This window comes from Henckelia pumila, chromosome 4, assembly GCF_033568475.1.
Source record: "Henckelia pumila isolate YLH828 chromosome 4, ASM3356847v2, whole genome shotgun sequence".
NCBI lineage: Eukaryota > Viridiplantae > Streptophyta > Magnoliopsida > Lamiales > Gesneriaceae > Henckelia > Henckelia pumila.
This window is the reverse complement of record NC_133123.1, coordinates 10,842,062-10,986,240: the sequence shown is the minus strand read 5'-3', so window position 1 is coordinate 10,986,240 and position 144,179 is coordinate 10,842,062. Positions and strand designations below refer to the sequence as shown.

The 144,179-nt window shown below is 35.4% G+C and overlaps 6 protein-coding genes, 1 long non-coding RNA gene, 2 other non-coding genes and 1 pseudogene across 15 annotated transcripts; 7 read left to right on the top strand and 3 right to left on the bottom strand.

Annotated features, from left to right (window-relative positions):
- Positions 1-1,008: 1,008 nt before the first annotated feature.
- LOC140867226 (uncharacterized) lies at positions 1,009-2,249 on the top strand (annotated as a pseudogene).
- Positions 2,250-9,901: 7,652 nt separating this feature from the next.
- On the bottom strand, positions 9,902-9,973 carry TRNAW-CCA (transfer RNA tryptophan (anticodon CCA)). The gene has a single exon. It is a non-coding gene; the product is annotated as a tRNA-Trp (tRNA).
- Positions 9,974-10,110: 137 nt separating this feature from the next.
- Positions 10,111-13,001, top strand: LOC140866097 (cytochrome c oxidase-assembly factor COX23, mitochondrial). 4 transcript variants are annotated; one of them, XM_073270991.1, is made up of 4 exons: positions 10,111-10,222; positions 11,976-12,052; positions 12,189-12,248; positions 12,554-13,001. In XM_073270991.1, exons 1-3 carry the CDS (start codon positions 10,138-10,140, stop codon positions 12,234-12,236), a joined length of 210 nt encoding a protein of 69 aa, XP_073127092.1. In that variant the 5' UTR covers positions 10,111-10,137; the 3' UTR covers positions 12,237-12,248; positions 12,554-13,001. The 4 variants fall into 4 exon arrangements, with proteins under 4 accessions (XP_073127092.1, XP_073127091.1, XP_073127090.1 ...); XM_073270990.1 differs by having other exon boundaries at positions 12,622-12,998; XM_073270989.1 differs by lacking the exon at positions 12,554-13,001 and adding an exon at positions 12,333-12,538.
- Positions 13,002-15,638: 2,637 nt separating this feature from the next.
- On the top strand, positions 15,639-20,606 carry LOC140859875 (casein kinase II subunit beta-1-like). The gene is made up of 5 exons (XM_073262483.1): positions 15,639-16,061; positions 17,870-18,088; positions 19,198-19,307; positions 19,400-19,565; positions 20,154-20,606. Exons 1-5 carry the CDS (start codon positions 15,809-15,811, stop codon positions 20,282-20,284), a joined length of 879 nt encoding a protein of 292 aa, XP_073118584.1. The 5' UTR covers positions 15,639-15,808; the 3' UTR covers positions 20,285-20,606.
- Positions 20,607-30,510: 9,904 nt separating this feature from the next.
- LOC140894458 (uncharacterized) lies at positions 30,511-33,224 on the bottom strand. Of its 2 annotated transcripts, none has more exons than XR_012153832.1 (3): positions 33,178-33,224; positions 32,459-32,522; positions 30,511-30,675 (listed from the first exon to the last, which is right to left on the bottom strand). It is a non-coding gene; the product is annotated as an uncharacterized lncRNA (long non-coding RNA). The 2 variants fall into 2 exon arrangements; XR_012153833.1 differs by lacking the exon at positions 33,178-33,224 and adding an exon at positions 32,771-32,809.
- Positions 33,225-34,330: 1,106 nt separating this feature from the next.
- On the top strand, positions 34,331-37,619 carry LOC140864139 (uncharacterized). The gene is made up of 3 exons (XM_073268084.1): positions 34,331-35,707; positions 36,597-36,858; positions 37,050-37,619. Exons 1-3 carry the CDS (start codon positions 34,617-34,619, stop codon positions 37,260-37,262), a joined length of 1,566 nt encoding a protein of 521 aa, XP_073124185.1. The 5' UTR covers positions 34,331-34,616; the 3' UTR covers positions 37,263-37,619.
- Positions 37,620-39,978: 2,359 nt separating this feature from the next.
- LOC140865377 (large ribosomal subunit protein eL43) lies at positions 39,979-42,263 on the bottom strand. The gene is made up of 5 exons (XM_073269998.1): positions 42,175-42,263; positions 41,102-41,141; positions 40,446-40,534; positions 40,272-40,354; positions 39,979-40,182 (listed from the first exon to the last, which is right to left on the bottom strand). Exons 1-5 carry the CDS (start codon positions 42,175-42,177, stop codon positions 40,119-40,121), a joined length of 279 nt encoding a protein of 92 aa, XP_073126099.1. The 5' UTR covers positions 42,178-42,263; the 3' UTR covers positions 39,979-40,118.
- A 9,364-nt stretch (positions 42,264-51,627) lies between these two features.
- Positions 51,628-55,416, top strand: LOC140862663 (metacaspase-1). The gene is made up of 5 exons (XM_073265693.1): positions 51,628-52,097; positions 52,854-53,184; positions 54,215-54,335; positions 54,427-54,648; positions 55,153-55,416. The coding sequence occupies exons 1-5, from the start codon at positions 51,737-51,739 to the stop codon at positions 55,210-55,212; spliced, it is 1,095 nt and encodes a 364-aa protein (XP_073121794.1). The 5' UTR covers positions 51,628-51,736; the 3' UTR covers positions 55,213-55,416.
- Positions 55,417-73,038: 17,622 nt separating this feature from the next.
- On the top strand, positions 73,039-87,147 carry LOC140866311 (eukaryotic translation initiation factor 4G-like). 3 transcript variants are annotated; one of them, XM_073271284.1, is made up of 11 exons: positions 73,039-73,267; positions 73,413-73,641; positions 73,791-73,924; positions 79,860-80,021; positions 80,162-80,235; positions 80,344-80,400; positions 80,961-81,758; positions 81,900-82,292; positions 82,389-85,483; positions 86,417-86,611; positions 86,695-87,147. In XM_073271284.1, the coding sequence occupies exons 2-11, from the start codon at positions 73,478-73,480 to the stop codon at positions 87,023-87,025; spliced, it is 5,403 nt and encodes a 1,800-aa protein (XP_073127385.1). In that variant the 5' UTR covers positions 73,039-73,267; positions 73,413-73,477; the 3' UTR covers positions 87,026-87,147. The 3 variants fall into 3 exon arrangements, with proteins under 3 accessions (XP_073127385.1, XP_073127386.1, XP_073127384.1); XM_073271285.1 differs by having other exon boundaries at positions 79,842-80,021; positions 80,961-81,719; XM_073271283.1 differs by having other exon boundaries at positions 73,040-73,267; positions 79,842-80,021.
- A 27,934-nt stretch (positions 87,148-115,081) lies between these two features.
- On the top strand, positions 115,082-115,192 carry LOC140870016 (small nucleolar RNA R71). Its single transcript, XR_012147001.1, has one exon. It is a non-coding gene; the product is annotated as a small nucleolar RNA R71 (small nucleolar RNA).
- Positions 115,193-144,179: the final 28,987 nt, after the last annotated feature.

Sequence of the window (144,179 nt, the reverse complement as noted above, 5' to 3'; positions counted from 1 at the left end):
TTCTCGAAGGATTCGATGCTCAAAATATTATTTTTGCCAACTTGAAGAATAAAAAAAGATATTTGGTCTTGAAGTACCATATCTATGGCAAAAAAATCAGCATCTGAATCAATTTTTGGCAAATAAGTGCACAAGATTGGAATAAGACGAGTTAATAATTTCAAGTGATGCTTGCAAGAGGGGGAGCAATCAAAGTTGCACTCTTTTTCACTTGTCTATGATTTTTCCCACGTGGTTTTTCATAACAAGGTTTTTAATGAGGCAATTAACAAGTATCGCGAGAGATGTCGTATTCTTTTTCCTTCATTAGGATTTTGTCCCACTGAGTTTTTCCTAATAAGGTTTTAACGAGGCGCATCTATCTTCGGAAAGACATCCAAAGAAAGTATATGATGTTGTACTCTTTTTCTTTCGTTTAGATTTTTCCCACGGGGTTTTACTGTCAATGTTTTAACGAGACAGCACTTTAGTCCCGATGAAGTTTCCGAACATCAATCTTGCCAAATGGAGATTTTAAAGAATTGATTGCTTGTACAAATAATCATCTAAGGGGGAGTGTTATAAATATATTATTATTATAGATAATTATCTTATTTAGTTAGATTTGGAAGATTCGTGATCTTTATAAATATGTCAAGATAATATCTGTAAAGATTTGTATCTTGTAATCTTTCTCAATAAATAAGGTGATTGAGTTCAATAATAATTGCACCTGAGTATTGACTCATATGAATTCTTTCTTCTCTCATGAATTCTCTCTACTCATCTCTCTATTTCTATTATGATTTATAACAATATATAATTTATTTGCTTTTTTTCGAAACAATTTATTTACTTATTTTATTGAAGCAAAGCGTCACAAAAAAAAAAAGAATATTGACAAAGGCGCACGTTAACGGCCCCTGCACCTCCCATGGTGCACGTTAGCCTCCACAGCCCAATCGGTGGCCACTCATCTTTCTAGATCCCCAAGACCGACCGACCGACCGCCCGCCGCCCCTGCTCCTCCCTTGCAACAAAACTTACCACACCCACCAATCTCTCATTCATTATGCTCTCACAACCACCCTCATCTCCTCCGCCACATCTCCACCTACCCAGCCCATGGCCACCATCGTATCCCCTTCTTCTTCCTCCCCCCACGAAGATGACAATATCCCCACCGCCACTATCGCCCTCCCCTCCATTGCCATTGTCGCCTCCTCCGCCTCCCGCCTCCGTGTTGGTCCCTGGAGGAGACTCTCGTACTCATCGATGCCTACAAATAGAAATGGTACTCTCTGAACCGGGGGAACCTCCGGGCCAACCACTGGCAGGAGGTGGCCGACGACGTCGCGTCCCACTTCCATGCAAGCCCCCCGAAGACCTCCGTGCAGTGTCGGCACAAGATGGAGAAGCTTCGGAAGCGGTACCGCGCCGAGATCCAGAGAGCCGCCGCTCACGGAGGCGTCCGTCGCTTCTCCTTGTCGTGGGCTCACTTCCAGAACATGCACGCTATGGAAAAAGGTCACAATAACCCCACCCCGCCTTCCTCGGACGATGAAGAAGATGATTTTGGCCATCAAAACAGCGTCAGGCGCATCAACGATATTTATAACAAGAATCATAAGGGTATCGATGTTTTCGATAATCAGGACCCTCCGAGTAATGGGTCTTCATCTGGATTCCGGATCAAGATCCCAGGTATGGCATCAGCAGGGCCCCCTTTGTCGAAAGTGTATAGTAGATTCAACGACATTGATGATCAATATCATAATAACCCTAACCCTAGATTTATTAATCCTGTTGCTACTGGCTACAAGGATTGGGTTTTTAGGAGTAGTGAATCTGGGAAAAGTGCTGCTCGGATTTCTAACAAAAAAATTGATGATGCTGCTGGTGTGGGTGAGATTGTGGAGGCTATACAAGCCCTAGGAGAGGGGATTATGAGAATGGAGAAGACAAAAATGGATATGGCCCGGCAGATGGAAGAAATGAGAATGCAGATGGAGTTGAAGAGGACCGAAATGATACTCGAATCGCAACAGAGGATCGTGGGGGCGTTTGCTAGAACAATTTCCGAGAGATGAGCTAAAAAGGCGAGGACATTGTCCTCTCCGGAGCACCAAAGTTGAGTAGGAGCTAGATCATGAGTAGTTTTGAAGATATCGATCTGTTTTGTGCTCAACATCCGAGTGCTAAAGATGAACTTGGAGAAGTTAAGACTTTGAGTTGCCTATTTGGTAGGGATTGCTATTGTTTTGTGGAAATTGGTCGACCGAATGTATTGAACTATGTCTTATGATGTTGGTAACTTGGAAGTTCAATTTTCTTTGTTTGATTTTGCTTAGGCATGATTATGTCTTGTTCTCAAGTTGATTTTGCTTGATCTTGCACTGCATCCAAAAGCTTTGTTCTGTTTGAATATGTACATTAGAACTTGTCATTCTTGAACATGCGAACTAACCGATCTAGAAGTTATGAACGTTTAAACCCGCAATTTTTGTGGATATTGGAAGAGATGGATAACTGAATAAGTGGGGAGATGTTTGTTTGTAAAAGAAAGGAGATGTTGAAGCTGGAGAAGGAATTTAGAGACTGAAATTTTAAAGGTTGCAGCTCTAAAGATGCATACTTGTGAACTGGCAGTTGGGGTGAATTTGCATGTTTTTAGACTTGACAAGAGCCCTGTTTGCCAAGTGATTTGCATGTAGCTACTTGGTCTCACAGCTTGATAATCTATACATTTTCATATGAAATTGGAGTTTCCACTTGATGGACTCAAATGTGATTTTGGTTTTTGTACTTGAAGCTTGAAAAAACAAAGCCTTCTATTAACTAACTACTGTTGTGAATTTTGGTTTTAAATCAAGCTTTGTTTTAAATTCCCAATATATTTTGACCTCTTTTAGTTTTTTCCTTATTTAATGAAATAATATTTTTTTTAATGCAGATAGGAATGGGATGTTATAGGAGCAATGGGCTAATTAACTGGATTTTTCCGAATTATAATTTTACTGTTGAAAAATATATTATTATTATTATGTTGAATATTGAATATTGAATGTTGAATGTTGAATATTGAGTTGTAAAATGTGGAAAATTAGTATGTGATAATGTAGATGATGATGTATTAATTTTTGGACTAATCTCAAATGTGGATCTATAAATAGGTCTTTATTTGTGATAAAAAATACAATTGAGTTGAGAGAAAAATATTTTAAAGTGTAGAGTTTGATATATTTTGAGTTTTGGAGTATTTACTTTTTACCATAAATTTTTACTTTTTCACAACACGTTATCAACACGATTGCTCGAAAGTTCTCTATAATTTTCGACGCTCCAAAATACAAGAAGAAGTCAAAAATATTCAACAAGTAAGAATATTTATTTTATTATTTATTTATTTGTTGTGTATATATTTAATATATAATATCATGTTATTATCAGAAATGATCAAAAAAAATTAGTTTTTAAAAAACTTGTTATAAATCCTGAGAGGATGTTAAGACGACATCCCACACTCTCAGTAAGGGATACGACAAGTATAAAAGCCTCTAAGGTTTTTAAACAATAACGTGATATGATATATATTTATTATGTATATATGCTAACTGTATTAATATATAATTTCATGTTATTATATAAAAAGTTGTCTATGACACTGATCTTATAATAATGTGATATGATATATATTTATTATGTATATATACTAATTATATCAATATATAATTTCATATTATTATATAAGAGGCTGTCTAGGACACTGACCTTATAATAACTTGGTATGATATATATTATTGTGTATTTATATACTAATCATATTCGTATAAACTCATAATATTATATAAAAGGTTGTCTAAGACACCGACCTTATAATAATGTGGTATGATATACATAATTATTTAATTATGATTATCATTATATGCATCGCATGATTATCACGAATTTTTATTCAACACATACTCGATTTTTTTTCCTTTCCCCCAACGGTCACAAACAGTAAAAAAACGGCTAGTTTTTGCCCTATAAATATGTTCACTCAAACTCATTTTCAATCACACCAAATTCACTCTTTCTCTCAAAATAATTTCTCCTCGATTTTTTGAAGATGAAGATGATGGCATTTCTAAGGCTATTTTTCATAATGATTATGATCATCATGCTCACGAGTCTTGTACTCATCAGCAATTTTTCACCACATACTTTTTCTCTATTTGTACATGCACTTGTAATCTTCGTTCTTCCATCATTTTGTAGTGTCATATTAATGAAAATTAACTTATAAAATGCATTGTTATTTTTCTAGTACCACCATATCAAATTTGGCAAAGCTTAAATTTGTTGCTCTCGATATCACTAGAAAAGAACAAAGAATTGTTAATGAGAAATCATAAATCCCGACCCAATGTATCTACGGCATTTCCAGAAGCAAATGTCGTAAGTAAAAAATGAAAACCAAAATCAAAGGCATAAACTAGATTTTGGTCGAGGTCGAGGATGTGGTCATGAACGTGGACGTAAAAATGATCGCGGTCGTGGTTATGGCCGTGAATATGAAAATAATCGAGATAGTTACTTCAATAACTAATCTCAAAATAACGTCACGAACCACCCAAAAAGGCAGCATGAAAATATGAGTGAAAATAAAAATCACTCAAAAAGATATGAGAGTGTTTGTTATAAATGTGATACTCCAAGACATTGGTCACATACTCCTGAGCACTTATGTAAGCTCTTTAAAGTATCGATAAAGGGGAAAGAAAAAAAGACCAATTTTGTTGAAAAACAGTAACCATTTAAGTGGTTCAACTTATTTCAATGCTGCCGATTTTTTCAAATGATTTCGAAAACATTGATTAATATATTGGTGGGAATGAAATGTAACATGCTATATTTTTCATGCATTCTTATGAAACATGCTATATTTTGCATATATATATTATCCTTGATTTTTTTTATTGCATTTTTTTGAAGTATGAAAAATGCTATGAACAAAGATAAACCCATGGAAGTTTGCATACCCGATAGTGGTACAACACACACCATTCTCCGAGATAAAAGATATTTCTTGGAATTAAAACCAACAAAAACAATGGTGAATACAATATCAGGTCCTGTAGACTTGATTGAAGGTTGTGGAAAAGCACATTTTTTGTTACCTAATGGTACAAAAATTTTTATAAATGATGCTTTATATTCACCAGGATCAAAAAGAAATTTGTTGAGTTTCAATGACATATATTCTCATGGGTTTGATACTGAGACGATAACTGATGGAAATCAGAAATATATGTGTCTTACCACATGTAAATCAGGAAAGAAATATGTGGTTGAAAAATTATCAATGCTCCCTACTGGATTGCATTATACATATATAAGGCCAATCGAATCAAATATGGTGGTTAATAGTTCTTCAATATTAACCAATTGACATGATCGATTGGGACATCCTGGTTCAATAATGATGCGAAGAATTATTGAAAATACGCATGGTCATCCATTGAAAGACCAGAAGATCTTTCAGAATAATAAGTTTCAATGTAAAACATGTTTTTTTGGAAAACTTATTATAAGACCATCGTCAACTAAAATTCAAGCAGAATCACCCATATTTCTTGAATGCATTCAGGGTGATATTTGTGGGCCAATTCATCCACCATGTGGACCGTTTCGATATTTTATGGTATTGATCGATGCCTCTAGCATATGGTCACATGTATGCTTATTGTCAACTCGAAATGTGACATTTGCAAGATTAATGACTCAAATAATAAAATTGCGGAATCAATTTCCCGATTATACAATCAAGAAAATAAGACTTGATAAAGCTGGAGAATTTACTTCCCAAACTTTCAATGACTATTGTATGTCAATGGAAATTACTGTTGAACATCCTGTTGCTCATGTTCATACACAAAATGGATTAGCTGAATCATTGATTAAACGTCTACAACTGATTGCTAGACCAATGATTATGAGAACAAAACTCCCTATTTCTATATGGGGACATGCAATTTTACATGTTGCGGCATTAATTCGAATCAGACCAAGTGCATATCATAAATTCTCCCCATTGCAGCTTGCAATTGGTAAAGAACCAAATATTTCTCATCTGAGAATTTTTGGATGTATGGTGTATGTGCCTATTGCACCACCTCAACAATCAAAAATGGGTCCTCAAAGAAAAATCGGTATTTATATCGGTTATGATAGCGCATCAATCATTCGATATTTTGAGCTTCAAACAGGCGATGTGTTTACAGCATATTTTGCTGATTGTCATTTTAATGAAGAAATCTTCCCAATGTTAGGGAGAGAAAAGAAACACATCGAAAAAAAAATCACATGGTACGTACCATCATTGTTACATTTGGATCCAAGGACCAAAAAATGTGAGAAAGATGTACAGCAAATTGTGCACTTGCAATGAATTGCAAATCAAATGCCAAATGCATTTGCAGACACAAAAGGGGTAACAAAATCATATATACATGCTGTAAATGCCCCTGCTCGAATTGAAATTCCAAATAAACAAATTGAAGACACTCATGATATCATAAAACGCTTGAAGCGTGGAAGGCCAGCCGGTTCCAAGGATAAAAATCCTCGAAAAAGAAAAGGCATAAAGAAGCACGATGATCATAAAATAGAAAATGGTGTTCCAAAAAAAACACCTGATGATGAAAATGTTCTATCAGAACCACAAACTGACGAGTATCGTGAAATCTCTATCAATTATATTAATTTAATACTGAAAAAATATGGAACCGAAAATACATAGAAGATATTGATGAGATATTTTCTTATAATGTGGCTTGTGACATCATAAATGAAAATGAGGATCATGAACCAAAATCTTTTGGTGAATGTAAAACTCGTTATGATTGGGGCAAATTGAAAGATGTCATCCAGGTTGAATTGGATTCGTTGAATAAACGTAATGTTTTTGGACCTATAGTCCTCACACCTGAAGGTGTAAAACCTGTTGGATACAAATGAGTTTTTATTCGAAAGCGAAATAAGAAAAATGAAATAGTCAGATATAAAGCTAGACTTGTTGCACAAGCTTTTTCTCAAAGTCCTGGAATTGATTATAAAGAAACGTATTCTCCTATTATGGATGTAATTACGTTTCGATATTTGATTAGTTTGGTAGTGTCTGAAAATTTGAAAATGTGTCTTATTGATGTTGTTACAGTTTACTTATATGGATCACTTGATAGTGATATATACATGAAAATCCCTGAAGGATTTAAGATGCCTGAAGCACAAAGTTCAAAACCCAGAGAATTTTATTCTGTAAAATTGCAAAGATCATTATATGGGTTAAAGCAATCCGGCCGAATGTGATATAATCGGCTAAGTGAGCACTTGATGAAAAAAGGATATGTAAATGATCCAATATGCCCTTGTGTTTTCATCAAGAAAACAACATCCGGATGTGTAATTATTGTTGTATATGTTGATGATTTAAATATAATTGGAACGAATAAAGAAATTCAAGAAGTTATGATGTAATTGAAGGAAGAATTCGAAATGAAGGATCTTGAAAAACCCAAGTACTGTCTGAGTTTGCAAATCGAACAAAAAGAATGTGGAATTTTTGTTCACCAGGCAAATTATACAGAAAAGATCCTTAAACGCTTTAATATGGATAAATCAAATCCGTTAAGTACTCCAATGGTTGTAAGATCATTAAACATAAAAAAGGATCCATTCCGTTCATGTGAAGATGATGAAGTTATTCTTAGTCCAGAAGTACCATATCTAAGTGTCATTGGTGCCTTTATGTATCTTGCAAATTGCACTAGACCTGATATATCTTTTGCTGTAAATTTATTGGCAAGATTCATTTCATATCCAACAAATAGGCACTGGAACAGAATTAAACATATATTCCGTTATCTACGAGGAACGACAGATTTGGGACTTTTGTACTCAAAAGACACCAATCAAAGTATCATTGGTTATGCTGATGCTGAATATTTATCTGATCCACATAAGGCACGTTCCCAAATCGGATATGTATTTACTCGTGAAGGCACCGCAATTTCTTGGCGTTCACAGAAACAAACACTCGTAACAACTTCATCAAATCACGCCGAGATTATTGCATTACATGAAACAAGTTGTGAATGTGTATGGTTAAAGTCAATGACCAAACATATTCAAATATCGTGTGGATTGACAGTAGACAAGAAGTCTGTGACACTATATGAAGATAATGCTGCATGTATTGCTCAAATGAAAGAAGGATACATCAAAAGTGACAAAACCAAACATACCCCCCCAAAATTCTTTGCCTACACTCAAGAGCTTGAGAAGAATAAAGATATTGATATCTGTTACATTCAATCAAGTGAGAACTCATCAGATCTCTTCACAAAGGCACTTCCCACGATGATATTCAGAAAACATATATACAACATTGGGATGCGCAATCTACGGAATATGTGAAAAATCACTCAAGTTAACATGAGGGGGAGTTTATGTGGCTGCACTCTTTTTTCCTTACTATGGTTTTTTATCCCACTGGGTTTTTCCTAGTAAGATTTTTAACGAGGCAGTATAAAACACATAATGAAGATAATCATCATATCACGATCATCATCACAAGGGGGAGTGTTGAAAAATATATTATTATTATTATGTTGAATATTGAATGTTGAATGTTGAATATTGAGTTGTAAAATGTGAAAAATTAGTGTGTGATGATGTAGATGATGATGCATTAATTTTTGGACTAATCTCAAATGTGGATCTATAAATAGGTCTTCATTTGTGATAAAAAATACAATTGAGTTGAGAGAAAAATATTATAAAGTGTAAAATTTGATATTTTTTGAGTTTTGGAGTATTTACTTTTTACAATAAATTTTTATTTTTTCACAACATTTACAAATTTCTCGTTAAAATTGATAGTCAACCGTGGAAAGATAAAGCTGGAAGCCTTCGTATCTCAAGTGGAAAAATATATGGAATATAAATTAAATTGTAGTAATGAATTGAAATGGATAATAAAAAGATAAATAAATGTCATGTAAGGATTCTTTTGGGTAAATAATATGGAATATAAAATTAAATTGTAGTAATGAATTAAAATGGTTAATAAAAAGATAAATAAATGTCATGTAAGGATTATTCTTTTTGGGTAAATTTGTATTAAATCCTTAAACTCAAACATAATTTGCATTAAGTTCTTGTCAGGAAAAAAAACGGCAGTATATTTGAACTCCTTAATTAATAACAAAATGTTTATGCATTCAATGGCCTCACATGTTTTTTTTCGGATCAAATTTGATACAATACATTGAAAATATAGTAATAATACATGATATTTGAGCATAAATTATTTCAAATTTGATACTAATATATAATTTTCGAGTACTCAAACATGTATGCAAGTACTAGTATTAATTACATATATTGTTCTTTTTTAAAATGAACAACGGTACAAAACATTGAAAATATGATATTAATATATGATATTGGAGTAACAATTGTTTTAAATCTAGTACTTATATATATGATTATTAAGCATTCAAACATGTGTTGCAACTGTTGATATAAAAAATTTTGCTCAAATTTTGTACCCAAAATTTTATATTTTGTATCAAATTTAAATCAGTTAGTGGTCAAATATTATATAAAATGTCATATTTTCGATGTTTTTGTAAAGATTTTTAACCGTAAAAAATATGTGAGTCCAAAGAGTACATAAATTTTTTTGTGTAAATTAAAGAGTTCAAACATATTTTTTTCCTGAAGGAAAAGTTAAAACAAAATTTCTTCTTTTAAAAAAAATTATTACTATAAAAGGGCTGGGCTTAAATTTCATATTCAAAATTTTAGCTTGCAATCTTGTAAATGGAAATAAAAATATTTAAAAACAAAAAAGACGGATCTCATCGCAGGGGTTTGAACCCGACGTGAATCGAACACGCAACCTTCTGATCTGGAGTCAGACGCGCTACCATTGCGCCACGGATCCTCTTATAAACTGAGAATCATCAGTTTTTATACGTAATGTATGTACTTCCATTGATTGGGCCATAGTTGAGCCCAATTCAGTTGGGCCATAATTATTGGACTCTGAACTATATTTATCCTCAAATCGAACGGCTTGATTATTCTTCTGGAAGAACCAGAGTCCTGATGGCAACGACGAAAGCCGCATATCCGAGCGCAGCTCGAATTTCCGATTCCGAATGCTATCCTGCGTACACTGCATCTCTTAAGTGTAAGCTAGTTGCTCAAATCTTCATGTTTGATTCGCATCGTTTTTTTTTCTCACTTTGATTTTTGGGCCTTTTCTTTTCTTGGAGTTGGTCGTTTGAGTAGAAATTGCGATTTCGTGCTCTTAAAAATCCACGATTTGTTTATTTTTTTCTCGATTTTGAATGTTATGTTAGCATTGAATTCGGTTGCTAGGATTACGGAGATCAAGGATTCGATCCATGGCCAAAGGCGCAAACTTTATTTTTTTTTGTATTGTTATGTGGGTGTTTGAACATGGTGGAGGATGGTTGGTGACACAATGAGTTTAAAGATCCACTGCCCATAGTTTCGTGTCAAGCTGTACATTGTGATTTTCCTTTGATAGCTGAATTAATATACTATATTTGAGGCTAAAAAAATCTTAATTATTGAATTTTCTTCCTGGTATCGTGTTTTGTACTGATCCTTGGTGGTTCGAATTCATTGAGTAGTTGGATACTGGAGTTCTTGCAACGAGCCCTCCAAACTAGTAATATTTGTGATCAAATGTGTTCTGTGAGCGCTGGTTTTCGAAACCATGTCGAGGAGTGTAAGCAATCTATGTCCATTGTATCTCCTCCTTTTTTCTGAACTGTTTATGGTCATTGAGTGTCATTGCAATTTGCAAACAAGGAGTTGGTTCTTGTAACTCATTAATCAAAAGATGGAGGATTTAGTAATTTGGTGGTTAGATATGGTTCAAGACTCAACTGTTGGAAACCTGGCTAATTTTTTGAATGTGAGAAGAATATGGACGAATTCGGAGACATTAAGGAGTCCAAGATCATCGACATATTTGGCATCCTATTTAATGAATATATTGTTTCCAAATGTCTAGAAATATCGAAGGCAGATTACATTCTACTTTGGTGGCATTGGTTTTTGTCCACACATAGGCGAAGGTAATAATTCACGAGCAATGGAATAACAGAAAAAGGCATATAGACTGTTGTTCTACTTTACTTTTGGTTTTGATAAAGTCAAGGTTCACATATGCGCCACTTGAAAAGTCTTAGGCCATGCGATATCCAGTTGTGGATTATCCATGCCTAACAGACGAGGGATTTCACCGATTAATTGATAGTTCTTCTCTTGACACCTAGCAAGGATTGCATGACAACTACATGAAATGTAATATTTCCATTGTTCTTCATGATTACTTTCCTAACGCGCAGTACTGCATTCTCGTGTATGCGAACAATCTAGTAAACCCAAAGCGATAAAGAAAAAGATTATTTGTTCCATTCATTATTTATGCATGATAAGAAAAAGCTTGGTTTACATCACAAGTTTCCAAAATGGCGAACCCCTCTATGTTTTCCAATATGGCAAACCACGGCATATTTAATACGTGGACAGGTTTAAACACAAATTCAAAAAAAATATAATTCTTAGCAGGTCCAACCCAGATTGGACCTGCCGCGTTTCGGGACGAGGTGGGTTTAAATGTGAGATAGGGCGGGTTTCGGGTTTGGCCAAACCTCCCTCGTTGCCATCCCTATACCTACTATTAAATTTATCTTTCAACATTCTAGATTTTTTCCCGGAAGTAAACTATGCAGATGGACCAATTATTGCCAAATCTTCATCACATATCATGAATTTTATACACAGACTGACTTGTACTTGCTCGGTGATAAGGTTAATGTTCTGTTGCTTATTGAGGGTCGAAGAAAGCCTCCATTGAGAAGTCTGCTTCAATTTCAAAATTATCTTCTCTTTCATCTCTAATGCAGGCTTAGAAGTGTATACAACTGACAAGAGTAAATGTCAAGACCATTTTGACATTTACAAAGAATGCAAGAAAAAGGAGGTACATGGCTTCACCCAAGTTTCCAGCACTTTACCTTCTCGTTTTCATTTTCGCTAATTTCATTTCAAATTAGTTTTTTTTTTAATAAAAAAAAAATCACCCAATATACTTTGTGTATTCTCTTTGGTAATTGCAGAGGGAAGCGCGGCTGGAACGCAATAAAAATCGGTCTTTATTCTCATGAAGGTCTGATTTGGTGAGTAGACAGTAACATGTATTTTTCTTAGGAGACTATCCAGTTTTTGTTTTACAGCTTATTACTTCCCCCCTTAATTTCCAGGTGTACGACGAAAATTCCATCTTATAATATTTAAAATACAATATAATCCTTCAATTTGCATGACCAGCATAGCATAAAGCATTGTTCAAATGTCATTCTTCTTATATTTAACTTGGCTGTGGGTCATAGCATACTGCATATTGGGCATCAGATTCTCTGTGCATGCATTTCTTATCTGCATTTTTTTTAGAATGTAATATTACAAAAATAATCTTTTGCAGTTGCTCAAAAGTACAAATCTTACTCTGTTACTCATAGCTATCTTTGTTTGATATTACCACGACAATAGTTGAGTCATGCACGGTTGAGTTCAAGCTATCATCGTAACAATTGATCCAGTGAGACATATGTGCTGTCACATTACACCAACATTAATATTTTTTTATAACGTGGGAATCCGCAACCGTTATTTTTCGGTGCGCATTGGGTAAACCCCCAGATTAACGGAATAGCTTGCAAATTACGTTAGTCAGGTAAACCACATTAGGCAAGCCCTGTGTGACAGGAGTTGATATTAAATGCTATGTGATGAGTTTTATATTCGATATACTGAATGATATATGTACAAAGGTATATCTGCCATCGTTGTAAAAGATAGAGATGTAAGGAAATACGAATTTTAGATTGTTGGTGTGTATGATGAATGGCTAGTTAAAAATGCCCTTTTGCATTTGTCTTTATTCCACCCATTTTTTTCAGCCCCTTCTATATTATTTTTCCATGAAAATTCAATATTTGGAAAAAAAAACTTTTAAAAAAACTTATTAAAAATCAGAAAATTTTAATTCAATTTTTTTAACCAAAACACTTATATATATATATTTGTGTGTGTTTGTGTGTAAATCGATTGGACATGCATGGATACAGCAGTGCGTGCAAGAAGAGACTACGGTAAAACATCTATAAATTAATAATGTTCGGACCATGAAATTTTATTGATTTATGGATGATTTAATTAATTGTTAAATTAATAATTTATTGTTTTAAAAGTGTATTTGCAATCTAATTAATATATAGTAGTTAAATTGATATAGTATTAGAAGTTTTCTTATTATTTACTAAAAAAATGTTTCTATATTATCCATGTGAAAATAAATGTGTTTACTTTTCAATTAGATTTGGATTTTTAAAAATAAAAATATAATCGTATTTTATTAACTTGTCTTAGTTATATTTTGTAATTTTAGAGGATTATTAATCTATGATATTGTCGGGATCATATATTTTATATAAGGGTTTTTCGAAAATTTATTATCTTATTAATTTATCGAGATTATTATATTAATAAAATGGTCCAAGTTGCGACTGAAAAAAAAATTTATTTTGGAGATGTTATTAATTTAGAGTTTTAGTTTAGAGGTTTTACTGTATTATTATAAAATAGTTGCATCAAAATTGAGACAAAATACTTGGTGTCATCTTGTGACATTGTGATTTTACTTTCCCACACCACCATCTCACATATATTTAAATTGTTATGAATTTTAAGTTTGTTAACGTTCAGCTTTTAAAATTTTCACCCTTCATATAATTTTTATTATTTCTATTTTTCCAAATTAAATTTGTATGTGATTACAACTTTATTTAAAATTTTATAAATTTAATAGAAGTTTTAATTTGTAATAAAGCGAGTATTAAACAAATTGACGGTATACATACAAAAGAAGTGATGCATAATATGATAAGATTAGATCTTTTGTGATATGACTTCACGGATTTATATATGTGAGAATTAATACTTATTAAAATAAAAAATTATATTATTTTGTGAGTCCGATTAGGTTGTAGATCCGTATACATAAGTCGGATTCATTGAAATTTTGTTAATGAGTATGTTTTTTATGAAACAAATTTATATATGTGACAATGGGTCGACCTAGACCACACGTGCAATGAAAACATTGAAAAGTAAGACTTTTCAAATGTTGTGTTGGGCCAGGTCGGATAGTCGGCTTACAAAATTAACGTGCAAAATGATCTCACGATTATTTTTTGTGTATGTGAATATGATATGAACAAACTTATCCGGAAGATGCATTCCAATTTTCACACCCATGAGACTTCAGACACAAAAAATATCTTGACAAACCAACAACAATACAATTAAATAGGGGGATGGAGAGTGACAACATGTGATTGTGTGTGTGCCTATATATATACATGGTTAAATGAACACCCACAAAACAAAAGCATTGTAAGGAGCAAAAATAAAGCTCATATAATCAGTTTCCTTTCCTAGACACACGATTGAATTCATGAAATGTAATTGCATTCGAACCCTTTACAATTTAAAATTTTCATACCAGCCACTAGAAATGGCGAGAACTAAAATATTCTTAATTTATTTGTCAAATAATTGGGGAGTACATGGAGGATAAAAACACCTTGGACTGATTCCGAAACTACCTTAAGTTTGATAATTTTTCCATTTGAATCCGCTCTGAAATATGTCCATCTGGTCACCATAAATAATCAAAGATTCCTGTTTCATCTGTCTATCTGATAGTATTTATTCAGGAATCAACAAATACTTTCGTTTTCATGATTTATTAACTTATTATTTTCTAGTTAACAAGCCTGACAAAGTGACTGCAGTTAGATCGGTATCTATCACAAGCGTTCATGCTTATATAGTTGAAATATTTATATAAACATGATAGTTGTTAAAATTAATGATTTTTCTATAATTTTTATTAGGGGTGATAAATTATCTAAAATTTTGAAAGATTGATATCAATAACATTAAAAATTTAAGACGGAAGTCTATTTTAAATAACCAATAAATGTATATCGCATGCATATATAATATACACATACAGTAGTTTTATTACCTTGCTCATGTTTTTTTTTAAAATTTCTTAAGTCGTTAACATCTTAAAAGTATTTAATATTGACGTGATATAGAGTGTTTGATCAAACTTATTAAAAAGAGCTTATAAGCTGTCAAACAGCTTATTTTGACAGCTTATAAGTTGTTTTTAAAAAAATTTACCAAACAGATCCGGAGAGCTTTTAAGCTCTAAAATAGCTTAAAAGATGTTTTTAAGAGCTTAAAAGCTCTCCCAAACACCCTCTTAATGAAACGTTGACACGAACATTTCAAAATATAGTTTTTTAAAAAATATATGTATGTACCATAACAAAATTAGATGTGTGTGTATATATGTAAACATGGATGGATTGATCGAGAATGAAGATTTTTCAGGGTCGATGTGGAAATTAGGCTTTTTTTTTTTTTTTTGGGGAAATAAAAAATAAATTGATTATATAATTTTGGAGGAAAAAAAATCTGAAAAAGAAAAACAAACAAACTCCACTCAGGCTCCAGCTGAGCCATTGTCTCTCTCTCTCTCACCTTTGTGTAACGAGAAAGGAAACCCTAGTTTTCTCCGTCTCGTTCTTGCGCTGCAAACGGACTGCCCGAATCTATGCAGTTGATTTGATAGGGGGTTCGATTCTTTCTTCTTTGGATATAGATGAATATGTACAGAGATCGAGGGGGAGGTGGCTCGTCCAAGGGCGGAGGAGATTTGCTGGATCGCAAGCGAATCAACGATGCGTTGGACAAACATCTCGAGAGGTCTTCTCCTTCTACGTCTAGGAACAAGGGTGCTTCCGTCACCGCCACGTCCACCACCGCCATCACCGCAGCTGCCGGAAAGGGTATTGACCACCGGGACAATAGATCTTCATCCACCATCAATACTAGCAAGAACAAATGCTCCGATGGTAATTTGGTTATTTTGTTGGGGTTGATCTTTTTTCTCAACTGTTTTGGAGCCTGGGTGATTTGCTTTTCCTGATCTTTTTCTGGTATTTTTTTAATTCAGTTCGATTTTTTACTGCTGTTTTTTTATTATTTTCTTGTTTTTCTGTAGTATGTGAAATTCAAGTGATTCTATTTCCAAAAACAAAAAAAATTCAAGTGATTCTACATTAGTAACTGCTCTTTGTGTGAAATTGGTAGATCTGGATCGGATGATAGGTAAGATATTCGAAGTTGTCAGTAAGGTGAATCCGTGGATATCATTGTGGGCAAATTAATTTCCTGATTAAAACTAAGTTATTTGTGATTATCTAAACATGATTATCTACTCCTTTCATGGTAATTAAGTTTACGCGCAAATTTAAGTTTATAAGCAAAGTTAAGTTTATACTTTATGGAAATAAAGTGCAGTAAATTAAATATTATAAACATATAACAATGAAATCGGATTTTTTTTTTCACTCTTTATGGAAATAAAGTTTACACAGAGGCTGCGTGATGATGTGAGAGTTTCCTCTGCTCTTTTTCCGTAAATGGAAGAGAAATCGCACTTTTAAAGGGCGATTTTTCATCTCTCAGATAAAAAGGCTATTTTTCACCTAAGCGTGCTTTGATGTCAAGCGCTTTATGCTACTCGTAAACCGTGTACTTTGGAGTGTGTTCAGCGCAGGCTGTGCGCATCGCTGCATCTTGAGCTTAAGAGTGCCTGTTGTATGCTTTTGAAAAAAACGGGGATGTTTGTACTTTATGTGGCTTTTGGACAAGGAATGACCTAGAAATTTGGTCGACGAATAAGATGAGTTGTATTTTGGGTTTTCATTTTAGTTAAAACAAACAAACCAACAAATAAACAAAGTACCCTTGAATTTAAGCTGTCATTTGGGTGTAAAATACAGATTTAAGGAAACTTTTTAATGTGATTGTAAGATTGAATAGTAGGTCACGGGATAATTTGATGACATAGTATAACTGCATGAGATGCCTTTGCCATCTGATATGTAATTGTGAGCTCTCATTTTTATGAGCTTAAAACTGAGAATCTTTTGTAATTTCGAGGTAAGGATTATGTTGTGGTCAAAGCATCATGTAGTGGTGCCTCAAATATGTTAAAGATTGTTTGGGCTTGTACGAGTATATATGAAAGTTTGTGATAGCTGTGTTCATTGTAGGACTTGTACATTAATGCATTAGTGGGTCTAAATTGATAATGAATGGGGGTGCTTAAAGACTGCGGGTTGGTCAAGTTTTTTTTTGCCCTTGCCTTGAATGGAGTGGTATCCCTCTCATTAATATCTCAACTTAAGAGATCAGAGATCTATTTGATTCTTAAATGGTATGTAAATCAAACTCTAGCATATGGTAGGTGATTGTTCGGTTAAAGTTGGTAAGATGATGTTTTGTTAATAAGATACATTTTCCATTAGTTTGTAATTGCTGCTATTTAAAGAATAAGATCCTCGAGCAAATAGAATGATTACAACGAGTCAGATTGACAAAAGAGAATGCCATTTAGAATCTTTTATGACCTTGCATTTGACACTAGATGTTCTTTTTTATGTGCACCTCGCCACACGCCTTGCACTTGAGTGCAGAGTGAATGACATTCAATGATGTGATCTGCAGTGAATTCTTTTCTATGCTTGTGTATAAGAATCTGATTTGTACACTTATGGGCATATATGCTTTTTTTTTTTTTATGTGCTGTGTATGCAGTTACATAGCGATTAACTAAAAACGAAATAATGTGATTTTGAATGCCTGTTTTTTTCAGAGGAGTCTGAGACAGACAGTGAAGAGTCTGACGTCAGTGGCTCTGATGGGGACGATACATCTTGGATTTCATGGTTTTGCAACTTGCGAGGAAACGAGTTTTTCTGTGAAGTTGATGATGAATACATTCAAGATGATTTTAACCTATGTGGATTGAGCAGTCAGGTTCCCTATTATGATTATGCGCTTGACCTAATTCTGGATGTTGAATCTTCTCATGGTAAGCAATAAGCATATAGGTGTCGTTGACCTTTTTAAAATGTTGTTTGATTGTTTTTTTCTTTTAAGTTTTGTGTGGAAAGAAACCTAATAATGTTGGTTATGTTGTAACTTGTAAGCTCTCTGTTGTATGAATTACTTTTAAATGAGAAGGAGCTTTGTTCCTTTAATGGCTTGGACCTGTTAGTTGAGGTTATAACATGCGGAATCATGATTCCATGCGGCTGTCAAGATGGACCTAATATGCCAGTGTCTAACACCCTCTTGCGTAGTTCAGTGCTTTATGGAGTTGTCAGTTGAGCTCAACCTTTAAAACCTTAGGATTGTCTATTTGTCAAATTCTTGAGTAAGGTTCTAAAATTCTTTAGGCTCTCGTCAGGCGCTAGACCAGCGCCTAGGCACCCTAGGTGGGGATTAGACACCGCTAGGCTGATTCCACGGTATCGACATAATAAATATCAATTTCTCCCCCTTGGTTCGATCTACAGACAGCAGATGAAGATGAAGTTGATGTTAGGGCAAGCCAACAAATCTCTTTACTTGTTGGACAATGATTTAGGGCATATAAGAAAAAGCTTTTATTTTTTATTGGACTTTTAAGGCCTTATAAAAAAATTACCCATGCTTTTTTTTTTTTATTGGGAAATTAAAAGCCCAATATTTTATTGGCCTTTTAATTTAAAAGCCCAAAAAACCCTTAAACCCTAATCGCCCGGAACGCCTAGGACGCACAGGCTGATTACTTGGCACCTAGGGCCGACATTTAGGCTGGCCGACTAGCACTTTTCCAATGCGGTCGGCTGGCATAGGCCGAATTTTAGAACACTGTTATTGAGCGCTGCAGTAGAATTGTTATTTAATTATTATTTATAACATCAATTAAGCATGAAATGCATCATCTAAAATATATAGGAGGATATCAATGACGTAAGCCTATCCATATGGCCAACCCCACTTGGTGGGATGAAGACTTGCGTGAGTTTGTATTATTTATATCCTTATGTTACTTCTAATTTTACCATAACTTACATGTTTCTACAATTAATTACGAGTTATATAAAAATTAAAAGGTATTTTCATCAGTATCATCGTCATGATGGCTTGATGTAGGTGATATGTTTACCGAGGAACAGAATGAATTGGTTGAATCAGCTGCTGAAATGCTCTACGGCCTGATTCATGTCAGATACATTTTGACAACCAAGGGAATGGCTGCAATGGTAACATGAATAAGTCTTTTCATTTAGAGGCTAGCTAATGTTCTCTATGTGTTGGTTAAGTCTTCTATAACTTGAGCCTGAACTTAAAACAGTTGGAGAAGTACAAAAGCTACGACTTTGGAAGATGTCCAAGAGTTTACTGCTCTGGACAGCCTTGCCTTCCAGTCGGACAATCAGACATCCCCCGCTCAAGTACCGTGAAGATATACTGTCCCAAATGTGAAGATATTTACTACCCCCGATCGAAATACCAAGGCAGTATCCTTACACTGTACTCTTTGACTCTTTAATTTTATTGTTCATTTGCATTCTAATATTGAACGCATCTATCCAATCTGACTTTATTCTTCACTCTTTATCTGGCATATGTGCACAAATACTTGGTATTCCTGGAAATGCTTGTATGATGCGATAACAAGGGAGTATAAGTGCAACGTTCATGGTCAAATTCACAATCCCTCGAGCTAATTTCGATCTATATAAGCTATATCCAATATTTTTGTCCGCAAAACGCCTAGAAACATTCTGCTGTCTCCATTCCAATAATCTGATGACAATTCTACTCTCCCCACAAGCATGATAGGAAATTTAAAATAGTTGGAAATTTAAAATAACAACTCTTATATCATATGCGTTTTATATCCTTGTACTGACCCGTGTTATAAAATCTCTGTAGTAGTCGACAAATCTCTGTAGTAGTCGACGGAGAGGCACACAATGAGGGAATTGTTTAAATATGGTTCCTTGATTGATGGTGTTTCAAAGAACTTCCTTTATGTTGATGGTTTGAAACCATGTTGCATCATACTTTCACGCAGTTTGATACAATTTCCTTGACTGTCAAAGATATTGATGGATCATATTTCGGAACAACATTCCCCCATCTGTTCCTGATGACTTATGGACATCTCAAGCCACAAAAGCCGACGCAGAGTTATGTTCCCCGAGTCTTTGGCTTCAAGCTCCACAAGCCTTAACGAGCTAGCCCTCACTCCTCTGCTATCGAGCTCTTGATTCTTATTTTATTACTTACGACACACAATGGATTTGAAGACCAACCAGCCGAATCGCACCCGCAGGTATCAATGTGTCAAGTTGCTAAAATGATGCAGAAGCAATAGTTTATGTCTGAGTAAATTCACAATTACTTTATAGGGCTCGTGTAAGTTTTTCTCCGTCAACTTTCGTTTTCAAGTCGCGAACTGTTTATCCTGAATCCTTGTACTCTACATTTCATTCTAGGATGTCCGAGTGCATACTTAAATTTATGTCAGCCTTAATTTGAGTAGATTTTACGCATATGCTTATCTTTTTTAAATTTATTCACACCAAGAAAAATAAAAAACCAATCTCCTTAACTTGAAAATCATTAATCAGTTTCGTCACATTTGGTGGAATATATTTTGTGTTTCTTTTTTGAGAGATTAAGATGCTTTCCAATAATGAATTTTATGCTTTATTTAAAAAAAAGAAATTGGAAAGGCGTTCTGACTCTATTTCGAATTGGGTTTTCTATTTTTAATTCTTTTTTAACTAATTCTTCGATTTGATTTGTTGATTGATAATTCAATTCGAACTTTTAAAAAAATAAATAAAGAAACAAAAGATTCCATTTTCGATCTAGATTAATTAAATTATGTGTGTTAAATTAGATCTAGATCTAATTCTACTAGCTATCATGGATTAAGTTGCTAAATGTAAAAGTAGTTGGAATGAAGACTTTAATTCGAGACAAAACTGACTAATGACTATAGTTATTTAATTAATAATGCACAATCTTAACTATTAGCGGTGCTTCGAGGATACATACTTGAATTCAGATGGTGTTCGAAAGAGTATATAAGCTCATGAAAACAGCTTATAAGCTGTTTCAGAGCTTATAAGTTATTCAGTCGATCCTCACTTATTTATTATGTTTATTTTAATACTTAAATTTTAGTTGGTTATTTTATATTATTTATTATTTAGTTTTTTCATTAACTAAACTGAGTTATATGTAACACGAGAGCAACTCAACAAATTCACCCTCACCCCAAATAAATTTATAACACTGTAGTGTACAGTAAGTTACCCCTACTATTAGTTTAAACAAATATAATAATAGATCATCTATATTGTAGTCCGAAACTTTTCGTATAATGAACAACTTTTTTTGAAAAAAAAAAGGAAAAAGGAAAAGAAATCATAGAACTGAACTTAACAACTTCGTTAGGAAATAACACATAATTTCACAAGTATTCATGCGAATGAGATTATCGTAAAAAAAACAAAGCTCCTTTATATTAATAGTTTTGCCTCTTTTTTTTTAAAAGGAATAGTTTTGCCTTTTTGTTTTTGTGAAAATTACATTTTTCGTCTGTTATTTTTCTTTTCTTCGATTTAAGTCCGCTCGAATTTTAGTTCTATATCTTTATATTTTAACAATTTTGGTCCGATAGTGTTTGCTACCATAAAACAAAATAATAAATAAATTAACATAAAATTAAATAAAAAACGGTAATAATAAAATTAAAAATGAAAAACAAGAAATCTATTAACTGTTGATGGACTAAAATTATCAGAAATATAAAATATAGAACTAATTAAATTGAAATTTGATTTGAAGATGAACTAAAATCATAGAAAACATGACGAATAAATGATGAAAATTTTCCTTTTTAAATTTTTTTTAGTATATATATTTTAAGTGTAAAAAACTTTATTTACACAATTTAAATTTATGGGATGGACTATTTCAAAAATAAAATAATAAATGTATATGTGGGGTGGACCGGGCCAAGTATATCGGTCCAAAAAGTGAGATCATTTTCCGTGAATTATTATTATTAATAAAAAAATGTCAGCCATTTGAGAAAGGGGTGGACCGTGGATATTCATATATTTCGATCACTTTAGATACAAAGCTGTAACTTAGGACAATACGTTTAAATAATTTTAATTATTTATTTATTTTTATTAAAAACCAAATTGTTTGGATAAATATTGAAAGTATTTTTATTTTTAAATAAAATTAGAAACAGAAATTCAAAAAAAAATATTAGCTTCTAAAAAATGTTTTTTTTTTAAATAACTTTTGTAAACAAGTAACACACATTTTAAAAAAAATAAATGTTTTTAGCGTATTGAATATTCCAACCAAACGAACTTTCATAGATAGTAGTAATCTAAAATTTATCTTGATAAACGAATCAACCTAATTTATTTATATAATTAAAAGTAATATTAAGTAAAAAAAATATTTATGCATCCAATTGAATATGAGATTTGTTTCAGAAGATTGACTCGTAAAACGTTGTCAAATGAGTTTTTATATTATATAATACCTTTTCACACCCATTTTCTTGATAATATTTCAGTCAATTAATTAAGTGGAAATGAGCTGCCTCTTCTAATTGGCTTTAAATCTTCCTATGAAACTTAAAAGGTTTATGAATTATTCCATACTATAGATATATGTATATACACACATGTATATAAGCATAATCCTGGATTAAATGTGATTTATTTGAACTTAATGATGTCCAAAAACCAAGTTTAATTAATGTTTGTAATTAATTTGATCTGGTGAGTTAAAAATTTATTCAAGCCATTGCTAGATGATTGGTCTAAACTTATAAATGAAACATTTGAAAGAGCAAACAAATAAAATAAAATAAATTATTTCGTCAAAAAAAAATCATCAACTTGTTCTTTAAAACTCTTAATTTTGAATAATTCTATATGATATATAATTGCCAAAAATAATAATAATTCTATGATAGGTTACACCTAAAAATTCAACTGGGCCTGAGCCCAATCATGAAGGTCCACTCCGAATATTTTTAAGGCCCAAGCTTATTTCAAATATTATATATATTTAATTCAAGCAGGCCCTGAATTCTACAAAGGCCCATAAGAGGCTTAAGCCCGTGAAACTCTCCGAATATCTATAAATAGCTCAAGTCACTTCATTATTAAGGTACACACTTTCTTAAGCAATAGATCGCTCTACTCTCGATTAGTATTCCTTGAGTAATAACTGACTTGAGCGTCGGAGTGCCTTCGCCGGGAACCCTCCCGGCTCCTCTGACTTTTTTTTGTGACGTAGGAACAACCCACTGAAGATCTCCATCGGGAACATACAAGGACTTACTGATACTCCGGACTTTGCGGAAGCAACGTGTCACATACAAGTGATTTTTGGCTACATCAGCTTGGTGCCGTCTGTGGGAAACTGTTCATTACGTCATTGAGAACACATATTACTTCAAAAATGTCTCAAGGAAATATTAACAATGGAAACGCACCGCAGAGTATTACTCTCACCCGTGAAGACTTGACCGCGCTAATGGAAAACACAGCCGCACTCGCAGCAAAAGATGCAGTTGCTCAGTACCTAGAAACTCGCAAGCGCAAAAGCAGCAAGAAAAAGGCTCAGACTGAAGGCTCGTCATCTCTTGACCCTAATAACGGAGACCCAAATAAAGATAAATCTAAAGTGAATGATAAAGATCAAGGGGGGACCAAGAAAAATACTACTCAGAAAGACGGTGAAGCAAGTGTTCACACAGTTCATGACATTTCTGGCGAAAACAAGATCACTAATCCAGCTCGGAAGGATGGATCTCGCACACATGTAACTGGAGAGAATATTTCCGCAATTTTGCCGTCACGCCGAAGCCCCTTCACTGATGACATATTATCTGAAGCATTACCAAAGGGAGTCAAAATCCCCAGCTTACCTGAGTTCGATGGAACGAGTGACCCTCAAGACCATATTGACAAATTCTACGCGAAAGCGAATTTGTATGATGTCACAGATGCTGCATACTGCAAAATTTTCCGAACAACATTATCAGGAAGAGCGCTCACATGGTTCAACAAGTTACCCTCCGGATCTATTGCCAATTTGGAGCAACTTACTGACTGCTTCATCCAGCAATTCTCAATTAACAAAAAATACCCAAAAACAGCAGCATATTTGTTCACAGTCATTCAAAAAGAAGGAGAATGTCTGAGGGACTATGTTCGGCGATTTACTCATGCGGTGCACGAAGTCTTACATGTGAACCATGATTTGTTAGCCGGAATAATGCAGCAAAACTTGCGTCATCGGAAGTTCAAGGAATCAATAGCGGGAAGGCCGCCCAAAAACCTAGAGGAATTACTGGAAAGAGCTGAGAAATACATTCGGGTTGAGGAATCTATTGAACCACACTACCTGAATAAAAGAAAGAGAGAAGAAGATAAACCAGATATTAGAAAGCGAGACGAGAAGCGAACAGCACAGAGCCCCCGTCTCCAGAATACACCCCTCAATGCACGTCTGACCGATATACTGGTAGTGGCTGAAAAACAAGGATTGTTACGTCCCCCTCGCCCAATGCAGAATAACCCAAAGCGCCTACGTTCGGAAAAGTATTGTCATTTTCATAAAGATAAAGGCCATACTACAGAAGATTGCTTCAGTTTGCGAGCAGAAATTGAAAAACTCATAAAGCGCGGACATTTGGGGAATTTCGTGGACAAGTCCCGCGGTGAAAAACGAGACGACAGGCGTCGGGACGAACAACCAAAACATGACTATCAAAAGCGCCATGACGAAACTGGGAAACAGCATGAACGAGCGGATGAAAATTTGCCCTCGGGAGGGGTAATCGCCGTAATCACTGGGGGGCCTGCTTGTGGCGACTCGAACAATGCAAGAAAAGCTCTTCTGCGAGCAGCAAAAGGAACCAACAATTTATCCAGCCCCACATCCTTGTCAATATGTGAAGTTGGAACCATTCAAGATGGATTATCATTCAGTGACAAAGATCTGGAGAACCCTCGGGGTGCCCATAATGATGCTTTAATCATCTCAGCCACAATCTCCAATTTTTGGGTAAAGAAAATTCTAGTGGATTCAGGAAGTTCGGCCGACATAATTTTTCATAATGCATTCGTAAAGTTGAGTATTAGTAATGCACAGTTAACTCCAGTCAACACTCCACTAGTCGGATTTTCCGGAGAAATAGTTGAAGCTTTGGGAGAGGTAACGCTTCCTCTATCCTTGGGTTCTTACCCCAAGCGGTCTACTAAAATGGTGAAATTCCTTGTGGTAAAAGCTTCATCTGCGTACAATGTGATATTGGGACGACCAAGTCTCAATATATTCCAAGCCATCGGATCGACATATCATATGAAGCTGAAGTTTCCGACTCCAGGAGGAGTAGGAGAAGCCCTTGGTGATCATCGTCTAGCTAGAGAGTGTCATGTAGTGACTCTGCGGGGTTCGTCAGAAAATCGGAAAAGACAAGTCTCTAGCGAGGAAAAACCACCAAAACCCGGAAAGCTTTTGCGTGAAAACGGAATTCATTTGGTGGATGAAGAAGCTGAGAGCAAAGAGAGAATAACAGCAACTGAAACTCTGAAACATGTGGCAATCATTCCAACTGATCCCAAGAAAACCCTAAAGATTGGGACCGAATTACCTCCTGAGCTGGAAGAGAAGTTGAAAAATTTTCTTGGTCGCAATCTGGACGTGTTTGCTTGGGGTGATGAGCATCTGCCAGGAATACCTCATGAATATGCGCTTCATCACCTCCGTGTTGATCCGAAAATGAGACCGGTGAAGCAAAAGAAAATAGCATTTGGTCCAGAGAAAAATCGGCATATAGCCGCGGAAGTGGAGAAACTCTTAGTGGCAAAGTACATCAGGCCAGTTTCATACCCAGATTGGCTTGCAAATGTGGTTTTAGTACCAAAACCTGGAGAAAAGTGGCGTTTGTGTATAGATTTCACTGATCTCAACAAAGCATGCCCCAAAGATCCGTTTCCACTCCCTCGAATTGACTTGTTAGTCGATTCGACAGCAGCATGCGAGCTGCTCACTTTTCTTGATGCATATCAAGGATACAATCAGATCGGCCTAGCGCCAGAAGACCGAGAAAAAGCAAGTTTCATCACTGATCGAGGAATTTATTGTTATGATGTAATGCCGTTTGGTCTGAAAAATGCTGGAGCTACCTATCAGCGTTTGGTAAATAGCATGTTCGAACAATTGATCGGGCGTAACATGGAAGTTTATATAGATGACATGCTCGTCAAAAGTATTCAAGCATCTAATCATTTGGAAGATCTTGAGGAATGTTTCAGTATACTCAGAAAATACAGGATGAAACTTAATCCGGATAAATGCACTTTTGGTGTACGAGGAGGCAAATTTCTCGGTTATATGGTGTCAGAACGAGGAATAGAGGCCAACCCTGAAAAAATCAAAGCTATTTTAAACATGAATCCTCCGAAGAGTGTAAAAGGCATCCAAGAATTGACAGGACGTTTGGCCGCCCTCAACCGATTTATCTCAAGATCTGCAGACAAGGGTTTACCATTTTTCAAAATGTTGAGGAGTGGGAAAGGTTTTCAATGGACAGAAGAGTGTCAGCAAGCATTTGACGAGTTGAAAGTGCATCTGACCTCTCCGCCGTTGTTGGTGAAACCAAACGAAGGTGACACCCTGTTAATTTATCTGGCAATATCTGCGGAGGCGGTAAGTGCAGTATTGGTCTCTGAAGTAGGACGTGAGCACAAGCCAGTTTATTATATCAGTCGAACTTTACACGGAGCAGAATTAAGATATACAAAGATCGAGAAACTGGCACTGGCTTTGGTAATTGCAGCGAGAAAATTACGTCCTTACTTTCACTCTCATCCAATAATTGTACTCACCAATCATCCTCTCAAACAAATTATCTCGAGTCCTGAAGCATCAGGAAGAATGGTTAAGTGGGCTGTTGAACTGAGCCAATATGGAATTGAATATCGCCCGCGTCCAGCGATTAAAGCACAAATTCTGGCTGATTTTCTAGTAGAAATGACAGTAACTCAAGAAGAGAGTTCCACCCAAACATGGATGGTTTATGTCGACGGGTCATCAACCTCTACGGGAAGCGGTGCAGGTATAGTTGTGGAGAGCCCACAGGGAGATAAATTTCAATATGCCGTCAAATTTCGATTCCCTGCAACGAATAATGAGGCAGAATATGAAGCTTTCATCATGGGAATTAAATTGGCCCTGTCAGTCGGAGCAAAGAGACTGACGATACACAGTGACTCCCAACTTATCGTCAGTCAGGTTAAGGGAAATTATGAAGCGAAGGAAGATAAAATGTTTGAATACCTCACTCAAGTAAACGAGCTTCTTTCGCGTTTAGACAGCTATGATATAAAGCAGATACCTAGAGGGGAAAATGAGTCAGCAGACCGCCTTGCCAAGTTAGCAAGCTCCTTGGCCAACATTGATAATAGGAAAATTACATTCCTAACTTATGGCAAGGAAGAAACTGATGGAAGTGATGTTACAATCTTCTGTGCTGATAGCAAAGAGCCTAGTTGGAAAGATGAAATAATCGACTATTTAAAGCAAGAGAAATTACCTGCTAACCAAGTCGAAGCCCGAAAACTTAGAGTGAGAGCTGCTCGGTTCACGATCATTGACGGAGAACTGTACAAAAGAGGTTTCTCTTCACCTTACCTAAAGTGTCTAACGCCAGCTAACGGAAACTATGTGCTCCGTGAAATTCATGAAGGAATATGTGGAAATCATTTAGCTGGCAGAGCTCTCGCGGGGAAAGCATTGCGCCAAGGGTACTTTTGGCCAACGATGAAGCAAGACGCTATGGAGTTAGCAAAACATTGTCATGCATGTCAAGAGCATGCTAACTTCCATCACCAGCCGGCTACAATCTTACAGCCCCTGGAAAGTCCTCTACCTTTTGCTCAATGGGGAATGGATTTGGTAGGTCTTTTTCCTCCTGCTACCGGACAAAGAAAATTTCTGATAGTAGCTGTGGATTATTTCACCAAATGGGTCGAAGCTGAACCATTGGCCAAAATATCCGAGAAAGATGTAATCAATTTCTTATGGAAGAATATAATATGCAGATTTGGCATTCCTCAAACCTTGGTTTCAGATAATGGAACTCAATTTTCTGGAGCAAAGATAAAAGACTGGTGCAGAGGACTCTCTATCAGGCAGTTCTTCACTTCTGTAGGGAATCCTCAAGCAAATGGGCAAACCGAGGTCACCAACCGAACCATTCTGCAGCACCTCAAAACACGTCTAGGCAATGCCAAAGGAAAATGGGTGGATGAGTTGCCAAGTGTTCTATGGGCATATCGAACCACTTCACGCTCTTCAACTGGAGAATCTCCTTTCAACCTGGCCTACGGAACGGAGGCTGTGGCTCCTGCCGAAATCGGAGAGCAATCATGGCGAGTGAAACAGTACACTTCATCTGGAAATGACCAAGCCCTCCGAATTTCATTGGACTTAGTGGATGAACTGAGAGATGAAGCTTCAACACGAGCCGAGAGATATCGAGCTTGTATGACTAAAGCATATAATGACAGAGTCAAACCAAGATCTTTCCAAGTAGGAGATCTGGTATTGAGAAAATCTGACATCTTGAAGTCTGTGGGCAAGCTGGATCCGAAATGGGAAGGCCCCTATAAAGTAATTGAGATCGTGAAGATGGGAACATATCGCCTCCAACATTCAGATGGAAGAATACTTCCCAGGCCTTGGAACGTGGCCAATCTGAAGAAGTTTTATGCATAAACTGCAGCTCTCGTCAATAATAGGCTAAATTTATTAGCATATTTTCCTTATGTTTTCATATTACAATTTTGTGATACATTGTTCAACTAATTTGATTATTGTTTTTATATAAACAGATTACTTTGTCGAAAGCATATCATATCTCCTCTCCTATACTAACGCTTACTTACGACATAAACGTCATAGACCCTAGCAATCATAAAAAATTCCCAACAGTAAGAGGCTTGGCCAGCCCCTTGGGACATTTGAACTTATGACGCTGTAAGAGGTCAGGACGACATAATAACATTATAAGTCCCGGGATACCTCACCACGCACCAAGTGGGTTTAGGAATTCCCCATGAGACAAAATCTTGGGAGATTGATCCCCTCCCAAGTACTCCATTGTTAAAGCGATAGTATTTTATTCATCAAACAAGTATGCAATAGCAACTTCAAAATGCAAAAGAGATATGATAATCGACAAATCCTTACTTACTCAAAAAGAAAAAAAAAAGAGTCTATGACTTTGACTCTCTCAAAAAAAATTTTTGCCCAAAAGTGGCAAGAAATAATAAAGCTAAACTGGTCCACGGCTCCAAAGAGTAGTCTCCATATAGCTCTGATACACACCGTCATTATTGGTTGTATAAGCTAAAAATTCGAACGCAAAGCTTCGATCATCTCCTCATCACCCAGACCTCCCAGTAAATCTCCTAAGGGAGGATCCGAGTCATCGTCAACTCGGGCAATACTAGGCTCCGGAATTTGGGGGTGAATCATCATAATAATTTCCTCTGGAACTAGTTGAGTTTTCCGTAGTTCTTTGCGGCAATCCACTACAACTTCATCATGAATAACGATCGCCCGCTGAATCACTTCATCTCTAAAATCTGTGGACTCTCGGTAGCATTCAATTGCTTTTTCTCCGGTACTTCGCAAGAGATTCTTGCCTATTGATGAATTGAGAAAAGTCTCACCGGTCTCCGATTCATGGGAATATTTTCCCCTAAGTAGCTCCATATCCTTGCACATGGCATCATACTTTTTGGATTTCTCTTCAAGCTCCTTTTGTGACTTGAGAAAATCATCTCGGGCCTTAGCACCTTCCTCGCCGAGTCTTTTGCACTCACCCCTTAATGACGTCAGCTCGTCATCAAATTTTCTCCCGGAATTTCGAGACCTCTCTTCTCGAAATTGAAAAGTTTGGGCAAGCGATAAAATCTGCAAAGACCCATAGATAAGGAGTATTGTTTACTACATTAAAATCATAACAAATATCAAACGTATAATAATATACCTGGAAGGCAGACGAGGCAAGAGACCGAGTTAATACTTCGGTAGGCTGAGGCAGTAGATGCAACCTGTCATGATCTCCAATGAGATTAGCTCCGTTTCTCCAGCCAATGTCTGGATCTTTCAGATCCCAAAAAGATCCAGCATTACTTTTATGGTTCACACCCTCCAAGAACAAGTGACAACCCTCACGAGTGTCGGGAGGAACTGTTCGTTCATCTTCACGTCTTCTTTTTGGATTTATTCTACCATTAGCATTCTCCCTAGTACGGGTATCACGGTCAGCATCATTTCTTCTACCACCATTCCTTCGGTTACGAGTGTCAGTATTTTTAGATGGAGGACCAGAACAATTGACACGGTCGGATGGCCCGGGCGAATTCCTCCTCCTTGGAATCCCATGGGAATTGTGATTACCTCGATCCATTGGTGACTCTTTTTTCGATGTCTTTGACGGAGTTTTCTCGTTTTTCTCTATGCAAGCGCGAACCTCCGCCAAACTTAATTTGTCACCTACAAACAAACACAAAGAGAAGAGTGACAATGATCAGTAAATAAATTTAATAAATTTTAAATTACCACGAGTAGAAGAATCCAAAGAAGACGCAAAATACAGTCATCAAAATTCAATTTGAACAAAGCATTACCGGCAGGAATCAAACTTTTTGGGTCAACCAACTCCTGGAAGAGGCCTAAGGAACGACATTCAAGTTGCAATTCACGGTGGATTTTGCTAAAAATAATTTTCCTATGGCCTGGATTCCAAACTATGGGAACCTCCCAACCATAATCCCATACATAAACAAAAATTTTTCTCCAATCATTTTTTGGAGATGGACAACGAGATAAAAACTTACAATCTCCCCGAGGTAGAAAATAAGTATAGGAACCCGGCATGGAGCGACGCACCGAGAAAAGCGCATAGAATAAGTCTATAGTCGGGGACATTTTGATTTCACTCACTCTACGTAGGAAACACGTAAAGAGGAGAATCGCACTTGGTGTTAATTGACTTAAACTCACCCCGAGACTATCTACAATTTCTATCAAAAGGGCATGAGGAGGGAGCGAGAAACCAAAATTAAAGTACTCCAGATATACAGTAAAATATCCCGGAGGCGGTTCATGGCAAAGATCTCCATTTTTGGGAATCTTAAGGATATTTTTAGAGGATAAGTCAAATTTTTTACTTGGACTTAAAATCTCCGACTCGTCCAAAAGACGCTCGCTCACTCCTCCCGAAGACTCTTCAGAACCACTATTATCGCAAGAATTCGGGTTTCTATCAATTTTTAAACAAGGTGGTCTCGTCATATCACGAGATACCACTGTTTTCAAATCACTCAAAGAATATAAACATTCGTCAATTTCATTGTCATCGCCAGATTCAGCTGGCGAGGAGGGATAAATTTCTCGGTTAGCAACCAACACCGAAAATACTTTACCCCGTGGAGGATGCCCTGCAATGATTTTTTAGAAAAAATATATATATAAAATAAAAATATATATTTTACCAAAAAATAATATTAATTAAATAATAATAAATCAAATAATAGCATTAGATACATGGTAATTGGTTCTTAAATAATATGCATCGTGTATATATATGTATATGTATATCTATCACAGATGGGTTCATCTTCTCCAACACCGTCCGCCGCCTCACCACCGGCCGCAGCTCCCTTCGGCGAGCCGTTGGTCGCTCAACACCATCATCTCCGACCGGCTGCTTACCTCGCGTCGTCGCGCCACCCCGGTCTCCGGCAGCCACCAGCAACTGAGCTGCCGTCGTCCTAGTCCCGTCGAGTCCAGATTTGGATAGCTCGAAGGCTAATCCATGGCTGGGACATCGACGATAGTCATTCACCGAGTCCAGATCTGGGCGTCTCCACGAGCAGTCGAGGAGGTCCCATAGCTGGCCCTTGGCTCCTCGGCATCACCATCGCATCACCATCGCACCACCATCGCCTCTCCTATATGTTGCCGCCCACTCGTCGTCTCGACGAAGAAGATGATAACCCATAGCCAGCGATGGAATATTGATACACATATACACATATATTCGATATATACATACAAATAAAATCTCCAATCTAAGGGATGAAGCGGACGAAGCAAAGGAAAGGGATGAAGCGGACGAAACAAAGGTAGGAGGAGATTTGAGAATAATATTGTGTAATTAATAAAGGTAAGTGAGTGGGAAAGAATCTGAGCACGTATACACAAGACCAAACTTGTTCCAAACTAAAAAAAAAAGGGACAGAAGGTGGAATATAGTAATTAAAATATTTAATACCTGCCATAGGCGTCCAATGAATTGTATTTCCTCTAACAATTTGGAGAATGCGACCTAGCAAATACTGCAAAAAAGATTCAGAAATAAAATCGAGTTAGTAAGTTGTGATGAGTGCTATACCGCAGTGCTGAATTTATAATGACAGTAGTTGATAGAATCCTACTTGGTTTCTACAATTAATATTCTAGCAGAATTTTAATTCTATCCAATTACATGGGGATTGTTATTATTCTACCAGAATTTTAATTCTACTACATCACAGTCCTAATCAGATTTCTCCATCATGGTTTCTCCATCATGGTTTCTCCATACCTGACCGGGCAGGTCGATCCCCGTAATTTTCGTAGTGGCTCAAATTATTCGTTGCAACTAAATTTTTGACAATACTCCGATACAAATTCTACTCTCGGGCCTCTCCACACACGCGACATGCCCGAGAGTGGGGGGCCTATGATAGGTTACACCTAAAAATTCAACTGGGCCTGAGCCCAATCATGAAGGTCCACTCCGAATATTTTTAAGGCCCAAGCTTATTTCAAATATTATATATATTTAATTCAAGCAGGCCCTGAATTCTACAAAGGCCCATAAGAGGCTTAAGCCCGTGAAACTCTCCGAATATCTATAAATAGCTCAAGTCACTTCATTATTAAGGTACACACTTTCTTAAGCAATAGATCGCTCTACTCTCGATTATTATTCCTTGAGTAATAACTGACTTGAGCGTCGGAGTGCCTTCGCCGGGAACCCTCCCGGCTCCTCTGACTTTTTTTTGTGACGTAGGAACAACCCACTGAAGATCTCCATCGGGAACATACAAGGACTTACTGATACTCTGAACTTTGCGAAAGCAACGTGTCACATACAAGTGATTTTTGGCTACATCAATGATGTATAACCGTATAGAACATGGTCCATTTAGTTAACGTACCATTTCTTTTTGAAAATTTAAAACCAATTTCGTGTGGTCAACCGTACTTGCGGCTCAAGGATTAGCTTATGTCAAATCCAATATTCCACCAACTCTTTTTTTAAAATAAAAATAAAAAATATAAAAAATTTGTGAAGATATTTAGCGCTAGAAAATCAGTATATATCTTAATTAATTAAATTTATAAAAAAAAATAGACAACAGTTGAATATGTCGATTTCAAATATGTGGCAAACGATTATGAAAATTTGTAATAAATCTAGCTAGATATCGAGTTGATATAATTATCAATAAATTGCCTCTGTTTTTTATTATTATTATTATCAAATGCATCTCTAATTACAACGGTAACCGATTTAATGATTGATTTGGTAAATTGGGATTACATTACACTTTGATGTCTGACTCATCACACGAGACTTTCTTGTTATTCAAGTTTTTGAAAATGATATTAATATAGAGAGAAAAAAATAAAATACATCTAATATAATTTTTTTACAAAATACAAATAGATCTAAATGTTATCGACCATCAACGATTTCAGTTCCGTTCGTTATTCGCTCTAACTTGATTTTCAGAATAGTAGCTTATGATTCGACCAAAAAAAAAAAAGACCACGTATAAATATGTGACACTTAAAAATAAATATCTATTATTTTACTTTATTTTCTTCATTCATTAAAGCTCGATTTTTGGACTCGTAACTTACGATTCGACGATCGACTCAAAAATTCACCAATAAACACACGACGCTAGATCAATTTACACCATTGATCTGTCTTTAGGGTTGCTATCCCAAGGGTAGCATAAACGCGTTCGACGTAAAAGAATAAATGTGTGTATAATAAATATTTATATTATATAGAAAAGAGGCAATTGTGTAATATAAGAAAATATAAGTGGCGGATTTTGAATATAGAAAGAAATGTGTTTTACGGCCGGCCGCCTCTGGTTTCAAAATCATCCTTCCCCACACACCATTCCTTCCTCGGACTCTTCGCTCGCTCTTCTCCTTCTTCTTCTTCTTCTTCTATCCTCTCTCACACACTCTTCCACTCGCCCGCAAATTCGTTCTTCCCACCATTACTTTCCATTTCAAGAAACGCAAAGAGGCACAATTTCAGAGAATAATTGCGGATCGGATTGCAGAGAATTATTGTTTTTTTTTTTTGTTGAAGTTTTTTTTTTTCTTTTCAAGGGAAAGAAGGATTTGGCTTCGTATATTTAATGCATCAGAAGAAATCTGAAGTACAGATCGGAACAGAAAGCAGCGGCGTCTCTTCCGATTTCAACCCCACTCCACCCCTTACCCCTTCTTACCTTACCCAGAAACACCCCCACTTTTTCCACAATATCCGATCAACTTCTCACCAGCCTTCTTCTGTCAATAATCCTACCTTACAGATTCTTATCGATGATGAGAATCAGCAGCTGCAGGATTCGAATGATGCGTTTGCCCTCAGGCCCACCACCCCTTTCAAGAGACCGCATATTCAGCAGCAATTCGCCGCTTCCCTCGCCAAAACTCCGACTCTGTCGAATGCCCTCCATAGATATGGGGTTTCCACGCAGAACCCACCAACAAGATTCAATATTTTGTGCACCAGGTCTCAGAAATTCTTGACTCATTTCCACCATCACCTGCGCCTACTGCGCCGCCGCCTCCGCCTTCACCTCCGCTTAATCCTTCTCCTCAGCCTTCCCTTCTTTTATTTTCTGGTTTCCCATCCTTCAAGTTCGTTCATTCTTGATTTCCTCTCCGCCTTTGCCTTCTCAGCGGCGCTTTTGTTTTCTCTGAATTTGGCCATTCCACGACTCCCCACCATAAGATTGTTCCTTTCCAGGTCGTTGCCGATCAAGATTAGCTCGAAGGATCATGTTAGTCGACCACACTTACCGGTTTTTTGGTCAATTGGGTCGCGGATGAAGACGGATAAGAAGTCAATATCGGGGTGTTATGTACAGGCGTATAGCAACGGTGATGTGTACGAGGGTGAGTTTCATAAGGGGAAATGTAATGGTAATGGAGTTTATTACTATTACATGAGTGGAAGATATGAAGGGGATTGGATAGATGGCAAGTATGATGGTTATGGTGTGGAGACGTGGGCTCGTGGGAGCCGGTATAGAGGACAGTATAGGCAGGGGCTTAGGCATGGTTATGGAGTGTATAGGTTTTATACAGGAGATGTTTATGCTGGGGAGTGGTGTAATGGGCAGAGCCATGGGTGTGGTATTCATACTTGTGAGGACGGGAGTCGGTATGTGGGTGAATTTAAATGGGGTGTTAAACATGGCCTTGGACACTACCATTTTAGGTAAATGTAATAATCTTTTTCTTCTTAATGACCACTCTTATATGCTTAATTTATGTTTGGTTAGTCCATTTCGGTGTTTGAGCTTGAAGTTTGAACATATTCGATTGTTGTTATAGCTGTGTTGTTGTTCACTTGCTGTGTTTTAAAACATATGTAGAGAAGTAAACTCTTATTTTCGATTTCGTTGTTCTTGTTTACTTCTGAACATTATTTATTGTATGTATATGATTCAAATGTCCAGCATCTTTTCATTGTTGTCTTTGTTGTTGGCTTCCATCTAAAATAACCTTGTGTTCAATTACTGTTGTTTTTTTTTCCTTAATGTTTCGACTTTCGAGGTTGTTAGATGGGCATTCTTTGGCTGACATTTCTTGATACCCGGTGAACCTTAAAAGATTAATGAGTAGTTTAGACTTTGGTAGAATCCTCAGTGACTGTTGGTAATATCCAAGAATCATCCCATATACATGCTTCAAAATGAGTAATGCAAGAGTTGCAGACAATGGTTGTGTATTTCTAATGACTTACATAATGTTATGAGCTTTAAACTATTGGGCTTAGACCAAAACAAGCCAACAGACACTAGCCCTTGGAAGAATTTAGATATATTGGCGGGAAATAAAATGTGAAGGGGGGAGACAACTGTGGTAATCATTCTGTCGTTTTTTTTAAGTGTGGTTACTAGCTTGTGCCAGGACAAATTGGGTGAGCCTCTTTATAGGTAGGATTTCCTCTGGGAACTATATTTTCAGTGTATGATATTAAGTTTGAGCATGTATGTTTCCTCCTTTGTTTTGTTGATTATGGTTGATAATTGAAAGAAACTTGTCGCTCTAACAATCAATTCTAAATATTAATTAAATTTCTGATCCACCATTATTCTGTGCAGGAATGGGGATAGATATGCTGGAGAATACTTTGCTGATAAAATGCATGGGTTCGGGGTCTATTTCTTTGCGAATGGCCACAGATATGAAGGTGCTTGGCATGAGGGTAGGAGACAGGGCCTTGGATTGTACACTTTCAGGAATGGAGAAACCCAATCAGGCCATTGGCAAAATGGAATTCTTGATGCGCCTAGCACTCAGAGCACCATCTCTCCCGTTTCTCCTGTTGCTGTTAACCACTCGAGAGTGCTCAACGTTGTTCAGGTAAAAATTTTATGCTCCAGCCTCACTGCCATTCTCCAATGTTGTTTATAAGCTTAGTCCAATTTTCGTGCGTGATAGATAAGGTGGTGTTGGGCAGGCTTGATCTTATCATGTATTGTTAAATGGAAATTCAAGAGTTTTTTTTCCCCATCTTGTAGTAGGTTTTTACCAAGTTTTCCGTAACCTTTCAGGAGGCTCGACGAGCAGCAGAGAAAGCTTATGAGGTGGCCAAAGTAGACGAGAGAGTTAATCGAGCAGTATCAGCAGCTAATCGGGCAGCCAATGCAGCCAGAGTTGCAGCAGTAAAAGCCGTGCAAAAACGAATGCATCATAGAAGCAACAGTGATGAATTACCAGTTCCTGTCGCCTATAACTTTGTAACTGAAGACCAACCCAATCGTTAGCACCAGTGATGTATTTTAGCCGGAAAGATCGTTGCAGGATACGACTCTAACGGTATTTGTGACACCTTCAAGTTTACTACTTTTCTTGATCAAACATGACGTAGTTTCTTGACGAAAAGCAGAGTTTTCGAGAAACTAGCGGGGAGAGGAGAGAGATTTCTCTCCCAAGGCGTTTTAAGATCCCTTTTTTTTCCTTACTTTTTTGTAAAGTTTAAATAGGTATGAAATTAAGTGATGGTATACAGGGGAATTCCTATTCCATCCAGTCGGGTCTTGTATTTGCAGTAATGTGTTAACGTACTCAGAAAATCAAGAAATATATGTATATTATTAAATCTAGTTGTTCTGTTTTATGTTTGTGTGTGTCTGAGTATTACTTTTTCTTTGAATGGAATCTGTTTTTGATACATTTTTCTTCGATATCGAATTCAAAAGTTACAAAATCGATAAAAAAAAAAAAAAAAAAAAAAAAGTCATATTCAGCTGATTCATTCAGAAAACATTGGATAAACACTAAAAAATGTTTCCAATCAAGGCACTGGTTGGCTCGTCCTGAGACGAATAGTGAATAATGAGAAGATAAATTCAAGGAGGAGGTAATATAGGGTGAATAATGGGAAGATGAATGGAAGAATAAGGTAATAAAGGGTGAATTATCGAAGATTGTAAGATCTTTGTTTTGTATATTAAGTCTTGTTCTTTTGTTCTGTTTGTAGATCAGCGAATCATGTTGTCCATTTGTTAGGTCGGGGAGCCGGTTTTTGTCTGATCTAGAAGGTCGAGTAGTTCTTTCGTCTTCTGATTTTTTCGATGTAATCCGTCAAAACTTGATTTGATATATAATATTATGTTTTCTCCCCAAAAAAAACAAAAATGGGGAAGATAAATTAAACAATAAGGTTATACAACTATATGTATATACTTAAAACTTGATGGAACGCAACATAAAACAATGTTGTTGAATCGGCTCATTCGTTGATGAAACGCAAAAGTGTGTTGAATCGGCTCATTCGTTGATATTGAACCAACATCAATTCGTATGGAAAATAAAAAAAATGTGTTGAATCTCATCGTTCGTTGATATTGAACCAACATCAACCTCATTGTTCGCATAGAAAGGTGAAGAAGTGTACTGTTGCTAATCTCATGAACTCTTTAGCACCACTAATCCAATCATTTATTGATTAATGAAGCCAAAACGATTTTTTTTTCCCCCAATCTTATCTTCCAACTCAACAATGAAACCATGATCCGACAAATGAATGTCGTGAGGTTGCTATCAAATTGTTACTAATTCGAAGCATGTGCAATGTCCTTTTTTCGAGACATTGGGATATTCACCTCTTTCTCCAAGTGATGCCAATAATGATATAATAAAACTTCATTAATTTAAATTCGAGAAATTTATTTTTATATCAGAAAACTCTTAGTCTCTTGTCGACTATTTTTCATCAAAACACCAAATTTAAAAAAATTTCCTTATGAAATATAAAATTCAATTTTACACAAGTAATGAGTATATATATAGTATTGTTCATATACATGCTAACCTTGAACGCTTAGAAATATTAAATTCAATCAACTTGCGGATAGAACCATTAATAATAATTTATAAGAATTAAAAATTATAGCCATTAATCCCATTTATCTAACAAGTCGTCTGCTTGACGACAAAATTATCGAATTTTATATATTTTTGAATGAAGACAAACCATACAAGCTTTATGTAAAAATAATTCGGAAGACCTTGTTTGCATCTGAGCATCCTTTCTCGAGTTTCTATTAAAAGTTCTACATTTCATTGAATATATATTACATTTGAGAAGAAAATTTTGGTCGTATAAAGTTTGAGAGTGAGCATGAATTGGAGGAATCGATATTTATTGAATTTTTTTTATCAAACCCGAAAATTTGTCAAACGTGAGCACATATTTAGCTTATCTTAGCAGCGAATTTTAATAGAAAAATATGTCAACGCTTAAATGGAAATTGGGATTCTGTAAAGTTAAAATTCTGTAAAGTTTGTGACAGAATAATGAATTGAAAGATAAAAAGAATTAGCTTTTTTACACTTAAATTAAATTATCACAAAACTTGAATCAAAGAAAACTTATAAAATGTCGTTCGCACCAATCAATGGCTCAAAGTAACTTTATCACCTTTCGGGTCTGGATAAATCAACAATTTCAGGTAGAGAAAGTCAATCAGACTCGCACGTCCAATAGAAATCTCAATATATGAATACTGTTTTTTGACAACAGACAACTTTACCATTAACCCGAGAGCAAAAAATTTGGAGTCTAAAGTAGGCATTGTTTTCCCATGTGACACAACAATCAAAACCATAACGATTAGAATCATTTTTCAACTTTGACACACCAAAACCTACAATGTGTTTTGGCTTCTGAATCCATACCAAAAGACAGATCAACAGATTTTGGAAGGTGAAAAGCATGCACACAAACAATTCATATAACAAAAAGGAAATGAATAACCTCAGGGAAATGTTGGTAGAATAGGTGAACTCTTGGCCAGAAGTCAAAAGTTCAATTCCTCCTACCCAGCAACTTTTTGGACTAACCTGTCACTCAGGGCTTGCTTAATGTGGTTTACCTGACTAGCATAGTTTGCAGACTATAGAGTTAGTCCGATGGTTTACTCAGTGAGCACATAAAGTAACGGCTGCGGGTTCCCACGTTATTAAAAAAAAAGGAAATGAACAATGGATCTCGGAAATTAGAAATATTTTGGAAGAGTGCATATAGTTGCTACAAATCTCACAAGTATGGAGTCAAAACACTTAGGAATGAGAACATGAAAAAGGAAAGCAATGCCAGGACAATCTATCTCACTAATTTAACTCTCAGTCTGCTCCCTCAGCCTTCGGATGGTACTCCGAACTGTCACGGCACTGGCAGTGCTGCAAGACAGATGATATACATAGAAGTAAGAAAAATGTACGTGTAAATTGTACAATTTACACATGATGGAGAGAGGAAAGATTATTACTTCAATGTGTAGGCACCGCCTGCTTTCACTTTGCCGCAGTCCTTGCATCCCCAAATGCCAACAGCCTTCCTTTTCACTGCATACTGTAACAGAACTGTCGCACTCAGTACACCCATAATCGACCAATATCATCTTACAAACGAGTTATGGTTGGAAACTGAATTCGGGCCATACCTTCCCGCAGAATTCACAAAAATACTTGCTGTGCTGACTTACTTCCATCTTCTTAATCTGTTTTCTCAAACTAGCACCATAACGGGTGCCTGAAAAGTTTTAAATTTTGACATCAAAATGTGGTAGGACTATCAGAATAAATGAAATTCTTAATTCACCACTAAGAATTAAAAAATAATAATAGCACCCAACAAACGGTTAAACTTGAAAATAACAATGCATTGGAGAACTAACAAGATTTCACTGCCATTAGACTCGTCATTCAGATCTAAAAATTCAAGAAAAAAACACAATTTGCAACATTAACGTCACAATGTATCCACAACAATGGTTATAACAATTACTATCCTGAGATGAAATTAAAATCGTTTCACATATTAGGAGAATATTCTTCCAGTTATGAAATGGAACAATATTTGGCCACGCAAAAGAATAGACCACATAAAATTCAACTTTCATATCTACCTGTTTAATTAAAAAACACCTAACACTATTTTCATGGTGATTATATATTCATGACAGAAGTTAACTCATCATCTCCAAATCTCAAATAACAAGCTAAGGGCAAAGAATCAGGCAACACAATATATACAAGAATACAATGAGAGGATAGATCACAGAGTGTGACATAAAGCATTCATAGAAGTACGACTGACCGTATTTCCCAACAATGCCAACCTTCTTGGTTCTCTTGGCCTGCGCAGAGAAAAGAACAATAATGACTACACAGTTAACTGACGAACATAGGAGATGTTTTGAGGGTTCCTTTTTTTTTTCCAAGGTACACTTTTAGAAGCACCTTCTGGTCGTGTGTTTAGTTTTACTTTGGAACGCTTGTAAAGTGTTATAAAAATTGTAACTGTGTTCATGGGGTGTTTCTTTCTTCGCGAAAGGAGAAAATGATGCTGTGATAGAATTAGTTTGAAAGCAAATGATGTTAATGTTGAAAATTGATTAAACAAGACATGCATACTACACTCCTGGTGACAAATAACCAATGCCCAAGTAAAAGATACACAAAGCATACAAAAACACCACAATAAAAAATTAATTATTTTTAAAGTACTGGATAAAAGGCCAGATCAGGCTGTCCAGAAAAGAAAAATAACCACTCCGTAATAAACCAGGACCCGATTAAGAAATGTCACCCATACTCAATGAGAAACATATTGCAATTCAGTACACCAACCAAATTTTCACTCAGAGCTAGGCATACCACACTACAACAATGAAACGACACTGCTTTAAGAAGAAAATTAATTCAGAGGAAAAATTATCAAAACTGACAGAATATAATCATTTCGTACCGAAAAAACGGCAAACAAACTCCGAATATACTAATTCCTATTAATAGTATCCAAAATAAACTAATGTACAATTTTTTATAAAAAAAAAACGAAACTTTACGGAGATTAACCACAAGTGTTATTCACCTAGCTTAAATTTAAACACTCAAATTTCGACAGATACGAAACGAGAAGAAAAACGCTTCAGCGCCAGATCAAAAAAATCGCGATTCACAACTGTCGTTAAATTAGCAACCTCATGTACCATTGAACACGAAAAGAAAAAAAAAATTAAAAATTAAAAATTAAAAATTAAAAATCAACATTCCAACAGCGAGCACTTTAAGTGCAGCGTGAGAGGATCGAAAGCGATTAGAAAACACGAAAATAATTGCGAAACAGATTATGCGTTCGTGTGATAAAGAGGGAGCAAGAGGAAGTACCATTGGAGCTGAGATTGGTGAAAGACGCTTGGAGCTGCTGCAGAACCAGAAACCCTAGTTGTGGCGAAATGTACAATTGTACACTGTCCCTCGATATAGTCACTCAGTCCAAATGGTTGGCCCATTCTTCGATTTTATTTTTAAAGCCCAGTCAGTTATGGGCCTAACAAGCCCAATCTTTATTTCAACTATGAAATTCATTTCTAAAATAGCTTCAATAATTTATCTCAAAAAAAAATATAGCTTCAATATTATTGGCCAGCCAACAAAAAATTAAAAGAAAAATTAACATATTTTTTTATAAAAAAATCATACACGTATCGAGTCGATCTATAAATAGAGTACAAAGTGAAATTTTCAAATAAAAATAATATTTTTTTTATGGACTTGATCGAATAAGATAAATGTCTCACAAATTAACTCAAGAGACACACAAAAGTTTTTTTGTTACAAATAAAATAAGATTTTGTTTGGATTTGTACCTATAATCTATAAATTTCTTTAATAAAAGTGTTTTTTTTAAATATTATAAAATATTTTAAAAATTGTTTTAAGGATAAATATGTGTTTAACTATTATATAAAAATATTTTAACATTTTAAAAGTAATATTGTTCATCTTTGTTTCTCATAATTTCATTTTAAAAATATCTTTCAAGTGTTCTTTAAAAACTATACGTGGAAAACACTTTTTTAAAAATATTTTTCAAAAACTTTTACACAAATTTTATCCAAAAATATACTTTAATTTTTTTCATTTATAAAGCATGAAAAAAAAAAAATTAAATACATTTCCAAACGATAAATCTTCAAAATTTATTAACCGAAGTAATATAAAATTTTCCAAATTCATTCATCGTATAGTATACATAATACAAAATTTTCAAAATCAATAAAATATAGGCAAATCGTTATAAGTAACTAGTAAACAAATGCATATGATACATGCACATAAATTAAATATTTATTAAAACTATAGTTTTATGTTTGTGACAACAAACTTTTATATGAAAATTAACAAGGTTTAAGTAATTTATATTTAATTTTATATTTTTTATTATTAATTATTTTATTTAAAAATAATTATAATAGTTTTGGAGTAATGATATTTTTTGACAAAAATTGGTATGACATAGTTTACCAAAAATAATCATTATCTATATCTCAAATTTAATAATATAGAAAGAGGATATAGTTCAATCTACCACATGGATATTATTTTAATAATAGATTTAATGTCTCATTATTTGTCACTCAACAATATATCCATGGGTGGTCATGAGAAAAAGGAGGCCCTTGGCGAATCTTAAAATATGGCCCCTTAGTATTAGCTTGGAAATTTGAATATATATGAAAAAAATTGAGTATCATAATCAAAATAAAATAAAATACGTGGATCAAAAAACTACACATTAGAAAGAATGTTTTACATAAGTTCTCAAAATATTATTTAAAACACATTTTTCTTGTCTTTTTTTGATGCAAAGTCATCAATTATGTCGTCGTATGGTATATTTTCCAATATGTCTTTTTCGATGCAAGGATCTGCCTTACCATTCAGTTTCTCTTGGCTCATCGTGGTTCTCAAATAAAATTTCAATAATTTCAACTTGAAAAAGCTTCTCTCAACTGATGTTACGGTCACAGGAATAGTCAATCAAATTTGATAGGCTACCACAATCATAAGAAAAAAAATTCATTTGCATTCTGACGAAAAGTTAACAATTGTGAATTGTCAAATCAAATTGCGTTTCTTCGTTTTCCTTATTCGTTTTCCTAATTTTTAAAATTATATATTTATAATATTGTTGTGAAAAAGTAAAAATTTACGGTAAAAAGTAAAAACTCAAAAACTCAAAATTTATCAAATTCTACACTTTATAAAATTTTTCTCTCTTCACAATTGTGTTTTTCTACACAAATGGAGAGACCTATTTATAGATCTCAATTGGAGATTAGTCAAAAATTAATACATCATTAATTACATCATCACACACTAATTTTCAATATTTTACAACTCAATTTTCAACTTTCAACCTTCAACATTCAACAATAAATAATAATATATATTTATATATATTTTCAACACTCCCCCTTGTGATGATGATCATGATAGAATGACTATCTCCATTACGTGTTGTATACTGCCTCGTTAAAAACCTTACTAGGAAAAACCCATTGGGACAAAAACCATAGTAAGAAAAAAAGAGTGCAGCCACGTAAACTCCCCCTGATGTCAACATGAATGATTCTTCACATATTTCGTAGATTGCGCATCCCAATATTATAAATGTGTTTTCTGAATATCGCCGTGGGAAGTGCCTTTGTGAAGAGATCGGATGAGTTCTCACTTGATTGAATGTAACAGATATCAATATCTTTATTCTTCTCCAGCTCTTGAGTGTATGCAAAGAATTTAGGAGGAATATGTTTAGTTCTGTCACTTTTGATGTATCCTTCTTTCATTTGGGCAACACATGCGGCATTATCTTCATACAGTGTGATTGGATTCTTGTCCACTGATAATCCGCAAGAAGTTTGGATATGCCGAGTCATTGATTTAAGCCAGACACATTCACGGCTTGCTTCATGTAGTGCAATAATATCGGCATGATTTGATGAAGTTGTAACAAGTGTTTGTTTCTGTGATCACCAAGAGATTGCAGTGCCTCCACGAGTAAATACATATCCGGTTTGGGAACGTGCCTTATGTGGATCAGATAAGTATCCAGCATCAGCATAACCAATTATTCTCTGATTTGTATCTTTTGGATACAAAAGTCCCAAATCCGTCGTTCCTCGTAAATAACGGAATATATGTTTAATTCCGTTCCAGTGCCTCTTCGTTGGACATGAACTGAATCTTACCAATAAATTTACTGCAAAAGATATGTCTGGTCTAGTGCAATTTGCAAGATACATAAGGGCACCAATGACACTTAGATATGGTACTTCAGGACCAAGAACAACTTCATCATCTTCACATGGACGAAATGGATCCTTTTCTATATTCAATGATCTGACAACCATTGGAGTACTTAAAGGATTTGATTGATCCATATTGAAACGTTTAAGGACCTTCTCTGTATAATTAGACTGGTGAACAAAAATTCCACATTCTTTTTGTTCAATTTGTAAACCAAGACAATACTTGGTTTTTCCAAGGTCTTTCATTTCAAATTCTTCCTTCAAGTATAACATCACTTCTTGAATTTCTTTATTCGTTCCAATGATGTTTAAATCATCAACATATACAGCAATAATCACGCATCCCGATGTTGTTTTCTTGATGAAAACACAAGGGCATATTGGATCATTTACATATCCCTTTTTCATCAAGTGTTCACTTAGCCGATTATACCACATTCGGCCGGATTGCTTTAATCCATACAATGATCTTTGTAATTTCACAGAATAAAATTCTCTGGGTTCTGAACTTTGTGCTTCTAGCATCTTAAATCCTTCAGGGATTTTCATGTATATATCACTATCAAGTAATCCGTATAAATAAGCTGTAACAACATCCATTAGACGCATGTCCAAGTTTTCAGACACTGCTAAACTGATCAAATACCGAAACGTAATTGCATCCATAACAGGAGAATATGTTTCTTCATAATCAATTCCAGGTCTTTGAGAAAAACCTTGTGCAACAAGTCGAGCTTTATATCTCACTATTTCATTTTTCTCATTTCTCTTTCGAATAAAAACCCATTTGTACCCAACAGGTTTAACACCTTTAGGTGTAAGGACTATAGGTCCAAAAACACTACGTTTATTTAGCGAATTTAATTCAACCTGGATGGCATCTTTCCATTTTGACCAATCCTTTCGAGTTTTGCATTCACCAAAAGATTTTGGTTCATTATCTTCATTTACGATGTCACATGCCACATTGTACGAAAATATCTCATCAATATCTTGTACATTCTTTCGGTTCCATATTTTTCCAGTATTAATATAATTGATAGAGATTTCATGATTCTCGTCAGTTTGTGGTTCTGACAAAATATTTTCATCATCGTGTGTTTCTTCTGGAACACCATTTTCTATTTTCTGATCATCATTTTTCTCTATGTATTTTCTTTTCCGAGGATTTTTATCCTTTGAACCGATTGGCCTTCCACGCTTCAGGCGTTTTATGACATCATGAATGTCTTCATTTTGTTTCTTTGGAATTTCAACTCGAGCAGGGGCATTTACAGCAGGTATATATGATTTTGTTACCCCTTTTGTGTCTGCAAATGCATCTGGCATTTGATTTGCTATTCTTTGCAAATGCACAATTTGCTGTACATCTTTATCACATTGTTTAGTTCTAGGATCCAAATGTAATAATGATGGTACATACCATGTGATTTCTTTTTCGATGTGTTTCTTTTCTCCCCCTAACATTGGGAAGTTATTTTCATCAAAATGACAATCAGCAAACCGTGCTGTAAACACATCGCCTGTCTGAGCCTCAAGATATCTAATGATTGATGGACTATCATAGCCGATATAAATACCATTCTTTCTTTGAGGTCCCATTTTTGTTCTTTGAGGTGGTGCAATAGGCACATACACCATACATCCAAAAATTCTCAAATGAGAAATATCTGGTTCTTTGCCAAATACAAGCTGCAATGGGGAGTGTTTATGATATGCACTTGGCCTGATGCGAATCAATGCAGCAGCATGTAAAATTGCATGTCCCCATATAGAAATAGGGAGTTTCGTTCTCATAATCATTGGTCTAGCAATCAACTGCAGACGTTTAATCAATGATTCAGCTAATCCATTTTGTGTATGAACATGAGCTACAGGATGTTCAACAGTAATTCCCATCGACATACAATAGTCGTTAAAAGTCTGGGAAGTAAATTCTCCAGCATTATCAAGTCTTATTTTCTTGATCGTATATTCGGGAAATTGATTCCGCAATTTTATTATTTGAGCCATCAATTTTGCAAATGCCACATTCCGAGTGGACAATAAACATACATGTGACCATCTGCTAGAGACATCGATCAATACCATAAAGTATCGAAATGGTCCACATGGTGGATGAATTGGCCCACAAATATCACCTTGAATACGTTCAAGAAATATGGGTGATTCCTTTTGGATTTTAGCTGGTGATGGTCTTATAATAAGTTTCCCCAGAGAACATGCTTTACACTGAAACTTATTATTCTGAAAGATCTTCTGGTCTTTCAGTGGATGACCACTTGTATTTTCTATAATCCTTCGCATCATTATTGAACCAGGATGTCCCAATCGATCATGCCAATTTGTTAGTATTGAAGAATTTCCAATAACCATATTTAATTCGATTGGACTTATATGTGTATAATGCAATCCAGTAGGGAGCATTGATAATTTCTCAACTACATATTTCTTTCCTGATTTATATGTAGTAAGACACATATATTTCTCATTTCCTTCGGTTATTGTTTCCGTATCATAACCATGAGAATATATATCATTAAAACTCAACAAATTTCTTTGTGATCGTGGTGAATATAAAGCACTATTTATCAGAATGGTTATGAACAGCCTGAGCTATTAATTCCTCTAAATTTGGGTGATCTCCATTCTGATTAGCCATCGAAACTCTTTTCCTTCAAATTCCCACAGACGGCGCCAATTGATGATGTCGGAAAGATACATGCAAATTATAATATGTTACAATTTAATTGCAGAATAAAACAATACATGCAAAATATAATATGTTTTACAATATAAAAATTACATTGTTACATTCTTTTCCCACCAGTACATTTAGAGGGTGTTTGACTAAGCTTATTAAAAAGAGCTTATAAGCTCCTAGTGCTTAAAAGTTGTTTTACGAGCTTATAAGCTGTTAGAACTTATTTTAAAAATAAGTTGTTAAAGTGTTTGGGTAAACTTATTTTAAACAACTTAAAAATGTTGATATGTTTGGTATTATAAGATCTTTTTATTGTCAAAATTACCAAAAAGGGTATAATTCTATGAAAATAAAATTTTGAGTTATACACATACGAAAATAGTTTTAGAATAAACATATATTAAAAAATAAAATTGTTTTAATATTTTACTTTAGAAAAATTTATGTGATTTGTAATTTTTTTAAAAATAATATTTAATATTTAATATTTAATGGGTGGAGGATATGATGGAGATTTATGAAAATATTCAAGGATATTTTAGAGAGATAGAATATTAAAATAAGATCTTTTTGAAAAAAGTACCTCCCCACTTACTTTTTTAAAAACAACTTATAAGCTGTCAAACAACTTATTTTGACAGCTTATAAGCTGTTTTTAAAAAAATTTGCCAAACAAAATTTGAGAGCTTAAAAGCTCTCAAACAACTTATAAGCTGTTTGAAAGAGCTTTTAAGCTCTTCCAAACACCCTCTTAATCAATATCTTCGAAATCATTCAAAAAGTAGGCAGCGTCTAAATTCATTGAACCACTTGCATGGTCAATGTTTTCAGTAAAATTGGTCTCTTTTTCTTTCCCCTTTATTGAATCTTTATAGAGCTTACACAGATGCTCAGGGGCTCGACAAGTTCTTGACCAATGTCCTGGAGTGCCACATCTATAACAAACACTCTCAGTTCTTTTTGGATGATTTTCATTTTCACCCGTATTATCATGCTGCCTCTTTTGTGGGTGGTTCGTGACGTTCCTTTGAGATGAGTTATTGAAATAACTATCTCTTTTATTTTCAAATCCACGGCCTCGACCACGACCGCGATCATTTCTACGCCCACGTCCACGCCCACGTCCTCGTCCACGACCTCGACCAAAATCTTGTCTATATCTTTGATTTTGGTTTTCATTTTTACTTACGACATTTGCTTCAGGAAATGCCGTTGAACCAGTAGGTCTGGACTGATGATTTCTCATGAGCAATTCATTATTCTTTTCCGCCACGAGTAAACATGCGATGAGTTCTGAGTATCTTGAAAATCCACGCACTCTATATTGCTGTTGTAGAGTTATATTTGATGCGTGGAATGTGGAAAATGTCTTTTCAAGCATTTCCATCTCAGTAATATTATGCCCACAAAATTTCAGCTGTGAGACAATTCGATACATCGCAGAATTATAATCACTCACCTTTTTAAAATCTTGGAATCTTAAAGTATTCCATTCATCTCGTGCGGTCGGAAGTATAACTTCCCGTATATGCTCAAAACGTTCTTTTAACCCTTTCCACAAAATCATTGGGTCTTTTTCGGTCAAATATTCACATTTCAACCCCTCATCAAGATGTCTGCGTAAAAATATCATCGCTTTTGCTTTATCTTGTGAGGATGATATGTTATTTTCTTTGATAGTTTCGTTAAGACCCAATGACTCGAGATGCATTTCTACATCGAGGGTCCATGACATATAATTCTTTCCGGTTATATCAAGTGCAATGAATTCGAGTTTCGCCAAGTTCGACATGGTGGTACTAGAAAATAACAATGCATTTTATTAGTTAATTTCCATAAATATGACAATACAAAATAATGAAAGAACGTAAATTACAAGTGCGTATACAAATAGAGAAAAAATATGTGTTGGAAAATCGCTGGTGAGTAAAAGACTCGTGAGCATGATGATCATAGTCGTTATGAAAAATATCCTTATAAATGTCATCATCTCCATCTTCGAAAAAACCGAGGATAAAATATTTTGAGAGAAAGAATGAATTTGGTGTGATTGAAAATGAGTTTGAGTGAACATATTTATAGGGCAAAAACTAGCCGTTTTGTTACCGTTTGTGACCGTTGGGGGTAAAGAAAAAATTGAGTATGTGTTGAATAAAAATTCGTGATAATCATGTAATGCATATAATGATAATCATAATTAAATAATTATGTATATCATATCACATTATTATAAGGTCAGTGTCGTAGACAGCTTTTTATATAATGTTGTGAAATTATACCAATATAGTTATTATAAAGTCAGGTATAGTATATCATATCACATTATTATAAGATCGGTGTCGTAGACAACCTTTTATATAATAACATGAGATTATACAAATATGGTTAGTATATAAATACACAATAATATATATCATATCACGTTATTATAAGGTCAGTGTCATAGACAACCTTTTATATAATAACATGAAATTATATATTAATATAGTTAATATATATAATAAATATATATCACGTTATTGTTTAAAAACCTTAGAGGCTTTTATACTTGTCGTATCCCTTACCGGGAGTGTGGGATGTCGTCTTAACATCCTCCCAGGATTTATAACAAGTTTTGAAAAAAACTTATTTTTTCATAACATGATATTATATTAATATATACACAATAAAAATATATAAACAGTAAAATAAAAATTCTTACTTGTTGAATATTTTTGACTTCTTCTTGTATTTTGGAGCGTCGGAAAATATAGAGAACCTTCGAGCGATCGTGCTGATAACGTGTTGTGAAAAAGTAAAAATTTACGGTAAAAAGTAAAAACTCAAAAACTCAAAATTTATCAAATTCTACACTTTATAAAATTTTTCTCTCTTCACAATTGTGTTTTTCTACACAAATGGAGAGACCTATTTATAGATCTCAATTGGAGATTAGTCAAAAATTAATACATCATTAATTACATCATCACACACTAATTTTCAATATTTTACAACTCAATTTTCAACTTTCAACCTTCAACATTCAACAATAAATAATAATATATATTTATATATATTTTCAACAAATATAAAATAATTAATAGATCCCACAATATATAATAATTATAATATATATAATAATAATAAAAGTTTTAAAATTATTTGGGGACCCACCCAAAAATGGGACCCTGGGCGCGTGCCCTGCCCGCCCTTCCCCAAGGGCCGCACCTGAATATATCATTAATTATGTTTGTTTGTAAAAATAAGAAGCACATAAAAAGAGATATAGTGTTCATTTAGGTTTTCACGTTGACATTAAACATTAACACAACTACACAAGGAGGTTCTAGAATTGTAAGTTGCTCTAGGAACGTTCGGGCTATCCTACATCACCCGGGGTGAGGATCACCTGGTGCATCATAGCATCTCCCCTCTAGGTAGAAATAAATGTGATAAAGATTATCTGATGTAGCATAACATCTCCCCTTTTAGATAGAAATAAATGTGATGATTAAAATATATATATATATATATATATATATATATATGATTTATGTATACTTTACTATTTTTTTTAAAAACAATATACTATATTATTGACATTGTTTGGTTTGATGTATTTATAATTTATTCTAATCAATTTCGCATTATTTTCGTCATATTATTTATCTTTTTTTAATTAATAATTTTACATCAATTAAATCAAATAAATTATAATCTATCTATCAAATCAAATAATATATTAACTAATTTTTCTTATTTATTTTTAATTTACATTATATTACTTATCCATTACTTATTATATCATACAAACCAAACGTAGTCTAATTAATACGAAAGAGATCCAAAAATCCACCTAAACCTCTCCGCGTTGTGTTTGAGAGTCTGTATTTTGACCATTCTTCCTTTCCAAACCGGCGATCATTAGAGCACTCCCGCCGCCGTCGCCGCCATGTTCATGTTAGTTAATTGCTCCAACTGTCGCACTCCATTGCAGCTGCCGCCCGGCGCCCGATCCATCCGCTGTGCCATTTGTCAGGCTGTTACGCAGGTAGGCGACCCTCGTAACGCTCCACCGCCACCACATCAAGCGCCGCCGACTCAAGGACCACCACCACCTCCCTCTCCTTACAACCACGCGCCTCCGAATCCCCCGCCGAATCCTCACGGCCGTAAAAGAGCTGTGATCGTTGGTATATCCTATAGGTTCTCCCGCCACGAGCTGAAGGGGTGCTTAAATGATGCCAAGTGCATGAAATATCTCTTGATGAATAAGTTCCAGTTTCCAGAAGCTTCGATTCTTATGCTCAATGGTAAATCAAGAAAGATTGTGAAGAATCCGTTTCTCTTTTGCAATTTTTTTGTCCTTTTGTATATATGTGGCTATTTGTGTTCTCTTTTCTCGAAAAGTTTGGGAATTGACACAAAGATGTTTAGTGCTTTGGTAAAACTTGAAGTGCTGATATCTTCTTTGTTTTCCCTGGACTCTTGTGATTTATGCTGTGGTACTTGATGAGTGCTGGGAGAATTTTCGATGCAAACATTGTTAAAGGTTAATTCCTGCTACATTGTGGGACTTCTTCCATCGATAGACTAGTGGGATACTCTGATAATGCTAAATTGATGCTCTGTGGTCTTGTCTCTATTGAAACGTTCTTATTCGTTTTTGGTATCGAGGAACTCATTTGAGCTATTTCTTTCCCACTATAGAATGAAATTAGTTAGAAGAATGAAGGTGTAGGTGTTTTCATGAGTATGAGGGGATTATTTTTTAACTTCAGGAAATCAGAGTCAAGCTCTGTCTTACCCTTTTAGCTGCCCCCATCTGAGGGGGGATTTCATCATTTTTCTTGTGGCTGTAGGTGCATTTGGTTTTGGTCCTTGTGGCCACAAGTACTATGAAGTGGATGTTTTTTCTTTGCGTTGGTTGCTACCACCATGTTTTGTATTTAAAAAGGTTTTTAGTCAGTAATTGTCATGGAATAGGGGAAGTTGCACAAAATGGTTTCTATCATGGCATTTTCTGAATAAATGGTCTCTCATGTCTTTCATATTCAATCCAAATGCAGAAGAAGAAAGAGATCCCTACAGAATTCCAACAAAGCAAAATATGCGAATGGCATTGTATTGGCTTGTACAAGGATGTCAACCAGGAGATTCCTTGGTGTTTCATTATTCTGGCCATGGTTCAAGGCAAAGGAACTACAATGGAGATGAAGTTGATGGATATGATGAAACCTTATGTCCTCTTGACTTTGAAACACAGGGTATGATTGTAGATGACGAGATTAATGCATCTATTGTGAGACCTCTACCTCACGGTGTAAAGCTCCATGCCATAATAGATGCTTGTCATAGCGGAACAGTTCTTGATTTACCGTTTCTATGCCGGATGAATAGGTAGGGTTAAAACACCTTTCATCAAGAGTAGCATAATCCCGTGTTTCTATCATGTCTAGAAGTAGAATGGTAGTGCTTTTCTGAATCACGACTGGTAGGTATCTCATAAAATTATCGAGAATAAATGGTGCCAAAGTAAGATATCACATCATACTGTCATCTGCCAAAGATATTAGAGAAGTGAGGGTTTAAGTTGCCAATAAATTCATCTCGCTTTCAGTGTTATCTATATTTGTTTTACCCTCATTTCCCCTTATACAGGCAGCAACTAATAGTCCTCATAATTAGCTTGAGATATAACACTTAATGGAGTCGGGCTTTAATTTTCAAGCTATTACGTGGCCAAGCCCATTATTTCTCTAAATTAGGGTACTGACACCAGAACCACTAAATTAAAGTGGGAAAACTGTGGGCACTTGGTTCCTAGACCTGGAATGTTTCTTGGGTTTGATATAAATGGAATCGGTACTCATTTAAAACTGAAATAGGTTGTTTCTTCAGTCACTTACCTGGTAGGGTAATATTATGTTCTTGTTAATCTTGTTTGGGTATCCATTAGTTACTCGTGTCAATTGGGGTGCACTGAAGGGTAATCCATTAAGGAGTTTTTTTTTTTTGGGCATAAAACTGAACCTCGTAATGACCAAGTGTGTTCCTCACTTTCACAAGTTAATCATCCAAGAAAAGGCTGGTTGGAACAAAATATCAATGCCTTCAAGTTTCAACCTGCTTAAGGTGATGCTGTTCTATGATCAGTGTTACAGTCACCATCTCATTGCTATTTATGAATTATTTCTTGAAGAGACATTACCATGACACAAAGAGGAATTTTATCTGGTGTTTGATCAAAATGTCAAGCGAACCGTGGGAAGTATCTAGAATTTAAGAATGCTTGGAGGCTGGTGTTTTCATTGATTTGTAAAACGAGAGTTCTTGAAAGTTGAAATTTCTGAATGCTTTCAAGGTGGCATTTAGTCAAGTAGACTCAGAATAATGATGCTCATCCTGGATGCTACTTATGTCAAAACAGGAGTGGACAATATGTATGGGAGGACCATCGTCCTCGATCGGGTGTGTGGAAAGGATCAAATGGTGGTGAGGTAATTTCGTTTAGTGGTTGTGATGATGATCAAACTTCAGCTGATACCTCTGTAAGTTCAGAATGTTGATAGGAAAATTAACATATTATTTTACGGAACAAGAAACATATTAAGCTTCTTTTTTTTTCTATCTTTCTGTTAGGCCCTATCAAAAATCACTTCAACAGGTGCCATGACCTTCTGTTTTATTCAAGCCATTGAGCGTGGGCATGGAACCACTTATGGGACCATATTAACTGCCATGCGTACAGCTATTCGAGATGCTGGCAGTTCAGGAGGTGGCAGTCTTGGGGATGGTGCTGTTACATCGCTTCTTACAATGCTTCTCACAGGAGGAAGTGTTAGTACTGGCGGCCTCAGACAGGTACTGTTATAAATCAAAAGATATGTTTTGGAATTATTCTTAGAAAAAGTTTATAGCTTATTCATCCTAAATCCTAATATATTTTCACAGTTGTAAAAGTGTCGTGAAATTCTATGGATATCGAGAATAGATTATAAGAGTCCTAGCTCTTGAATATTTTGTTAGAATTCTCTATACAACATACTTTATTGCTTTAAAATTCAGCATTTATATTTACATAAAAATTTGTGTATTTCCACGCAGCAATGATGCATAAAACATGTAAGAACTCTAAAGTTTTCAAAACCACGAGTTGGGACCAAACTTTGTTATGAATCACGTACGATGCTATTCCTATGTAGAGCATCCTATGGATGTTTTTCTTCAACAAATGTGATTCTTTGATCAAGCATTGTTGTTTATGTTTAAAATCTAGAAGCTCTTCTGATTCAGTGCATCTTTTCGATTGTCTTTTTTGTTGGCATAGCCACTGTTCATGATCTTATTCGTTTTTCTTGTCAACAGGAGCCACAGTTGACTGCATGTGAACCTTTCGATGTATATGCGAAGCCATTTTCGTTATGATATTTCAGTTTTATTCGGACATCGTGTCTGTGTTTTATATATCTATTACATTTTTTAAAACTTTTTCCCTCTGATCTCGTTGTTTTTCTGTTTTCTATATATGCATTATGCTAAAAGAGGATATTCTTTGTTGATTGTGTATATGTTTTTTGGAGAAAGATATTGTGTTATGTTATTAGTGATGTATTGCTCATTTGATCTTTATATTTTTCATTTTGATTTTCTCAAATTTGAGTTGGACATCATTTCTTTAAGAATATTTTGTCCAGCTCTTGGTATTTTCGAAATGTGGTAGTATTCTCTCAATATACAATCAATCTCAACTTGTTAATGTAATAACACAATAAATCACAAAATCAATAATCATAAAACTATATAATCTTGCTTCTTGGTTGAAGGAAAAAAAAAAAAAAAACACTTCAATATGAATATACAAATAAATAAATAATCTAATAATTCAATATGTGATCTTTGATCTTTTATTTTTAATGTATGTATATCTTCAATCATTTATTTTTAATGTATGTATATGAAAAAGTGCGAAGAAATCATCAAAAAACGCGTAGAATTAAAAGAATCAAAGATATTAGAAAACTCGCTGAAAGTTCATGCCATTTCATGAAAACAGTACAGATGATGTCCCCCGCGTTGCTTGGAAATTCCATGACATAATTTTTGGAGCGAAAGTTTCCTCTAAATCTTTCGTTTCGAGTTTTTTTCCCCGAAAATTTTCAACAATTCCGGACATTAAGGTATTGATGCAACATGAATGCATGTGTAGGATCGAACGCTTGTCGTTTTACCAAAAGTTATAATTGGTGGTAATGAAACAACTCAAATGTTTTAAATCATAGTTGTTGGTAATGATGCAAGTCAACTTTTTTAAATCATACAACAGCTCAAATATCATGCTCGATTTCTCCACCCAGTAGGGACAATTATTTCACCTCAACTATATCTCTGTCATTAATTGCATTCCATGCAATCAATGAGAATCAAACTCATGACATTGACTTTGATATCAATTGTAGGACCGAGCGATTGCCGTTTTACCAAAAGTTATAGCTGGTGACAATGATGCAACTCAACTCTTTTGAATAGTAAATCAACTTAAACGTCATAGTTCGATAGTTAAATCCAGCAAGGACAATTATTACAACCCAACAACATGTGATGTCAAAAAATAATTTACACCCTACATCAAGAGGGGTAGTTTGTGACTTTAAATTTCATACCTTTAGACTTTCAAATAGATTTTGTTATTGTGTGTTTAAATCAAAATATTATTATTATTATTATTATTATTTTTATTATTATTATTATTACGTGTTTTGATATTTTTTAAAATTATATTGGTAACAAATAAAAATCAAATCGGATAAATCGGGTTAGTTTAATTCGGTTCAAGTTGATAAATTTTTTGACGGGCCTTGCGTCAACCGCACCTGAACTTATTCGACCCTCGAGTTAGTAGAGATGCCCCAACTCGAAATCGGTCGAGTTGGTGGAAACACTCCAACTCAAAAGTCAAAACCCATAAATAGCATAACTTCGTCACATTACATAAAAAGACTTTCTTTTTCTCGAACACCTTACAAGGTTGTGAAAATAGATTTACACGTGTGCATTAACATAACATAAGGTTTTTCATAAATTATGAGAGTTTTTTTTTAATAACTAATAAAAAGATTTCGATTACCAAAATATGGCCACTGTTTCAAAAACAAAACCTTAAAAGTATGCATTGTCATTTTAAAAGGGAGGTAAACTGCGCGACATAATTTTTCCAGCAATTTTGCTTTCCGATCATTGTGATTTTTACTCATGTATGCACACTGCACACACTGAAATACACTGCACGTATATATGTTGGAAATTTTGTTTGGACAAGTATTGGAAAAATTGGTGTGAATGAGATTAATACTCATTGTCCCACATTGGTAAAATATGGGAAATGATGACAATATATAATACATAAGATGAGACAAGGGGTTGGGGCCCCAAGGGGTACCCATATTTGTTAAGGGAAGCGGACCTAGTTTAGGCTAGGTTCGAACCATTAGCCACGCGCGCCGCCATCGTTCGACCGGGCGTAGGCTGGGCTGGGCTTTGACATGATATAACTTTTTTGGACAAAAATTAATTCAATATTTTATTTTTGTTCCGAAACAGTGCAACCATTCAGCCCGAATCAGTGCATCTTTTCTTGTGAACGGACGCGACTTTTGGGTCCGAACCAGTGCGTCTTTTCAGTCCAAAGCATTGCGTCTCTTTGTCCATGCATGCAGCGAAGAGGTGCGGCTGTCTGATACATCCTTACAACGTCTATAAATAGACACCATATGCATTCATTCCAACTCGCTCATTTCTGATTCTCTTTTCTTCTTTACATACTCATATCGAGTCTGAGTTTCTTAAACACTTTCAAGTGTTCATAGTGCTTCGATCTTGTAGTGCTACTAATCGAAGTTGAAGATAGAGTTCTATCTTGGGAGACACTTTGATCAACCCGTAAGCACCTAGGCGGGCAAATTTGTCTTAAAGATAGAGAGTTAAACTCTCGGCTCGCTATATACTGTGTTGCTGCGTGCATGCTGTTGAAAGATCAATAACAAGTTTAAGACAAATTTCGTATGATGGCTACTGATCCTTCTGCCAAATTCCCGTCGCCCTCTGTTACGCCCCCTGTTACGCCGTCGCTTGTTACACCGGCTGTTGTCACGGCCCCTTCTGCTTCTAATGCGCATGCCAAGAGACCTGAAAAGTTCTCCGGTACTGACTTCAAGACATGGCAGCAGAAGATGTTGGTTTACCTCACAACACTTCATCTTGCAAGGTTTTTGAAGGAAGTTGTTGTTGTTCCGGCACCGGATGCTGACACACAAACAAGATCTGCTTTCGATGCATGGTGTCACGGCGACTTCTTGTGCCGAAACTACATACTGAATGGGTTGGACAATACGTTGTATAGTGTATATTCTGCAACCAAGACTGCTAAGCAACTGTGGGAATCCTTAGAGAAAAAGTACAAGACAGAGGATGCTGGCACGAAGAAGTTCGTAGTCGGTAAGTTTCTCGAGTTCAAAATGGTTGATGCCAAGACGGTGATTAGCCAAGTGCAAGAGTTCCAAATCATCCTCCATGATATAATGGCTGAAGGGATGATGATCAGTGAGTCCTTCCAAGTGGCTGCCTTAATCGAAAATTTTACAGGGGCTGCGCTCGATCCCAGCATTTCATAGGATCGAGCGCATCCTGGGCAACAGGAAAATTAACAGAAACAGGGCAATGCTTCAAACTCCAATCCATAAATCATTCAACATGCATAGCTTAACTTCATGCATTAATCCATAATCAAATCATACTTCATAATTCTATCCTGCTCGATTCCAAATCTAGTAACATGCAATCAATGAACTATCTTCGATAATCAATAGTCATCAATCGAAATCGATTCTAATATTCAATACTTCCAAAACAAATACAACTCATTCGAATTCTAACATGATTTCAAAACATAAACTAGATTGGCATGCATTTCCAATTCTATTTCGAAGTCTCACTTCTAATCTTCATTCTCGTTCTATCCCTGTCGTCTCTGACTCGATCCTGCCCCACCTGTTGCCAAGTACACATACAAACAAAGACAACAGCCGGATAATCCGGTGAGAATACAATTCCCAGTAAAAGAGACAACATGCTATATCAAATAAACATATCAAACATGATATGCATCAATTCACCTCGTATATCAATTTCAGATATAATTCAAGTAATTCATTCAAGTACTGAATTAAAATGATATGCATGTCTTTAAAACTTTTGGATTATCAGACTCAGATAATCAAATGGAATTCTTCTTTCTTTCTTTCTTCGGTTTGGGATCCCGAGTTTAAAATATCCAACAATCACACCGAATACCCTCTCGAGGTGGACGAGGCATATTTTAATCCTCTAGACTCCGGAGCATTATAGAGAGTGTTTCTCAACAATTGATAAAAATCTGGTAACCAATGTCACTCAACTATAATCACCAGATCGTCTAATTCAAAACGAATAATCATTCAGCTCAATATGAATGCATATGTCATCTCATGCATTCAATCATAAATTCAATAACCCATTCAAATAAGCATTCAATCATGATTTCAACTAAGCATTCAATCATGATTTCAAATAAGCATTCAATCATGCAAGTATTTCTTTGGAACACTCGAATCCAGTCTAATTCGAGTTAATCGTTCCATTCAAGTCTAAGTCGTCTTTTACCTTATTCACTTCGAAGGTACTTCAATCTGAAAATCAATAATAAGGATAATAATCAATATCCAAAACAATTCATTCAAAACTCAATCAAACTTCTTCGATTGATAAATAAGAAAATCGATACTGTACCGACTTCAATCTTCCAAACTGACCAAAGCTGCTATCTCGCAACTCTGCTGACTTCAATTCAATCTATCAGAAAAAGTCATAAGGATCAATATCGACATCAAAGGATCAATATCGACATCAAAAGCTCAATCAAACTCGATACGATCAAAACATCGAAACGATATCTAAAACTCAAACTGACGGCATAACGGCTATATTCTGATCAAAACGAAAATGCAGACAGCACTTCAACAATCCAATATACTCATAATCATCTCAATAACATCAAAACAATTCAAATCCTTAAAATCTAAAAGCTCCATTTTCGAAATTTCACAACAAAAATCATATCAATTTCAATCGTCGTTAATTCTTCGAACCGTCTTAAATATACTATCACAGTTATCTCATAATCATCCTCTCCGAATATAAATCAATTCTAACAACGTCCAAAATTTCAAACTTCTCAGAATTAAGATATACTTACTTCCAAACGGAGCACTCGTCGCTGTGATCGTAGATATCAACTTCAGATCAAATTCCAACGGACGGATCGAGCTAAAATGGAAATCCCAAAGCTTGGAATTGAAATGGGGCGAGAGGCGATGGAGGAGAAGGGATGGGAGTGAAAATAAATCCAATTACATGCTTAAATATCTAATAAATCCATTTATTGCATTTTAGTCCCTGAAAATTCCAAAAATTGCATTCTAGTCCCTGATCCAAATCGAATCGGCCCTCGACTTCTAAAATCTCTGATTATCTCAAATAAAGTCCATTAAGATAATTTTGGGGCGTTACAAGTACAATTTGTAATATACATTAGACTCCCAATTATCCTTGCATATTGTTGTTGAGATACGGGTTCACCTCGATTTTTGGATAAATGTAAACTTAAATCCACGGATGATCTTAACGGCGTAACATCATACGCGTTGAATTTCCTAAGTACTTTCTCAATATAATGAGATTGTGTTAGGATAATTCCTTCAGGCGCTTTTACAATCTTAATTCCTAAGATAACGTCTGCTTTTCCCATATCTTTCATATCAAAATGTTTTGTCAACATTTTCTTAGTTTTCATGATGATATTATGATTACTACCCATTATGAGCATGTCGTCTACATATAGACAAACAATTACATACGAGTCATGTGTGTCTTTTATATAAACACATTTATCACACTCATTAATCTTGAATCCATTTGACATTATTGTTTTGTCAAATTTTTCATGTCATTGTTTAGGATCTTGTTTTAGCCCATACAAAGATTTAATGAGTCGACACACTTTTCTTTCTTGACCGGGAGCAATGAATCCTTCTGGTTGTGCCATATATATTTCTTCCTCTAACTCACCATTTAAAAAGGCCGTTTTTACATCCATTTGATGTATTTCGAGATTATTTAAAGCAGCTATTACTATAAGTACTCGAATAGACGTTATTCTCGTAACAGGTGAATATGTGTCGAAGAAATCCAACCCTTCTTTTTGTCTAAATCCTTTGGCCACCAACCTTGCTTTGTATTTGTAATCGAAAAACTGCCACCCTTATGGAAGGAGTTCAAGAATTATTTAAAGCACAAACGCAAGAAAATGGGGCTCGAGGACTTGATCGTCAGGCTGCGAATTGAGGAAGACAATCGCAAAGCGGATATCAAAGCTGGTAAGATGCCGATGGAAGCAAAGGCAAACTTGGTAGAGCCGAACGCTATGAAGAAGAGGAAAAAGTTTGGGAAAGATGTAATGCAAGGGAAAAATAAGAAGTGGAAAGGAACCTGTTGGAACTGTGGAAAAACGAACCACAAAGCCAAGGATTGTCGCTTACCGAAGAAGGACAATCAGTACCGGGCAAATGTGGTCCAACACAAATCTGTGTCTATTGATTTGTCTGAGATAGATTTGTCAGCAGTAATCTTCGAGGCTAACATGGTTGATCATTCCAAAGAATGGTTTATCGATACCGGAGCAACGCGACATGTCTGTGCTGACAAGGATCTATTCTCAAAGTATACTCCTATAAGTGGACGATAGCTCTATATGGGTAACAATGCGACTTCTAAGATCGTTGGATTAGGAAAAGTGGTGATCAAGATGACTTCGGAAAAAGAGCTTACTCTTATTTATGTCCTTCATGTTCCGGAAATAAGAAAGAATCTTGTATTCGGTTCTAGGCTTGTTAAGGCCGGATTTAGAATAGTTTTTGATGCTGGAAAAGTTGTAATCATGAAAAATGGACAGTTCCTAGGGAAAGGATATATAGAAAAGGGACTATTCAAGATTAATGTAATGACTGTACTTCGTGATCTTGAAAGTAATAAAGTTAATGTTTTGAATTACTTGGTTGAATGTTCTAATTTATGGCATACTAGATTAGGACATGTTAACTTCAATACTTTGAGAAAACTTGGAAAACTAAATCTTATTCCAAGGACTAAGATTGATTCAAACTACAAATGTGAAGTATGTGTTGAAGCTAAATTAACAAAAGTACCTTTTCATACCGTGAAAAGAAGTACAATACCTCTAGAACTAATTCACACCGATGTTTGTGATTTAAAGTTTGTACAAACTAGAGGTGGAAAAAAGTACTTTATTACATTCATAGATGATTGCACAAGATTCTGTTATGTGTTTCTTTTAAGAAGCAAAGATGAAGCTCTTGAAGCATTTAAGACCTATAAGAATGAAGTTGAAAATCAATTAGGCAAACGAATAAAGAAAATTCGAAGTGATAGAGGAGGTGAATATGTTGCTCCGTTTGAAGAATTTTGCAATGAATCTGTCATTATTCATCAAACAACTGCTCCTTATTCACCACAATCTAATTGTGTTGCGGAAAGGAAAAACCGTACTCTGAAAGAAATGATGAATGTCATGCTAATAAGTCCTGGACTACCCCAAAACTTGTGGGGGGAAGCAATACTTTCGGCAAATCATATTCTTAACAAAATTCCACATAAAAATAAGAATGAAACTCCTTACGAATTGTGGAAAGTACATAACCCTCATACAAATACTTGAAAGTGTGGGGGTGTTTGGCAAAAGTAGAAATACCAAAGCCAAAACAAGTAAAGATTGGACCTAAGACTGTAGATTGCATCTTCATTGGATATGCAAACAACAACACTGCATATAGATTCCTAGTGCACAAGTCAGTAATTCTTGATATACATGAGAATACAATTATTGAATCAAGGAATGCTGCATTTTTTGAGAACGTCTTTCCTTATAAAGAAGGAAAAGAAAAGAGTTCTTCCGAAAGAGTTCATGAATCCACTAATGAGGAAACTCATGAAAGTGAAGAACCAAGGCGTAGTAAGAGAGCTAAGAGAGCTAAAACTTTTGGTCCTGATTTTCTTAGTTATGCTATAGAAAATGATCCAAGGACCTTAAGCGAAGCATTATCAAGTCCTGACGCTCCGCTTTGGAAAGAGGCCATAAACAGTGAAATAGATTCCATCATGCAAAATCATACTTGGGAGTTAGTAGATCTTCCACCGGGAAGCAAACCTTTAGGATGCAAATGGATCTTAAAAAAGAAATACAAAGCTGATGGAACGGTGAAAAAATACAAAGCAAGGTTGGTGGCCAAAAGATTTAGACAAAAAGAAGGGTTGGATTTCTTCGACACATATTCACCTGTTACGAGAATAACGTTTATTCGAGTACTTATAGTAATAGCTGCTTTAAATAATCTCGAAATACATCAAATGGATGTAAAAAAGGCTTTTTTAAATGGCGAGTTAGAGGAAGAAATATATATGGCACAACCTGAAGGATTCATTGCTCCCGGTCAAGAAAGAAAAGTGTGTCGACTCATTAAATCTTTGTATGGGCTAAAAAAAGCTCCTAAACAATGGCACGAAAAATTTGACAAAACAATGATGTCAAATGGATTCAAGATTAATGAGTGTGATAAATGTGTTTATATAAAAGACACACATGACTCGTATGTAATTATTTGTCTATATGTAGACGACATGCTCATAATGGGTAGTAATCATGATATCATCATGAAAACTAAGAAAATGTTGACAAAACATTTTGATATGAAAGATATGGGAAAAGCAGACGTTATCTTAGGAATTAAGATTGTAAAAGCACCTGAAGGAATTATCCTAACACAATCTCATTATATTGAGAAAGTACTTAGGAAATTCAACGCGTATGATGTTACGCCGTTAAGATCACCCGTGGATTTAAGTTTACATTTATCCAAAAATCGAGGTGAACCCGTATCTCAACAACAATATGCAAGGATAATTGGGAGTCTAATGTATATTACAAATTGTACTCGTCCTGATATTGCATACTCAATAAATAAATTGAGTAGATTTACAAGTAATCCTAGCCATGATCATTGGAAAGCGTTGGAAAGAGTATTTAAATACTTAAAGTATTCAATGGACTATGGATTATATTATGCAACATATCCTTCTGTACTTGAAGGATTTGTGATGCAAATTGGATTTCAGACACAAAAGACTCGAAGTCCACAAGTGGATATGTATTCACCATCGGTGGAGGAGCTGTGTCATGGAAATCCTCTAAACAAACGTGTATAGCTCGTTCAACAATGGAATCAGAATTCATAGCTTTAGACAAAGCGGGAGAAGAAGCGGGATGGCTCCATAATTTCCTAGAAGATATTCCATGTTGAACGAAACCAGTGCCAGCAATAATGATACATTGCGATAGTCAGTCGGCTATAGGTAGGGCACAAAGTAGTATGTATAATGGTAAGTCAAGACACATACGTCGAAGACATAATACCATTAGGCAGTTGATCTCAAATGGAGTTATCGCAGTAGATTATGTAAAATCAAAAGATAACTTAGCGAATCCATTGACAAAAGGTTTAGGTAGAGATCAAATAAACTGCTTATCAATAGGAATGAGATTAAAACCTACAAAATTAAAGAATATTCTTAGCGGAAACCCAACCTTGTAGATTGGAGATCCCAAGATCTTGGTTCAATGGGAAAATCAAGTTATGAATGTTCGCTTGCACTTAGAACTTTGTTATATTCTCATTCCTAGGATAAAAGTGCAACCTGTGCAACTAGTGAGGTTAAGTTTTAAACAAAATTTTAATGATTCCTATATTTCTATAAGAAATAGAGTATGACAGGATACTCATATAATAGGAGGTCACCTATTTAAGTGTGAAGACGGGCCGCTTCAATAAAACACTTAAGAATTCAAGATGTTGTCCAGGGCCAAAATGGACAAAACTGTGAGAACAAATAAAGTGTGAGAACAAAATTATTGTGTGAATACTGTTGTCTTGGTTTACATCAACAGCTGAATAGTTCAAGACATCAAGTTCACTAGGCAGCCTAGTAAATCCGATAGTATTTCACTAAGGAAGGTTCAAAGCCGCAAGCTACCTCTCCCCATGCAATATTTTTTCGCAAGAAACTCTGTTTTAGCATATGCATACATATTCGCATAAATCACATTCATGTGGGGGATTGTTGGAAATTTTGTTTGGACAAGTGTTGGGAAAATTGGTGTGAATGAGATTAATACTCATTGTCCCACATTGGTAAAATGTGGGAAAAGATGACACTATATAATGCCTAAGATGAGACAAGGGGTTGGGGCCCCAAGGGGTACCCATGTTTGTTAAGGGGAGCGGACCTAGTCTAGGCTAGGTTCGAACCATTAGCCACACGCACGCGCCGCCGTCGTCCGACCGGCCGGCACGACATGGACACGGGCGTGGGATGGGCTGAGCTTTGACATGATATAACTTTTTTGGACAAAAATTAATTCAATATTTTATTTTTGTTCCGAAACAGTGCAACCATTCAGCCCGAATCAGTGCATCTTTTTTTTGTGAACGGACGCGACTTTTGGGTCCGAACCAGTGCGTCTTTTCAGTCCAAAGCATTGCGTCTCTTCGTCCATGCATGCAGCGAAGAGGTGCGGCTGTCTGATACATCCTTCCAACGTATATAAATAGACACCATATGCATTCATTCCAACTCGCTCATTTCAGATTATTTTTTCTTCTCTTGCATACTCATATCGAGTCTGAGTTTCTTAAACACTTTCAAGTGTTCGTAGTGCTTCGATTTTGTAGTGCTACTAATCGAAGTTGGAGATAGCGTTCTATCTTGGGAGACACTTTGATCAACCTGTAAGCACCTAAGCGAACAAATTTGTCTTAAATATAGAGAGTTAAACTATCGGCTCGTTATATACTGTGTTGCTGCATGCATGCTGTTGAAAGATCAATAACAATATATTCATCGTACACGAACACACATATATGCATGCATGCACACTTTCATCCAAGAACCATCAAACTCTTCATTGTTGATGAGTACGTAAACCATCTTCAAATTTCCAAATAACTTAAACTGGGTGGTGGTGGTGGTGGTGGTGGTGGTGGTGGTGGGTTGAGGGATTTGAGATGTAAAAGCTAAACATATGAGTTGAGGCTAGTGTTAAACATCGTTTTCTTCAAAAGAAGTTGCCTCGCTCTTGGTTCTTTTGGAACGTGGCAATCTTCTCTGCTATGTTTGGTGTGCATGATAATGTGGGATTATGACTTTTTTTTTTGAGTTATTATTTGTTTGGTACATTTTTTAGTGAACTCGCTCAATCATTCCTTTTTGTGATTAGGTGGAATAAAGTATGGGAAAATAAATCCTTCTCTGCCCCTAGTATTAACAATTCATCTTTTAAACATTTCTATTGTATCCAAAATTGACCTTTAGCTTAGAAACAAAAAGCCCAAACAAAAGATGGTTAATATTGCAATTAAAATATGTTAGAAGGGTAATTTAGTCAAAAGGTGAAAAGATTCTTAATTTATACCACCCACAAAATTTATACCAAAAATAATACTATTTTATTACTCATATATATTATATTTCTCTATCAATCATATTTTAATCATTTATTTACTAATAATTTAATAATCTCGTCATCCGAATCAAACACATTATGGAATATAACAATTTCAAATTGTGATTATAACACAATAAATCACACGTTCAATAACCAGAAAACGATATAAACTATATTTTTCGTTGAAGGAAATGCAATACACTTCACTATAATCATGCAATCGAATTAAAGATATGGTAATTCAAAGTGTAAAATGATATTTGATCTCTTAAGTTTAATGTTTATTGTTTGCATAGACATGTTATTTCAACATATCAGGTGTCTATTGAACCAAAAGAGCTGAAAAACCCATCAAAAGACGTATTTGAAATGAAAGAATATCAAAAAAACTCGCTGAAAGTTCACACCATCAATTTTCTGAAAACAATTAAACGGCACCCTTGCACCACCTAAAAAGCAAAAACACATCAGCTGTACGTTGGAGCGTGAGTTTTGTTTCAATTCTCCGGCATCAGTTTTATTTACTTAATTTCAGTTCTTCAAGTCTGAAATTTCAAACATTTGTTGAAAGTTTTTAAAGAAAACAAATATATAGTAATATTTTCTTAAAACTTAACTCTTTGGTGAACTAAGTGTATGTTTGAAATAACTTCTATTCATTTTGAACATATATATATATATATATATATATATTTTAAAATATCATGGATAAGTAAGTGATAAGCAAAAGTAGGAACTAGGAAGCATTCCGAAAAATATTCAAAACTAATACCGGCTAAAATTTGAGATTTTGTTGGGACATGTACTTATAAAATATTTTTATAAACATGTTTTTTTAACTTTTTTTTTTAATAAAATGATTTAAAAGTTGTTTTAAGAACAAATATGTGTCTGAACAACTATTTTATAAAAATATTTTAACATTTCAAAAATAATGTTGTTTATATTTGCCTTTCATATTTCCATTTTAAAAACACCTCTAAAACGTTTTTTAAAAATTATAATTGAAGAACATTTTTTTAAAATATTTTACAAAAATCTTATCCAAACACATAATTTAAGTTTTTTTTATCTTATAAAACACTAAAAAAATTTTAAAAGTATATGTCCAAATCAAACCGGAATGTTTAGAGAAAAATTGTCTCCAAGCTTGATTTCTAATAAAATGACAACAAAATTCTTAATATATGTATCATTTTATAGAGTTCAACTATCAACATTTAGATACGAAAACCATCAACAGTGTATAATAATATTATAATAATAATAATTGTTATTATTATTTTGTTTCAAAATTAATTTATCTTACCCTTTCAAAAAAAAAAAAATTTATTTTGCAATATGCATACTTGAAAATTTATATACGATTAATTTTATAAAAAAAACTTACAAAATATGTAAACAATACTACAAATGAAAATCATAAAAAGATATAAAATATTATTAAAGCTTAAATTTTTGTAATAAAATATAATTTGAATTTTATTGAAACTCTTAAAAACTAATTTATAAATAAAATTTAACATCATAAAGAATTTCCACGAATATTTATAAAAATGGAGGGTAGTATTGAAATATCATAACTTTTTAAGAATAAAAATGTCAAATGATAATTTAAACCATTGACAAAATTGTAGAAAAAAAAATCAATATTACTTAAGCTTTTAGCTAAAAAATTAAGAGTCGAAGCTGAAACATATATTCACAAATAGTCAAAAACACTTATCTAGCTAAAATACAAGAAGTGATTTATAGTTTTTACAAACTTTTCAAGCACCTTTAAAGTCTTCTATGAGACGGTCTCACGAATATATATCAGTGAGAATGGTCGACTCGAGACATGTTTACAATTAAAAACTATAATTTTGATATTAAAAAATAATATTTTTTCATGAACAAGGTCGTATGTAACATCCGTATCACAATTGATACATGAGATTATCTAACAAGAGTTTTTGTGTTAATAAACCTTTCTTGATTTAAACATAATTAATATAAATAAATTTTTTTGAGCTTTAAGATTGTAACACCCGGTATTTAAAATACGTAAATTCGCATGCATAATTAGGGAAATTATTTATTTATATTTTAGATTTATGGGTTAAATAAATTATGTGAATTATTTGTGCATGTTTTAAATTTAATTTTAAGTGTTTAACCCATAAATAGTAATTTTAAGTGATTTATGAAAGTTTGATTATTTTAGCGCGTAGACGGGACCGTGGACGGACGAGATGACAACTTTCTACCTAAATTATTTTATGAGTCTTTTATGAGCCCAAAAATATTATTTTGAGTTATATTTCCCCAAAATATTTAGTATTTAATTTTATTTAATTATAGGACCCGTTTTTATCCAAATTAAGCCAAAATAATGACTTTTATGTATCTTTAAAAATTCCCTAAATTGTATTTTCGGGATTTTGAGCTAAATTATCTTATGTATATTTAATTAGGGTTTTTTTAAGTTGTATATTATATATATATAACATTCATTAATTGTTTTAATTATATTACACATTATAAATCCTAAATTACAACCCTAAACTACCCAAACCCCACGCCTCCAAGCTCCCAGCCGCCACCCCAACTATTCATCATCTTTTCCAGTTGATCTTCAGCCCTAAAACTCAATAGTAGATCGGTTTTCAAGGTCCCAAGCAAGCCAAAGTCGTTCCGTCGTCCCGAAGTCCGTCCTACACGTGTTAAATCCATATCTACGGTGAAAGGCATGATTCTTTCTCACTTTTTCGATCCATATTAGTGTAATATCATGTGTGTGTGTGAGTGCTTCGTTTCATATCAAGAAAGTTCAGAAAACATCACAGTTTCCTATCTATGCATCTTGTTCTTGAAGGTTTGCATCATGACTCACGTTTTTCATGTCCATGGCTAGGTGGGCTGCTGGTCCATGGTTAGAGGGGTCCCTTGGGGTCCCTAGGGTCGAGTGGTAGGGTCAGACATGGGCTGGAATGGGCTAGGATTGGTCTGGTTCGAAATGAACCATGGCTGCCCGTTTTTCTGCACAGATTAGGGTTCATGGAAGGCTGCTTCGTGTTCGGTGGTTGGCATTAATATTCATTTAACTAGTTTATTTCAGGTGTTGCATTTAATTAAGTTAGTCATGAAATATTTTAAACATGATATTTGTTTATTATTGTTCAGTGGTCTGTATACGATTGTTTTATTTAATTATTACAGTGCATGACTCAGACTGTTAGTTTAGGTTTCATGTTGATCATTTAATTAGGTTAGTATTTATTTAATTAGTTTATTTAATGATGCATGTTAATTGAGCTAGTATTTTCCTTAAAGCCATTTTATTGATGTGCATATATGTATGGGCATATATGTGCATTTCTCTTACTCAGTAGATATTCAGTAGTATAAAAAAAAAAAAAAATTCCGCACATGTTTATTTCAAAAGAGTCGGGTCGTTTCATTTGGTATCAGAGCACGGTCCTTGGAGGGGTCATCACTGCTGTGCGAGCTCAGAAATCCACGCCAACGGTCTGTAAGTTTTAATTATTTTTAATATGCTTTAGTAGTAGCATGTGTAAGACCTAAGAGTTTATGTTAGCAAAATTTTTTTTTAAAAAAAAAAAAAATACTTAGTTATGCATGGCGATTTACGTAAGAAAAATTAGGGTGGTGCAGAATGCCTCCGAGACCGGTGAACAGACGTGATAATCCTCCACCACCTCCACCTCCACCACCACTTACAGCATTGGAGCAGGCCAATGCTAACATGATGGCAGGGATCACTGCTCTGCTACAGCAGCAAGCCGCATGTCCTAGGCTTTCTCATGATGAGGACGTGGCTGAAAGGTTCCAGAAGAAGGGACCCAAGGAGTTCACAGGTACTACGGATCCGCTCATAGCAGAGGGTTGGATTCGATCCTTGGAGACGATCTTCGATTACATGGGGATCACTGATACAGACAGGGTCAGATGCGCAGTGTACATGATGAGAGGTGATGCAGCTTCATGGTGGGAAGGCGCTGTCAGGGGCGTTAACCTACCTACTCTGAATTGGATTGAGTTCAGACGTATGTTCTTCGCCAAGTATTTCACTGAGGATGTGCGTAACCGCATGATCCGTGAGTTCATGAGTCTTCGTCAGGGGGACAGATCTGTTGTGGAGTACATCACATTGTTTGAGAGAGGTTGCCGTTTTGTACCTCTTATTGCGGGGAGTGCTCCAGAGAAGCTTCGACAGTTTGTGGATGGATTACGGGCTGACATCAAGCATGATGTACGTATGTTGGATGTCACTACCTATGAGGCGGCAGTCAGCAGGGCGTTGCGTTCAGAGGAGGGCAGGAAATACATCATTCGGGAACAGCACAGTAAGAGGCAGTTTCAGCCGAGTTATCAGCAACCATCTTCGCAGCCCCCTGCGAAGAAGCAGTTTAATGGGCCGTCTCAGGGCCCGAACCACCAGAGACCACATCAGCAGGGACAACAGTATTCGGACGGGGCCTTTACTCTTGGAAGATATCCCTCTTGTCCTAAGTGCCAGAAGATGCACGCAGGGCCATGTCTCTTAGGAGCAGGAGTCTGTTTTCACTGCAAAGATCCAGGGCACAAGATGTCCGATTGCCCAAAGAAGAAGAAGAACACTGCAGGGAGAGTGTTCTTGTTGCAGGCGGGAGAAGCTGAACTAGATACCCCCTTGCTTACCGGTACGCCTCATCCCTAGTGTTTTATGATTTATTTATTTTGGATTATCAAAGTGCGCAGCGGAAGCATGAGTTTTTGGATATTAACACTTGGGAATTAGTTAGGTGTTTGTGGATTGGATCAATTGGGTGGTAGAGACTCCGTTTTAGGGTTTGAACAGCCTAATTTCGAGGACGAAATTCAAATTAAGGGGGGGGGGGGGAGAATTGTAACACCCGGTATTTAAAATACGTAAATTCGCATGCATAATTAGGGAAATTATTTATTTATATTTTAGATTTATGGGTTAAATAAATTATGTGAATTATTTGTGCATGTTTTAAATTTAATTTTAAGTGTTTAACCCATAAATAGTAATTTTAAGTGATTTATGAAAGTTTGATTATTTTAGCGCGTAGACGGGACCGTGGACGGACGAGATGACAACTTTCTACCTAAATTATTTTATGAGTCTTTTATGAGCCCAAAAATATTATTTTGAGTTATATTTCCCCAAAATATTTAGTATTTAATTTATTTAATTATAGGACCCGTTTTTATCCAAATTAAGCCAAAATAATGACTTTTATGTATCTTTAAAAATTCCCTAAATTGTATTTTCGGGATTTTGAGCTAAATTATCTTATGTATATTTAATTAGGGTTTTTTTAAGTTGTATATTATATATATATAACATTCATTAATTGTTTTAATTATATTACACATTATAAATCCTAAATTACAACCCTAAACTACCCAAACCCCACGCCTCCAAGCTCCCAGCCGCCACCCCAACTATTCATCATCTTCTCCAGTTGATCTTCAGCCCTAAAACTCAATAGTAGATCGGTTTTCAAGGTCCCAAGCAAGCCAAAGTCGTCCCGTCGTCCCGAAGTCCGTCCTACACGTGTTAAATCCATATCTACGGTGAAAGGCATGATTCTTTCTCACTTTTTCGATCCATATTAGTGTAATATCATGTGTGTGTGTGAGTGCTTCGTTTCATATCAAGAAAGTTCAGAAAACATCACAGTTTCCTATCTATGCATCTTGTTCTTGAAGGTTTGCATCATGACTCACGTTTTTCATGTCCATGGCTAGGTGGGCTGCTGGTCCATGGTTAGAGGGGTCCCTTGGGGTCCCTAGGGTCGAGTGGTAGGGTCAGACATGGGCTGGAATGGGCTAGGATTGGTCTGGTTCGAACTGAACCATGGCTGCCCGTTTTTCTGCACAGATTAGGGTTCATGGAAGGCTGCTTCGTGTTCGGTGGTTGGCATTAATATTCATTTAACTAGTTTATTTCAGGTGTTGCATTTAATTAAGTTAGTCATGAAATATTTTAAACATGATATTTGTTTATTATTGTTCAGTGGTCTGTATACGATTGTTTTATTTAATTATTACAGTGCATGACTCAGACTGTTAGTTTAGGTTTCATGTTGATCATTTAATTAGGTTAGTATTTATTTAATTAGTTTATTTAATGATGCATGTTAATTGAGCTAGTATTTTCCTTAAAGCCATTTTATTGATGTGCATATATGTATGGGCATATATGTGCATTTCTCTTACTCAGTAGATATTCAGTAGTATAAAAAAAAAAAAATTTCCGCACATGTTTATTTCAAAAGAGTCGGGTCGTTTCAAAGATGTTATATACTTAATGTGGAAAAATCATTTAAAAAATCACATCGCTTTAAAAAGTCGTCGTTAATCAACCATCAATACAGTGTCGGATGTTTCCGACTTGTTAAAATAGATGAGTGTTTAACCAATAATTGATGATTCAATTATCGGCAAACCTATATATTTGCCTAATACTAATACAATTTATGTGACATGTACAAATTTGTTCAATAGGATTTACTCGCACATGGTTATTAATACATGGGGGTTTACGCTAACTATGGTTACATAGTAGTCATTAAAAAGTATCGGATCACATATTCATGGAAACAATGACAGATATGGTTACCTTAGTTTTCCACTAGGACTAGGATTTTAATCTCTGTACTTTTTAATCACTTGTTCTCGACACGGTTTTCTTCGTCTTCTTCCTTCACATTTTTGATTTTGCTCTGTGGATATCGGTCGTTGTTCCCGCCATTCATCTCTCCCCACGAGTAAACCCTAATTCGACGTTCTACATTTCAGGTAATTTTAGTATAATCTGCACCAAAACGCAATCTTTTCATTAATTAATTAACCGCCGTCTAGATTATTTCCCCTCTTTTCCCCGCTTTTGCGTGCGTGAAATTATAGGTTTTGATGACTTTGATTGATCGGTGGATCTGTGTAGGGTAACAGATTTACTGAGATTTTCTGGGAAAGCGGCGATTTTTTCCCCCCTGAAGATTAGGATTTATGTCCCATAATCAATCAAGGGCTGACAGGATTGAGTCTACGCAACACAAGAAAACAGGTCGATCTGGAGGCTTCAATCAGCAGCAGCGCCAATTTTCCGGGAGCGTCTCCAGCAAGGGTGGTGGTGGTACCTCCTCCGCCCCCTTAAATTCTTCTAATCGTGGGTACGCTTTTCATATCATTAAACACCAGATTAGGGTTTTTTTCCCCACTCATTTACGACTTGTTTTTGTTCATGCACGTGGTTATGCGTGAATTGATTGATCGATGATGGATAGTGAATTGCTTTCGTGTGTTGTTTTGTGACATGCAGTGTTAAGAAATATAATGGCAATGCACCAGGAGTGCAGTCAACGCCAAGAAGCCCGAATGTGAGTACGGTTTCTAGTAATTCATATACATCACAGGCGCTGCAGAATGATGTTCATAAACAGCAGCCGGCCTACAGTGAGTTGTTTGCTTTCTACCATTTGTATTTGTTTAACCCTCTCTTTGGGAGGCTTGAGATGCTTTTGATTAGTTCTCGAGGAACCCTATTTATGCACATAAGCTTAAATTTGGATGTTGAATACAAAATTGTCCAAAACATTCAATTAAAAATTGAATGTATGCATAGTTATTGAGGACACAAGTGACACCCAGGTGCCGAGGGGTCTAGGAGAGCCCAAAGCATACACCTTTCAAAGTCAAGGCACAATGAAGTGAAAAATTGATATGTATAAAAATACATATATCAAACTCTTCTCAATTAAATTCCACCATAATCAAATGATTGAAAAATCTCATGAACTATGGATATATGTTCTAAATCCGTATTTAAGCCACCAAATTGTGATCATTAGCGATAAACTCGGCTTTTCAGACATAAACATTAAATATTTGCCTTTGAAGTCATAATTTCAGCTAATAAAACCTTAATAACTTGCCAAAATGATGATTAAACAATAAAGTAAAAAATTTTAGTCAATAGAATGATTGTAATTACCTTAAAAGTAAATGAAAGAAAAGAATAAGAATCACCCCAAAATACCTAAGAAAGTGCTGATAAATCCTTCCGAAGCTTGCTTCCCATCATCATTGCTGGAGGATATGTTTTGGTTGGAAGAAGTTGATTTAGGGTGATCAGATTCCTTCAAAATAAATTACATCAGAGGTCACATAGGATTTCTTTCTCACGCGCAAATATATACATTGGGATTCCTTCAGTACACAATTACATCAAAGGATAAGGAGGATTTTTTTTTTGTGCGTGAAAAATTTGGGTTTTTTTCACTCCAGCGATGGATGTGTTGAAAGATGTAACCCATGATATTTGCCCCAAATATATAATAGCATTAATTTTTGTCCGCAAAAAAAAAATTATAGGGCACAAAAGGTTGCACCTGGGATGTCTAGCTTTGTAGCCCAGCTGGATTCTGCACTTTGTCATGTAGGCGTAATCCTCTTTAATGTTAGAGCACCTGGGGTATCTCTGGGTGCAGTAACATGCATCTGGATAGCCTAGATCCCAAGGCTTGCCTGAAACAACAATGGTTGTGTGACACATTTTTTTGTAGCTATCTTTTGCAGACACAAGTGATTTAAGTTTAGCCTGTCACTTTCTCTAGATTGAGGGATGTAAGAGAATGGGAGGCGAGAAGAAAACATTTTTGATGCAGTGATTGGATAATACTTTTAAGATTTATGTGATTAGTGTTGGTGGCTTCTAAAAGTTATTTGAAAAAGTGGAGGGAATAGAGGCAGAATAGTTGTTGGGGAAAAACAAAAACCATCTGAAACACAAATTTTTTTTTTTATAAGAGAAACACAAATTTTCAGATAAAAGACAAGATCAATATTAATCTGCCACTAACAGAATTTTTTATCTTGAAAAAAGAGAATGGAAAGTTTCTCTTTTGTATTTTTCATAAGGTGCACACCTTTCAATAATATATATTGAGTAAATCAAATTAAAAAGAATGAGAGATAAAAGATATTTTCCTACCTAAGTTAATGTATTAATTTATCCCGTCAAAACAAATCAAATAAGTTATCCTCTCAAAGACCGAATCAAACATCAACAAATATTACTCAATATTTATTTATTTCATTGCTCCCCGCTTGTATATGTTAATGAGACCAAGCTTGCAGACAAGGAATTCTAGAGTTTGTTTTTACAGCCGTTTTGGTGAGACGTGAATACATGTTCCATTGTGATAATCCGTTCATCTAACTTTTCCTTAATTAAGTGTTGATCTACTTCTACATGCTTTGTTCGTTTATGATGTACTGGATTGTGAGCTATGCTTATGGTTTATTTTTTGTCACAATAGAGATGCATAGGATCTTTGTACTCAATTTTCACTTCCTTTATTACTTGTCTTATTCCATATAGGTTCACATACTCTGTGTGCCATGTCTCTAAACTCAACTTTCGCACTACTTCTTGCCACCACTAACCAAGTGTGTGCTTCCACACTTCGATCATCATTTTTTTGCATTTTTTTGCAAAAAAATAGACCTCTTTCTACTGCAAATGCAATTTCATGTCGAGTAGATGCCAGATAAATGAGTTTCTCCACGAGTCGTTGATATCATTCTATATCCGTTGGTTATCCTTCAAACATTTTGCTTTTATTCCCCAACTCAATAGGAGTCATACTTGGCTTGCAACCTAGCATGTCAGTTTCCTCCAACAACAGGTCTAAACTGTACTTTTGTTGGGATACAGTCCAGAGATACTTTTTTTACTGGTAGCAATTTCCATACCCAAGAAGTACCTCAATGCTCCAAGGTTTTTGACTTCGAACTCTTTGGCCATCATTAGCATGAGATTCTCCATTTCTTGATTGTCATCTCCAGTGATGATGATATCATCTACATATACCATGATGATGATATCATCTACATATACCATGATGATGGTGATTTTCCTTTGCAAGAGAGTGCCTGACAAAAACCGTATGATCGGCTTGTCCTTGACTATATCCAAACCTTTTTATGGCCTTGGAAACTCTATCGAATCAAGTACGTTGGGATTGTTTCAGTTCGTAGAGGGACTTGTTGAGTTTGCAAACCTTATGATCTTCTACTTTAAATCCAGGGAACAGACTCATACAAACTTCTTTGTCAGGTTCACCAATAAGAAATGAATTTTTTATATCTAGTTGATGTTGTGGCCAGCCAAGATTTACTGCCAATGATTAGAGGATTTTCACTGTATTGAGTTTAGCAATAGAGGGCGAACGTTTTGCGGTAATCAATGCCATAAGTCGAGCCTTGTGCATCTCAATTGAGCCATCCCCCTTGTACTTGACTGTAAACACCCATTTGTAGCACACTATATTCCTTATGTGTGGTGATTCTAACAAAATTCACATATTATTTTGTTTCAAGGCACACATTTCCTCTAGCATCTCAGATTTCCGCTTAGGAACATTCAGAGCCTCTTGGATTGACCTGGGAATGTTTGCACAAGAAAATTTCAAGGTAAAACACGAAATGAAGGAGAAAGACTCAAATACGAGGCAAAATTGGAAATGGGATGTTGTTTACAAGATCTAACACCCTTCTGAAATGCTATGGGTAAACTGAGATTGAGAGTGATACCTGATTGAGGATCCGCTATTGGTTCGTGCTCTTGGCTTTGATTGAGTTTCACAATGTCTTTATGTTCTTGAAGTTTTCTTCATCTGGAGTAGACTTGTATCTTTTGATGTGCTATGAGCCCCTGTTTCAGATATTGGGGTTTGATCTGATGAGATGGTGTCATTGATTTTTGTGGAATTAGGAACAAGAACCGTAGTAGTGTTTAAATTAATAACAAGAAGGGGAGGAAGTAGGAACGTCCCGACAAGATTTATCCGAATTTTCCCCCTGAAGTGAAGTTGAGAAAAAGTTGTATTCTAGAAAAAGGTGACATCACATGACATACATATTTTTTTCTTTTTTGGGGGTACAGTAACAAAGGTAGTCCTTCGTCGTGGGACAGTAGCCAATAAAGGCCTTTTCGATAGCTCGGGGATCAAATTACTTCGATTGTGAGCATGAACATGGACAAAGGATGTGCATCCAAAGGTTTTAAGTGAAAGATGTTGGGATGTAGAGTTGTGTGGAAAATGTTTAGTGAGCAGAGATAAGGGTGCTTGGAATTGTGGTGATTGGCTGGGTAGACGATTAATGAGAAAAGCAGCTGAAAGAATCGCATCTACCTATAGATATTTTGGATATTCATTGTGAACATGAGGGCAGGTGCAATTTTTAACAGGTGACAATTTTTTGTTAGGTCATTTTGTTGTGGAGTGTGAGTGCCAAATACTCCCTAAGAATGTTATTGAAGTAGTCCTTGCCATTTTTGGTTGGCAATGTACGAATCTTGAAATGAAATTGGGTCTGAAGCATTTTGTAGAAATTTTTGAAGGTTGTGCCTGCAACGGACTTATGATTGAGAAGATAAACCCATTTAACTTGTGTGTGACCGTCAGTAAAAGTTAAAAACTAACCTTTGCCATGATGTGTGGTTATTGAAGATTGCATACATACATCACTGTGAAAGGAAAATGGGCACGACGGGGTATATGGTTTTGGAGAAAAAGAAACACGAGTATGTTTTGTCAGTTGACATGTTTCACAATCAAGCAAATAAATACTTTTATTAATAATAATAATAATGAATAACGAAGGAAACAAACGCTTTAAATACGAAAAACTTGGATGTCCTAGCCTATGGTGCTACAACATTATTTCCTAGAATTCAAATCAAAGGTAGAATTAACACTTGACATAACTCATAAGATATTGACGAATTGAGGATGGACTAGTTTCAAGGTAATAAAGGTCATTGTGAGTCTTAGCGCTGCCAGTTGTCCTCTCCAATAGTGGGTTTTGAAAAAGACAACGGGAAGGTACAAATTTAGCCACACGCCTATTATCCTCAGTGTGGAAATGAGATTACAGGTTAGTGATTAATGAATGGCAGATTTGAGTAAAATATCGTTTGAAACTCGACCATTGCCAATACCAGTGACAAGAGTTGAAGTACAATCAGCAATCTAATTGTATTACCAAAACATAGAGTATAATTACAAAAGAAACTAGATGTGGTCGTGTGATCGGAAGCTCCGGTATCAATAATCCAAGATTGATTGGAACAAGCACTAAGAGCAGAGTGTATTGTACCAGATTGTGTTAAAGAGCACAATCCTACAGTAGATGAAAGATTTAAAGACGATTGTCAAAGAAGATGGCAGTATTCCTCGATTTGCTCTATTTGTTTCTTTGTGAATGGCTCTGAAATTACCAGAGGCAGCAGGCTGTTCCTGGGCTGATTGGGCCTGAAAAACATAATCATCGAATTTTCTATGGGGCTGCCATTTGGCTGGTTTGCCATGGATTTCCCAACACTTGTCTTTGGTATGTTGGGGGAGTCGCACCAAGGTTGTTTACCTTTGCTCCTTACTTGATTAGCAAATTTATTTGAGACCAAGACGGACATTTCAGGGACAGTAGTATGAGAAACTTCAGGGAGCATCACTTTACGGCGCATTTCCTCATGTCTAACTTCAGCAACCGCACCCTCAGCCGACGGGAAAAGGTCCCTTGCAACAACACTCCTTCGAACATCATTAAGGTCACAGTTCATCCCCATCAAGAAATTAAATTCCTGTTTTTTTTCAAGAAAGAGGTCCAACTCTTGCCACAAATCCTTAAGGTCAGGAGAAATATTGCGTGACTGAATTAGATCCCTCTTTCAGTTCCTTCAATCTGGATCGTACCTCAAAGATTTGCGAGGATTTTCCGAGATCGGATTACATATGAGGGCAGCATCCCAGACTTCGTTTGCTATTTTGAACCATCTAACGTCTGGCTCTAGTAAATTGAGAAGCCATGCTCAAACGGTGGAATTTTCTGCAACCCACGCTCACCAGTGAACCCTAATTTCCCACAACCACATATCACTATCTTAACAGAATGAGCCCACTTGTAGTTGTTGTGGCCGATTAGACGATGGGTGGTAACTTGGAGAGAAGATACTTCATTTCGTGGAAAGAGTGAGGGACCCAGAAGATTTTCCGGACATTCTCACCAGAAGGGTCGGACGACTTCTGCGACTCAGTAGACACAGTGGAACGATGTAGAAGGCTAGGGAGAAAAAGAGATCGACGTACAAGAGAACCTTATGACAAAATATAAGAGAGATAAAATATTACTCTACCTAAGTAACATGTTAATTTATCCTTTCAAAACAAAACAAATAACTTATCCTATCAAAGATCAAAACATCAGCAAAAATTTACACAATACTTATCTATTTCTACAGATCTTCCTTCATATTATGTTTTCAGGTTTGTTTTTTGATTACGCATATTTTTGTGACTTGATTTAGGATTGTCTGATGCACCAGTTACCAATTCAGCTTCCAGTGTCGATCCTATGGGTGCTACACCTCAACAACTCAACCAAGTTGTTCCAAGGCCTCCATCTTCTGATATTTCTGTTGCAGCTCAGTCATTCAATCCTTCTACTATTAGTTCTGAACCCCAGGCCCCTACTACACCTGCAAAATGTATGACAATTGATTTTAAATAGTTTAATATGTTGATTTTTTTTTTCAAACAGTTATTTACTGATATCCCAATGCGATAAAGATAGTGATTTCTGGACAATAGTGAGATCGACAATATTTACCCTTCTCCTATTTTCCAGCTCCAGGAGATGCATCAAGGTCATTTCCCTTGCAGTTTGGATCCATTAGTCCTGGTTTTATGAATGGCGTGCAGGTACGTCTCATTTGCATGAAGTACAAAGAATCACGTGATGTCTCCCACCCCATTTTTCTTTACTTCTAGCCCCTGAAACACAAGGTTTTTGTTCTGATTTGTTTATAGATACCTGCTCGAACAAGCTCTGCACCACCAAATTTGGATGAGCAAAAAAAGGATCAGGTTTGTTGTCTCTACAATCCAAAAGTTTAATAGATGAGAGAGCTGGATACTTCCCTTTTCTGCCATCGAAATTTCGTACTTTGATGAAGCATGTAGTTGTTTTGGATGCTGTATAATATTAGGCTAATTTCAATTTTTTGACATCCTGCTTGGATTGAATGGACAAAATGTAATGAATAATATGTTATGTGAGAAGATAAAGATATTTTACTGTACTTTCTTGGAGGGGAAAATGCATCTAGTTGTCAATGTAGCTTCAGCAGAGATTTATTGTTCTCTCACTAATTTTTTTGAAATACAGAGAGAAAAACTTCGCCTTAGAATCAACCTTTAAGGATTCCGATGATTGGTGGTTTTCCAGTTGTAGCAGCGATTCATGATATCTTCTTTGTATCTAATTTTACCTGAGCATGACAAGATTTTGAGCTACCTACCAGCAACTTCTATTTGTTTGTTAGTGGGCCTGCTATTTATATCACATAATTTGCTTGCAAAATGTGTCAATAACATCAGTTATTCTGTTAAGTTCAATTGCTGACCGGATGATTATTTTCTGACAGCTCCGGCATCAATCTTTAAGGACTGCGACTCCTGCAAAACCAATTTCATCCATACCCAAACAGCTTCCGACAAAGAAGGATGCTGGGACTTTTGACCAATCTAATGCTGGTGAATCTCAGCCAGTGTCCATGTCTAGGAGGGAAACTCAAGTTTCTGTTTCACCACCCATGGCTCAAACTCAGAAGCCTTCTGCACTCTCTGTAACCGGCATGCCCATGCAGCTACAATATCACCAGCCACAAGTAACTGTTCAATTCGGCGGTCCCAATCCACAAATTCAATCTCAGTCTATGTCAGGAACATCAATGCAATTGCCGATGCCTATGTCTATGCCCTTACCACTGGGTAACCCATCAGTGCAGCAGCCAATGTTTGTTTCAAGTCTTCTGCCACATCCACTGCAGGCTCAAGGAATGATGCATCAGGGACAGGCCTTGAACTTTCCATCACAAATGGGTCCTCAGTTACCTTCTCAGTTGGGAAACTTGGGAATGAATATGGTCCCACAGTTTCCTCAGCAGCAGGCTGTCAAATATAACAGTTCTCGTAAAACCGTGAAGATCACTCATCCAGACACTCATGAAGAGTTGAGGCTTGATGGCTCACCTGGTCCAAGGTCACATTCTAACGTGACGCCTCAATCACAGCATATTCCATCGTTTCCTCCCAATCACCCAATGAATTTTTATCCCAATCCTTACAATGCCACTTCTTTCTATTTTCCTGCTGCTGGCTCTGTTCCTCCTAATAGTACTCAGGTTCCGCCCACTTCTCAGCCACCGAAATTTTATAATCAGGTTATTGCTTTGTGTGAGACTATTTTTGTTGTATTGTCACATTAGCCTTTTAAAAAAAACATGACTCAGATGTGGACACAATCAATTTGGATAGAGTCAGGTTTTAAAGATATCACGACCTTTTTACATCATTTTCTGCAGGTAACTATGAAGCCAGCCATTGACCCTCATGGGGAGAAAGAGGTATTACAACCTACAAGTTCTTTATCCGTTGGAAAGGCGCAGTCTTTGAAGACTTCAAAGTCGCACCTGGATGATTCGGCCTGGCCACAAACAGAAATTGGATCCTCAGCTTCTGGTGTTTTGCCAGAGTCAAAGCCTGGAGCAGGAACATCATTGACATCTGAGCGGGCATCAGGTTCTGTTGATGTAGAGGCTAATGTGCCCACCACTTCGGTTGTTACATTTGCTGCTGCTGAGGGTTTTGCATCAAAGTCAACCACCTTGGCTGAGGAATCAGGTGATGGAGTAGTTGTGCCTGATCCCATAAAAGATGAACATAAAAAATCAGACAACAAGAGCCACCAGGATCAGGTATTTTGTTTGCAGTTTACTGTCTAGTTATATGTAGTGGTGCACATTGAGCAAGTTTATCTTACCTTGTTAGCATAATTATAAACTCACTTTCAGGTCAGCTGGCAATCAAACTCTCATTCAAAGTATCCTCCTCTACTTTCAGAAACTGGAGCTGTAGAAGCTAAATCTTCTTCACGGAGAACTGATATTGTATCTGAACCTGTGAAGGAATTGTTGTCAACAACTGTAGTTGCGTCTTCTGAGGCTTCCAATTGTTCGAGTGAAGGTACTGCAGAAAGGAAAACCAGCGACACACCTAGGAGTATAGGCACCTCACACATAAGCAGCAGACAGTTAAAACCTGACACGGATTGTGGAAAGGAGAAGACATTGTTGCTCACTGATCAGAATAGTTTGGATGCATCAAAGAAACTTCTTTCTTTAGAATCATCAGAAATTTGTAAAATAGAGGAGAGATTATTGCAGGAGGTTGCATCTACCACAGATGGTTTATTGGAAGGGGCAAAGCAAAAGACAGAAGAGCCTTCAGTTTGCTGCTATGATGATACCAAAGCGGATGATCATGTATTTGAGTCTACTCAAGCAGCATATTGTGAAAGTGTTGAGAATTCTGCGTCTGTGAACAGTTTATCTTCACAAGATATTAATATTAAATTGTCAGATATGCCTTTACGCATGCCTGAGAACATTAACACAAGGCCTGCTGCGGTGGATCTGGAGTCTTCCCCTGGTTTAGTCACATCTCTTGAAGGTGCTTTGATGTATGAAAATGAAGACAATGACTCAAATAGTTATGGCACGGTTTCTTCTTCTCCAGTTATCCCCAATGAGAAAATCTTGTCAGATACAAATGTGCAAAAAAGTGTTGTGCCCAAAGTTAAGAGGAAAAAGAAAGAGTTGTACAGAAAAGCAGAAGCTGCCGGTACGAGTTCTGATATTTATATGGCTTACAAAGGTCCTGAGGAAAAGAAAGAAAATGCGATGCTCCCAGAGGATTTAGAAAACATTTTAAGTTCTGGCATCAAGCTGACATCTGTTGATGTACCTGACCAAAATGCCTCGTTAACTGAGAAACCTGCTCTGATCAGAGTTGAGCCAGATGACTGGGAAAATGCTGCCGAAATCCCTACTCCACAGTTAGAAACATCAAATAATGGAATTCAGAGCGATGATATAGATGGCGGAGGATTGGTGATAACACGGTACTCTCGAGATTTCCTGTTCAAATTTGCAGAGCAATGTACTGATCTCCCAGAAGGATTTGAAATTGCTTCTGATATTGCGGTTGCATTGATGGCACCTAATGTCCAATTTTCACGTGAGCCACACCACAGTCCTGGACGAAATATTGATAGGCCAACTGGAGGGTCGAGGTTGGATCGTCGTGGAAGTGATTTGGGGGACGAGGACAAATGGAATAAATTTCCCGGACCCCTTGTGTCAGGTAGAGGAGATACGCGGGTAGATGTTGGTAATGTGGGTAATGTTGCCGGGTTTCGAAATAGTCAGGGAGGCAATTATGGTGTTCCGAGGAATCAACGGGGTCAGACAACGGTCCACTATTCTGGGCCCATTCTCTCCGGGCCAATTCAGCCCCTTGGTCCCCAGGGAGGTCTGCAAAGAAATAACTCCGATTCTGACCGATGGCAACGAGGAACTAGTTTCCAGAAGGGTTTGATTCCTTCTCCTCAGACTCCACTACAAGTCATGCACAAAGCTGACAAAAAGTATGAGATTGGTAAGATCACTGATGAGGAAGAAGCAAAACAGAGGCAGTTAAAATCCATCTTGAACAAGCTTACGCCACAAAACTTTGAGAAGCTGTTCGAGCAAGTGAAACAAGTGAACATTGACAATTTTGTCACTTTGTCGGGGGTGATCTCCCAGATTTTTGATAAAGCTCTGATGGAGCCCACCTTTTGCGAAATGTATGCCAACTTCTGTTTTCACCTTGCAGCAGATTTACCTAATTTGAAAGTGGAGAATGAAACAATCACTTTCAAAACTCTGCTGCTGAACAAATGTCAAGAGGAATTTGAGAGGGGAGAAAGAGAGGAAGAGGAGGCAAATAAAGTAGAAGAAGAAGGTGAAAATATGCTTACAGCAGAAGAGAGAGAAGTGAAGAGACTCCAAGCACGGAGACGCATGTTGGGTAATATTAGACTAATTGGAGAGCTGTACAAGAAAAAAATGTTAACTGCAAGGATAATGCATGAGTGCATTAATAAGTTGTTGGGTCAGTATCAGGCTCCTGATGAGGAAAATATCGAAGCGCTGTGCAAATTGATGAGCACTATTGGTGAGATGATAGATCATCCTAAAGCAAAGGAACACATGGATGCCTATTTTGACATTATGGCTAAGCTGTCAAACAATATGAAGTTGTCATCTAGGGTAAGGTTCATGCTTAAAGATGTTATTGATCTTAGAAAGAACAGGTGGCAGCAGAGGAGGAAGGTTGAAGGTCCAAAAAAAATTGAGGAGGTACACAGAGACGCTGCTCAAGAGAGGCAGGCACAAGCTAGTAGGCTAGGCCGTGTTCCGAGTATGGGTAGCTCTGTCAGACGGGGCCCACCTGTTGATTTTGCTCCTCGAACTCCTAGTATGTTGCCTTCTCCAAATGCCCAGATGAGCGGCTTTCGTGCTGTCCAACCTCAGACACGGGGTTATGGTTCTCAGGATGTTAGGACGGAGGAGAGGCATTCCCTTGAGAGTAGGACAATGTCTGTTCCTCTGTCTCAGAGACCTCTCGGGGATGAACCTATAACTCTTGGGCCTCAAGGTGGTCTTGCAAGGGGAATGTCTTTCAGGGGGCAGCAATCAGCACCTAGTATTCCGTTGCCTGAGATGCTGAATCCTGGAGATGCAAGGAGGATGGGACCTGGTCTGAATGGATTCAATTCCATGCCAGATCGTTATGGCCAAAGAGAGGATTTCACACCAAGATATATGCCAGATATGTTTGCTGCTCCGCCCAATTATGACCTGTCACTTCCCCCAGAGCAAAAAGTTGCCTATGGGAATAGAGAAATTAGAAATACAGATCATGGCTTTGATAGATCTCTTCCTGCTTCTCCACCTAGTCGTGGTTTACCCCCCTTAAGTATGCATGACGTATCTTCAGAAACAGTGTGGCCGGAAGAGCGCCTGCGGGACAAGTCCTTGGCTGCAATTAAGGAGTTCTACAGGTATGACCATGTCTCCACTATGCTTATTATCTACTACTATTATTATGTAAGAGGTGGTTAGAAGAACTGCTTTGGTATTTTCACATGAATTTCCAGATTTGTCCTTGCTTTCATCAGTAAAAAACTATTTTACAAAGAATAAAATTGACATTTTCATTTAACTTTCCCACTCTCCCTTATTCTTCCCATGTTTGTAACTGCAAGAAGGGAAAATTAATAATTTAATTTCACCTCTCCACATTCGCTTTCAATCAATTGGAAGCCAGTAATCTTTATCATTTTCAAATTACTTTATCCCTTTTCTACATTACTGGATAATTGAGTTTTTATTTTTATCTATACATTAAGGAGTTCTACAGTTATTTTTTTCTTGATGTCTTGTGGTTGTCCAGTGTTTCCATGTTCCTCGAAAGTTCAAATATTCTTGTTTCTATGATCTTCGATTCCAGGGTGTTTTCTGGAAAAAAAGCATTGAGTTGGTTGCCAACCTTTGTTATTGGATTATTGATTTTCTCCTCGAGAAACTAGTTTATGAAAGGGTATGGACTGAGTGCGATGTGTCAATCTTTTTAATACACTAGCGAATAGTTCCATGAAAAATAAGCTGCACGGTCAGCTATAGTGCAACTGCAGTTTATGATGTTTGAAAATCGTTCTTGGATGATGAATTGGAGCTTTATGAAAGATTCTATTCAAGTATTTTATCATGTTGTAAGTGTCGTGGAGAGGTGATTCAGATGACGAAGGGATTGCATTTTACCTACAACTATGTTTGGCCACCAGAGTTTATCATGGTTTTCGTTGGTGGTTTGAGCTTTGAAATATTGTTCCGAGGACGTTTACTCTATTGGCTTTAATATGGAAAATTACTGCAGATATCTCTATGCACTGATACGGAATAACTTTAAAATCTGTTTTCATTTTTTTTCCCAGTGCAAGAGACGAAAATGAAGTTGCTTTATGCATCAAGGATCTGAATACCCCCAGCTTTTATCCATCTATGATATCTATCTGGGTCACCGATTCTTTTGAGAGAAGAGACATGGAAAGAGATCTCTTGACAAAGCTGCTTATTAGCCTCGTAAAACGTCAAGATGGCACGTTAAACAAGGATCAGCTCATCAAAGGGTATTTGCTACATCGAGTTTACTTTGACTAAAACAGCGCATTAGTATGTTACTTTGTCTGAATTAATATTCATACTCGAACAGGTTTGAATCTGTTCTCTCTGTCCTGGAGGATGCTGTACACGATGCCCCTAGAGCAGCAGAGTTTCTAAGTCGTGTTCTTGCACAAGTTATATTGGAAAACATTGTCGCACTTTCTGCAATTGGGCGTTTGATATATGAAGGTGGAGAGGAGCAAGGACGACTCGTAGAAATCGGGCTTGCGGGTGAAGTTCTTGGAGGTGTCTTGGAGATCATCAAATCAGAAAAAGGTGATTCAGTATTGAACGAGATTCGTTCAAGCTCTAATCTGCAGCTTGAAAACTTCAGGCCTCCGGGCTCAAAAAAATCTTGGAGATTAGATAAGTTCATTTAGAGGCTAGTGATGCTCATTTACAACCTGTAGAGATTCATTCCTTTCTTTCTTTATATTATATAAATTAAAGGGGGATTTTATGCTGGGTTAATCTTTACGTTCTTATGCTATAATTTTGTCAAGATTTTGATTATTATAATATAATTTTATCATAAGGTTTATCCAATGAAACGCATCATCAAGTATATATATCATTCAACAGGAACTGAACTGTTATCATCTTTGTATTCAACATATTTGTTCCTCACTTTTAGAAGAGGGTAAAATCTCTTTAGCAAATATGACATGCTTCCCCAACTTGATCTCTATGTTCTTCTGATGAACTTTCGAAACTAAAAATCATTATCATAAATTGTTGCTTTCTAAGTTAGTGTTTGGAAGAGCTTCTATGAAGCATTTTTCACTTCTTCCTTCACAAAATATTGAAATTTTGTGAAATTTTGTAAAGTAAAAGCTGATGAGTTCTTCTCAGAAATTCTCTCAAACACTACCTAAATCTATATATATATATAATAACTTGAGTTTTTGCCATTTTTGGCAAATTTTCGACAAAATCGTATTTCCAAAAACAAAAACAAAAAATTTCATACTTAAATCGCAATATTCATTTAATTAAAAATTGTATAATCTTTGCATCTTTTTATATACATATATATACATTAAAACTTTTATAATCTTTGCATCTTTTTATATACATTTACAATATTTGTTTTCAAAACAAATTTGAAAATCATGAATTATTTAAAAAAATCCAAAGATTCAAAATATAAATGTAAACATAAATATATATACATATATAAATATATATATATATATATATATATATATATATATATATAGTAATTTTCAGCTGCCCAACCATTCCTGCCCAACTCGTTCCCGACCACTAAAACCCGCTACCGGGTTTTAGTTGTTTTTTTTTAAAAAATTTTGTATCACTAAAACCCACTACCGGGTTTTAGTTGTCGGGGATGAGTTGGACATCATTGGTTGGGCAGCTGAAAATTTATATATATAGGGACGAATTGAGCAGAAATGGTTGGCCAGCTGAAAAAAACTATATATATATATATATAGTAATTTTCAGCTGCCCACCTATCATGCCCACTACCATGTCCACCAATGATTTGACACTATTTTATTGGATGTGATAAATTGTAGGTCCAATAGAATAATGTCAAGTCATTGGTGGACAGGTGAAAGAAACTCTCTCTATATATATATATATATATATATATATATATATATATATATATATATATATATATATATATATAAACATATAAACATCATTCCGTAAATTATATATCAATGTTTAATTACGTATGAATATTTAAATATATTTATATACAAATATATAATTCCGTAGTTTTTATGTATATTTTCATAATTTTTGTGTGTATATATATATATAATTTGTAAATAAAAATTATACAAAATTCCGAAAACTATGTTGTTAATAAGAGAAATATTTTGGCCAAAAATAACACCATTTTAGTTTGTATATTTTATTCAAGGGAAGTGTTATTTACACTTTAAAGAGTGTTAAAAACACTCCATTTCATATTTTTATTTAATTATTTGACAAATATACCCTTATATATATTTCTTTATATACAAGATTTTGATTGATCCTCCAAAATCTTAACTTATATATACTTTTCCATATTAACTATTAGTCTTATTATTCAAAGCTTTGATATTTTAAATTTTTTTTTTAGTATAAGTACATCAGAATTCAGATATCAAATTAGATCAAATTATAACACTAAAGAAGAAAATTGTCCGCACAACCGACGAGACTTGAGTTGAGCATGGACTCGAGATGTTCTTGTCTCAAGCAAATAATGTAACTAAATCAACCTAAATAAATTAGAAAAATTAACCAGCAGTAAGCGGAAATCGAATCTGAGACCAAGAGGTCTCAGAGCCTCAATCTTGACCACTAGGCCAAGACCTCATTGGCGCTTTGATATTTTAATTTAATAGGACATAAAATCAAAATTTGTACAATTTTACTTTAATTGTAAATTTTTAATATGTTTATATTTATATCTCGTTCTATCGAAAGTTCATATGAGTAATCAAAGTAATCATCTAGTATTAAATATAAATAAAGATATACTTATAATTAACCGATTATAATTATCTCATACTTTAGTTTTAATTTTAAAATTATTTTTAATTTTATTTCAATTAATTAAAAAATTTCAAAATACAATAAAAAATTTGATAAAGTTCTAGATGGAAATATTTTTTTTTTGTTCACGTATTAATTATACCGTTTTTCAAAAAAATAAATAAATTATCTTCATTTACTAAATTATATTAACTTGATGTTATTTGTTTGAAATAAATTAAACATATTTAATTTAATTGGTAATCAAATCAAACAATATACAATAAATTTTTAGTTTTTTTCAGCTGCCCACCTATCATGCCCACTACCATGCCCACCAATGATGTGACACTATTTAATTGGATGTGATAAAGATGTGATAAATTATAGGTCCAATAAAATAATGCCACGTCATTGGTGAGCATGATAGGTGGACAGGTGAAAGAAACTCTATATATATATATATATATATATATATATATATATATATATATATATAAACATATAAACATCATTCTGTAAATTATATATCAATGTTTAATTACGTATAAATATTTAAATATATTTATATACAAATATATAATTCCGTAGTTTTTATGTATATTTCCATAATCTTTGTGCGTGTGTGTCTATATATATATATATATATATATATATAAAGTTTTTTTCAAGTGTCCACCTATCATGCCCACCAATGATGTGTCACTATTCTATTGGACCACATCTTTATCATATCCAATAGAATAGTGCCACATCATTGGTGGGCATGATAGTGAGCATGATAGGTGGGCACTTAAAAGAAACTTTATATATATATATATATATATAATTTGTAAATTAAAATTATACAAAATTCCGAAAACTATGTTGTTAAAAAGAGAAATATTTTGGCCAAAAATAACACCATTTTAGTTTGTATATTTTATTCAAGGGAAGTGTTATTTACACTTTAAAAAGTATTAATCACACTCCATTTCATATTTTTATTTAATTATTTGACAAATATACCCTTATATATATTTCTTTATATACAAGATTTTGATTGATCCTCCAAAATCTTAACTTATATATACTTTTCCATATTAACTATTAGTCTTATTATTCAAAGCTTTGATATTTTAATTTTTTTTTTTTTGAGTATAAGTACATCAGAATTCAGATATCAAATTAGATCAAATTATAATACTAAAGAAGGAAATTGTCCGCACAACCGACGAGACTTGAGTTGAGCATGGACTCGAGATGTTCTTGTCTCAAGCAAATAAAGTAACTAAATCAACCTAAATAAATTAGAAAATTAACCCGCAGTAAGCGGAAATCGAACCTGAGACCAAGAGGTCTCAGAGCCTCAATCTTGACCACTAGGCCAAGACCTCATTGACGCTTTGATATTTTAATTTAATAGTACATTGAATCAAAATTTGTACAATTTTACTTTAATTGTAAATTTTTAATATGTTTATATTTATATCTTGTTCTATTGAAAGTCCATATGAGTAATCAAAATAATCATCTAGTATTAAATATAAATAAAGATATACTTATAATTAACCGATTATAATTATCTCATACTTTATTTTTAATTTTAAAATTATTTTTAATTTTATTTCAATTAATTAAAAAATTTCAAAATACAATAAAAAATGAGTAACACTCATGTGAGACGATCTCATCTGTTAGACGGGTTAATCATACCCATATTTATAATGATAAGTAATATTTTTGACATAAAATGTAATAATTTTTAATGGATAACCCATATAAACCCGTCTCAAAAAAATGACCCTTGAGACCGTTTCATGGGAGTTTTTGCCATAAAAAATTTGATAAACTTCTAGATGAAAATATTTTGTTTTGTTCATGTATTAATTATACCGTTTTTCAAAAAAATAAATAAATTATCTTCATTTACTAAATTATATTAACTTGATGTTATTTGTTTGAAATAAATTAAACATATTTAATTTAATTGGTAATCAAATCAAGCAATATACTATAAATTTTTAGTTTTTTTAGCTGCCCACCAATCATGCCCATCAATGATGTGACACTATTTTATTAGATGTGATAAAAATGTGATAAATTGTAGGTCCAATAGAATAATGTCACGTCATTGGTGGACATGATAGGTGGGCAAGTGAAAGAAACTCTATATATATATATATATATATAAACATATAAACATCATTCCGTAAATTATATATCAATGTTTAATTACGTATGAATATTTAAATATATTTATATACAAATATATAATTCCGTAGTTTTTATGTATATTTCCATAATCTTTGTGTGTGTATTTATATATATATATATATATAATTTGTAAATAAAAATTATACCAAATTCCGAAAACTATGTTGTTAAAAAGAGAAATATTTTGGCCAAAAATAACACCATTTTAGTTTGTATATTTTATTCAAGGGAAGTGTTATTTACACTTTAAAAAGTGTTAATCACACTTCATTTCATATTTTTATTTAATTATTTGACAAATATACTCATATATATTTCTTTATATACAAGATTTTGATTGATCCTCCAAAATCTTAACTTATATATACTTTTCCATATTAACTATTAGTCTTATTATTCAAAGCTTTGATATTTTTAAATTTTTTTTTGAGTATAAGTACATCAGATATCAAATTAGATCAAATTATAACACTAAAGAAGAAAATTGTCCGCACAACCGACGAGACTTGAGTTGAGCATGGACTCGAGATGTTCTTGTCTCAAGCAAATAAAGTAACTAAATTAACCTAAATAAATTAAAAAATTAACCCGCAGTAAGCGAAAATCAAACCTGAGACCAAGAGATCTCAGAGCCTCAATCTTGACCACTAGGCCAAGACCTCATTGGCGCTTTGATATTTTAATTTAATAGTACATAGAATCAAAATTTGTACAATTTTACTTTAATTGTAAATTTTTAATATGTTTATATTTATATCTCGTTCTATCGAAAGTCCATATGAGTAATCAAAGTAATCATCTAGTATTAAATATAAATAAAGATATACTTATAATTAACCGATTATAATTATCTCATATTTTATTTTTAATTTTAAAATTATTTTTAATTTTATTTCAATTAATTAAAAAATTTCAAAATACAATAAAAATTTGATAAAGTTCTAGATGGAAATTTTTTTTTTTGTTCACGTATTAATTATACCGTTTTTCAAAAAAATAAATAAATTATCTCCATTTACTAAATTATATTAACTTGATGTTATTTGTTTGAAATAAATTAAAATATTTAATTTAATTGGTAATCAAATCAAGCAATATTCTATAAATTTTTAGTGCCATAACTTATTTGAGATATTTTTAAAATAAAATCTTTCATAATAATGCGAGATATTTAAAGATTATTTATGATATAAAATATTTTCTAATTTGAAAATTAGTTTCTTTTTTGTATATGAAATTTGTATTTTATATTTTATTTTAAAATATAAAATATTTTGTCATTAAATTAAATGAAATAAAATAGGAAAAGTGTGTAAAATTTAAAAGGATAGATTGCCATCACAAAATTAGGAAAGAACATGTAAGGATAATAATGTCAATCTATAAAATAAATATATGAAGTGAAGTGTGATTAATATTTTTTGGAGTGTAAATAAATAACATTCCCCTTTATTCAATACTAAATGTATATTTAATGTGCCAAAATTCGTTTTATAATTTGTGTCCTTTAGAATTTGTCGAAATTTACTCTATTTAACAATATTTGATTGGTCGAAAAAATTAGAATACAAAAAGAATAAAATTAAAATTCAGTTCAAATTTTGTTTTTTTACCATCGTATTATTTAGTTACAATTACTTTTTTTGTTCCACATATTTTTAAAAATCTCCACTCCATAAATGAATATATAGCAAGATATCAATTTATTTGATTAATTCTAAATTTGCTTCATTTACATAAACGAGAAAATCGAAATTATACCTCAAAATATATTTACGTAAAAAAAAAAAGGGATTGAGATATAATTAACATTTTAAACAAGAGTAACACTCCTGTGAGATGGTCTCATTCGTGAGACGAGTCAACCCTACCCATATTTATAATAATAAGTAATACTTTTGACATAAAATATAATACTTTTTAATGGATAACCCATATAAGAGATGCATCTCATAAAAATGACCCTTGAGACTGTCTCATAGAAGTTTTTGACTTTAAACAATAATAATGGGTCAACATTCCGCTTAAACTTTGCTTCGGTTAAAAAATTGACAAATTTATCATATTTATAGGTTGCGTTTACTTGCCTTAATAAATGAAAGATTACATGATTAATACCGACTAATCCTATGTTTATTTGCAAAATTGAAAATGAGTATAAATCTTTCGGCCCGTTAATAATAGGATTCAAAGATTATTTTTAGTACTAAATTTTTCATGGGATTATAATTATTTACAAGGTGAGAGAGTGAAAAAAATTTAAATTTATCCAACTAAACATATTATTATTTATTCATAACCACTCTATATCCTATCAAATTATCTTAATAATCATAATTGATGGATTATGACTCAATTTGATTTTTTTCCGTTCCAAGCCCAATAACTCAATCCATTTGAGTTTCATATTATTTATTTGGACATTTAATCAAGACCCACAAATTTTTAAAAGCCCATAAGAGGCTCAAGACCATGAAACTCTCCGACTATCTATAAATAGTTCAAGTTTTTTCATTCTTAAGGTATGCAGTCACATGCTCTAGTTCTTTAGAATTTTTATTGGGCAAATACTGACTCGAGCGTCGGAGTGTTTTCGCCGGGCAACCCCAGACGCCACTCACTTTGCTTTGTGATGCAGGTGACAACCCACGAAGTTCGGTCTTTGGAGCAGTTCGAGTATTAATTCGGTTATCCAGATCTCCACAAGTTACCCAGATTTTCTCTAATCGGGTAATATCAATTTTTGTCTACATTAGCTTGACACCGTCTATGGAAAATTGCTACAACTTAAATTGTAATTCACCCAAGTGTAGGTTGTCTGCAAGTAATATACTCGTGAGTACGAAATCGATCCACAGAGAGGATGCTGTAAGTTTAACTTTAGCAATGATATATTATAGATGGAAATATTATTATTATACTTCAAATACACAAATTATAAAATTGTCAAGGCTTCAAAGGTTCATTGTTGGTTTATTTAAGATTGGTTAACAAAAATAAATAAAAGAAACTAAAATAAGAATAAACATAAAAGAACAATGAAATATTTAAACAAATATATCATATAATATAGTTTCTACTATATTAATATCAGATTAACCGATATTTAATACATGGTACCCATAATATATATATAGATGCATAAATATAAACATAAAAGAACAATTAAATATTTAAACAAATATATCATATAATATGGTTCCCACTATATTAATATCAGATTAACCGATAATTAATATATGGTACCCATAATATATATATATATATATAAATGTATAAATATAAATTGACATAAAATTAAATGTTAGATCAAATCACCATATTTCATTTAGAACAACCGGCAGAGTCACGCTATCGTCTAAATAAAATATATGACTTTTGTTTTATGTTAGATGCGAGAAAGTAAATGTTAGTTGCGAGAAAGTAAATGCTAGATGCGAGCAAGTAAATGTTAATTGCGGAAAAGTAAATGTTAGATGCGAGAAAGTAAATGTTAGTTGCGGTAAAGTAAATGTTAGATCAAATCACAATATATTATTTAGAACAACCGACAAAGCCACACTATTGTCTAAATAATATATATGACTTTATTATAAATTGATACATATATTTATAGTATATAATTATTGTAATATTTATTGTATCATATTAGACAACAAATCAAGGTAACCACATTTAAGGTACCAAGTATTTGATGTAAATAGATAGCAATAAATCATCCAAATTATACCTACAAATAAAGATCAATTAGTAAAAATAAAAAAAGAAAAGGAAAGAATATACAAAATATAAACAATCTTACTTGACCAACAATGAAACCTTTTCACCTTGACATAAAAGGATTTAGCTTGCCATGAACATAAGACTCAAGAGTAAGGATAAAAGAAATTTCATACTTAAACTTGGAGAAATATGCACACTCAAACTCTTATTATTACACACACAATATTTATTTTACAAGTGAGGAATTTCTCTACACTTTTGCACACTACAAAGCTTATACAACACATCTATTTATAGGCCAAATGAGAGAAAAAGTCCAAGACTCATTAAATGTGTAATTGTAAAGTTGGTGGGTGCTTGTCTTCTTGAATGTCAATACCTTGACCCAACTTTAATTGACATGTTCGATGCCTTAGACTTCCGATTTGGCTTCTGCACAAAACATATAACACGTAGCCCTTTGTCTGTAGATGTGTTTTGACAAATCATTCACCCCTTTTGGATAAAATATGAAATACTTATGATATTTTTACTCCAAGCTGGTCATAGTAAAAGTAAATCTGTCTCCATTTTGATGTTTGATTATTTTGATCATCTTAATGAGGTTTTTGGAATTTCTTATCTTCTACAAAGTTGAAGATGCCTCTTTTGTGATTCTACTGGAATTAAGATTACTCCAATATGACCTTTGTAGCTTGAGTAATTTTATTTTTACCAAACCCGCGCAAAACATAAAATACAACATTTTTAGTAAAATATTTAAATATAAACACATAACACTAAAATAATACAACTTCATAATTTTAATAAAACTTTAATTTTAAAACAAACTTTTTAACATATAAATAATTACAAATTTTAAGTTTCATCACACCCCAAAATCGGCTAATTACTAGTCCCTTAGTAATAAAATATCATAAAATCACAAGTTAGATTTTTATTCCTTAATATATATATTCAAATTTGCAAACTTTAACATTTTAAAACACACTTGTAAGGAGATCATATGTTTATTTATAAATCTTGTTATCAACTAATATATTAATATATAATTGGATGTGTTATACACATATATTTCACACAATATCAAAATATTAAATATATATAATTTTTTTATATAAATATTTTCTAAAAACTTTGAGAATAATATAATCAAAATTATAATAGAAATCATTTTCATTGCATGTATATCATCAGGAATATTAATGTAAAAGTCTCAACTCTATATTCTCTCGGGTTATGATATTTCATATATAGCTGTTTTCACTCATGGAGTTGGAAGAAAATTATACACTCATTGAAAATGGCTAGTAAAGCAGACAATCAAATAACCTAATATTGAAAATAAGATAGGATAATTTACAAAGAATAAACCCATTTTTTTTTTTTTTTGTTTTTCTATTTTTTTTTTCTTTTTTCTAATTTTTTTTTGGTTGGCTGCAAAATTGTTTTTACATAACCAAATACCTCCAATAAACTTTGAAAAAGTAACATTTTTTTTTCAAAGTTTATTTATTTGTTTATTTTTTTATGAGGTAAATATATTACATTGATAATTATAATAGAGATATTAATACTCTACATCTTTACAATTAAACTCCAAACAACTTTGCAGCCAATTTTTATATGCACAAATTTTTTTTTTTTTCAAAATGGGTTTAATCTAGTAATCAACCATTTCTTAATAATCAATAAAAGCTTATAAGTTATTTTCTCAATTCTCACCTCTCACTCACAAAATTTATGTGAGTATATATTGCACTTTTACAAATTAATTTATTTAATTATACATGTTATTATTCATTAAATCAATATCACTTTAACTATATATTCATAAAAGTTTTAGAAAATATGTTATTTGAAAACACACAATTATATATTATTTATAACTTATATCCCATCAATTATATATTTTCTATTAAATTGATAAAAAGAAGAATAAATACACATCTATACAAAAAAACTTCATTTTCTTAGTAGTTTGCAATTTAAATATATACGGAATATTAAAATCTAATCTATTGTGATAATATGATAAATAAAAACTAATGCGTGTCAGGAGTTTTCGCTCCTTACTCTGCCATTGAAAAAAAAAATAAAAATCATTATAGCAATATTTTTTTTATTTTTAAAATTTTAATAATTTTTTTTAGAGATAAACCCTCCCCCAAACCTGAATATGACATTGTTTTTAGTTTTTTTTAAGAAAAATAAAGAGTACATGATGAAAGAGATATCACCTGGAATTTATTGAAGATGAGGAAAAACACAAACCATTTCGTGACATGTTGAATCAATGATCCAGTTTCCTTTTCTTACTGGTTGGTTGATACCAATTGATATTTGTTATAGCCGAATCAGGTTAATGAACAAAAGCTTGGAGATCATCAATTAATTGGTCGTAATTCGAAGTAGAGATGAGCATCCTTCATGAATTTTCTGAAATGAAATTTTGTTCCACAGCTACATCAAGAAAAGTCAACAAACCGTCATAATAGTTATTGATATTCAACAAGCCAACGGGTTTATTATGAATATTAAGTTGTGCCCAAGAAACAACATGAAAATTTTTTTCTAAAGTACCAAAACCACCTCGTAAGGCAATAAAAACATCAGAATTATCTATCATTTTAGTTATTCTCTCGTAAATTGATGAAACTTTCAACTCTTCCTCAACCGTAACACTTGTAATATTTCCTTCAGCTAAAGCTGTAGGAATAATACCCAAAACCTGACTACCTCCAAGATGAGCTGCTGTTGAAATAGATCCCATTAACCCAATATTTCCTCCTCCGTATACCAAGTGAATTTTTCTCTCTGCTAACTTTTTTCCAAGATTAATTGCTGCATCAACAAATATTTTTTTCTTTCCAGTATTAGAACCACAAAAGAAACAAATATTTTTCAATTTCTGTGAAGAAGATCCTGCCATGTTTTTTTTTTTTTCACTTTTTTTTAAAACTTCTTCCAAATTTTTAAGATAGTTTTCAAATGAGTTTCCAAAAACAGTTATATCATCCATAAAAACTTCCAGAAATTCTTCAATCATGTCACTAAAAATACTTAACATGCATCTTTGAAAAGTAGCCGGAGCATTACATAAACCAAATGGCATTCTTTTAAATGCAAAAGTTCCAAAAGGACAAGTGAAAGTAGTTTTTTCTTGATCTTCTAATGATATTGGTATTTGATAATACCCCGAATACCCATCAACAAAACAATAAAAAGGATTACCTGCTACTTTCTCTAAAATTTGATCTAAAAATGGCAACGAAAAGTGATCTTTTCTAGTTGCATCATTTAATTTTCTATAATAAATGCACATACGCCAACTAGATGGAATCCTAGCTTGTAATAATTCTCTTTTTTCATTTTTTATAACAGTGATGCCTGATTTTTTTGGTACTACTTGTGTTGGACTTACCCATTTACTATCCGAGATTGGATAAATAATTCCGGCATCTAATAATTTTAACACTTCAGTTTTAACAACTTCTTTCATGTGTGGATTTAATCTTCTTTGTGGTTGTTGATATGTTTTAGCATTTTCTTCCAAGTGAATTCTATGCGTACAGATTAAAGGATTTGTACCTTTTATATCTTGCAAAGTCCATCCAATTGCATTTTTATGCTTTTTAAGTAATATTATTAAATCTTCTTCTTGTTTTGGTAAGAGGGTAGAAGATATTACAATAGGATATGTTTGATTTTCACCAAGAAAAGCATATTTTAGTTCTTTTGGCAAAAGTTTTAATTTAAGTTTTGGATGATCATCTTGTTTTACTTCTTCAAGTTCATTAATTTCTTCAAATAACTTTGATTTAAAAATACTTTCCACTAAACAAACTTCAGATTGTTGATTTAAGTTTTCTTGGTGTATATTTTCTTCCACAATTATTTCTATTGCATTATCATATTCATCTTCATTAATAATTGGTTGTTTACATAAGTTGAACACATTAAGTTCTAAAGTCATATTTTCAAAAGATAATTTCATTATTCCATTTCGACAATTAATTAAAGCATTTGAAGTTGCTAGAAATGGACGTCCTAATATTACTGGAATTTCATTATGCAGTTCTATTGGTTGTTTATCCAAGACAATAAAATCCACAGGATATATGAATTTATCGACTTGAACTAACACATCTTCTACGATACCTCTAGGTATTTTGATTGACCTATCGGCTAGTAAAAGAGTGACAGATGTAGGTTTTAAATCTCCCAACTTAAGTTTTTCATAAACTGAATAATGAAGTAAATTCACACTTGCTTCCAAATCTAACAAAGCTTTTTTAATTTTATTTTTCCAATAATACATGAAATTGTTGGACAACCTGGATCTTTATATTTCAAAGTAGAATTATTTTGAATAATAGAACTTACTTGTTCAGTTAAGAATGCTTTCTTCTTTACATGCAATTGTATTTTCACAGAACATAAATCTTTTAAAAATTTTGAATAAGAAGGCACTTGTTTAATAACATCTAATAATGGAATATTTATTTTTACTTGTTTAAAAACTTCATAAATATCAGAATCATTTTTTTGTTTTTTTATTGTTTACTAATACATGTGGAAAAGGAATAGGTTTATTTGACTCACATATTACTTCAGATAATTTATCATCAACTTTCTTAATCTTAGGACTCAAAGTATCATCTTTCTCGAAAGTATCAAGATTTTCATCCTTACTCTTTGAGTTTGACTGATCTTTGTTTCATCACTATATGGATCATTAACTATTTTACCACTTCTAAGAGTAATAACAGATTTTACTTGATCAAATTTATCTTGATTTTGATTTTTAGGATTAGGTTGTGATTGAGATGGAAATTTTCCTTTTTCATGAATATTAAGTGCAGATGCAAATTTTGCAAGAGTTTCTTTCAAATCATTCATAGATTGAATGTTTTGAATATTGATAGACTCTTGCTTTTGAATGTATGCATGAATTTCATCTTCAAAATGTTTTTTTGGAGGTGGGATATAAGGAGCACAACCTTGATGATTTTGGTTATTTTGAAAAGGTTGTTGTGAAGGTTGTGCATTATTATCGTTCCTCCAACTAAAATTAAGATGATTTCTCCAACCAGGATTATATGTTTGTGAAAAAGGGTCTAATGTTGGTTTTTTAAAATTGTTAACATAATTGGCTTGTTCATGGAGACATTCTTTAAATGAAGGCAAAGTTGGACAATTTTTTGTGAGATGATCATGTGTATCACAAATATGACAAACAATTTCTTGAACATTTTTTAATTGATCACTCTTTTTCATTTCTAATGACTCGATTTCTCTTGCCAACGATGCAATTTTAGCTTAAATATCTACATCATCTTTAAGATGATAAATACCAACCCCATTTGTTGAATTATTGGTTTTACTTGGTGGTTCAATTGAGCCTATATTATCCCAATTTTGAGCATTTTCTGCTAATGATTCCAAATATTCCATAGCTTCATTTGGGTTTTTATCTTCAAAAGTTCCATTACACATGAATTCTATCATTTTCCTATATTTAGGTATTAAACCTTCATAAAAGTGAGAAACTATCCTCCATATTTCAAAACCATGATGTGGGCATGTATTAAGTAACTCTTTATATCTATCCCAACAATGATAAAATGTTTTCTCTTGTTTTTGAGAAAAAATTGTAATTTGTCTTTTAAAAGAGTTTGTTCTATGGGAAGGGAAAAACTTTTTTAGAAATTGTTGTTGCATTTCTTCCCATGATGTTATTGAACTTGATCTCAAATTTTGCAACCATGTTTTAGCTTTATCTTTTAAAGAAAAAGGGAAAAGCTTTAATCGAACAATATCCATGCTACAATTTTGATCATTATAAGTGTTGCAAACCTCCTCAAATTGTCTTAAATGCAAATATGGATTTTCAGAATCTAGGCCATGAAAATTTGGTAAAAGTTGAATAATTTGAGGTTTAAAATTGAAATTAGATGCATCAGGAGGAAAAAATAAACAAGATTGTGTACTAGTTCTTATTGGATTCATATGGTGCCTAAGTGTTCTTGGTTGTTCATGTTCTTGATTATTATTATTATTATCATCGTGATTATTAGAATTATCCTCCATGTTTAAAATATTTTCAAATACTCGAACAAGTCTACCACTTTGTTTACGACTCCAAACAATCATACAATTAAAAACAACATACTATTTACATAAATAACATAAATAACAAAAATTAAACTTAATTTATACCTCCCCGGCAATGACGCCAAAAACTTGCTACAACTTAAATTGTAATTTACCCAAGTGTAGGTTTTGTCTGCAAGTAATATACTCGTGAGTACGAGATCGATCCACAGAGAGGATGCTGTAAGTTTAATTTTAGCAATGATATATTATAGATGAAAATATTATTATTAAACTTCAAATACACAAATTATAAAATTATATGGTTTATTTAAGATTGGTTAACAAAAATAAATAAAAGAAACTAAAATAAGAATAAACATAAAAGAACAATGAAATATTTAAACAAATATATCATATAATATAGTTCTCACTATATTAATATCAGATTAACCGATATTTAATACATGATACCCATAATATATATATAGATGCATAAATATAAACATAAAAGAACAATTAAATATTTAAACTAATATATCATATAATATATTTCCCACTATATTAATATCAGATTAATCGATAATTAATATATGGTGCCCATAATATATATATAAGTGCATAAATATAAATTGACATAAAATTAAATGTTAGATCAAATCACCATATTTCATTTAGAACAACCGGCAGAGCCACGCTATCGTATAAATAAAATATATGACTTTTGTTTTATGTTAGATACGAGAAAGTAAATGTTAGTTGCGAGAAAGTAAATGTTAGATGCGAGAAAGTAAATGTTAGTTGCGGAAAAGTAAATGTTAGATGCGAGAAAGTAAATGTTAGTTGCGGTAAAGTAAATGTTAGATCAAATCACAATATATTATTTAGAACAACCGGCAGAGTGACGCTATTGATATATATGACTTTATTATAAATTGATAAATATATTTATAGTATATAATTATTGTAGTATTTATTGTATCATATTAGACAACAAATCAAGGTAACCATATTCAAGGTACCAAGTATTTGATGTATAGATAACAATAAATCAACCAAATTATACCTACAAATAAAGATCAATTAGTAAAAATAAAAATAGAAAAGGAAAGAATATACAAAATATAAACAATCTTACTTGACTAACAATGAAACCTTTTCACCTTGACATAACAGGATTTAGCTTGCCATGAACATAAGACTCAAGAGTAAGGATAAAAGAAATTTCATACTTAAACTTGGAGAAATATTCACACTCAAACTCTTATTATTACACACACAATATTTATTTTACAAGTGAGGAATTTCTCTACACTTTTGCACACTACAAATCTTATACAACACATCTATTTATAGGCCAAATGAGAGAAAGAGTCCAAGACTCATTAAATGTGTAATAGTAAAGTTGGTGGGTGCTTTTCTCCTTGAATATCAATACCTTGATCTAACTTTAATTGACATGTTTGATGCCTTGGACTTCCGATTTGGCTTCTGCACAAAACATATAACACGTAGCCCTTTGTTTGTAGATGTGTTTTGACAAATCATTTACCCATTTTGGATAAAATATGAAATACTTATGATATTTTTACTCCAAGCTGGTCATAGTAAAAGTAAATCTGTCTCCATTTTGATGTTTGATTATTTTGATCATCTTAATGAGGTTTTTGGAATTTCTTATCTTCTACAAAGTTGAAGATGCCTCTTTTGTGATTCAACAAGAATTGATATTACTCCAATATGACCTATGTAGCTTGAGTAATTTTATTTTTACCAAACCTGCGCAAAACATAAAATACAACATTTTTAGTAAAATATTTAAATATAAACACATAACACTAAAATAATACAACTTCATAATTTTAATGAAACTTTAATTTTAAAACACACTTTTTAACATATAAATAATTACAAATTTTAAGTTTCATCACACCCCAAAATTGGCTAATTACTAGTCCCTTAGTAATAAAATATCATAAAATCACAAGTTAGATTTTTATTCCTTAATATATATATTCAAATTTGCAAACTTTAACATTTTAAAACACACTTATAAGGAGATCATATGTTTATTTATAAATCTTGTTATCAACTAATATATTAATATATAATTGGATGGGTTATACACATATATTTCACACAATATCAAAATATTAAATATATATAATTTTTTTATATAAATATTTTCTAAAAACTTTGAGAATAATATAATCAAAATTATAATAGAAATCATTTTCATAACATGTATATCATCAGAAATATTAATGTATAAGTCTCAACTCCATATTCTCTCGGGTTATGATATTTCATATATAGCTGTTTTCACTCATGGAGTTGGAAGAAAATTATACACTCATTGAAAATGGCTAGTAAAACAGACAATCAAATAACCTAATATTGAAAATAAGATAGGATAATTTACAAAGAATAAACCCATTTTATTTATTTTTTGTTTTTCTATTTTTTTTCTTTTTTCTAATTTTTTTTTGGCTGGCTGCAAAATTGTTTTTACATAACCAAATACCTCCAATAAACTTTGAAAAAGTAACATTTTTTTTTCAAAGTTTATTTATTTGTTTATTTTTTTATGAGGTAAATCTATTACATTGATAATTATAGTAGAGATATTAATACTCTACATCTTTACAATCAAACTCCAAACAAATTTGCAGCCAATTTTTATATGCACAATTTTTTTTTTCAAAATGAGTTTAATATAGTAATCAACCATTTCTTAATAATCAATAAAAGCTTATAAGTTGTTTTCTCAATTCTCACCTCTCACTCACAAAATTTATGTGAGTATATATTGCACTTTTACAAATTAATTCCTTCAATTATACATATTATTATTCATTCAATCAATATCACTTTAACTATATATTCATAAAAGTTTTAGAAAATATGTTATTTGAAAACACACAATTATATATTATTTATAATTTATATCCCATCAATTATATATTTTTTATTAAATTGATAAAAAGAAGAATAAATAAACATCTATACAAAAAGACTTCATTTTCTTAGTAGTTTGCAATTTAAATATATACGAAATATTAAAATCTAATCTATTGTGATAATATGATAAATAAAAACTAATGCATGTCAGGAGTTTTTCGCTCCTTACTCTGCCATTGAAAAAGAAAAATAAAAATTATTATAGCAATATTTTTTTTATTTTTAAAATTTTAATAATTTTTTTTTAGAGATAAACCCTCCCCCAAACCTGAATATGACATTGTTTTTAGTTTTTTTTAAGAAAAATAAAGAGTACATGATGAAAGAGATATCACCTGGAATTTATTGAAGATATGAGGAACATACACAAACCATTTCGTGACATGTTGAATCAATGATCCAGTTTCCTTTTCTTACTGGTTGGTTGAGACCAATTGATATTTGTTATAGCCGAATCAGGTTGATGAACAAAAGCTTGGAGATCATCAATTAATTGGTCGTCATTCGAAGCAGAGATGAGCATCCTTCGTGAATTTTCTGAAATAAAATTTTGTTCCACAGCTACATCAAGAAAAGTCAACAAACCATCATAATAGTTATTGATATTCAACAAGCCAACGGGTTTATTATGAATATTAAGTTGTGCCCAAGAAACAACATGAAAAATTTCTTCTAAAGTACCAAAACCACATGGTAAGGCAATAAAAGCATCAGAATTATCTATCATTTTAGTTATTCTCTCGTACATTGATGAAACTTTCAACTCTTCCCCAACCGTAACAACTGTAATATTTCCTTCAGCTAAAGCTGTATGAATAATACCCAAAACCTGACTACCTCCAAGATGAGCTGTTGTTGAAATAGATCTCATTAACCCAATATTGCCTCCTCGTATACCAAGTGAATGTTTCTCTCTGCTAACTTTTTTCCAAGATTAATTGCTGCATCAACAAATATTTCGTTCTTTCCAGTATTAGAACCACAAAAGACACAAATATTTTTCAATTTTTGTGAAGAAGATCCTGCCATGTTTTTTTTTTTTCACTCTTTTTTAAAACTTCTTCCAAATTTTTAAGACAATTTTCAAATGAGTTTCCAAAAACAGTTATATCATCCATAAAAACTTCCACAAATTCTTCAATCATGTCACTAAAAATACTTAGCATGCATCTTTGAAAAGTAGCCGGAGCATTACATAAACCAAATGACATTCTTTTAAATGCAAAAGTTCCAAAAGGACAAGTGAAAGTAGTTTTTTCTTGATCTTCTAATGATATTGGTATTTGATAATACCCCGAATACCCATCAAGAAAACAATAAAAAGGATTACCTGCCACTTTCTCTAAAATTTGATCTAAAAATGGCAACGGAAAGTGATCTTTTCTAGTTGCATCATTTAATTTTCTATAATCAATGCACATACGCCAACTAGATGGAATCCTATCTTGTAATAATTCTCCTTTTTCATTTTTTATAACAGTGATGCCTGATTTTTTTGGTACTACTTGTGTTGGACTTACCCATTTACTATCCGAGATTGGATAAATAATTCCGACATCTAATAATTTTAACACTTCAGTTTTAACAACTTCTTTCATGTGTGGATTTAATCTTCTTTGTGGTTGTTGATATGTTTTAGCATTTTCTTCCAAGTGAATTCTATGCGTACATATTAAAAGATTTATACCTTTTATATCTTGCAAAGTCCATCAAATTGCATTTTTATGCTTTTTAAGTAATATTATTAAATCTTCTTCTTGTTTTGGTAAGAGGGTAGAAGATATTACAATAGGATATGTTTGATTTTCACCAAGAAAAGCATATTTTAGTTTTTTTGGCAAAGGTTTTAATTCAAGTTTTGGATGATCATCTTCTTTCACTTCTTAAAGTTCATTAATTTCTTCAAATAACTTTGATTTAAAAACACTTTCCACTAAACAAACTTCAGATTGTTGATTTAAGTTTTCTTGGTGTATATTTTCTTCCACAATTATTTCTATTGCATTATCATATTCATCTTCATTAATAATTGGTTGTTTACATAAGTTGAACACATTAAGTTCTAAAGTCATATTTCCAAAAGATAATTTCATTATTCCATTTCGACAATTAATTAAAGCATTTGAAGTTGCTAGAAATGGACGTCCTAATATTACTGGAATTTCATTATGCACTTCTATTGGTTGTGTATCCAAGACAATAAAATCCACAGGATATATGAATTTATCGACTTGAACTAACACATCTTCTACGATACCTCTAGGTATTTTGATTGACCTATCGGCTAGTAAAAGAGTGACAGATGTAGGTTTTAAATCTTCCAACTTAAGTTTTTCATAAACTGAATAATGAAGTAAATTCACACTTGCTCCCAAATCTAACAAAGCTTTTTTAATTTTATTTTTTCCAATAATACATGAAATTGTTGGACAACCTGGATCTTTATATTTCAAAGTAGAATTATTTTGAATAATAGAACTTACTTGTTCAGTTAAGAATGCTTTCTTCTTTACATGCAATTATCTTTTCACAGTACATAAATCTTTTAAAAATTTTGCATAAGAAGGCACTTGTTTAATAACATCTAATAATGGAATATTTATTTTTACTTGTTTAAAAACTTCATAAATATCAGAATCTTTTTTTGTTTTTTATTGTTTACTAATGCATGTGGAAAAGGAATAGGTTTATTTGACTCACATATTACTTCAGATAATTTATCATCAACTTTATTAATCTTAGGACTCAAAGTATCATCTTTCTCGAAAGTATCAAGATTTTCATCCTTACTCTTTGAGTTTGACTGATCTTTGTTTTCATCACTATATGGATCATTAACTATTTTACCACTTCTAAGAGTAATAACAGATTTTACTTGATCAAATTTATCTTGATTTTGATTTTTAGGATTAGGTTGTGGTTGAGATGAAAATTTTCTTTTTTCATGAATATTAAGTGCAGATGCAAATTTTGCAAGAGTTTCTTTCAAATCATTCATAGATTGAATGTTTTGAATATTGATAGACTCTTGCTTTTGAATGTATGCATGAATTTCATCTTCAAAATGTTTTCTTGGAGGTGGGATATAAGGAGCATAACCTTGATGATTTTGGTTATTTTGAAAAGGTTGTTGTGAAGGTTGTGCATTATTATCGTTCCTCCAACTAAAATTAGGATGATTTATCCAACCAGGATTATATGTTTGTGAAAAAGGGTCAAATGTTGGTTTTTTAAAATTGTTAACATAATTGGCTTGTTCATGGAGACATTTTTTAAATGAAGGCAAAGTTGGACAATTTTTGTGAGATGATCATGTGTATCACAAATATGACAAACAATTTCTTGAACGCTTTTTAATTGATCACTCATTTTCATTTCTAATGACTCGATTTTTCTTTCTAAAGATGTAAGTTTAGCTTGAATATCTACATCATCTTTAAGATGATAAATACCAACCCCATTTGTTGAATTATTGGTTTTACTTAGTGGTTCAATTGAGCCTATATTATCCCAATTTTGAGCATTTTTTGCTAATGATTCCAAATATTCCATAGCTTCATTTGGGTTTTTATCTTCAAAAGTTCCATTACACATGAATTTTATCATTTGCCTATGTAGTAGCCCGAACCCTAATTGAGTAATTAAAGGATTAATGCTAATTAATTCAATTAGGCATCGGACGGATCGGAAGCTCCGAAGGGACGATCGGAAGCTCCGATTGGGATCGGAAGCTCCGATGAGGATCGGAGGCACCGATGATATTACGTCATCCATGACGTGTGGCTGGATCGGAAGCTCCAATCAGGACCGGAGGCTCCGATCACCCCTATCCGGAGTCAACAAGTGATATTTTGACACGTGGCAGATCAGGATCTTCGGAAGCTCCGATGGCAGGATCGGACGTTCCGATTGAGGTTCGGACGTTCCGATCGAGGATCGGAGGCTCCGATCGTTGTCTATAAATAGAAGGCCGAGACTTCATTTCTCCTTGCCAATTCCGGATTTCCTCTCTATTTCTAGTCATATTCGAGCTGTTCTAGTCTTCTTAGGTTTGGTCCGGAGGTCGGAGAGGCGTTTGATAGTCGTAGCGGAGTTGTGCCCAAGTTCTGGAGGCATCGACATCAAAGGGCTAACGACGGACGAAGGTATAGCTTTTGCTTCCTATAAATATTTAGGAGTATGCAATAGCTTAGTTAAGGCTTTTAGAGCACTGTAATGATAATAGTATCATTTCGCTGTGTAGGCGGACTTTAGGCTTGGACTTAGAGCTGGTAGTGCCTACCTGGTATTTGAGGTACGAAAGTACTGTTCGAGATATCCTGACTGAGTATGCATGTATTATATGACTGCATGATTTATATGACATGATATTATGCTGCATTCATTTGCATCTTGCTGTATCTCCTTCGAGATGTCTGTAGTAGGGTTGTACCCTATCCTGTTAGTGGATGGATTTCCATCGATTTGGGTCCGGCGTATCCACAGTTATCTCGATATGGGAGCCACCTCCTGAAGCGACGGCACAGCGTGCTACATACTAGGGCCCGGTCTGTCTCTGTTATCTGATCCTTGACCTCGAGTCTATAGGGAGTTCACTTTGCATGCATGTATACTCATACTCTCGCACTGAGCGTTTTATGCTCACGTCTCGTACTCTGTATTTTCTGGACACCCTATTCCATGGGGCAGGTTTGCGATTGGACGAAGAGGGTGGATCCAGGAGGGGCTAGTCAGTGGTTGGCCAGCTGGAGCTTCGTCTAGACTTTATTACTGTTGTTTGGGTTTATACAGCTATTCGATTTGGTTGTATATTATTGGATAATTACAGATTCCTTTACTTGGGATTGTATAATGTTATTGGTTTCCGCAGTTTTATTCTGATATCTGTTTTATTAAGTTAATTGCATGCCTAAGTTCTGTTTAGTAGGTGATCTGGGTAAGGGTCACTACATTTATGGTATCAGAGCATGCAAAAGATTTCTTGGGATTTAGTCTCATCTTGAGGTATTTTTGTAGATGTCAAATCGTGACGACCAGAGTTCTCATGGCAGTGTTGGTGGGCGTTGGGGTGATGCCGACCGGGAGCCTCGTCGAGAACGGCGTCATCGTCACCATGACGACGAGCATTTCACTGTGCGTCGATTCTTAGCTATGGGTCCTAAGCCCTTAGTTGGAGGTGAGTCTCCGGAGGATGCGGAGAACTGGTTAGACCGCATGGAGACGACTTTTCAGACTTTCCAATGCATCGATGAGCAGAAGGTAGAGACCCTTGGCTATCTTCTAGATGGGCGTGCGCGCAGGTGGTGGAGGTTTACTTCTGCACCTTTTGTTGCGGCGAGAGGAGTGGCCACCTGGGCCGAGTTTCGCACAGCTTTCCAAAAGCGGTATTTTCCTCCTGCACTCCGACAGTCGAAGGCAGGCGAGCTACTGAGTCTGCGACAGGGAACTATGTCTATCGATGAGTATCAGCAGAGGTTCTTTGATCTGCTATCCTATTGCCCCGAGATTGCTGATAGCTCAGAGATGAAGTATAATCTGTTCCTTCAGGGCCTTAACCCTGAGATCCATGACCGTGTGGCAGTTGGTGACGACATGTCCTACGAGGGTTTGGTGAGCCGTTGTCACCAGGCGGAGGACAGCATTCGGCGGAACAGGTCTTTCTCTCAGTCGAGACCTGCTAGTTCTTTGGGTCCCCGTGCCCAAACTTTCAAGAAGTCCGGGTCTACTTCTTCCTCTGGTTCGGGAGGTGTTGTCCGTTTCGGTAAGAAGGACAAGTGTGATCACTGTGGGAAGAACCATCCATCCGACAAGTGCCGCAGAGCTTCTGGAGCTTGTTTCCGTTGTGGAGAAACTGGTCATATCCGGAGGGATTGTCCACTGTCTGGGGGAGGCGGTTCTGGATCTGGTTCAGGATCTGGTTCTCAGGCTACCGTTCAGCAGAGGTCGCAGGGACAGTCTGCTGGGAGTTCTCATTTGAGGCCACGAGCTTCTGGCCAGGTGTTTGCCCTGAGACATGATCAGGCTATGGAGGAGAATGAGAAAGTCATCGCAGGTACATTTATGCTTTATGGTATACCTGCTCTTGTACTTATTGACACTGGTGCATCTCATTCCTTCATTTCTGCACGTTTTGTTAAGAGGCATAAGTTACCATGCATTGCACTAGACGTAGTGATGTCTGTTTCTACTCCGGCGGGCCAATCTGCTTTGGCTAAGCGTCTAGTGATGGGTTGCCCTTTAGAGTTCGAAGGGAACATTCTGTTAGCGAATCTCATGGTCCTGGCGATGGACGACTTTGATTGCATTCTAGGAATAGATGTGCTGACTACCTATCGAGCTTCAGTGGACTACTATCAGAGATTAGTACGCTTTCATCCGGAAGGGAGTGAGAGTTGGTTTTTCTATGGTGAGGGAGCGCGACCCCCGATGCCTTTGGTATCAGCTTTGAGAGCCTGTCGAGCTCTGGAGTCTGGCGGGGAAGGCTACCTTATCTATGCAGTTGATTTGTCCGCTGAGAGTATTGGGATAGAGAGCATTCCTGTTGTGGATGAATTTCCAGATGTGTTTCCTGATGAGATTCCGGGTTTTCCTCCTGCTAGGGAAGTCGAGTTTGGCATAGAGTTGATGCCAGGTATTTCGCCTATTTCTAGAGCACCGTATCGTCTGGCTCCGTCAGAGATGCGTGAGTTAAAGAATCAGCTACAGGATCTTTTGGACAAGGGGTACATTCGTCCTAGTGTATCTCCTTGGGGAGCTCCTGTTCTCTTCGTGAAGAAGAAGGATGGGTCGATGCGGCTGTGCATTGACTATCGGCAGCTGAATCGAGTCACTGTGAAGAACAAGTATCCGTTGCCTCGTATTGATGACTTGTTTGATCAGCTGCAGGGTACTTCTATTTACTCCAAGATTGACTTGAGATCTGGGTATCATCAGTTGAGAGTCCGTGATCAGGACGTAGCCAAGACTGCATTTCGTACCCGCTATGGGCATTACGAGTTCCTAGTGATGCCATTTGGTTTGACCAATGCGCCGGCTATATTCATGGATCTGATGAACCGTGTATTCAGGGAGTATTTGGACAAGTTTGTCGTGGTCTTCATTGACGACATCTTGGTGTATTCGCGTAATACGGAAGAGCATGTTTCTCACTTGCGGTTGGTACTACAGACTCTTCGAGATGAGCAGTTGTACGCCAAGCTGAGCAAGTGTGAAATCTGGATGGATAGAGTGGTCTTTCTTGGCCATATCATATCCAGGGAGGGGATTTCTGTTGATCCAAGCAAGATTGAAGCGGTACTTAATTGGTCGCGTCCGACGACAGTTGCTGAGATCCGTAGTTTTCTGGGTCTAGCAGGGTATTATCGTCGCTTCATTCTGAACTTCTCTCAGTTAGCTCGACCGTTGACGCAGCTTACCCGCAAGGGTGTGGATTTCGAGTGGTCCTCCGAGTGTGAGGAGAATTTCCGTGAGCTTCGACGGCGGTTGACTTCTGCGCCGGTGTTAGCATTACCGTCAGGATCTGGAGGGTATGTAGTTTACACAGATGCTTCTCTTCAGGGGTTAGGTTGTGTCCTGACTCAGAATGGGCATGTGATCGCATACGCTTCTAGACAGCTGAAGCTTCACGAGGACAACTACCCAGTCCATGATTTGGAGTTAGCAGCCATTGTGTTCGCTTTGAAGATCTGGCGTCATTATCTGTATGGCGAGAAATTTGAGATCTTCACCGACCATAAGAGTCTCAAGTATTTGTTCACGCAGGCGGAGTTGAACATGAGGCAGAGAGGTTGGATGGATTTGCTTAAGGACTATGATTGCGAGATTAAGTACCATCCGGGAGCTGCTAATCTCACCGCTGATGCCTTGAGTCGCAAGGTGCGACTATCCGCACTTCAGACTTGTTCGATGTCTAGTGCGATCAGTGACTGTTGTACTTCAGGTTTTACCTTCAAGCATAAGAAAGGTATGCAGAGTATCCAGATGTTTGCGATATTATCTGAGCCAGCCTTGTATTCGCGGATCCGAGATGCTCAGATGTCTGATTCAAAGACCCAGCGTTTAGCTCGTCTAGCTAACGAGGGTAGCTCGTCTGGATTTCATTATCAGTCAGATGGCTTTCTGTGTTTGTCTGGTAGGCTTGTGATTCCACAGGATGAAGAGTTGCGAGAGGAGATTTTATCTCAGGCACATCGCACTAAGTTGAGTATTCATCCTGGGAGCAACAAGATGTACAAGGATCTACGTACTCGTTTCTGGTGGAAGGGAATGAAACGCAGTGTTTATCAGTTTGTTTCGAGATGTTTGGTGTGTCAACAGGTCAAGGTAGAGCACCGACGACCTGGAGGATTGCTTCACAGTCTGCCTATTCCTGAATGGAAATGGGAGTTTATCACTATGGACTTTGTGACCCATTTGCCGGTATCCCCGAGGAACTGTGATGCTATCTGGGTTGTGGTGGACCGACTCACCAAGTCAGCACATTTCATTGCCTATAGCCGAGAGTACTCTGTGGATCGCATGGCTCGGTTGTACATTCAGGAGATCGTTCGACTTCATGGAGTGCCTGTGAGCATTGTCAGCGATCGGGACCCCAGGTTTACTTCTAGATTCTGGGGGAGTGTTCAGCGTGCGATGGGTACTACTCTCAGTTTGAGTACAGCCTATCATCCAGAGACTGATGGTCAGTCAGAGCGCACTATCCGTACGTTAGAGGATATGCTTAGAGCGTGCGTCATGGATTTTGGTTCAGCCTGGCAGGATCATTTGCCGTTGATCGAGTTCGCTTACAACAACAGCTATCACACTAGTATTGGGATGGCACCTTTTGAGGCGTTGTATGGGCGACGTTGTCGTACTCCACTCTTCTGGGAAGAAGTGGGGGAGAGACAGGCTGAAGGACCGGAGTTTATCCAGCAGGCGATAGACATTGTTGATCAGATCAAGAAACGGATTAAGACTGCCCAGGATCGTCAGGCTAGTTATGCTAATATCAGGCGTAGGCCTTTGCAGTTCGAGGTCGGGGAGAAAGTGTTTCTGAGAGTGTCACCTTTCCGCAAGATTCTCAGATTTGGCCTTAAGGGCAAGTTGTCTCCCAGATTTATCGGTCCGTTTGAGATCTTGGAGAGTATTGGCGATTTGGCTTATCGACTAGCATTGCCACCGCATCTATCCAGTATTCACGACGTGTTCCACGTATCTCTGTTGCGACGGTATGTGGCGGATGAGTCCCACATTCTGCAGCGGTCTGAGGTTCAGGTAGACAAGGATTTGACTTATGTTGAGAAACCTCTTCGCATCCTTGATTATAAGGATAAGGTTTTACGGAACAAAGTCATTCCTTTGGTTTTAGTTCAGTGGCAGCGCCGAGGCACTGAGGAAGCTACTTGGGAGCTTGAGGACAGGATGCGTAAAGACCATCCTGAGTTGTTTTGATTTCATTCTTTAAGTTGTATTCAGTTGCAAACTCTGTAAACGTTTGATTTGAATAAAGAATGTTTCTGATTTCTGTATTTGCATTTGGTACTTAAGATCTGATTTCGAGGACGAAATATCTTAAGTGGGGGAGAATGTAGTAGCCCGAACCCTAATTGAGTAATTAAAGGATTAATGCTAATTAATTCAATTAGGCATCGAACGGATCGGAAGCTCCGAAGGGACGATCGGAAGCTCCGATCGGGATCGGAAGCTCCGATGAGGATCGGAGGCACCGATGATATTACGTCATCCATGACGTGTGGCTGGATCGGAAGCTCCGATCAGGACCGGAGGCTCCGATCACCCCTATCCGGAGTCAACAAGTGATATTTTGACACGTGGCAGATCAGGATCTTCGGAAGCTCCGATGGCAGGATCGGACGTTCCGATCGAGGTTCGGACGTTCCGATCGAGGATCGGAGGCTCCGATCGTTGTCTATAAATAGAAGGCCGAGACTTCATTTCTCCTTGCCAATTCCGGATTTCCTCTCTATTTCTAGTCATATTCGAGCTGTTCTAGTCTTCTTAGGCTTGGTCCGAAGGTCGGAGAGGCGTTTGATAGTCGTAGCGGAGTTGTGCCCAAGTTCTGGAGGCATCGACATCAAAGGGCTAACGACGGACGAAGGTATAGCTTTTGCTTCCTATAAATATTTAGGAGTATGCAATAGCTTAGTTAAGGCTTTTAGAGCACTGTAATGATAGTAGTATCATTTCGCTGTGTAGGCGGACTTTAGGCTTGGACTTAGAGCTGGTAGTGCCTACCTGGTATTTGAGGTACGAAAGTACTGTTCGAGATATCCTGACTGAGTATGCATGTATTATATGACTGCATGATTTATATGACATGATATTATGCTGCATTCATTTGCATCTTGCTGTATCTCCTTCGAGATGTCTGTAGTAGGGTTGTACCCTATCCTGTTAGTGGATGGATTTCCATCGATTTGGGTCCGGCGTATCCACAGTTATCTCGGTATGGGAGCCACCTCCTGAAGCGACGGCACAGCGTGCTACATACCAGGGCCCGGTCTGTCTCTGTTATCTGATCCTTGACCTCGAGTCTATAGGGAGTTCACTTTGCATGCATGTATACTCATACTCTCGCACTGAGCGTTTTATGCCCACGTCTCGTACTCTGTATTTTCTGGACACCCTATTCCATGGGGCAGGTTTGCGATTGGACGAGGAGGGTGGATCCAGGAGGGGCTAGTCAGTGGTTGGCCAGCTGGAGCTTCGTCTAGGCTTTATTACTGTTGTTTGGGTTTATACAGCTATTCGATTTGGTTGTATATTATTGGATAATTACAGATTCCTTTACTTGGGATTGTATAATGTTATTGGTTTCCGCAGTTTTATTCTGATATCTGTTTTATTAAGTTAATTGCATGCCTAAGTTCTGTTTAGTAGGTGATCTGGGTAAGGGTCACTACAGCCTATCTTTAGGTATTAAACCTTCATAAAAGTAAAAAACTATCCTCCATATTTCAAAACCATGATGTGGGCATGTATTAAGTAACTCTTTATATCTATCCCAACATTGATAAAATGTTTCCCCTTGTTTTTGAGAAAAAGTTGTAATTTGTCTTTTAAAAGAGTTTGTTCTATGGGAAGGGAAAAACTTTTTTAGAAATTGTTGTTGCATTTCTTCCCATGATGTTATTGAACTTGATCTCAAATTTTTCAACCATGTTTTAGCTTTATCTTTTAAAGAAAAAGGAAAAAGCTTTAATCGAACAATATCCATGCTACAATTTTGATCATTATAATTGTTGCAAACCTCCTCAAATTGTCTTAAATGCAAATATGGATTTTCAGAATCTAGGCCATGAAAATTTGGTAAAAGTTGAATAATTTGAGGTTTAAAATTAAAATTAGATGCATCAGGAGGAAAAACTAAACAAGATTGTGTACTAGTTCTTATTGGATTCATATGGTGCCTAAGTGTTCTTGGTTGTTCATGTTCTTGATTATTATTATTATTATCATCTTGATTATTAGAATTATCCTCCATGTTTAAAATATTTTCAAATACTCGAACAAGTCTACCACTTTGTTTATGACTCCAAACAATCATACAATTAAAAACAACATACTATTTACATAAATAACATAAATAACAAAAATTAAACTTAATTTATACCTCCCCGACAACGGCGCCAAAAACTTGCTACAACTTAAATTGTAATTCACCCAAGTGTAGGTTGTCTGCAAGTAATATACTCGTGAGTACGAGATCGATCCACGGAGAGGATGCTGTAAGTTTAATTTTAGCAATGATATATTATAGATGGAAATATTATTATTAAAATTCAAATACACAAATTATAAAATTGTCAAGGCTTCAAAGGTTCATTGTTGGTTTATTTAAGATTGGTTAACAAAAATAAATAAAAGAAACTAAAATAAGAATAAACATAAAATAACAATGAAATATTTAAACAAATATATCATATAATATAGTTCCCACTATATTAATATTAGATTAACCGATATTTAATAAATGGTACCCATAATATATATATATATAGATGCATAAATATAAACATAAAAGAACAATTAAATATTTAAACAAATATATCATATAATATAGTTCCCACTATATTAATATCAAATTAACCGATAATTAATATATGATACCCATAATATATATATAAGTGCATAAATATAAATTGACATAAAATTAAATGTTAGATCAAATCACCACATTTCATTTAGAACAACCGACAGAGCCACACTATTGTCTAAATAAAATATATGACTTTTGTTTTATGTTAGATGCGAGAAAGTAAATGTTAGTTACGGGAAAGTAAATGTTAGATGCGAGAAAGTAAATGTTAGTTGCGGAAAAGTAAATGTTAGATGCGAGAAAGTAAATGTTAGTTGCGGTAAAGTAAATATTAGATCAAATCACAATATATTATTTAGAACAATCGACAGAGCCACGCTATTGTCTAAATAATATATATGAATTTATTATAAATTGATACATATATTTACATTATATAATTATTGTAGTATTTATTGTATCATATTAGACAACAAATCAAGGTAACCACATTCAAGGTACCAAGTATTTGATGTAAATAGATAGCAATAAATCATCCAAATTATACCTACAAATAAAGATCAATTAGTAAAAATAAAAATAGAAAAGAAAAGAATATACAAAATATAAACAATCTTACTTGACCAACAATGAAACCTTTTCACCTTAACATAAACGGATTTAGCTTGCCATGAACATAAGACTCAAGAGTAAGGATAAAAGAAATTTCATACTTAAACTTGGAGAAATATGCACACTCAAACTCTTATTATTACACACACAATATTTATTTTACAAGTGAGGAATTTCTCTACACTTTTGCACACTACAAAGCTTATATAACACATCTATTTATAGGCCAAATGAGAGAAAGAGTCCAAGACTCATTAAATGTGTAATAGTAAAGTTGGTGGGTGCTTGTCTCCTTGAATATCAATACCTTGACCCAACTTTAATTGGCATGTTTGATGCCTTAGAATTTCGATTTGGCTTCTGCACAAAACATATATCACGTAGCCTTTTGTCTGTAGATGTGTTTTGACAAATCATTCACCCCTTTTGGATAAAATATGAAATACTTATGATATTTTTACTCCAAACTAGTCACAGTAAAAGTAAATCTGTCTCTATTTTGATGTTTGATTATTTTGATCATCTTAATGAGGTTTTTGGAATTTCTTGTCTTCTACAAAGTTGAAGATGCCTCTTTTGTGATTCTACAGGAATTGAGATTACTCCAATATGACCTTTGTAGCTTGAGTAATTTTATTTTTACCAAACCTGCGCAAAACATAAAATACAATATTTTTAGTAAAATATTTAAATATAAACACATAACACTAAAATAATATAACTTCATAATTTTAATGAAACTTTAATTTTAAAACACACTTTTTAACATATAAATAATCACAAATTTTAAGTTTCATCAGAAATTGTTCACTGCATCATTGAGAATGCATACTCCATCACAAACAAATCAAGAAAATAATCGCAATGGAGACTCAATTCCATTCTCCAACCACCGCCTGGATTTAGTTTCACCCAAGAAACGTTGACAACCTTAAAGGAATGAACAGCTGCACGCGCAGCAACTGAAGCAGTCGCTCAGTTCGTGACATCTCGTCAACGCCGGAGCACCAACAAGAGAACTCATTAAATAGGGTCATCATCTCGTGACCCTGATAAAGAAGACCCAAAGAAAACTAATTCTAATGTTAATGAAAAAGATCCTGAGGGGAACAAGAAAAATACTACTCATAAAGAGGGTGAAACAAGTGCTCACATAGTTCACGACGTCTCTGACGAAAACAAATCCACTAATCCAACCCGTGGGGAGGGATCTCACACATATGTAACTGGAGAGAATTCGTCAGCAATCTTGCCTGCACGTCGGAGCCCGTTCAATAACGCCATTCTATCTGAAGCATTGCCTAAGGGAGTCAAAATCCCCAACCTACTCAGGTTCGATAGAACTAGTGATCCTCAAGATCATATTAACAAATTATACGCAAAAGCAGATTTGTATGACATCACAAATGCTACTTATTGCAAGATATTCCGAACAACGTTATCAGGGCGAGCTCTCACATGGTTCAATAACCTGCCATCCAGATCTATTGCCAACTTGGAGCAACTTACCGAGTGTTTCATCCAACAATTCTCAATTAACAAGAAATACCTGAAAACAGCAGCGTATCTGTTCACAGTTGTTCAGAAAGAAGGAGAAATCTTGAGAGAATATGTTCGACAATTTAATCACGCAGTTCACGAAGTCCTACACGTGAACCACGATTTGCTGGCTGAAATAATGCAGCAAAACTTGCGCCCTGAAAGGTTCAAAGAATCTATAGCAGGAAAATCCTTGAACACCTTGGATGATTGTCTAGAGCCGAAAAATACATACGCATCGAGAAAACTGATGAGTTGCACTCCTCACTAAAAAAAACGAGAAGAAAAATACGACGAAATATAACGCAAGGCGGAGAGTCGTGCCAATCTACAGAAACTCTACACTCATAGGGAAAATACCTGCAAGCTAAAATAGATTGCTTGCTCCTACTTTATTTGCCTTACATATAATTTTTTTTCATTTATTTTATGTTTAATAATAAACTTATATTTATTTGTTTGCTTTTCTATTTAATTATATAGGAAGGAATCCAGCTCCGTCAATGAATGCTTAACTCATACGTCACGATCCATGCAACAATAAGGCTACTCATCCATCAGAGGCTTGGCCAGCCCTGTAGGACTACCTAAGCCACGATGCTGTAAGAGGTCAAGACGACAAAAATACAGTTCCGAGATACCTCACCACCTAGCAAATAGAGTGGGTTCAGGACTTTCCCATGAGACAAAATCTTAGGAACTTGATCCACTCCTAAGTACTCCATGTTAAGCACTACGTTATTTCTCCTAGAGCAAAACAAAAAGTCATAGCGACTATAAACAATTCAAAAAAGTCATAGTGATCACTATAAATAATTCAAAAATTCATAGTGACTATAAATAATTCACAAATTCATAATGACTATAAACAATTCAAAAGAGTCACAGTGACTATAAATAATTCACAAAGTCATAATGACTATAAACAATTCAAAAAAAGTCATAGTGACTATAAATAATTCAAAAATTCATAGTGACTATAAACAATTCAAAAAAGTCATAGTGACTATAAATAATTCACAAAGTCATAGTGACTATAAACAATTAAAATAAGTCATAGTGACTATAAATTTTTTTATCAAGTCATAATGTCTGTCACAAATTCATCACGTCATGATAATCATAAAAGATTCACCAAGTCTTAAAGACTATACAGAATCATAGCCCCAAGGGGTTACATTCAATGCACCAACCTAAAAGGTTACGTGAAATACACTAACTCAAGGGTTTTAATAAAAAATACTACTCCAAGGGATTGCAAAAAACACATTCCCTCGAGAGATTGATTAGAAGACAAAATCCTCTCAGGCATTCGGAAAACTCTTCGTCGAAAATATTATAAGTGACGGTCCTAACACATCCACTGGAATAGCAGTTGCGGTCCAACGCCCATACGTGAGCAAAAGCAATAACCGTCGTTCTCACAGTCCAATTTTCGAAAATAATGAAAATTCACTCGCTATTATCGCTAAGTTCCGCTAGCTGAACAAAAACATTTGTATTTCGGTTTGCCCTCAACAAGGACAATACCTTATCCCGGAGCGAACACCCCCACCAAATATATATATTCTAAAAATATACATCCAATACACCATTATCACTACCACTCAATGTAACTAATCAAGTCATAATATATTAGACAAAAGTTGTGAGAGTGAGAAAATCAGAATTTTCAAGATTTTATGCCAAGATAGTACATGTATTTGAATAAAAATAAAATAATTATTGCCAACAATTCAACAACAATAATTATAAATTAACATAAGAGAAGTCAAATATGTGTATATATATGTGTGTATATACATATATCTATCAATCTCTATTAACCAAATATCTGCGAAAAGGTCAATAAATTATATTTATATATATATATATATATATGCACACCGATTTTACCAATCAAACTTTGATTGTTACGATATACATTCAAAATCTCACGATGAAATGTGTATTTCATGATGTTGATTTATTTTTTTGTCTCATGATATCTATTTATCTATCTATTTATAAATATGTGAGTACGATATACGACCAAATCGATGATATTTTTTCATCAAAGATGTCTGAGCTCAAGAGCTTCAGGGATTTGAAATAGAGATGTTGCTGATGAAACATTTGGTAAGTTGGTTTTTTTCTTCATGTTTTATGGATTGATCCTATTATATTGCGTTTTTTGTTTACTTTTGATTTTTTTTATTAAGTAAATTATTTTTATTTACGTTTATATGAATCTAACACTTTTTTCCTGATAATTTTTCTTTCAGATGTCATAGACAAAATTGTATCAAGATAAATAGAGAGCTTAGTGAACGTGCTACAATTTTTGTGATTTAGAAACAACAAATTGCCATGTACTTTGTGGAAAATTTTGTTGATGACCTCATCACATATTTGGATACGACTAGTGAAGAGTCTGTTGTAATTCTTCAAATGCATCGTGCAAAAATATTTAGAGGTGAAGTATGTGTTTCTAATACGTTTTATATCACTAAGATGATATAAAATTGTAACTTTGATGAAATTTTTGAATTTTAGAACATTCCTAGATTACTTCGTTTGTTTAAATTTTAATTTATCTTTTGATTATTTCTTAATGGTAATGTTTTTTCGAATTTAAGATGACTTCGGATTGCAAGACTCCAACAATTTTTATATGTGATCATAACAACAAAAATTCAACGACAAACGTTGTATTTAATGAAGTTTTTAAAATTTGTAAGATAATTTGTTTGTCTAATTGTACGATATATAATTTGTTTACTAATTTGTATTTTAATTATTTATTTAAATACTCTTACTTACTAATTTTTATCGTTAATTATATAAACGTACGCGCAAAATACTAGTATCTTAAAGAAATCGAGATGCTTTTAATTTCAAGTCAGTTGAGCAAGGACAATCAACAAGAAGTATTTAGCATGCTGGTTTCTTGATGTATTTCACACATGTAACAAGAAAAGGTGACATGTGGGGTTTTTTAAAAAAATAATTTTAAAAATAAAAAATTTAAAAATACTTTGAGTCGTGGAGTTTTATGAAAGTATCGTAAAACTCCACAATAAACAGGGGACGTTGCAATTGCAGCGTCCTTTTTTCGCTGAAGCCAATTTTTTTCTTTTTTTTGGTTTTGTTTTGTATTTTGTTGGTTCAACGGTGCAACCTTTTCCCTTTTTCCTTTGTTTATTTTGTTTGTTGATTTTCTGTAGCCCTTTTTTAATTTTTTTTTGTTTGTTGGTTTTTTAATTATTATATATGTTCTATTTACTATAATGAAATTTGAGATCACAGATCAAACAAATGAATTTCACTTGTTTGAATTACTAATGATATCCTAGTAGGATACCCCGGGTGGATATTGTAAGAGTGGGTGCCCAGTGAGCCAACTGTGTGGCTATGGGCTTTGTTGACTCTTTGTATAAACAATCTTTTGTTTAATATTATTTACACTTTTATGGCAATGACTTTATATTACTTCATATTGTTATATTGTGATATACTATTGTTGTTTTGATAAAGACCTTGAATATACTATAGTGTATGTAAGATGTGGTAGAACATGGAGATGTCTATCATGAAATACATCTTATAGTCACTGTATATTCTAAAACCGTTCCTAGTCGATTGAGCCGTCCGATAATAAGGATAAGGATCGCTCGAGTTTGAGACTAGCATTTGCGATGCGGAGTACCACGTTTCATTGGTAGGGAACATGGAGATGTTCGAAGCATGCAAATGGATATTCATAGGATGAATAGTCGAACTACCCTATCCGGACTTTCCAAGTGGTTATCACTTATCGAGTGGATAAAGTCCGCGGTTTTGGTTGTACACCATTAGTCCTTACGACTTGAAACATCATGGAGACTCTATATGCTAGTACTGTGCTTTGACTCGTTTACCGACTCTGAGGGGGTCATCAGGTGTCGAGATTGGGTACAGTTACGACACATATAGGAGTCAATGCATTGTTGTCAAGGATTCACCACATACTTGCGAGTGTGGATATCCTATGCGATCTGAGGAGATATTAGTGTGACAAATCTCTGGCCAGAGTACTTGATGTGATTTAAGAAATGGTTTCTTAGTAGCACATGCGATGTCACTAATTTGATCTTCAAGATGCATTGCATAGTTATCGAATCTTGAGCGACTCTCGATATACCAATGGTTGTTGATTCGATCGGGATATATGGATGAAGGGACCGTACTGTACGCTAACCAAAATCTACTGGTTCTTGTAGGCACTATCAGTGATACCTAGGGAATCATGGGGCGATGTTGCTAGGCGCTTTACCATGATTCGTTGGGCAAGTCGGAAAGTGTTGTTCCGAGTCACAAGGAGTTGTGAGCCCACGGCTAGCTGTATCCCTGAACCATTGAGGGTCACACAGTGTAATGGAGTTTTAATCCCCGTTGAGATAGTTAAATTTAAAGAGTTAAATTTAATGAACTAAGGAGTTGGACTTCTTAATTAAGAGTAAGGGAGTAGGGTTTCCTAAAATGACATAGGGATGGACATTTTTGGAAACCACTGAATTCGGATTCAGGAAAATTTATTTTGACTTTAAAACGTGCAGAAATGGTTTCTGTGCACATTGGTGAAATCGTTTCATCAATCGGAGTCACGATGAATTTTATATTAATTTCTGAACGAGCGGGCTTTGCTTGTCGGGCCCCAGCTTATGACTAATGGGCCCTAAGGTGTTAGTGGCCTGCATTATAAATAAGTTATTTCAGTACAGAAATTACATACAACAGGTCATAAATTTTGAGAGCAAATTTCGAAAACCCTGGACCCTCTCAAAATTTATGACCTTCCCCTCCCTTTGCTCTGCCCGAGAAAATTCCGGTCTGTGATTTTGAATCGCGGTCAGGAATAACGAATCAGATTCGTGTAATCTCTTCGCAGAAAACTTCTGATAGATTTTCTAGTGCAATCTATCAGAGGGATTAAACCTCTGTTCGTGGACCTGATTGAAGGCGTTCATCGGTTCCAGGGAGAGACAACAAGAGCAGAATTGTTCTGTTGGTGTCCATTAATCTCGTTGCGAGATTTGAGGTAAAATTTATTTAATTGTTATTTAAATTTTACACACACGTAATTCAATCGATGAACGGTTGATACCCATACCATGGAAACGTTCCATGAAAAATTTTTAAACTTCCGCTGCACCGGGTATCAATCGTAATTGGTCTGGGAACTCGCCAGTTTTCCAACAGTGGTATCAGAGCCAGGTTGCTCAGATCAATCGATTGAATAATCAATTGTACAAAATTTTTGAGTCTCGGTTTATGAAACAAAATAAATATTTTTAATAAAAAAAAAAAAAATTTTTCGGGGCAAAACCCGGGCAGCGATTGGATCGCTGCCCGGTGGGGCAGCAATTGTTGCTGCCCCGGGCGGCGCACGGCGCCGCCCAAAGGGGGCGCACAGCGCCGCCCAAGGCGGCGACCGTCGCCGCCCAAGGCGGCGACCGTCGCCGCCCAGGGCGGCGCACGGCGCCGCCCAGGGCAGCGCTGTGCGCTGCCCAGCGCAGCGCTGGGCGCTGCGCAGGGCGGCGCTCGGCGCTGCCCAGCGCAGCGCTGGGCGCTGCGCAGGGCGGCGCTCGGCGCCGCCCAGGGCAGCGCACGGCGCCGCCCAGGGGCGGCGCCAAGCGCTGCCCTAAGGGGGCAGCCGGGCTGCCCCCGGCCCGCGCCCGGGTGCGGGCCGACCCGGGAGTGTCCCGGGTGGCCCGCGGGAAAAATTAATTTTTAATTTTTTTATTAATTTTAATATTTAAAATTTTATTTTTGGTCCGGTCAAAAATTGTTTTTGATTGGTTCACGAGATTTCGGATCGAATTGTTCGAGTCCGTAAATTTTAAAATTGATTTTGGATAAATTTGAATTTTTGGAAAATTTTAATATTTTATCCGTAAATTGAATTTTGAAATCAATTATTTTGGTACAATTGATGATAAGATATGATCTTATGATATATTAGATAAAATATGATTTTATTTGTAAAATTGGATTTTATAGATAAAATATGATTTTATTTGATATGGAGATAAAATATGATTTTATATGTGAAATGTGATTTTATATATAAAATATGATTTTATCTTGTTTAAATTTGAATTGCCACAGCATGTTATCCAATAAATTAATTTTGAATTAAATGTTATTGGATAAGGATGATCGATTGCCATGACCAATTTTGTAGGTGTATGTTAGGAATTTACATTTTGTCTTTATTGTTGTTGGTTTTATTAATGGGCCTGGTTTATGGCCCGATATGAATGTCATATGTAATAAAAGTGGGCTTGGTTTATAGCCCGTTCCCACCCCCTAAAAATGTATCCCCTACTTGTCATTGTTATTTAATTGTAAATACATTAGATTTAGTGGGAGATCAAGATTTGAAGATGGTGGGCCCAGCAGACAATGAAGACTGAAGAAATGTAAATTGGAAGCATATGTAATAGGATTGCATTTGCATACTGCATATTACCTAGGATTGGACTAAGACCCGTGATTGGCAACCACGGGTCAATTAGAAATGGAATCGATCATCCTATATAATATGTGATATTATGATTGTATGCATGTTTAGACATAAATTGCGTGAATCCGGCAATGCATGCAATAAATTAAAAATGATGAGACAAATATTTTTATAAATAAAATCCCTCATTTTAAATATGATTTAAAATTTATATCAAGATAAATAAAGGAAATTTAAATATTGTTTAAATGTTCCTACCTTCCATCAACGGTCAATGTATGTGATGCTACCCGCGGATACGGTCCGGCTCATATTATTGGGGGGGCCCATCCGTCGGAAAGCTATACATTGGATCGACAAATGTTGTAAGTTGGGTGGAACTCCCATGGGATCGGCTCATATTATTGGGGGATCCACATGGCGACCGTCCATCACAACTTAATATTGATGGGTCATCTTGACATGTCACTTTAAACGGCGTCATATTATTGGGCCCTTATTGGACATGAGGTAAATACATGGGGGTTGCTTTGGAAGCAATTGGGCTCTACCTTTTGAGAATTATGGTTGGCTGATATTATTCGGGACCATAAGTTTGTCAATTGGACTCCATGTTCTCACTAAGGAAAAAGTTTCCCGTTTTCACTAGAGGGTGGTGAAATCGTTAAAATAGTGGGAGTGAGATTCATAAAATTAAATTCGCCTATTTTATGTCTTAGTAAATTGTTAAACAATCATTGATATATGTCTGTTTTTCCTTTTCAGTATTTCATACAATGAATTCGCGAAATCCTTTATTCTCGATCCTCGAACAAAACAAGCTGACTGGCGCCAACTATACGGAATGGTTCCGGAAGTTGAAGATTGTCTTAACTTCGGAGAAAATGCTCTACGTGTTAGAGAAAGCACCTCCGAAGGAAGCACCAGCTGACATAAGTCCGGAGGAATTGGCCAAACTTGATGCATGGTGTGACCATGACATCAAGACCAAATGCTATATGCAAGCCTCGATGTCTGATGAACTCCAGAGGCGATTTGAGGACACGGTGAATGCTGCTGACATTCACACGCAACTCAAGGAACTTTTTGGGGCTCAGTCGAGGGCTGAAAGGTTCTCTACTGTTAAGGAGTTGATGACGTGCCGCATGCGTGGAGGGACTTCGGTCCGTGATCATGGGGTACGAGTGATTTGGCTCATACAGAAGTTAGCGACCCTTGATTTGGTGTTGGAGCATGAACTCAATGTGGACTTGCTGCTTCTATCTCTTCCTTCTTCATTTGATGGATTCGTGATAAATTTTAATATGAACAAGATAGAGGCCACCCTTGAAGAGATGGTCAATATGCTCGTTACATATGAATCCACACTTAAGAAGGATAAGCCAGCTTTCTTGGTGGGCTCCTCATCTTCTGCTAAGAAGGGGCCAAGTATGAAGGGCAAGAAACGTTCTGCCCCACCCAAGAAAGTGGAACCCGAGAAGAAGCAAAAGACAAAGGCTTCAAACGATGGAAAATCCAAGGATGTTTGCCATTACTGCAAGAAGCCGGGTCATTGGAAGCGCAACTGCAAGGAGTATCTTGAGCAGTTGGGAACTGCAAAGGGTATGTTCTATATCGAAATAAACATGTCACTTAATACAACTTCTTGGGTATTGGATACCGGATGTGGTTCTCACATTTGCAATGATTTGCAGGTGATGACAAGAAGTCGCAGGCTTAGAATGGGTGAGACCCAGCTGAGGCTCGGGAATGGTTCCAGAGTTGAAGCTACGGCCATTGGAGATGTTTGTTTGATTTTGCAGAATGGTTTTAAATTATTGTTGAGAGATGTTTTATTTGTGCCAGATTTAATTAAAAACATTATTTCTATTTCTATGCTTGATAGAGATGGTTATTCTTGTAATTTTGTGAATGGGATTTGCAGTATTTACAAGAATGAATGTTTAATTGGAAATGGACAACTTGAAAACGATCAATATAATTTAAAACTAAAAGACGTTCCAGTGAATTGTATTGACAAACCGGCAACAACAAACAAAAGGAAAATCGATAGTCAAAACCCGGCAAACCTTTGGCACGCTAGACTAGGTCATATTTCCTCAAGGAGGATGAACAAGCTAGTGGGAGAGGGCATGTTTGATATGTCTGATATTAACTCTCTACCTACTTGTGAATCCTGCCTAAAAGGGAAAATGACTAAATCTCCTTTTAAGGGGAAGCCTGAACGTAGTCAAAATCTGTTGGATTTGATCCATACAGATGTTTGTGGTCCATTTAGAGTAGGGACTCAACATGGCCACACCTACTTCATTACCTTTACTGATGATTATTCTAGGTATGGGTATTTATATTTAATGAAATATAAGTCTGAAGCATTTGAAAAGTTCAAAGAATTCAAGGCTGAAGTAGAAAACAAGCTAGGTAAAAGTATTAAAGCACTTCGATCGGATCGAGGTGGAGAATACTTGAGTACCGAGTTTTTGGACTATCTGAAAGAGAATGGGATTCTCTCTCAGTGGACTCCTCCTATGACACCACAGCTTAATGGTGTATCGGAGCGTCGTAATCGAACTTTGTTGGACATGGTTCGATCCATGATGAGCTTCACTGAGCTTCCACCTTCGTTTTGGGGCTATGCGCTTGAAACGGCGGTATTGTTGTTGAACAACGTCCACACTAAAGCAGTGGACAAAACACCATACGAGTTATGGAATGGCAAAGCTCCTAAGTATTCGTACTTGAGGATTTGGGGATGTCCTGCTTACGTGAAGCGGACAGTGGGAGATAAGTTGGATAGTCGATCCAGCTTGTGTTATTTTGTGGGGTATCCGAAGAATTCAATCGGATATTATTTCTATTATCCTGCTGAAACAAAGGTGTTTGTTTCTAGGAATGCCACCTTCTTGGAGAAGGAGTTCTTATTGGATAAGAAAGGCGAGATGATGGAACTCGAAGAAGTTCGAGAAGAACCCGAAATACAAAATAACGATCCCACACCTCAGGAACCATTGCTGGACACGCCTGCACCTAGAAGATCCGAGAGGACTTCTAGACCTCCAGTTCGATATGGTCTTCTTCTTGAAGAGGGTCAAGATGAACCCGACATTGGATGTGATCCAAGAAGCTTCAAGGAAGCAATTTCTGATGCGGATTCGAATTTATGGCTTGAAGCTATGCAGTCAGAATTGGATTCGATGCATACTAACCAAGTCTGGACTTTAGTGGATCCTCCCGATGGAATTGTTCCAATAGGGTGTAAATGGATCTACAAAAGAAAGCTTGGGCCTGATGGTAAGGTATTGACCTACAAGGCGCGATTGGTGGCTAAAGGTTATACTCAAAGGCAAGGAGTTGACTATGACAAAACCTTTTCACCAGTTGCAATGTTCAAGTCCATAAGAATCCTTATTGCCATAGCTGCATGGTATGACTATGAGATATGGCAAATGGATGTGAAGACTGCTTTTCTTAATGGAGACATTAAGGAAGAAATCTATATGAAGCAGCCTGAGGGGTACACATCCATGGGAAGCGAGCATAAGGTATGCAAGCTTCAGAGATCAATTTATGGTCTAAAACAAGCATCAAGAAGTTGGAACCAGAAATTTGATGAAACAATTAAAGACTTTGGTTTCATCAAGAACCCGGAGGAACCTTGCGTGTACAAGAAAGTAGTTAAGGATGCGGTGACATTCTTAGTACTTTATGTTGATGACATCCTACTCATTGGGAATGATGTAGGGATGTTGCAGTCAACAAAGATATGGTTATCAGGTAGATTTTCGATGAAGGATTTGGGTGAGGCATCCTACATTCTTGGGATACAGATCTATAGGGATAGATCTAAGAGAATGATAGGACTCACTCAATCAACCTACATCGATACCATATTGAAACGGTTTTCAATGGATGGGTCCAAGAGAGGACATCTACCCATGTGTCATGGAGTTTCTCTATCCAAGTCTATGTGTCCCAAGACTGATGCAGAGATAGAGAATATGACACATGTACCATATGCGTCAGCTATAGGTAGTATCATGTATGGGATGATATCTACCAGACCGGATGTAGCATTTGCTCTGAGTGTCACGAGCAGATATCAGTCTAATCCTGGTCAGATGCATTGGAAAGCCGTGAAGGACATTCTTAAGTACTTGCGAAGGACTAAGAATATGTTCATGGTTTATGGAGGACGAGAACTCAAACTGGAAGGCTATACCGACTCTAGCTTCCAAAGTGATGTGGATGACTCGAAGTCAACCTCTGGATTTGTGTTCATGCTCAATGGCGGTGCTGTCTCTTGGAAGAGTTCCAAGCAGGACACCACAGCGGATTCCACCACTGAGGCTGAATACATTGCAGCATCAGCTGCTGCTAAAGAGGCCGTTTGGATGAGGAATTTCGTCCAAGAGTTGGGCGTCATTCCTGAATTTGTTGGTCCAGTCCCGGTGTACTGCGACAACACGGGTGCCGTTGCTCAAGAAAAGGAACCAAGGTCTCATCAAAGATCCAAACACGTACTGAGGAAATACCACATAATCCGGGAGATTGTGGAAAGAGGAGACATCAGTGTCGAACGAGTGGCCTCTGCAGACAATATCGCTGATCCACTTACTAAGCCTTTGCCAGGACCATTGTTTGACAAACATCGCGAAGCAATGGGTCTACGTAGTATGACTAGTTGGCTATAGGGCAAGTGGGAGATTGTAAGAGTGGGTGCCCAGTGAGCCAACTGTGTGGCTATGGGCTTTGTTGACTCTTTGTATAAACAATCTTTTGTTTAATATTATTTACACTTTTATGGCAATGACTTTATATTACTTCATATTGTTATATTGTGATATACTATTGTTGTTTTGATAAAGACCTTGAATATACTATAGTGTATGTAAGATGTGGTAGAACATGGAGATGTCTATCATGAAATACATCTTATAGTCACTGTATATTCTAAAACCGTTCCTAGTCGATTGAGCCGTCCGATAATAAGGATAAGGATCGCTCGAGTTTGAGACTAGCATTTGCGATGCGGAGTACCACGTTTCATTGGTAGGGAACATGGAGATGTTCGAAGCATGCAAATGGATATTCATAGGATGAATAGTCGAACTACCCTATCCGGACTTTCCAAGTGGTTATCACTTATCGAGTGGATAAAGTCCGCGGTTTTGGTTGTACACCATTAGTCCTTACGACTTGAAACATCATGGAGACTCTATATGCTAGTACTGTGCTTTGACTCGTTTACCGACTCTGAGGGGGTCATCAGGTGTCGAGATTGGGTACAGTTACGACACATATAGGAGTCAATGCATTGTTGTCAAGGATTCACCACATACTTGCGAGTGTGGATATCCTATGCGATCTGAGGAGATATTAGTGTGACAAATCTCTGGCCAGAGTACTTGATGTGATTTAAGAAATGGTTTCTTAGTAGCACATGCGATGTCACTAATTTGATCTTCAAGATGCATTGCATAGTTATCGAATCTTGAGCGACTCTCGATATACCAATGGTTGTTGATTCGATCGGGATATATGGATGAAGGGACCGTACTGTACGCTAACCAAAATCTACTGGTTCTTGTAGGCACTATCAGTGATACCTAGGGAATCATGGGGCGATGTTGCTAGGCGCTTTACCATGATTCGTTGGGCAAGTCGGAAAGTGTTGTTCCGAGTCACAAGGAGTTGTGAGCCCACGGCTAGCTGTATCCCTGAACCATTGAGGGTCACACAGTGTAATGGAGTTTTAATCCCCGTTGAGATAGTTAAATTTAAAGAGTTAAATTTAATGAACTAAGGAGTTGGACTTCTTAATTAAGAGTAAGGGAGTAGGGTTTCCTAAAATGACATAGGGATGGACATTTTTGGAAACCACTGAATTCGGATTCAGGAAAATTTATTTTGACTTTAAAACGTGCAGAAATGGTTTCTGTGCACATTGGTGAAATCGTTTCATCAATCGGAGTCACGATGAATTTTATATTAATTTCTGAACGAGCGGGCTTTGCTTGTCGGGCCCCAGCTTATGACTAATGGGCCCTAAGGTGTTAGTGGCCTGCATTATAAATAAGTTATTTCAGTACAGAAATTACATACAACAGGTCATAAATTTTGAGAGCAAATTTCGAAAACCCTAGACCCTCTCAAAATTTATGACCTTCCCCTCCCTTTGCTCTGCCCGAGAAAATTCCGGTCTGTGATTTTGAATCGCGGTCAGGAATAACGAATCAGATTCGTGTAATCTCTTCGCAGAAAACTTCTGATAGATTTTCTAGTGCAATCTATCAGAGGGATTAAACCTCTGTTCGTGGACCTGATTGAAGGCGTTCATCGGTTCCAGGGAGAGACAACAAGAGCAGAATTGTTCTGTTGGTGTCCATTAATCTCGTTGCGAGATTTGAGGTAAAATTTATTTAATTGTTATTTAAATTTTACACACACGTAATTCAATCGATGAACGGTTGATACCCATACCATGGAAACGTTCCATGAAAAATTTTTAAACTTCCGCTGCACCGGGTATCAATCGTAATTGGTCTGGGAACTCGCCAGTTTTCCAACAGATATACCCCCGGGTGCCAGGAGTATCTCGAACGATGATATAACCCAGGAAGTCTGAGAATTCAGGAGACCCCGGGAGGTCTGGGGAGAACCCGGGTAAGAGCAAAAGAAAGCAAAGCTGGGGGGCCCAAGTTTTCTTTATTCTCAAGGCCAAAAAACAGCCACGTCTGCTTAGAGTGTGTCAGGATCAAATCCCCGACCAAATCATTATGGACCACGCTCCAACGGAGTGGGCTCTTTTCTTAAAATACGGGATGTCTAATCACACGTGATGGCCGTTCCATCACCCTAAAAGCCGTCAGTTAGCCCATACCCAGTAATCATTGAAGGCCCAAGCGGGCCATTATAAAAGCTAAGGGAGGTTTGGATAATGAAGCAGGACTCACTCTCTCAAATATATTCACCTATCTTTTCCATCCGGGAGTTTACTCGCCCCCGGGTAGTCATTTTATGATAATCGCATCATTGGCGCCGTCTGTGGGAAAGTGAGTTCAAGGCGTAGATATGACCATCATTGATGATCCAGAAAGCTCTCGTCGAGCAGTGGCCGCAATTCAAGAACAAATGAATGCTATGGTAGACGCCGCGGTACAAAGAGTCATGGCAATGCAGCAAGAAGGAGGAAAGGATGGCCAAGGAAAGGAGAATGAAAAAGGATTAGATGGAGAAAAAGAACAGGAGCCGAGGCCCAAAAAAGAGAAGAGCAGAGGTATACACTTGGAAGAGGAGGGAAACTCACATGCCGGGTCCGCCAATATCACCATGGCGGGGGAGTTGGAGATGCTGAAATAAAAAATAGAAAAACTGGAGAACACGGACCCGCGGGAATCTTCGCGGGTCAAAAGCCTGGGTTGTCCTTTCTCCTCGAAAATCATTAGGGAGCCATTGCTGATCCATTTCAAATCTGCCAAAATCAAGGAGTATGATGGTAGCACTGATCCAAAGGAGCATGCGACCCGATTTGAGAACGTGGCAATGTTACATTGCTATGGTGATCAAATTAAGTGCAAGGTATTCCTGACTACCTTGGTGGATTCTGCTCAAAGGTGGTTCGAAAACTTGGAAGAAGGTAGTATTAAGACTTTCAAAGAATTCAGGGAATTCTTTTTACAACACTTCAGCAGTAGCAAGCGATATAAAAAGACCACTCTTAGCCTTTTTGAAATAAAGCAGTCGAACGAGGAGTCTCTGAGGGCTTATATTAAAAAGTTCAATAGAGTGGACCTGGAAGTACCTGCATGTGCGTCGGAAACCAAAATCACCGCTTTCACACAGGGACTTAAAGAAGGAGAATTTTTTTGGTCTTTAGTCAAGAGGGCTCCCCGGTACTTTGAGGACCTCTTGGCTCGAGCTGAAAAATATATCAACATGGAAGAAGCCCAGCGGCAGAAGAGGGAAAAAGACAAGAAGGAAGCACACAGGGAGAAAGGAAACCAGAGTAATCCAGGGAAAAGAAGGCCGGATCAACCAGGGAGGCTTGCCACCTATGCTCCCCACAGGATAGCTCGGGACCGAGAGATTCATCTATGTGAGAAGAATGCCCAACCGTTGACTCCAAAGAGGCCGGGAAAATATTGCTCGATACATTGGGTAAACACCAATGACACCAGTGAGTGCCGGAGGCTCATATCAGAGCCAGGACAGTCTGTACCAGAGGAAGCAAGGCACGTGGAGAAGAACCAGCGGGGACATCCCTGGGTGCCACGGATCGATATCACACGGGCCAATAAGCCCAACCCTCCAAGAGCTCGGGAGATGATGCCTCAAAGGCCAGAAAAATAACCCCGAGAGGGATCTTCTAAAGGAGTGATCAACATGATTTCGGGAGGGTCCACTGATGGGGACTCTAATAGGGCTCAAAAATCTTGGAGTAAAAGAGAAAGCCTGGGAATCGAGGCCCGGAGAATGGACCCCAGCCCAATCATTACATTTGGGCCGGGGGATTTGGAAGGGGTATGTCTGCCTCACAACGACGCTTTACTTATCCGGGCTCGAGTTGCTAACTATGACGTGAGAAGGGTGTTTGTGGATTCGGGGAGTTCTGTAAATGTCATCTTCCAAGAAGCATTCGAGCAAATGGACTTACAGGGGTGTGAGATCCATCCCGTGAAAACATCTCTATATGGGTTCGCAGGACATACCGTTCGGCCCAGAGGAGAAGTGTGGCTACCAATCACCCTGGGATCGGGCGATATAAAGAAGACTGTCATGGCCCTCTTTACCGTGGTGGAAGCCCCGTCTTCCTACAATATCATCCTAGGAAGACCGGCCCTGAATGCTTTTATGGCTGTCGCCTCTGCATACCACCAGAAGATCAAATTTCCGTTGGGAAATCAAGTGCGCGAGGTAAAGGGAGATCAGCATTCCTCTCGACGATGCTATGCGGACACCATCCGAGTGGACAATAAGAGGGCCCGGGGAAAGGAGAGAAGGGATGATCCGCAACAGGAGGAGTATGCGCAGTGGAGGAATTAAAGGAGGAATATGAGGAGGTGGAGGTAATGCCTGGACAGCCAGGAAGGATTGCTCGGATGGCTCGGGGTCTGGAGCCTGCTTTGGCTGAGCAATTGAAAACTTGCCTGGCCCAGAACGCGGATGTATTTGCCTGGTCTCCCAAAGAGCTAACGGGAGTCCCAGCTCATTTGGCTGAGCACAAGTTGAATATCCTCCCGGGATCCCGGCCTGTCAAGAAAAAGAAGAGACACTTTGGAGCAGAGAAGGACAGGGTCATTGCCGAACAAGTCCGGGAGCTGCTGGAAGCAGGGCACGTCAAAGAGGTACAGTTTCCTAGTTGATTGTCTAACGTGGTGCTGGTACCCAAGAGTACAGTGAAGTGGAGAATGTGTATGGATTTTCGAGACTTAAACAAAGCCTGCCCAAAGGACTGCTATCCCCTGCCCCGGACTGATCAATTGGTGGATTCTACCTCCGGTTATGAGCTGCTTTGCTTTATGGATGCCTACCAAGGATACCATCAGATTCCCCTGGATAAGGAGGACCAGGATAAGGTCAGTTTTGTTACGTCGGGAGGAACGTTTTGTTATGTGGTTATGCCTTTCGGGTTAAAAAATGCAGGAGCCACATATCAAAGGATGATGGATAAAGTATTCCAAAATCAATTGGGCTGGAATGTGGAGGTGTATGTGGACGATATTCTGGTGAAATCCAGGACCCGAGACCATTTTATTCCTGACTTGGAAGAAACCTTTAGTACCTTGCGAAGGTATGGGGTGAAGCTCAACCCGGCTAAGTGAGTGTTTGGAGTAAAAAGCGGGAAATTCTTGGGATTTGTAGTGACCGAAAGAGGAATAGAGATAAACCCGGAGAAGATAAAGATCCTGAAGGAGATTCCATCACCCTCCTGCATTAGGGAGGTACAGCGGTTGACCGGAAGAATCACTGCCCTGTCTCGCTTCATTGCTCGGTCTGCCCATCGGAGTCATCCTTTCTTTCAAGTGTTGAGGAGGGCTCAGAGGTTTGGATGGAGTGAGGAGTGTGAACGAGCTTTCCGGGAGTTGAAGGAGCATCTGGCAAATCTGCCTATCTTGGTTAAGCCTGAGCCAGGGGAGAGGCTATGGGTTTATATTTCCACGACAGAGTTTGCTGTAAGCAGTGCTAATAAAAGAAGAGGGAGAAGATCAAAAGCCAGTTTATTATGTAAGTCACGCTCTAAATGGACCTGAGATGCGGTACAGTGAAATGGAAAAGATGGCCCTGGCCCTCATCTTGACTTCCCGAAAACTCCGGCCTTACTTTTTATCTCATCCGATCACTGTCTTAACCAATAGCCCTTTGGGTCGGGTGATGACTCATCCGGATGCCTTAGTGTAAGGCCCGAAAATATTAAGTTCTTAATGACGGGATTTAAGATTTAAATTCCAAATAATAGAGAAAAGATGAATTTAAGAATATATGGAAATTAGAGATTTCAATTTCGGGTCAGAAATATTTAATTTAAGGATTTTTCGGATTTTAAGATTTTAATATCCGGAATTCTTAAATTAAAAAGATTAAAAATATTTGAATTAATATTTATGGAATTTAAGATGTGAATTCCAAGATTATAAATATCAAGAATTGAATTTGAGGATGAAATCCGAGCAAGGACCCATTTGCAAATATTGAGTAGTTCAAGGACTAAAATGCGATAAGGTCCGAAATGATTTAATTTTAATTCGAGAATATTTAATTTGAGAATATTTAGAGTTTAGAATGAAATTCTATTATTCTTAAATTATTTAGGATTAAAATTGAATTAAATCGCTTGTCCGGGGACTGAATTGCAATTAGGTCAAAGTTCAGGGACCAAAGTGAAAATTGCCTTGCAACTTGCCATAAAAACATGTAAATAATGGAAAAGCATCATAATTCCCAGCCAAGAACCGAGAGAGGAAGTGAAAAGGGGTTCCAAGCCATTTTGGCACTTTTAAACTCCGATATCTTTCGATCCGCCCAGTAGAATTTTTGATTGAACATATATTTACGATCACAGCTCCGAGTGCTACATTTTGACGTAATTTTTATGAAGTTATACCATGTTTGAATTTTATGATGTGCTAGAATTAAGATTTGATTGTATATACATGTTCTAGCCTATACGACGATAGCATATCTAAGACGGATCGAGAAAAGATCATCGTTTGGACATGTCTTCGATTTTTGAAAGAATTGTTGTAATTCTGAAAATATGGGGCTGTCTATTTCGAGATTATGCTATTAAATTGGTGATGATATCATGGTTAGATCATAGTATGATTGATGTTAATGGTTTTGAAATTATCGAATTCGCATCGTTACGCCGTCGGGTTATAGTTGATGAAATTATGAAATTGTAAAGGCTGATTTCGAAATCTTTATGAGAGAATGAAGATGATATGATTCATAAAATGTTGATTTCATGTTTGTGAATCAAGTTTAGAGTTTTTAAGATTTACGGTTTTGAAATCGGTATGCCGTCGGTTGAATTTCGGTTCTTTGATCAAGTTTTTAAGTTATTAAGCATTGAATGGGATTGGAAGATGATTGTGAATTGTATAATACTTCCTTTCAGACTTGAGATGAAGATCATCTATCTCGAGTCAAAGTATTCAAAGCGATAATAATATGAATCGAAGAATTCGAGTCGAATGAAGTTTGAAGCAAACAAGATCTTTGATTAGCAAGGTGAATGAGCAAGAGTTGGAATGAACATATTGAGCCAAGTTTGAGCAAAGCCTTGCGAGGTTCAAGTACTTCAGATTTAATATTGAAAGGTATGAATAAACATTAATAAGATGGGCAGAATAACTCGAGATTGTTTCTGAGTATCGAGTTGCCTAAAATCACATACATGCATGTTTGCATATATGTTATTGTTTAAGTTTACATAAATGGGATAGATTATTCAAGATAGCTATCTTTTTGAAGTCCCAGAATATTTATGTAAATGTTTACTTGTCTTCTTTGATTTATATTATGTTTTGTATTGAACATGTTTTACATATAGTATATGATGTTTGCAGATATGTCGATATCCTTGAGTGATTATATGATTATTTGATTGATGTGTTCAAGATGTTGTTTTAGCTTATGTATATTTAATGCATCCAGATTGTGTTGCATTTATCTTGAACTCCAGCCCGAATAGCACAGAAAGCAGAATAGTCTAGAGTGCAGATGACGTTTGGAGAACTGTAGTGAGTGGCATGGAATGTAGATTTACTTCCAGAGTCAGATGACTCATGGCACGGAATATAGATTTATTTTCCAGAGCTAGATGCATGACTCACTATAGTTGCACCAAAGTCAGAGAAATTGAGATATTTAACACCACCTCGATTGGGAGAGTCGGTGGTCGGTTAAAGATTTTATTTCCCCGGGATCCCAGAACTACGATTTTCTTGATACCAGATTTGATAGCCTATTCTTTGGTACATGCATTGCATTTATGCATTAACCTAGAGATTTCTATGGTTTAGAATATGCGTTTATAAATGCTAGCATGTTATGTTATGACATTCAAGATTTGAATGAGTTTACATGCTTGGTATTAGAGATGAACAAATATACTATCATGTTTTACTTTTTATTACATGATTGGAGATTTATGAATCATTTGGCATATAGATATCATATGTTTAACTGATGTATATGCATGTTGTCCATACTGAGAGTTATTCTCACCGGAGTTATCCGGCTGTTGCTTTGTTTGTATGTGTGCATTGCATCAGGTTGGGGCTTGAGAAAGTCAGTCATAGCTTGGATAGCTCGAGAGAAGAGTAATAGCACGTGGTGACTTCGGGTCTTAGCAGCTGTCGTATGATATGGTGAACTTAGATAAGATGACATCTCTTTTGTATTTATGAGTTGTTGTAAACAATTGAGATTTAGATCTATATATCACCAATGTTTCTTGTAATTCTTCATTATATTTCCTATTTGTTATATCTAGATGGTTAGACAGGAGAAAACCAACTAGAACTGCTCAAGAGCAGAATTTCAGCAAGCCGGGCAGAGCAGGGCTCGCTCGAGCGGCACCCTAGGCTCGCTCGAGCGAGCCATGGTTGGGTGTGTTAACCCAAGAATTGCTCGCTCGAGTGAGAGGTGAGGCTAGCTCGAGCGAGCCACCATGGGTTTAAAAAAAAATAAATTTGTGCTTGTTGATTATCTTGAGGCTTGATTTAATTATCATACTTTGTTGATGATTATTCATTAATTGCCCTTTGAGATGAGATTAGCAACCCGAGGTCCCCACAACAGGTGGTATCAAAGCATAAAGTCTTGGACTAAGATAGAAGTTGAGCGGGGTAGATTGAGTCGAATGCATTTATAGTATTGCAGGAGTATGCTTTACTTGCTTTACAGAATTGTATGCGACAATGAGTATTGATTGCCACTGCTTGCTTTACTGATAGAATTACATGCTTATATGCTGATATGTATGCCTGAGTTTTTGAATTCATTAGAATAAGTGAATTCGTTTTAAGCATGTAATATGTGAAAACGCATAAAAATTTGCAAGCATGTGTTCTATTCAGAAGCATGAGATTATATGTATGTTATACTGACATTGTATGTTATAATCTCTGCCATATATATTTCTTCTGTTATTGAATAAGACAGACTATGCAGATAGCATGAGAACCTCAGACAGAACAGAACCGCAGATAGAACAGAACAGTGTTGAGGTAAGTTTTTGAGCCGATCGATATGATGATTACACTGAGTAGTATGTTAGTTGAACAACTCCAAAGCTATTAATCATCAATTTAGAAAGATACAGAATATGCGATGTCTAGAAAGGGGTTGATTTGAAGAGCTGGATCCGTTGTTCAAGAGAAGAATATTCAGATAAACATAGAATCAGCTTGATTTTATATCAACTCCATGACTTAGCAAGAAGTTGGTGAAGTTGCCAAAATAAGTATTGAAATTGTTTGGTAGGTAAGTAAACAAAATTGTTTCTTTCCGTATATGCTAAAGAAGATAGAACAATAGACTTTGCAGAATAAAAACATAAGTTGATGTCAAGCCAGTAATAGAGGAACGAAATCATGAACCGGTAGTACGAGGCAGAGTTGAATTTTTATTTACGCCTCTGTAATTGTGGAAACATATGATCATCACCTCCATTATACATTTCATAGCAGTATAGTTATGAAGCAAGAGATAGTGACAACTGCAGCAAAGATTGATTCATCCTAAACGCCAGCAGATGAAGACATATAAGCATGATTACCCCAGCTGAAACAGATTAAGAGAAAATTTGAATGACAGATAAGGTCATAGGCAGAAAATGAGGCTCAAGTTGTATCAGATAAGAATATTATAGGTAAGTGAGTTAATTCTAGTTAACCGCTTATATATTGATTGCATAGCATACATTCATAGATCAGTGATTTTTTATGCTATAATCTGTATCTGATGAGCCTGTATTCATCGTATTTGCTGAAATTTTGCCTTTGAGTAAATGGAATACATTTGTAAGATTAGTCATAGAAGATGAAATACAGAATTGAGAAAATAAGATTGAATGTGCTGATATCAGGCGTGAGATATCAAGCTAGAATGCATTACAAATATGAATGCAATAACTGAGTACCAGTTACCAGTTGATTGAATTCGTGCACTGATAAAGAAATAGACATGACTAGCAATTTATGATATGAGTTTCAGAAAGTAGATTTTGTTATTTCGGTACTGGTTATATCAAGTTTGACCATGGAAAAATGTCAGTAGAAGTCTAGTCGATATATTGAACTAGTACAGAATTAACCTAGAATTGACAGCTATGTCAGTGGTTAGAATGTACAGACATAGTTCAATGACATATTTCGACCTTTCTACAACATGAATGCAGTTCTATATAGAGTGATGTTGTAAGGCCCAAAAATATTAAGTTATTGATGACGGGATTTAAGATTTAAATTTCGAATAAGAGAAAATATGAAGTTAAGAATTTATGAAAATTAGAGATTTCAATTTCGGGTCAAAAATATTTAATTTGAGGATTTTTTGGATTTTAAGATTTTAATATCCGAAATTCTTAAATTAAAAGATTAAAAATATTGAAATTGATATTTATGGAATTTAAGATGGAAATTCCAAGATTATAAATATCAAGGATTTAATTTGAGGATGAAATCCGAGCAAGGGCCAATTTGCAAATATTGAGCAGTTCAAGGACTAAAATGCGATAAGGTCCGAAATCATTTAATTTTAATTCGAGAATATGTAATTTGAGAATATTTAGAGTTTAGAATTAAATTCTATTATTCTTAAATTATTTAGAATTGAAATTAAATTAAATCGCTTGTTTGGGGACTAATTTGCAATTATGCCAAAGTTCAGGGACCAAAGTGCAATTTCCTTGCAACTTGCTATGTATATACGTGTAATTTATGGAATTCATCAGAATTATTCATCCCACATCAGAAACAAACGAGAGAATGGGGAAATAAGGGTTCCAAGCCATTTTTGTCCCTTTAAAGCTCCGGTAAAAATTGATTCGCCCGATAGAATTTCCGATTGATCATATATTTGCGATCACAGCTCCGAGTGCTACGTTTTGACGTAAGTTTTATGAAGTTCTACCATGTTTGAATTTTAAGTTTTTGTTAGAATTAAGATTTGATTGTATAAATGTGTTCTAGAATATACGACGATAGCATATCTAAGACGGATTGAGAAAAGATCGTCGTTTGGACATGTTTTCGAATTTTGAAAGAATTGTGAAGAATCTGAATTTTCTTGATTGATATGTACGTGTATGTGCTGCATATTTGAGGAGGTTATAGTGTTAAGGTAGTGATGATATTGATGTTATGCTTTTGGAAATATCGAATTCGGACTGTTACGCCGTCGGTTTGTGTTTGTTGAATATTAGAAATACATGCTATTTATTTCGAATTTTTAGCAATGAAATAGGAATGATATGAGTTATATATCAATTTTTAGATGATGATTCAGTTGTTGGAATTGTCGGTTTCGAATCACGGCGTTGTCGATTGGAATTTTGATAATTTGATCAACAATTGAAGTTGTTTAAGCCTTGACGAGTTGAGATGAGTTTGAGAGATGATTTGATATTTCTTAATACTTCATTTCAGACTTGAATAGATTATAACGAGATTGAATCGAAGATTATCGAAGTCGAATCGACGAGTTCGGGTTCGAATGACTTGATTGTTTGAAGTTGAATCAAGAACATCTTCAATTAGCAACGATTGAAATGAGCAGATTTTGATGACAGATATGGCTAGTTTGAAGTGGATAAGCATTTGCAAAGTCTTTGCAATGATTCAATATGTTTGAATCCAGATCAAAGGTATGATTTGACATTATTCTCGCCAGGTAGAACAACTCGAGAACGTGGTGGTTTTCGAATTTTCCTAAAATCACATACTTACTTGTTTAAGTGTTTTTATGTGATGTACTTCTTATTATTTCCTTGAATGATGTTTGAATGGTGTGTTCAAGATGTGTTAGATTATTTAGTGCATACAGATTAGGTTGCATTCATCTTGAATCCTACCTTGAATAGCACAGAGGGCAGAATGGCCTAAAGTGCAGATGACGTTTGGAGGGCTGTAGTTGAGTAGCATGGAATGTAGATTTACTTTTAGAGCTAGAAGACTCACTATAGTTGCACCAAAGTCAGGGGAATTGAGATATTTAATGCCACCTCGATTGGGTAAGTTGGTGGACAGTTAAATATTTTATTTTCCGGGATCCCAAGAGCTATGATTTATTGATATTAGATTTGATAGCCTATTCCTTGAAACATGCATTTCATTTATGCATCAACCTAGAGATTTCTATGGTTTAGAATATGCAGTTATAAATGCTAGAATGTTGTGATATGCCATTCTAGATATGAATGTATTGATATGCTTGAAATGATATTGCTTTAGATGAATAGCTATGCTTCAAGGATTTAAGAATGGAGTATATTTCTATGATTACATGTTGTTACATGTTTTGATGATTTAGAATTCTTATAGCATATATATTCAATATGCTTATATGGTGTATATGCATGTCTTTCATACTGGGATTTATTCTCACTGGAGTTATCCGGCTGTTGCTTTGTTTGTATGTGTGCATTGCATCAGGTTTGAGGCATGAGCGAGTCAGAAGTGGCTTGGATAGCTCGAGATTGAGAAAGAGTAGCATGTGGTGACTTCGGGCTAAGAATAGATTGCTGTCAAATGCATGTTAGAAGGTGTTGGTTTAGTTCGAGCTTTGAAAACTTAGAATTGAGTTTATTGTATTGTACCTTAGAAACATGTATGCGATCATTGTTATGTCTAGATATGCATGTGTTTATGCTTGGGACATGTTGAGATTATGTATGCAATTTTTTAGGTTTGTGATAGCCCTAGCAACTTTGATCTTTGTTGTAGCCTTTGGTAATTTTTGTAAATTTCTGCACCGATCCTTCTTGGTAGAATGAGTATAACTTTTTACTGAAAACTCCGATTAGGGTGCGGTTGGTGGCATTGGAAAGCTAAGACAAAGATATAAAACTTTTATGTTTATCATTTTTCCAGATTCGGCCCGAAACCCATGCATGGGCGCGCCTGAAGAGGGGCGCGGGCGCGCATGTGGTTCTGAAAACAAAAAAAAATTGTTTCTTTTTGCGACGTGATTTTGCGTCGCCAAATGTATAGTTTTGCGTCGCCAAATATTGTGGTTAATTTTATTCAGATTGAATTATTATTGTCTAATTAATTATGCTTATTCATTAATTTCCCCTTAAGATGAGATTAGCACCCGAGGTCCCCACAACAGGTGGTATCAGAGCATAAAGTCTTGGAGTAAGATAGAAGTTGAGCAGGGTAGATTGAGTCGCATGCATTTATAGTATTGCATTATTATGCTTTACTTGAATTGAGAAATTGTATGCGAACATTATATATTGATTGAACACTGCTTGCTTCACTGATATGAGAATTACATGCTTATATACTGATATGTATGCATGATTTATTGAATTCATCAGAATAAGTGAATTCGTTGTAAGCAAGTATTATTTGAAAAAAATGAGCATTTGCAAGTATGTGTTCTATTCAGAAGCATGATATTATATGTTGTATACTGAATTGTCTTTTATAATCTCTGCATTATATATTGCTTCTGTTATCGAATAAGACAGATTGTGCAGATAGCATGAGAACCTCAGACAGAACAGAACAGAACAGAACAGTGTTGAGGTAAGGTTTTGAGCCGATCGATATGATGATTGCCCTGAGGAGTATGTTAGATGAACAACTCCAAAGCCATTAATCACCAACTCAGAAAGATACAAAATATGCTATGTCTAGAAAGGGGTTGATTTGACGAGCTGGATCAGTTATTCAAGAGAAGAATATTCAGATGAACATAGAACCAGCCTGATGTTATATCAACTCCATGTCTTAGCAAGAAGTTGGTGAAGTATACAGAAGAGCTTGTTGAAGAGAAGACGTACTGAAATGATTTGGCAGGTAAGTAAACAGAATTGTTTCTTTCTGTGTTTGATAGAGAAGATAGAAAAGCAGAATTTGCAGAATATAAGCATAACAACTTGAATAAGTTGATTGAAGTCAGTGACAGAATAAAGAAATCACGAACCGATTGTACAAAGCAGAGTAGAATTTGATTCACGCCTATGTAATTGAGAAAACTATTATCATCACCTCCACTACAGATGTCATAGCAGTATCGCTATGAAGCAAAAGATAGTGACAACAGCAGCAAAGAATGATCATGTTTAAGAATCAGTATTTTAAGAAAGAGAAGAATACCCTACCTAGCTTAAGCAGATTAAGAAGAAATCCGAAGATAGAATAATCTCATTGACAATAAGAAATTACATATTATTTGGCTCAAATTGCACCTGATAATAAAATTGCAGGTAATTGAAGTAATTTTAGTTAACATGTTTATATATGGTGATATGGCATACAGTCATAGATCCGTGATTTGTTATGCTATAATAAGTATCTGTTGAACCTTTATTAATTGTATTTGCTGAGTCTTTGTCTTTGAGAAGATGAAATGCAGATTTGAGGAAATAAGATTGGATGTGATAATATACGACTTGGGTATTAAGCTAGCATGCATTATAGATATTAATGCAATAACTGAGTATCAGTTAACATCTGATTGAATCCGTGCACTGATTAAGCAATAGAAATGATTAGAAAGTTATGATATGGTTTCAGAAATTAGATTTTTTTATTTCGGTATTGGTTATATCATGATGACCGTAGAAGAATGTCGGAAGAATTCTAGTCGATATACAGAACTAGTATAGAATTAACCTAGAATTGACAGATATGTCAGTGATTAG

Coding starts and splice junctions, on each gene's coding strand:
- LOC140862663 (XM_073265693.1), top strand. CDS start 51,737: ATGTTCATGTTAGTTAATTGCTCCAACTGTCGCACTCCATTGCAGCTG. Junction 52,098..52,853: donor TTCGATTCTTATGCTCAATG/GTAAATCAAGAA, acceptor ATCCAAATGCAG/AAGAAGAAAGAGATCCCTAC. Junction 54,649..55,152: donor GTACTGGCGGCCTCAGACAG/GTACTGTTATAA, acceptor TCTTGTCAACAG/GAGCCACAGTTGACTGCATG.
- LOC140864139 (XM_073268084.1), top strand. CDS start 34,617: ATGCATCAGAAGAAATCTGAAGTACAGATCGGAACAGAAAGCAGCGGC. Junction 35,708..36,596: donor CTTGGACACTACCATTTTAG/GTAAATGTAATA, acceptor TATTCTGTGCAG/GAATGGGGATAGATATGCTG. Junction 36,859..37,049: donor GAGTGCTCAACGTTGTTCAG/GTAAAAATTTTA, acceptor GTAACCTTTCAG/GAGGCTCGACGAGCAGCAGA.
- LOC140866097 (XM_073270991.1), top strand. CDS start 10,138: ATGGCAACGACGAAAGCCGCATATCCGAGCGCAGCTCGAATTTCCGAT. Junction 10,223..11,975: donor GTACACTGCATCTCTTAAGT/GTAAGCTAGTTG, acceptor TCTCTAATGCAG/GCTTAGAAGTGTATACAACT. Junction 12,053..12,188: donor AAGAATGCAAGAAAAAGGAG/GTACATGGCTTC, acceptor TGGTAATTGCAG/AGGGAAGCGCGGCTGGAACG.
- LOC140859875 (XM_073262483.1), top strand. CDS start 15,809: ATGAATATGTACAGAGATCGAGGGGGAGGTGGCTCGTCCAAGGGCGGA. Junction 18,089..19,197: donor GGATGTTGAATCTTCTCATG/GTAAGCAATAAG, acceptor GGCTTGATGTAG/GTGATATGTTTACCGAGGAA. Junction 19,566..20,153: donor CCGATCGAAATACCAAGGCA/GTATCCTTACAC, acceptor TGACTGTCAAAG/ATATTGATGGATCATATTTC.
- LOC140865377 (XM_073269998.1), bottom strand. Junction 40,355..40,445: donor TTTGTGAATTCTGCGGGAAG/GTATGGCCCGAA, acceptor GTTCTGTTACAG/TATGCAGTGAAAAGGAAGGC. Junction 40,183..40,271: donor GGCGGTGCCTACACATTGAA/GTAATAATCTTT, acceptor TCTGTCTTGCAG/CACTGCCAGTGCCGTGACAG.
- LOC140866311 (XM_073271283.1), top strand. CDS start 73,478: ATGTCCCATAATCAATCAAGGGCTGACAGGATTGAGTCTACGCAACAC. Junction 80,022..80,161: donor CCCTACTACACCTGCAAAAT/GTATGACAATTG, acceptor CCTATTTTCCAG/CTCCAGGAGATGCATCAAGG. Junction 86,612..86,694: donor AAGGATCAGCTCATCAAAGG/GTATTTGCTACA, acceptor ATACTCGAACAG/GTTTGAATCTGTTCTCTCTG.